Source organism: Corythoichthys intestinalis, chromosome 13, assembly GCF_030265065.1.
Source record: "Corythoichthys intestinalis isolate RoL2023-P3 chromosome 13, ASM3026506v1, whole genome shotgun sequence".
Lineage (NCBI taxonomy): Eukaryota > Metazoa > Chordata > Actinopteri > Syngnathiformes > Syngnathidae > Corythoichthys > Corythoichthys intestinalis.
In genome coordinates, this window is record NC_080407.1 from 46,717,702 (window position 1) to 46,859,886 (window position 142,185).

At 45.3% G+C, this 142,185-nt stretch overlaps 9 protein-coding genes across 11 annotated transcripts; 5 read left to right on the plus strand and 4 right to left on the minus strand.

Moving 5' to 3' along the window:
- Positions 1–868: 868 nt before the first annotated feature.
- LOC130928680 (mucin-17-like) lies at positions 869–34,378 on the plus strand (the record flags this gene model as incomplete). The annotated part of the gene is made up of 8 exons (XM_057855397.1): positions 869–1,140; positions 6,880–7,501; positions 8,507–9,815; positions 15,486–15,725; positions 21,438–21,677; positions 30,645–30,778; positions 33,092–33,209; positions 33,714–34,378. Coding segments are annotated over exons 1-8 (3,600 nt in total), but the record flags the coding sequence as incomplete, so codon positions are not given.
- A 2,152-nt stretch (positions 34,379–36,530) lies between these two features.
- On the plus strand, positions 36,531–45,625 carry LOC130928681 (mucin-3B-like). Its single transcript, XM_057855398.1, has 13 exons — positions 36,531–36,573; positions 40,005–41,162; positions 41,237–41,352; positions 41,426–41,490; positions 41,567–41,618; positions 41,705–41,760; positions 41,953–42,074; positions 42,237–42,296; positions 42,371–42,545; positions 42,648–42,809; positions 44,615–44,712; positions 44,781–44,929; positions 45,003–45,625. Exons 1-13 carry the CDS (start codon positions 36,531–36,533, stop codon positions 45,045–45,047), a joined length of 2,301 nt encoding a protein of 766 aa, XP_057711381.1. The 3' UTR covers positions 45,048–45,625.
- A 481-nt stretch (positions 45,626–46,106) lies between these two features.
- htra3b (HtrA serine peptidase 3b) lies at positions 46,107–49,832 on the plus strand. 2 transcript variants are annotated; one of them, XM_057854151.1, is made up of 10 exons: positions 46,112–46,789; positions 47,701–47,818; positions 47,886–48,018; positions 48,077–48,166; positions 48,358–48,552; positions 48,624–48,656; positions 48,721–48,950; positions 49,019–49,117; positions 49,194–49,368; positions 49,480–49,832. In XM_057854151.1, exons 1-9 carry the CDS (start codon positions 46,369–46,371, stop codon positions 49,360–49,362), a joined length of 1,488 nt encoding a protein of 495 aa, XP_057710134.1. In that variant the 5' UTR covers positions 46,112–46,368; the 3' UTR covers positions 49,363–49,368; positions 49,480–49,832. The 2 variants fall into 2 exon arrangements, with proteins under 2 accessions (XP_057710135.1, XP_057710134.1); XM_057854152.1 differs by lacking the exon at positions 49,480–49,832 and having other exon boundaries at positions 46,107–46,789; positions 48,788–48,950; positions 49,194–49,359.
- Positions 49,833–49,997: 165 nt separating this feature from the next.
- aadat (aminoadipate aminotransferase) lies at positions 49,998–56,561 on the minus strand. Its single transcript, XM_057854153.1, has 12 exons — positions 52,703–56,561; positions 52,187–52,355; positions 51,980–52,112; positions 51,847–51,921; positions 51,590–51,784; positions 51,228–51,376; positions 51,046–51,142; positions 50,910–50,971; positions 50,776–50,840; positions 50,587–50,693; positions 50,413–50,514; positions 49,998–50,345 (listed from the first exon to the last, which is right to left on the minus strand). Exons 1-12 carry the CDS (start codon positions 52,803–52,805, stop codon positions 50,304–50,306), a joined length of 1,299 nt encoding a protein of 432 aa, XP_057710136.1. The 5' UTR covers positions 52,806–56,561; the 3' UTR covers positions 49,998–50,303.
- Positions 53,339–56,368, plus strand: ino80b (INO80 complex subunit B). The gene is made up of 5 exons (XM_057854154.1): positions 53,339–53,634; positions 55,076–55,250; positions 55,320–55,450; positions 55,518–55,684; positions 55,745–56,368. Exons 1-5 carry the CDS (start codon positions 53,595–53,597, stop codon positions 56,207–56,209), a joined length of 978 nt encoding a protein of 325 aa, XP_057710137.1. The 5' UTR covers positions 53,339–53,594; the 3' UTR covers positions 56,210–56,368.
- Positions 56,562–69,517: 12,956 nt separating the features above from the next.
- On the plus strand, positions 69,518–71,310 carry trmt10b (tRNA methyltransferase 10B). The gene is made up of 7 exons (XM_057854155.1): positions 69,518–69,837; positions 69,916–70,018; positions 70,171–70,301; positions 70,366–70,518; positions 70,590–70,668; positions 70,733–70,800; positions 70,885–71,310. The coding sequence occupies exons 1-7, from the start codon at positions 69,694–69,696 to the stop codon at positions 71,125–71,127; spliced, it is 921 nt and encodes a 306-aa protein (XP_057710138.1). The 5' UTR covers positions 69,518–69,693; the 3' UTR covers positions 71,128–71,310.
- On the minus strand, positions 71,163–74,116 carry cxcl19 (chemokine (C-X-C motif) ligand 19). The gene is made up of 3 exons (XM_057854158.1): positions 73,923–74,116; positions 73,708–73,843; positions 71,163–71,338 (listed from the first exon to the last, which is right to left on the minus strand). Exons 1-3 carry the CDS (start codon positions 73,972–73,974, stop codon positions 71,209–71,211), a joined length of 318 nt encoding a protein of 105 aa, XP_057710141.1. The 5' UTR covers positions 73,975–74,116; the 3' UTR covers positions 71,163–71,208.
- Positions 74,117–74,650: 534 nt separating this feature from the next.
- Positions 74,651–86,656, minus strand: f13a1b (coagulation factor XIII, A1 polypeptide b). 2 transcript variants are annotated; one of them, XM_057855525.1, is made up of 15 exons: positions 85,741–86,656; positions 84,806–85,024; positions 82,613–82,801; positions 82,297–82,545; positions 82,105–82,223; positions 81,918–82,025; positions 81,677–81,851; positions 81,475–81,613; positions 79,011–79,114; positions 78,851–78,939; positions 78,604–78,757; positions 78,255–78,530; positions 75,188–75,348; positions 74,983–75,119; positions 74,651–74,842 (listed from the first exon to the last, which is right to left on the minus strand). In XM_057855525.1, the coding sequence occupies exons 2-15, from the start codon at positions 84,996–84,998 to the stop codon at positions 74,701–74,703; spliced, it is 2,235 nt and encodes a 744-aa protein (XP_057711508.1). In that variant the 5' UTR covers positions 84,999–85,024; positions 85,741–86,656; the 3' UTR covers positions 74,651–74,700. The 2 variants fall into 2 exon arrangements, with proteins under 2 accessions (XP_057711508.1, XP_057711509.1); XM_057855526.1 differs by lacking the exon at positions 85,741–86,656 and adding an exon at positions 85,120–85,554.
- A 12,365-nt stretch (positions 86,657–99,021) lies between these two features.
- tex261 (testis expressed 261) lies at positions 99,022–107,827 on the minus strand. Its single transcript, XM_057855529.1, has 6 exons — positions 107,572–107,827; positions 105,646–105,725; positions 105,428–105,581; positions 105,293–105,360; positions 105,077–105,179; positions 99,022–102,888 (listed from the first exon to the last, which is right to left on the minus strand). The coding sequence occupies exons 1-6, from the start codon at positions 107,648–107,650 to the stop codon at positions 102,773–102,775; spliced, it is 600 nt and encodes a 199-aa protein (XP_057711512.1). The 5' UTR covers positions 107,651–107,827; the 3' UTR covers positions 99,022–102,772.
- Between the last annotated feature and the right edge of the window lie 34,358 nt (positions 107,828–142,185).

Below are 142,185 nucleotides of genomic sequence, written 5' to 3' on the forward strand. Positions count from 1 at the left end.
TCTGGCAAGTACAGCGACACCAGAGTCCAGCGAGACCACCTTCCCAGCAAGCACTGAGGCCTTAGAGACCACTGAGATTCCGGAAACTACCAATCTGGCAAGTACAGTGACACCAGAGTCCGGCGAGACTACCTTCCCAGCAAGCACTGAGGCCTTAGAGACCACTGATGTTCCAGAGACCACCAATCTGGCAAGTACAGCGACACCAGAGTCCAGCGAGACCACCTTCCCAGCAAGCACTGAGGCCTTAGAGACCACTGATATTGTAGAAACTACCAATCTGGCAAGTACAGCGACACCAGAATCTGGCGAGACCACCTTCCCAGCAAGCACTGAGGCCTTCGAGACCACTGATGTTCCGGAAACTACCAATCTGCCAAGTACAGTGACACCAGAGTCTGGCGAGACCACCTTCCCAGCAAGCACTGAGGCCTTAGAATCCACTGAAGTTCCGGAAACTACCAACCTGCCAAGTACAGTAACAGTAGTGTCTGGCGAGACCACCTTCCCAGCAAGCACTGAGGCCTTAGAGAACACTGATGTTCCAGAGACCACCAATCTGGCAAGTACAGCGACACCAGAGTCCAGCGAGACCACCTTCCCAGCAAGCACTGAGGCTTTAGAGACCACTGATGTTCCAGAAACTACCAATCTGCCAAGTACAGTGACACCAGAGTCTGGCGAGACCACCTTCCCAGCAAGCACTGAGGCCTTAGAGACCACTGATGTTCCAGGGACCACCAATCTGGCAAGTACAGCGACACCAGAGTCTGGCGAGACCACCTTCCCAGCAAGCACTGAGGCCTTAGAAACCACTGATATTGTAGAAACTACCAATCTGGCAAGTACAGTGACAGCAGATTCTGATATGACCACCTTCTTAGCAAGCACTGAGAACTTCGAGACCACTGATATTGTAGAAACTACCAAACTGGCAAGTACAGCGACACCAGAGTCCGGCGAGACTACCGTCCCAGCAAGCACTGAGACTTTAGAGACCACTGATGTTCCAGAAACTACCAATCTGCCAAGTACAGTGACACCAGAGTCTGGCGAGACCGCCTTCCCAACAAGCACTGAGGCCTTAGAATCCACTGATGTTCCGGAAACTACCAATCTGGCAAGTACAGCGACACCAGAGTCCGGCGAAACCACCTTCCAAGCAAGCACTGAGGCCTTAGAGACCACTGATGTTCCAGACACCACCAATCTGGCAAGTACAGCAACAGTAGAGTCCGGCGAGACCACCTTCCCAGCAAGCACTGAGGCCTTCGAGACCACTGATGTTCCGGAAACTACCAATCTGGCAAGTACAGGAACACCAGAGTCAGGAGACACCACTTTCCCAGCGAGCACCGAGGCTTTAGAGACCACTGATGTTCCACAAACCCCCAACCTGCCAAGTACAGCAGCACCTGAGTCTGGCGAGACCACCTTCCCAGCAAGCACTGAAGCCTTAGAGACCACTGATGTTCCAGAAACTACCAATCCGGCAAGTAGAACAACAGTAGTGTCTGGCGAGACCACCTTCCCAGCAAGCACTGAGGCCTTCGATACCACTGAAGTTCCGGAAACTACCAATCTGGCAAGTACAGCGACACCAGAGTCCGGCGAGACCACCTTCCCAGCAAGCACTGAGGCCTTAGAGACCACTGATGTTCCAGAGACCACCAATCTGGCAAGTACAGCGACACCAGAGTCCAGCAAGACCACCTTCCCAGCAAGCACTGAGGCCTTAGAGACCACTGATGTTCCAGAAACTACCAAACTGGCAAGTACAGCAAACGCAGAATCTAGCGAGACCACCTTCCCAGCAAGCACTGAGGCTTTAGAGACCACTGAAGTTCCGGAAACTACCAATCTGGCAAGTAGAGCGACACCAGAGTCCGGCGAGACCACCTTCCCAGCAAGCACTGAGGCCTTAGAGACCACTGATGTTCCGGAGACCACCAATCTGGAAAGTACAGCGACACCAGAGTCCAGCGAAACCACCTTCCCTGAGAGCACTGAGGCCTTAGAGACCACTGATGTTCCAGAAACTACCAATCTGCCAAGTACAGTGACACCAGAGTCTGGCGAGACCACCTTCCCAGCAAGCACTGAGGCCTTAGAATCCACTGAAGTTCCGGAAACTACCAATCTGGCAAGTACAGCGACACCAGAGTCCGGCGAAACCACCTTCCCAGCAAGCACTGAAGCCTTAGAGACCACTGATGTTCCAGAGACCACCAATCTGGCAAGTACAGCGACACCAGAGTCCAGCGAGACCACCTTCCCAGCAAGCACTGAGGCCTTAGAGACCACTGATGTTCCAGAGACCACCAATCTGGAAAGTACAGCGACACCAGAGTCCAGCGAGACCACCTTCCCTGAGAGCACTGAGGCCTTAGAGACCACTGAAGTTCCGGAAACTACCAATCTGGCAAGTACAGCGACATCAGAGTCCGGCGAAACCACCTTCCCAGCAAGCACTGAGGTTTTAGAGACCACTGATGTTCCGGAAACTACCAATCTGCCAAGTACAGTGACACCAGAGTCTGGCGAGACCACCTTCCCAGCAAGCACTGAGGCCTTAGAATCCACTGAAGTTCCGGAAACTACCAACCTGCCAAGTACAGCAACAGTAGTGTCTGGCGAGACCACCTTCCCAGCAAGCACTGAGGCCTTAGAGACCACTGATGTTCCAGAGACCACCAATCTGGCAAGTACAGCGACAATAGAGTCCGGCGAGACCACCTTCCCAGCAAGCACTGAGGCCTTAGAGACCACTGATGTTCCAGAGACCACCAATCTGGCAAGTACAGCGACACCAGAGTCCAGCGAGACCACCTTCCCAGCAAGCACTGAGGCCTTAGAGACCACTGAGATTCCGGAAACTACCAATCTGGCAAGTACAGTGACACCAGAGTCCGGCGAGACTACCTTCCCAGAAAGCACTGAGGCCTTAGAGACCACTGATGTTCCAGAGACCACCAATCTGGCAAGTACAGCGACACCAGAGTCCAGCGAGACCACCTTCCCAGCAAGCACTGAGGCCTTAGAGACCACTGATATTGTAGAAACTACCAATCTGGCAAGTACAGCGACACCAGAATCTGGCGAGACCACCTTCCCAGCAAGCACTGAGGCCTTCGAGACCACTGATGTTCCGGAAACTACCAATCTGCCAAGTACAGTGACACCAGAGTCTGGCGAGACCACCTTCCCAGCAAGCACTGAGGCCTTAGAATCCACTGAAGTTCCGGAAACTACCAACCTGCCAAGTACAGTAACAGTAGTGTCTGGCGAGACCACCTTCCCAGCAAGCACTGAGGCCTTAGAGACCACTGATGTTCCAGAGACCACCAATCTGGCAAGTACAGCGACACCAGAGTCCAGCGAGACCACCTTCCCAGCAAGCACTGAGGCTTTAGAGACCACTGATGTTCCAGAAACTACCAATCTGCCAAGTACAGTGACACCAGAGTCTGGCGAGACCACCTTCCCAGCAAGCACTGAGGCCTTAGAGACCACTGATGTTCCAGGGACCACCAATCTGGCAAGTACAGCGACACCAGAGTCTGGCGAGACCACCTTCCCAGCAAGCACTGAGGCCTTAGAAACCACTGATATTGTAGAAACTACCAATCTGGCAAGTACAGTGACACCAGAGTCCGGCGAGACCACCTTCCCAGCAAGCACTGAGGCCTTAGAGACCACTGATGTTTCAGAGACCACCAATCTGGCAAGTACAGCGACACCAGAGTCCAGCGAGACCACCTTCCCTGCAAGCACTGAGGCCTTAGAGACCACTGATATTGTAGAAACTACCAATTTGGCAAGTACAGCGACACCAGAATCTCGCGAGACCACCTTCCCAGCAAGCACTGAGGCCTTCGAGACCACTGATATTCCAGAGACCACCAATCTGGAAAGTACAGCAAGAATAGAGTCCGGCGAGACCACCTACCCAGCAAGCACTGAGGCCTTAGAGACCACTGATGTTCCAGAGACCACCAATCTGGCAAGTACAGCGACACCAGAGTCCAGCAAGACCACCTTCCCAGCAAGCACTGAGGCCTTAGAATCCACTGAGATTCCGGAAACTACCAATCTGGCAAGTACAGTGACACCAGAGTCCGGCGAGACCACCTTCCCAGCAAGCACTGAGGCCTTAGAGACCACTGATGTTTCAGAGACCACCAATCTGGCAAGTACAGCGACACCAGAGTCCATCGAGACCACCTTCCCAGCAAGCACTGAGGCCTTAGAGACCACTGATATTGTAGAAACTACCAATCTGGCAAGTACAGCGACACCAGAATCTGGCGAGACCACCTTCCCAGCAAGTACTGAGGCCTTAGAGACCACTGATGTTCCAGGGACCACCAATCTGGCAAGTACAGCGACACCAGAGTCCAGCGAGACCACCTTCCCTGCAAGCACTGAGGCCTTAGAGACCACTGATATTGTAGAAACTACCAATCTGGCAAGTACAGCGACACCAGAATCTGGCGAGACCACCTACCCAGCAAGTACTGAGGCCTTAGAGAACACTGATGTTCCAGGGACCACCAATCTGGCAAGTACAGCGACACCAGAGTCCAGCGAGACCACCTTCCCAGCAAGCACTGAGGCCTTAGAAACCACTGATATTGTAGAAACTACCAATCTGGCAAGTACAGCGACACCAGAATCTGGCGAGACCACCTTCCCAGCAAGCACTGAGGCCTTCGAGACCACTGATGTTCCGGAAACTACCAATCTGCAAAGTACAGCGACACCAGAGTCTGGAGAGACCACCTTACCAGCAAGCACTGAGGCCTTAGGGACCACTGATATTCCAGAGACCACCAATCTGGAAAGTACAGCAAGAATAGAGTCCGGCGAGACCACCTTCCCAGCAAGCACTGAGGCCTTAGAGACCACTGATGTTCCAGAGACCACCAATCTGGCAAGTACAGCGACACCAGAGTCCAGCGAGACCACCTTCCCAGCAAGCACTGAGGCTTTAGAGACCACTGATGTTCCAGAAACTACCAATCTGCCAAGTACAGTGACACCAGAGTCTGGCGAGACCACCTTCCCAGCAAGCACTGAGGCCTTAGAGACCACTGATGTTCCAGGGACCACCAATCTGGCAAGTACAGCGACACCAGAGTCTGGCGAGACCACCTTCCCAGCAAGCACTGAGGCCTTAGAAACCACTGATATTGTAGAAACTACCAATCTGGCAAGTACAGTGACAGCAGATTCTGATATGACCACCTTCTTAGCAAGCACTGAGAACTTCGAGACCACTGATATTGTAGAAACTACCAATCTGGCAAGTACAGTTACACCAGAGTCCGGCGAGACTACCTTCCCAGCAAGCACTGAGGCCTTAGAGACCACTGATGTTCCAGAGACCACCAATCTGGCAAGTACAGCGACACCAGAGTCCAGCGAGACCACCTTCCCAGCAAGCACTGAGGCTTTAGAGACCACTGATGTTCCAGAAACTACCAATCTGCCAAGTACAGCAACAGTAGTGTCTGGCGAGACCACCTTCCCAGCAAGCACTGAGGCCTTCGAGACCACTGATGTTCCGGAAACTACCAATCTGCCAAGTACAGCGACACCAGAGTCCAGCGAGACCACCTTCCCAGCAAGCACTGAGGCCTTAGAATCCACTCAGATTCCGGAAACTACCAATCTGGCAAGTACAGTGACACCAGAGTCCGGCGAGACCACCTTCCCAGCAAGCACTGAGGCCTTAGAGACCACTGATGTTTCAGAGACCACCAATCTGGCAAGTACAGCGACACCAGAGTCCAGCGAGACCACCTTCCCTGCAAGCACTGAGGCCTTAGAGACCACTGATATTGTAGAAACTACCAATCTGGCAAGTACAGCGACACCAGAATCTGGCGAGACCACCTTCCCAGCAAGCACTGAGGTTTTAGAGACCACTGATGTTCCGGAAACTACCAATCTGCCAAGTACAGTGACACCAGAGTCTGGCGAGACCACCTTCCCAGCAAGCACTGAGGCCTTAGAATCCACTGAAGTTCCGGAAACTACCAACCTGCCAAGTACAGCAACAGTAGTGTCTGGCGAGACCACCTTCCCAGCAAGCACTGAGGCCTTAGAGACCACTGATGTTCCAGAGACCACCAATCTGGCAAGTACAGCGACAATAGAGTCCGGCGAGACCACCTTCCCAGCAAGCACTGAGGCCTTAGAGACCACTGATGTTCCAGAGACCACCAATCTGGCAAGTACAGCGACACCAGAGTCCAGCGAGACCACCTTCCCAGCAAGCACTGAGGCCTTAGAGACCACTGAGATTCCGGAAACTACCAATCTGGCAAGTACAGTGACACCAGAGTCCGGCGAGACTACCTTCCCAGAAAGCACTGAGGCCTTAGAGACCACTGATGTTCCAGAGACCACCAATCTGGCAAGTACAGCGACACCAGAGTCCAGCGAGACCACCTTCCCAGCAAGCACTGAGGCCTTAGAGACCACTGATATTGTAGAAACTACCAATCTGGCAAGTACAGCGACACCAGAATCTGGCGAGACCACCTTCCCAGCAAGTACTGAGGCCTTAGAGACCACTGATGTTCCAGGGACCACCAATCTGGCAAGTACAGCGACACCAGAGTCCAGCGAGACCACCTTCCCTGCAAGCACTGAGGCCTTAGAGACCACTGATATTGTAGAAACTACCAATCTGGCAAGTACAGCGACACCAGAATCTGGCGAGACCACCTTCCCAGCAAGTACTGAGGCCTTAGAGACCACTGATGTTCCAGGGACCACCAATCTGGCAAGTACAGCGACACCAGAGTCCAGCGAGACCACCTTCCCAGCAAGCACTGAGGCCTTAGAAACCACTGATATTGTAGAAACTACCAATCTGGCAAGTACAGCGACACCAGAATCTGGCGAGACCACCTTCCCAGCAAGCACTGAGGCCTTCGAGACCACTGATGTTCCGGAAACTACCAATCTGCAAAGTACAGCGACACCAGAGTCTGGAGAGACCACCTTACCAGCAAGCACTGAGGCCTTAGGGACCACTGATATTCCAGAGACCACCAATCTGGAAAGTACAGCAAGAATAGAGTCCGGCGAGACCACCTTCCCAGCAAGCACTGAGGCCTTAGAGACCACTGATGTTCCAGAGACCACCAATCTGGCAAGTACAGCGACAATAGAGTCCAGCGAGACCACCTTCCCAGCAAGCACTGAGGCCTTAGAGACCACTGATGTTCCAGAGACCACCAATCTGGAAAGTACAGCGACACCAGAGTCCAGCGAGACCACCTTCCCTGAGAGCACTGAGGCCTTAGAGACCACTGATGTTCCGGAAACTACCAATCTGCCAAGTACAGCGACATCAGAGTCCGGCGAAACCACCTTCCCAGCAAGCACTGAGGTTTTAGAGACCACTGATGTTCCAGAGACCACCAATCTGGCAAGTACAGCGACACCAGAGTCCAGCGAGACCACCTTCCCTGCAAGCACTGAGGCGTTAGAGACCACTGATATTGTAGAAACTACCAATCTGGCAAGTACAGCGACACCAGAATCTGGCGAGACCACCTTCCCAGCAAGCACTGAGGTTTTAGAGACCACTGATGTTCCGGAAACTACCAATCTGCCAAGTACAGTGACACAAGAGTCTGGCGAGACCACCTTCCCAGCAAGCACTGAGGCCTTAGAATCCACTGAAGTTCCGGAAACTACCAACCTGCCAAGTACAGCAACAGTAGTGTCTGGCGAGACCACCTTCCCAGCAAGCACTGAGGCCTTAGAGACCACTGATGTTCCAGAGACCACCAATCTGGCAAGTACAGCGACACCAGAGTCCAGCGAGACCACCTTCCCAGCAAGCACTGAGGCCTTAGAGACCACTGAGATTCCGGAAACTACCAATCTGGCAAGTACAGTGACACCAGAGTCCGGCGAGACTACCTTCCCAGCAAGCACTGAGGCCTTAGAGACCACTGATGTTCCAGAGACCACCAATCTGGCAAGTACAGCGACACCAGAGTCCAGCGAGACCACCTTCCCAGCAAGCACTGAGGCCTTAGAGACCACTGATATTGTAGAAACTACCAATCTGGCAAGTACAGCGACACCAGAATCTGGCGAGACCACCTTCCCAGCAAGCACTGAGGCCTTCGAGACCACTGATGTTCCGGAAACTACCAATCTGCCAAGTACAGTGACACCAGAGTCTGGCGAGACCACCTTCCCAGCAAGCACTGAGGCCTTAGAATCCACTGAAGTTCCGGAAACTACCAACCTGCCAAGTACAGTAACAGTAGTGTCTGGCGAGACCACCTTCCCAGCAAGCACTGAGGCCTTAGAGAACACTGATGTTCCAGAGACCACCAATCTGGCAAGTACAGCGACACCAGAGTCCAGCGAGACCACCTTCCCAGCAAGCACTGAGGCTTTAGAGACCACTGATGTTCCAGAAACTACCAATCTGCCAAGTACAGTGACACCAGAGTCTGGCGAGACCACCTTCCCAGCAAGCACTGAGGCCTTAGAGACCACTGATGTTCCAGGGACCACCAATCTGGCAAGTACAGCGACACCAGAGTCTGGCGAGACCACCTTCCCAGCAAGCACTGAGGCCTTAGAAACCACTGATATTGTAGAAACTACCAATCTGGCAAGTACAGTGACAGCAGATTCTGATATGACCACCTTCTTAGCAAGCACTGAGAACTTCGAGACCACTGATATTGTAGAAACTACCAAACTGGCAAGTACAGCGACACCAGAGTCCGGCGAGACTACCGTCCCAGCAAGCACTGAGACTTTAGAGACCACTGATGTTCCAGAAACTACCAATCTGCCAAGTACAGTGACACCAGAGTCTGGCGAGACCGCCTTCCCAACAAGCACTGAGGCCTTAGAATCCACTGATGTTCCGGAAACTACCAATCTGGCAAGTACAGCGACACCAGAGTCCGGCGAAACCACCTTCCAAGCAAGCACTGAGGCCTTAGAGACCACTGATGTTCCAGACACCACCAATCTGGCAAGTACAGCAACAGTAGAGTCCGGCGAGACCACCTTCCCAGCAAGCACTGAGGCCTTCGAGACCACTGATGTTCCGGAAACTACCAATCTGGCAAGTACAGGAACACCAGAGTCAGGAGACACCACTTTCCCAGCGAGCACCGAGGCTTTAGAGACCACTGATGTTCCACAAACCCCCAACCTGCCAAGTACAGCAGCACCTGAGTCTGGCGAGACCACCTTCCCAGCAAGCACTGAAGCCTTAGAGACCACTGATGTTCCAGAAACTACCAATCCGGCAAGTAGAACAACAGTAGTGTCTGGCGAGACCACCTTCCCAGCAAGCACTGAGGCCTTCGATACCACTGAAGTTCCGGAAACTACCAATCTGGCAAGTACAGCGACACCAGAGTCCGGCGAGACCACCTTCCCAGCAAGCACTGAGGCCTTAGAGACCACTGATGTTCCAGAGACCACCAATCTGGCAAGTACAGCGACACCAGAGTCCAGCAAGACCACCTTCCCAGCAAGCACTGAGGCCTTAGAGACCACTGATGTTCCAGAAACTACCAAACTGGCAAGTACAGCAAACGCAGAATCTAGCGAGACCACCTTCCCAGCAAGCACTGAGGCTTTAGAGACCACTGAAGTTCCGGAAACTACCAATCTGGCAAGTAGAGCGACACCAGAGTCCGGCGAGACCACCTTCCCAGCAAGCACTGAGGCCTTAGAGACCACTGATGTTCCGGAGACCACCAATCTGGAAAGTACAGCGACACCAGAGTCCAGCGAAACCACCTTCCCTGAGAGCACTGAGGCCTTAGAGACCACTGATGTTCCAGAAACTACCAATCTGCCAAGTACAGTGACACCAGAGTCTGGCGAGACCACCTTCCCAGCAAGCACTGAGGCCTTAGAATCCACTGAAGTTCCGGAAACTACCAATCTGGCAAGTACAGCGACACCAGAGTCCGGCGAAACCACCTTCCCAGCAAGCACTGAAGCCTTAGAGACCACTGATGTTCCAGAGACCACCAATCTGGCAAGTACAGCGACACCAGAGTCCAGCGAGACCACCTTCCCAGCAAGCACTGAGGCCTTAGAGACCACTGATGTTCCAGAGACCACCAATCTGGAAAGTACAGCGACACCAGAGTCCAGCGAGACCACCTTCCCTGAGAGCACTGAGGCCTTAGAGACCACTGAAGTTCCGGAAACTACCAATCTGGCAAGTACAGCGACATCAGAGTCCGGCGAAACCACCTTCCCAGCAAGCACTGAGGTTTTAGAGACCACTGATGTTCCGGAAACTACCAATCTGCCAAGTACAGTGACACCAGAGTCTGGCGAGACCACCTTCCCAGCAAGCACTGAGGCCTTAGAATCCACTGAAGTTCCGGAAACTACCAACCTGCCAAGTACAGCAACAGTAGTGTCTGGCGAGACCACCTTCCCAGCAAGCACTGAGGCCTTAGAGACCACTGATGTTCCAGAGACCACCAATCTGGCAAGTACAGCGACAATAGAGTCCGGCGAGACCACCTTCCCAGCAAGCACTGAGGCCTTAGAGACCACTGATGTTCCAGAGACCACCAATCTGGCAAGTACAGCGACACCAGAGTCCAGCGAGACCACCTTCCCAGCAAGCACTGAGGCCTTAGAGACCACTGAGATTCCGGAAACTACCAATCTGGCAAGTACAGTGACACCAGAGTCCGGCGAGACTACCTTCCCAGAAAGCACTGAGGCCTTAGAGACCACTGATGTTCCAGAGACCACCAATCTGGCAAGTACAGCGACACCAGAGTCCAGCGAGACCACCTTCCCAGCAAGCACTGAGGCCTTAGAGACCACTGATATTGTAGAAACTACCAATCTGGCAAGTACAGCGACACCAGAATCTGGCGAGACCACCTTCCCAGCAAGCACTGAGGCCTTCGAGACCACTGATGTTCCGGAAACTACCAATCTGCCAAGTACAGTGACACCAGAGTCTGGCGAGACCACCTTCCCAGCAAGCACTGAGGCCTTAGAATCCACTGAAGTTCCGGAAACTACCAACCTGCCAAGTACAGTAACAGTAGTGTCTGGCGAGACCACCTTCCCAGCAAGCACTGAGGCCTTAGAGACCACTGATGTTCCAGAGACCACCAATCTGGCAAGTACAGCGACACCAGAGTCCAGCGAGACCACCTTCCCAGCAAGCACTGAGGCTTTAGAGACCACTGATGTTCCAGAAACTACCAATCTGCCAAGTACAGTGACACCAGAGTCTGGCGAGACCACCTTCCCAGCAAGCACTGAGGCCTTAGAGACCACTGATGTTCCAGGGACCACCAATCTGGCAAGTACAGCGACACCAGAGTCTGGCGAGACCACCTTCCCAGCAAGCACTGAGGCCTTAGAAACCACTGATATTGTAGAAACTACCAATCTGGCAAGTACAGTGACACCAGAGTCCGGCGAGACCACCTTCCCAGCAAGCACTGAGGCCTTAGAGACCACTGATGTTTCAGAGACCACCAATCTGGCAAGTACAGCGACACCAGAGTCCAGCGAGACCACCTTCCCTGCAAGCACTGAGGCCTTAGAGACCACTGATATTGTAGAAACTACCAATTTGGCAAGTACAGCGACACCAGAATCTCGCGAGACCACCTTCCCAGCAAGCACTGAGGCCTTCGAGACCACTGATATTCCAGAGACCACCAATCTGGAAAGTACAGCAAGAATAGAGTCCGGCGAGACCACCTACCCAGCAAGCACTGAGGCCTTAGAGACCACTGATGTTCCAGAGACCACCAATCTGGCAAGTACAGCGACACCAGAGTCCAGCAAGACCACCTTCCCAGCAAGCACTGAGGCCTTAGAATCCACTGAGATTCCGGAAACTACCAATCTGGCAAGTACAGTGACACCAGAGTCCGGCGAGACCACCTTCCCAGCAAGCACTGAGGCCTTAGAGACCACTGATGTTTCAGAGACCACCAATCTGGCAAGTACAGCGACACCAGAGTCCATCGAGACCACCTTCCCAGCAAGCACTGAGGCCTTAGAGACCACTGATATTGTAGAAACTACCAATCTGGCAAGTACAGCGACACCAGAATCTGGCGAGACCACCTTCCCAGCAAGTACTGAGGCCTTAGAGACCACTGATGTTCCAGGGACCACCAATCTGGCAAGTACAGCGACACCAGAGTCCAGCGAGACCACCTTCCCTGCAAGCACTGAGGCCTTAGAGACCACTGATATTGTAGAAACTACCAATCTGGCAAGTACAGCGACACCAGAATCTGGCGAGACCACCTACCCAGCAAGTACTGAGGCCTTAGAGAACACTGATGTTCCAGGGACCACCAATCTGGCAAGTACAGCGACACCAGAGTCCAGCGAGACCACCTTCCCAGCAAGCACTGAGGCCTTAGAAACCACTGATATTGTAGAAACTACCAATCTGGCAAGTACAGCGACACCAGAATCTGGCGAGACCACCTTCCCAGCAAGCACTGAGGCCTTCGAGACCACTGATGTTCCGGAAACTACCAATCTGCAAAGTACAGCGACACCAGAGTCTGGAGAGACCACCTTACCAGCAAGCACTGAGGCCTTAGGGACCACTGATATTCCAGAGACCACCAATCTGGAAAGTACAGCAAGAATAGAGTCCGGCGAGACCACCTTCCCAGCAAGCACTGAGGCCTTAGAGACCACTGATGTTCCAGAGACCACCAATCTGGCAAGTACAGCGACACCAGAGTCCAGCGAGACCACCTTCCCAGCAAGCACTGAGGCCTTAGAATCCACTGAGATTCCGGAAACTACCAATCTGGCAAGTACAGTGACACCAGAGTCCGGCGAGACCACCTTCCCAGCAAGCACTGAGGCCTTAGAGACCACTGATGTTTCAGAGACCACCAATCTGGCAAGTACAGCGACACCAGAGTCCAGCGAGACCACCTTCCCTGAAAGCACTGAGGCCTTAGAGTCCACTGATATTGTAGAAACTACCAATCTGGCAAGTACAGCGACACCAGAATCTGGCGAGACCACTTTCCCAGCAAGCACTGAGGCCTTCGAGACCACTGATGTTCCGGAAACTACCAATCTGCCAAGTACAGTGACACCAGAGTCTGGCGAGACCACCTTCCCAGCAAGCACTGAGGCCTTAGAATCCACTGAAGTTCCGGAAACTACCAACCTGCCAAGTACAGCAACAGTAGTGTCTGGCGAGACAACCTTCCCAGCAAGCACTGAGGCCTTAGAGACCACTGATGTTCCAGAGACCACCAATCTGGCAAGTACAGCGACACCAGAGTCCAGCGAGACCACCTTCCCAGCAAGCACTGAGGCCTTGGAGACCACTGATATTGTAGAAACTACCAATCTGGCAAGTACAGCGACACCAGAATCTCGCGAGACCACCTTCCCAGCAAGCACTGAGGCCTTCGAGACCACTGATGTTCCGGAAACTACCAATCTGCCAAGTACAGCGACACCAGAGTCTGGAGAGACCACCTTCCCAGCAAGCACTGAGGCCTTAGGGACCACTGATATTCAAGAGACCACCAATCTGGCAAGTACAGCAACAATAGAGTCGGGCGAGACCACCTTCCCAGCAAGCACTGAGGCCTTAGAATCCACTGAGATTCCGGAAACTACCAATCTGGCAAGTACAGTGACACCAGAGTCCGTCGAGACCACCTTCCCAGCAAGCACTGAGGCCTTAGAGACCACTGATGTTTCAGAGACCACCAATCTGGCAAGTACAGCGACACCAGAGTCCAGCGAGACCACCTTCCCTGCAAGCACTGAGGCCTTAGAGACCACTGATATTGTAGAAACTACCAATCTGGCAAGTACAGCGACACCAGAATCTCGCGAGACCATCTTCCCAGCAAGCACTGAGGCCTTCGAGACCACTGATGTTCCGGAAACTACCAATCTGGCAAGTACAGCGACACCAGAATCTGGCGAGACCACCTTCCCAGCAAGCACTGAGGCCTTCGAGACCACTGATGTTCCGGAAACTACCAATCTGCCAAGTACAGTGACACCAGAGTCTGGCGAGACCACCTTCCCAGCAAGCACTGAAGCCATAGAATCCACTGAGATTCCGGAAACTACCAATCCGGCAAGTACAGTGACACCAGAGTCCGGCGAGACCACCTTCCCAGCAAGCACTGAGGCCTTAGGGACCACTGATATTCCAGAGACCACCAATCTGGAAAGTACAGCAACAATAGAGTCCGGCGAGACCACCTTCCCAGCAAGCACTGAGGCCTTAGAGACCACTGATGTTCCAGAGACCACCAATCTGGCAAGTACAGAGACACCAGAGTCCAGCGAGACCACCTTCCCAGCAAGCACTGAGGCCTTAGAATCCACTCAGATTCCGGAAACTACCAATCTGGCAAGTACAGTGACACCAGAGTCCGGCGAGACCACCTTCCCAGCAAGCACTGAGGCCTTAGAGACCACTGATGTTTCAGAGACCACCAATCTGGCAAGTACAGCGACACCAGAGTCCAGCGAGACCACCTTCCCTGCAAGCACTGAGGCCTTAGAGACCACTGATATTGTAGAAACTACCAATCTGGCAAGTACAGCGACACCAGAATCTCGCGAGACCACCTTCCCAGCAAGCACTGAGGCCTTCGAGACCACTGATGTTCCGGAAACTACCAATCTGGCAAGTACAGCGACACCAGAATCTGGCGAGACCACCTTCCCAGCAAGCACTGAGGCCTTCGAGACCACTGATGTTCCGGAAACTACCAATCTGCCAAGTACAGTGACACCAGAGTCTGGCGAGACCACCTTCCCAGCAAGCACTGAGGCCTTAGAATCCACTGAAGTTCCGGAAACTACCAACCTGCCAAGTACAACAACAGTAGTGTCTGGCGAGACCACCTTCCCAGCAAGCACTGAGGCCTTCGAGACCACTGATGTTCCAGAGACCACCAATCTGGCAAGTACAGCGACACCAGAGTCCAGCGAGACCACCTTCCCAGCAAGCACTGAGGCTTTAGAGACCACTGATGTTCCAGAAACTACCAATCTGCCAAGTACAGTGACACCAGAGTCTGGCGAGACCACCTTCCCAGAAAGCACTGAGGCCTTAGAATCCACTGAAGTTCCGGAAACTACCAACCTGCCAAGTACAGCAACAGTAGTGTCTGGCGAGACCACCTTCCCAGCAAGCACTGAGGCCTTCGAGACCACTGATGTTCCGGAAACTACCAATCTGCCAAGTACAGCGACATCAGAGTCTGGAGAGACCACCTTCCCAGCAAGCACTGAGGCCTTAGGGACCACTGATATTCCAGAGACCACCAATCTGGCAAGTACAGTAACAATAGTGTCTGGCGAGACCACCTTCCCAGCAAGCACTGAGGCCTTAGAGACCACTGATATTGTAGAAACTACCAATCTGGCAAGTACAGCGACACCAGAATCTCGCGAGACCACCTTCCCAGCAAGCACTGAGGCCTTCGAGACCATTGATGTTCCAGAAACTACCAATCTGCCAAGTACAGCGACACCAGAGTCTGGAGAGACCACATTCCCAGCAAGCACTGAGGCCTTAGGGACCACTGATATTCCAGAGACCACCAATCTGGCAAGTACAGCAACAATAGAGTCGGGCGAGACCACCTTCCCAGCAAGCACTGAGGCCTTAGAATCCACTGAGATTCCGGAAACTACCAATCTGGCAAGTAAAGTGACACCAGAGTCCGGCGAGACCACCTTCCCAGCAAGCACTGAGGCCTTAGAGACCACTGATGTTCCAGAGACCACCAATCTGGCAAGTACAGCGACACCAGAGTCCAGCGAGACCACCTTCCCAGCAAGCACTGAGGCCTTAGAAACCACTGATATTGTAGAAACTACCAATCTGGCAAGTACAGCGACACCAGAGTCTGGCGAGACCACCTTCCCAGCAAGTACTGAGGCCTTAGAATCCACTGAAGTTCCGGAAACTACCAACCTGCCAAGTACAGCAACAGTAGTGTCTGGCGAGACCACCTTCCCAGCAAGCACTGAGGCCTTCGAGACCACTGATGTTCCGGAAACTACCAATCTGCCAAGTACAGCGACACCAGAGTCCAGCGAGACCACCTTCCCAGCAAGCACTGAGGCCTTAGAATCCACTGAGATTCCGGAAACTACCAATCTGGCAAGTACAGTGACACCAGAGTCCGGCGAGACCACCTTCCCAGCAAGCACTGAGGCCTTAGAGACCACTGATGTTTCAGAGACCACCAATCTGGCAAGTACAGCGACACCAGAGTCCAGCGAGACCACCTTCCCTGCAAGCACTGAGGCCTTAGAGACCACTGATATTGTAGAAACTACCAATCTGGCAAGTACAGCGACACCAGAATCTGGCGAGACCACCTTCCCAGCAAGCACTGAGGCCTTCGAGACCACTGATGTTCCGGAAACTACCAATCTACCAAGTACAGTGACACCAGAGTCTGGCGAGACCACCTTCCCAGCAAGCACTGAGGCCTTAGAATCCACTGAAGTTCCGGAAACTACCAACCTGCCAAGTACAGCAACAGTAGTGTCTGGCGAGACCACCTTCCAAGCAAGCACTGAGGCCTTAGAGACCACTGATGTTCCAGAGACCACCAATCTGGCAAGTACAGCGACACCAGAGTCCAGCGAGACCACCTTCCCAGCAAGCACTGAGGCCTTAGAGACCACTGATATTGTAGAAACTACCAATCTGGCAAGTACAGCAACAGCAGAATCTGGCGAGACCACCTTCCCAGCAAGCACTGAGGCTTTAGAGACCACTGATGTTCCAGAAACTACCAATCTGCCAAGTACAGTGACACCAGAGTCCAGCGAGACCACCTTCCCAGCAAGCACTGAGGCCTTAGAATCCACTGAGATTCCGGAAACTACCAATCTGGCAAGTACAGTGACACCAGAGTCCGGCGAGACCACCTTCCCAGCAAGCACTGAGGCCTTAGAGACCACTGATGTTCCAGAGACCACCAATCTGGCAAGTACAGCGACACCAGAGTCCAGCGAGACCACCTTCCCAGCAAGCACTGAGGCCTTAGAGACCACTGATATTGTAGAAACTACCAATCTGGCAAGTACAGCGACACCAGAATCTGGCGAGACCACCTTCCCAGCAAGTACTGAGGCCTTAGAGACCACTGATGTTCCAGAGACCACCAATCTGGCAAGTACAGCGACACCAGAGTCCAGCGAGACCACCTTCCCAGCAAGAACTGAGGCCTTAGAATCCACTCAGATTCCGGAAACTACCAATCTGGCAAGTACAGTGACACCAGAGTCCGGCGAGACCACCTTCCCAGCAAGCACTGAGGCCTTAGAGACCATTGATGTTTCAGAGACCACCAATCTGGCAAGTACAGCGACACCAGAGTCTGGCGAGACCACCTTCCCAGCAAGTACTGAGGCCTTAGAATCCACTGAAGTTCCGGAAACTACCAACCTGCCAAGTACAGCAACAGTAGTGTCTGGCGAGACCACCTTCCCAGCAAGCACTGAGGCCTTCGAGACCACTGATGTTCCGGAAACTACCAATCTGCCAAGTACAGCGACACCAGAGTCCAGCGAGACCACCTTCCCAGCAAGCACTGAGGCCTTAGAATCCACTGAGATTCCGGAAACTACCAATCTGGCAAGTACAGTGACACCAGAGTCCGGCGAGACCACCTTCCCAGCAAGCACTGAGGCCTTAGAGACCACTGATGTTTCAGAGACCACCAATCTGGCAAGTACAGCGACACCAGAGTCCAGCGAGACCACCTTCCCTGCAAGCACTGAGGCCTTAGAGACCACTGATATTGTAGAAACTACCAATCTGGCAAGTACAGCGACACCAGAATCTGGCGAGACCACCTTCCCAGCAAGCACTGAGGCCTTCGAGACCACTGATGTTCCGGAAACTACCAATCTACCAAGTACAGTGACACCAGAGTCTGGCGAGACCACCTTCCCAGCAAGCACTGAGGCCTTAGAATCCACTGAAGTTCCGGAAACTACCAACCTGCCAAGTACAGCAACAGTAGTGTCTGGCGAGACCACCTTCCAAGCAAGCACTGAGGCCTTAGAGACCACTGATGTTCCAGAGACCACCAATCTGGCAAGTACAGCGACACCAGAGTCCAGCGAGACCACCTTCCCAGCAAGCACTGAGGCCTTAGAGACCACTGATATTGTAGAAACTACCAATCTGGCAAGTACAGCAACAGCAGAATCTGGCGAGACCACCTTCCCAGCAAGCACTGAGGCTTTAGAGACCACTGATGTTCCAGAAACTACCAATCTGCCAAGTACAGTGACACCAGAGTCCAGCGAGACCACCTTCCCAGCAAGCACTGAGGCCTTAGAATCCACTGAGATTCCGGAAACTACCAATCTGGCAAGTACAGTGACACCAGAGTCCGGCGAGACCACCTTCCCAGCAAGCACTGAGGCCTTAGAGACCACTGATGTTCCAGAGACCACCAATCTGGCAAGTACAGCGACACCAGAGTCCAGCGAGACCACCTTCCCAGCAAGCACTGAGGCCTTAGAGACCACTGATATTGTAGAAACTACCAATCTGGCAAGTACAGCGACACCAGAATCTGGCGAGACCACCTTCCCAGCAAGTACTGAGGCCTTAGAGACCACTGATGTTCCAGAGACCACCAATCTGGCAAGTACAGCGACACCAGAGTCCAGCGAGACCACCTTCCCAGCAAGAACTGAGGCCTTAGAATCCACTCAGATTCCGGAAACTACCAATCTGGCAAGTACAGTGACACCAGAGTCCGGCGAGACCACCTTCCCAGCAAGCACTGAGGCCTTAGAGACCATTGATGTTTCAGAGACCACCAATCTGGCAAGTACAGCGACACCAGAGTCTGGCGAGACCACCTTCCCAGCAAGCACTGAGGCCTTAGAATCCACTGAAGTTCCGGAAACTACCAACCTGCCAAGTACAACAACAGTTGTGTCTGGCGAGACCACCTTCCCAGCAAGCACTGAGGCCTTAGAGACCACTGATGTTCCAGAGACCACCAATCTGGCAAGTACAGCGACACCAGAGTCCAGCGAGACCACCTTCCCAGCAAGCACTGAGGCTTTAGAGACCACTGATGTTCCAGAAACTACCAACCTGCCAAGTACAGCAACAGTAGTGTCTGGCGAGACCACCTTCCCAGCAAGCACTGAGGCCTTCGAGACCACTGATGTTCCGGAAACTACCAATCTGCCAAGTACAGCGACACCAGAGTCCAGCGAGACCACCTTCCCAGCAAGCACTGAGGCCTTCGAGACCACTGATGTTCCGGAAACTACCAATCTGCCAAGTACAGCGACACCAGAGTCCAGCGAGACCACCTTCCCAGCAAGCACTGAGGCCTTAGAATCCACTGAGATTCCGGAAACTACCAATCTGGCAAGTACAGCGACACCAGAGTACGGCGAGACCACCTTCCCAGCAAGCACTGAGGCCTTAGGGACCACTGATATTCCAGAGACCACCAATCTGGCAAGTACAGCAACAATAGAGTCCGGCGAGACCACCTTCCCAGCAAGCACTGAGGCCTTAGAATCCACTCAGATTCCGGAAACTACCAATCTGGCAAGTACAGTGACACCAGAGTCCGGCGAGACCACCTTTCCAGCAAGCACTGAGGCCTTAGAGACCACTGATGTTTCAGAGACCACCAATCTGGCAAGTACAGCGACACCAGAGTCCAGCGAGACCACCTTCCCTGCAAGCACTGAGGCCTTAGAGACCACTGATATTGTAGAAACTACCAATCTGGCAAGTACAGCGACACCAGAATCTCGCGAGACCACCTTCCCAGCAAGCACTGAGGCCTTCGAGACCACTGATGTTCCGGAAACTACCAATCTGGCAAGTACAGCGACACCAGAATCTGGCGAGACCACCTTCCCAGCAAGCACTGAGGCCTTCGAGACCACTGATGTTCCGGAAACTACCAATCTGCCAAGTACAGTGACACCAGAGTCTGGCGAGACCACCTTCCCAGCAAGCACTGAGGCCTTAGAATCCACTGAAGTTCCGGAAACTACCAACCTGCCAAGTACAACAACAGTAGTGTCTGGCGAGACCACCTTCCCAGCAAGCACTGAGGCCTTCGAGACCACTGAAGTTCCGGAGACCACCAATCTGGCAAGTACAGCGACACCAGAGTCCAGCGAGACCACCTTCCCAGCAAGCACTGAGGCCTTAGAGACCACTGATATTGTAGAAACTACCAATCTGGCAAGTACAGCAACAGCAGAATCTGGCGAGACCACCTTCCCAGCAAGCACTGAGGCTTTAGAGACCACTGATGTTCCAGAAACTACCAATCTGCCAAGTACAGTGACACCAGAGTCCAGCGAGACCACCTTCCCAGCAAGCACTGAGGCCTTAGAATCCACTGAGATTCCGGAAACTACCAATCTGGCAAGTACAGTGACACCAGAGTCCGGCGAGACCACCTTCCCAGCAAGCACTGAGGCCTTAGAGACCACTGATGTTCCAGAGACCACCAATCTGGCAAGTACAGCGACACCAGAGTCCAGCGAGACCACCTTCCCAGCAAGCACTGAGGCCTTAGAGACCACTGATATTGTAGAAACTACCAATCTGGCAAGTACAGCGACACCAGAATCTGGCGAGACCACCTTCCCAGCAAGTACTGAGGCCTTAGAGACCACTGATGTTCCAGAGACCACCAATCTGGCAAGTACAGCGACACCAGAGTTCATCGAGACCACCTTCCCAGCAAGAACTGAGGCCTTAGAATCCACTCAGATTCCGGAAACTACCAATCTGGCAAGTACAGTGACACCAGAGTCCGGCGAGACCACCTTCCCAGCAAGCACTGAGGCCTTAGAGACCACTGATGTTTCAGAGACCACCAATCTGGCAAGTACAGCGACACCAGAGTCTGGCGAGACCACCTTCCCAGCAAGCACTGAGGCCTTAGAATCCACTGAAGTTCCGGAAACTACCAACCTGCCAAGTACAACAACAGTTGTGTCTGGCGAGACCACCTTCCCAGCAAGCACTGAGGCCTTAGAGACCACTGATGTTCCAGAGACCACCAATCTGCCAAGTACAGTGACACCAGAGTCCAGCGAGACCACCTTCCCAGCAAGCACTGAGGCCTTAGAATCCACTGAGATTCCGGAAACTACCAATCTGGCAAGTACAGTGACACCAGAGTCCGGCGAGACCACCTTCCCAGCAAGCACTGAGGCCTTAGAGACCACTGATGTTTCAGAGACCACCAATCTGGCAAGTACAGCGACACCAGAGTCCAGCGAGACCACCTTCCCTGCAAGCACTGAGGCCTTAGAGACCACTGATATTGTAGAAACTACCAATCTGGCAAGTACAGCGACACCAGAATCTCGCGAGACCACCTTCCCAGCAAGCACTGAGGCCTTCGAGACCATTGATGTTCCAGAAACTACCAATCTGCCAAGTACAGCGACACCAGAGTCTGGAGAGACCACATTCCCAGCAAGCACTGAGGCCTTAGGGACCACTGATATTCCAGAGACCACCAATCTGGCAAGTACAGCAACAATAGAGTCGGGCGAGACCACCTTCCCAGCAAGCACTGAGGCCTTAGAATCCACTGAGATTCCGGAAACTACCAATCTGGCAAGTAAAGTGACACCAGAGTCCGGCGAGACCACCTTCCCAGCAAGCACTGAGGCCTTAGAGACCACTGATGTTCCAGAGACCACCAATCTGGCAAGTACAGCGACACCAGAGTCCAGCGAGACCACCTTCCCAGCAAGCACTGAGGCCTTAGAAACCACTGATATTGTAGAAACTACCAATCTGGCAAGTACAGCGACACCAGAGTCTGGCGAGACCACCTTCCCAGCAAGTACTGAGGCCTTAGAATCCACTGAAGTTCCGGAAACTACCAACCTGCCAAGTACAGCAACAGTAGTGTCTGGCGAGACCACCTTCCCAGCAAGCACTGAGGCCTTCGAGACCACTGATGTTCCGGAAACTACCAATCTGCCAAGTACAGCGACACCAGAGTCCAGCGAGACCACCTTCCCAGCAAGCACTGAGGCCTTAGAATCCACTGAGATTCCGGAAACTACCAATCTGGCAAGTACAGTGACACCAGAGTCCGGCGAGACCACCTTCCCAGCAAGCACTGAGGCCTTAGAGACCACTGATGTTTCAGAGACCACCAATCTGGCAAGTACAGCGACACCAGAGTCCAGCGAGACCACCTTCCCTGCAAGCACTGAGGCCTTAGAGACCACTGATATTGTAGAAACTACCAATCTGGCAAGTACAGCGACACCAGAATCTGGCGAGACCACCTTCCCAGCAAGCACTGAGGCCTTCGAGACCACTGATGTTCCGGAAACTACCAATCTACCAAGTACAGTGACACCAGAGTCTGGCGAGACCACCTTCCCAGCAAGCACTGAGGCCTTAGAATCCACTGAAGTTCCGGAAACTACCAACCTGCCAAGTACAGCAACAGTAGTGTCTGGCGAGACCACCTTCCAAGCAAGCACTGAGGCCTTAGAGACCACTGATGTTCCAGAGACCACCAATCTGGCAAGTACAGCGACACCAGAGTCCAGCGAGACCACCTTCCCAGCAAGCACTGAGGCCTTAGAGACCACTGATATTGTAGAAACTACCAATCTGGCAAGTACAGCAACAGCAGAATCTGGCGAGACCACCTTCCCAGCAAGCACTGAGGCTTTAGAGACCACTGATGTTCCAGAAACTACCAATCTGCCAAGTACAGTGACACCAGAGTCCAGCGAGACCACCTTCCCAGCAAGCACTGAGGCCTTAGAATCCACTGAGATTCCGGAAACTACCAATCTGGCAAGTACAGTGACACCAGAGTCCGGCGAGACCACCTTCCCAGCAAGCACTGAGGCCTTAGAGACCACTGATGTTCCAGAGACCACCAATCTGGCAAGTACAGCGACACCAGAGTCCAGCGAGACCACCTTCCCAGCAAGCACTGAGGCCTTAGAGACCACTGATATTGTAGAAACTACCAATCTGGCAAGTACAGCGACACCAGAATCTGGCGAGACCACCTTCCCAGCAAGTACTGAGGCCTTAGAGACCACTGATGTTCCAGAGACCACCAATCTGGCAAGTACAGCGACACCAGAGTCCAGCGAGACCACCTTCCCAGCAAGAACTGAGGCCTTAGAATCCACTCAGATTCCGGAAACTACCAATCTGGCAAGTACAGTGACACCAGAGTCCGGCGAGACCACCTTCCCAGCAAGCACTGAGGCCTTAGAGACCATTGATGTTTCAGAGACCACCAATCTGGCAAGTACAGCGACACCAGAGTCTGGCGAGACCACCTTCCCAGCAAGCACTGAGGCCTTAGAATCCACTGAAGTTCCGGAAACTACCAACCTGCCAAGTACAACAACAGTTGTGTCTGGCGAGACCACCTTCCCAGCAAGCACTGAGGCCTTAGAGACCACTGATGTTCCAGAGACCACCAATCTGGCAAGTACAGCGACACCAGAGTCCAGCGAGACCACCTTCCCAGCAAGCACTGAGGCTTTAGAGACCACTGATGTTCCAGAAACTACCAACCTGCCAAGTACAGCAACAGTAGTGTCTGGCGAGACCACCTTCCCAGCAAGCACTGAGGCCTTCGAGACCACTGATGTTCCGGAAACTACCAATCTGCCAAGTACAGCGACACCAGAGTCCAGCGAGACCACCTTCCCAGCAAGCACTGAGGCCTTCGAGACCACTGATGTTCCGGAAACTACCAATCTGCCAAGTACAGCGACACCAGAGTCCAGCGAGACCACCTTCCCAGCAAGCACTGAGGCCTTAGAATCCACTGAGATTCCGGAAACTACCAATCTGGCAAGTACAGCGACACCAGAGTACGGCGAGACCACCTTCCCAGCAAGCACTGAGGCCTTAGGGACCACTGATATTCCAGAGACCACCAATCTGGCAAGTACAGCAACAATAGAGTCCGGCGAGACCACCTTCCCAGCAAGCACTGAGGCCTTAGAATCCACTCAGATTCCGGAAACTACCAATCTGGCAAGTACAGTGACACCAGAGTCCGGCGAGACCACCTTTCCAGCAAGCACTGAGGCCTTAGAGACCACTGATATTGTAGAAACTACCAATCTGGCAAGTACAGCGACACCAGAATCTCGCGAGACCACCTTCCCAGCAAGCACTGAGGCCTTCGAGACCACTGATGTTCCGGAAACTACCAATCTGGCAAGTACAGCGACACCAGAATCTGGCGAGACCACCTTCCCAGCAAGCACTGAGGCCTTCGAAACCACTGATGTTCCGGAAACTACCAATCTGCCAAGTACAGTGACACCAGAGTCTGGCGAGACCACCTTCCCAGCAAGCACTGAGGCCTTAGAATCCACTGAAGTTCCGGAAACTACCAACCTGCCAAGTACAACAACAGTAGTGTCTGGCGAGACCACCTTCCCAGCAAGCACTGAGGCCTTCGAGACCACTGAAGTTCCGGAGACCACCAATCTGGCAAGTACAGCGACACCAGAGTCCAGCGAGACCACCTTCCCAGCAAGCACTGAGGCCTTAGAGACCACTGATATTGTAGAAACTACCAATCTGGCAAGTACAGCAACAGCAGAATCTGGCGAGACCACCTTCCCAGCAAGCACTGAGGCTTTAGAGACCACTGATGTTCCAGAAACTACCAATCTGCCAAGTACAGTGACACCAGAGTCCAGCGAGACCACCTTCCCAGCAAGCACTGAGGCCTTAGAATCCACTGAGATTCCGGAAACTACCAATCTGGCAAGTACAGTGACACCAGAGTCCGGCGAGACCACCTTCCCAGCAAGCACTGAGGCCTTAGAGACCACTGATGTTCCAGAGACCACCAATCTGGCAAGTACAGCGACACCAGAGTCCAGCGAGACCACCTTCCCAGCAAGCACTGAGGCCTTAGAGACCACTGATATTGTAGAAACTACCAATCTGGCAAGTACAGCGACACCAGAATCTGGCGAGACCACCTTCCCAGCAAGTACTGAGGCCTTAGAGACCACTGATGTTCCAGAGACCACCAATCTGGCAAGTACAGCGACACCAGAGTTCATCGAGACCACCTTCCCAGCAAGAACTGAGGCCTTAGAATCCACTCAGATTCCGGAAACTACCAATCTGGCAAGTACAGTGACACCAGAGTCCGGCGAGACCACCTTCCCAGCAAGCACTGAGGCCTTAGAGACCACTGATGTTTCAGAGACCACCAATCTGGCAAGTACAGCGACACCAGAGTCTGGCGAGACCACCTTCCCAGCAAGCACTGAGGCCTTAGAATCCACTGAAGTTCCGGAAACTACCAACCTGCCAAGTACAACAACAGTTGTGTCTGGCGAGACCACCTTCCCAGCAAGCACTGAGGCCTTAGAGACCACTGATGTTCCAGAGACCACCAATCTGCCAAGTACAGTGACACCAGAGTCCAGCGAGACCACCTTCCCAGCAAGCACTGAGGCCTTAGAATCCACTGAGATTCCGGAAACTACCAATCTGGCAAGTACAGTGACACCAGAGTCCGGCGAGACCACCTTCCCAGCAAGCACTGAGGCCTTAGAGACCACTGATGTTTCAGAGACCACCAATCTGGCAAGTACAGCGACACCAGAGTCCAGCGAGACCACCTTCCCTGCAAGCACTGAGGCCTTAGAGACCACTGATATTGTAGAAATTACCAATCTGGCAAGTACAGCGACACCAGAATCTGGCGAGACCACCTTCCCAGCAAGCACTGAGGCCTTCGAGACCACTGATGTTCCGGAAACTACCAACCTGCCAAGTACAGCAACAGTAGTGTCTGGCGAGACGACCTTCCAAGCAAGCACTGAGGCCTTAGAGACCACTGATGTTCCAGAGACCACCAATTTGGCAAGTACAGCGACACCAGAGTCGAGCGAGACCACCTTCCCAGCAAGCACTGAGGCCTTGGAGACCACTGATATTGTAGAAACTACCAATCTGGCAAGTACAGCGACACCAGAATCTCGCGAGACCACCTTCCCAGCAAGCACTGAGGCCTTCGAGACCACTGATGTTCCGGAAACTACCAATCTGCCAAGTACAGCGACATCAGAGTCTGGAGAGACCACCTTCCCAGCAAGCACTGAGGCCTTAGGGACCACTGATATTCCAGAGACCACCAATCTGGCAAGTACAGTAACAATAGAGTCGGGCGAGACCACCTTCCCAGCAAGCACTGAGGCCTTAGAATCCACTGAGATTCCGGAAACTACCAATCTGGCAAGTACAGTGACACCAGAGTCCGGCGAGACCACCTTCCCAGCAAGCACTGAGGCCTTAGAGACCACTGATGTTCCAGAGACCACCAATCTGGCAAGTACAGTGACACCAGAGTCTGGCGAGACCACCTTCCCAGCAAGCACTGAGGCCTTAGAATCCACTGAAGTTCCGGAAACTACCAACCTGCCAAGTACAGCAACAGTAGTGTCTGGCGAGACCACCTTCCAAGCAAGCACTGAGGCCTTAGAGACCACTGATGTTCCAGAGACCACCAATCTGGCAAGTACAGCGACACCAGAGTCCAGCGAGACCACCTTCCCAGCAAGCACTGAGGCCTTAGAGACCACTGATGTTTCAGAGACCACCAATCTGGCAAGTACAGCGACACCAGAGTCCAGCGAGACCACCTTCCCTGCAAGCACTGAGGCCTTAGAGACCACTGATATTGTAGAAACTACCAATCTGCAAAGTACAGTGACACCAGAGTCTGGCGAGACCACCTTCCCAGCAAGCACTGAGGCCTTAGAATCCACTGAAGTTGCGGAAACTACCAATCTGCCAAGTACAGCGACATCAGAGTCTGGAGAGACCACCTTCCCAGCAAGCACTGAGGCCTTAGGGACCACTGATATTCCAGAGACCACCAATCTGGCAAGTACAGCAACAATAGAGTCCGGCGAGACCACCTTCCCAGCAAGCACTGAGGCCTTAGAGACCACTGATGTTCCAGAAACTACCAAATTGGCAAGTACAGCAACAGCAGAATCTGGCGAGACCACCTTCCCAGCAAGCACTGAGGCTTTAGAGACCACTGATGTTCCAGAAACTACCAATCTGCCAAGTACAGTGACACCAGAGTCCAGCGAGACCACCTTCCCAGCAAGCACTGAGGCCTTAGAATCCACTGAGATTCCGGAAACTACCAATCTGGCAAGTACAGTGACACCAGAGTCCGGCGAGACCACCTTCCCAGCAAGCACTGAGGCCTTAGAGACCACTGATGTTTCAGAGACCACCAATCTGGCAAGTACAGCGACACCAGAGTCCAGCGAGACCACCTTCCCTGCAAGCACTGAGGCCTTAGAGACCACTGATATTGTAGAAATTACCAATCTGGCAAGTACAGCGACACCAGAATCTGGCGAGACCACCTTCCCAGCAAGCACTGAGGCCTTCGAGACCACTGATGTTCCGGAAACTACCAACCTGCCAAGTACAGCAACAGTAGTGTCTGGCGAGACGACCTTCCAAGCAAGCACTGAGGCCTTAGAGACCACTGATGTTCCAGAGACCACCAATTTGGCAAGTACAGCGACACCAGAGTCGAGCGAGACCACCTTCCCAGCAAGCACTGAGGCCTTGGAGACCACTGATATTGTAGAAACTACCAATCTGGCAAGTACAGCGACACCAGAATCTCGCGAGACCAACTTCCCAGCAAGCACTGAGGCCTTCGAGACCACTGATGTTCCGGAAACTACCAATCTGCCAAGTACAGCGACATCAGAGTCTGGAGAGACCACCTTCCCAGCAAGCACTGAGGCCTTAGGGACCACTGATATTCCAGAGACCACCAATCTGGCAAGTACAGTAACAATAGAGTCGGGCGAGACCACCTTCCCAGCAAGCACTGAGGCCTTAGAATCCACTGAGATTCCGGAAACTACCAATCTGGCAAGTACAGTGACACCAGAGTCCGGCGAGACCACCTTCCCAGCAAGCACTGAGGCCTTAGAGACCACTGATGTTCCAGAGACCACCAATCTGGCAAGTACAGTGACACCAGAGTCTGGCGAGACCACCTTCCCAGCAAGCACTGAGGCCTTAGAATCCACTGAAGTTCCGGAAACTACCAACCTGCCAAGTACAGCAACAGTAGTGTCTGGCGAGACCACCTTCCAAGCAAGCACTGAGGCCTTAGAGACCACTGATGTTCCAGAGACCACCAATCTGGCAAGTACAGCGACACCAGAGTCCAGCGAGACCACCTTCCCAGCAAGCACTGAGGCCTTAGAGACCACTGATGTTTCAGAGACCACCAATCTGGCAAGTACAGCGACACCAGAGTCCAGCGAGACCACCTTCCCTGCAAGCACTGAGGCCTTAGAGACCACTGATATTGTAGAAACTACCAATCTGCAAAGTACAGTGACACCAGAGTCTGGCGAGACCACCTTCCCAGCAAGCACTGAGGCCTTAGAATCCACTGAAGTTCCGGAAACTACCAACCTGCCAAGTACAGCAACAGTAGTGTCTGGCGAGACCACCTTCCAAGCAAGCACTGAGGCCTTAGAGACCACTGATGTTCCAGAGACCACCAATTTGGCAAGTACAGCGACACCAGAGTCCAGCGAGACCACCTTCCCAGCAAGCACTGAGGCCTTGGAGACCACTGATATTGTAGAAACTACCAATCTGGCAAGTACAGCGACACCAGAATCTCGCGAGACCACCTTCCCAGCAAGCACTGAGGCCTTCGAGACCACTGATGTTCCGGAAACTACCAATCTGCCAAGTACAGCGACATCAGAGTCTGGAGAGACCACCTTCCCAGCAAGCACTGAGGCCTTAGGGACCACTGATATTCCAGAGACCACCAATCTGGCAAGTACAGTAACAATAGAGTCGGGCGAGACCACCTTCCCAGCAAGCACTGAGGCCTTAGAATCCACTGAGATTCCGGAAACTACCAATCTGGCAAGTACAGTGACACCAGAGTCCGGCGAGACCACCTTCCCAGCAAGCACTGAGGCCTTAGAGACCACTGATGTTCCAGAGACCACCAATCTGGCAAGTACAGCGACACCAGAGTCCAGCGAGACCACCTTCCCAGCAAGCACTGAGGCCTTAGAGACCACTGATATTGTAGAAACTACCAATCTGGCAAGTACAGCGACACCAGAATCTGGCGAGACCACCTTCCCAGCAAGTACTGAGGCCTTAGAGACCACTGATATTCCAGAGACCACCAATCTGGCAAGTACAGCGACACCAGAGTCCAGCGAGACCACCTTCCCAGCAAGCACTGAGGCCTTAGAATCCACTGAGATTCCGGAAACTACCAATCTGGCAAGTACAGTGACACCAGAGTCCGGCGAGACCACCTTCCCAGCAAGCACTGAGGCCTTAGAGACCACTGATGTTTCAGAGACCACCAATCTGGCAAGTACAGCGACACCAGAGTCCAGCGAGACCACCTTCCCTGCAAGCACTGAGGCCTTAGAGACCACTGATATTGTAGAAACTACCAATCTGGCAAGTACAGCGACACCAGAATCTGGCGAGACCACCTTCCCAGCAAGCACTGAGGCCTTCGAGACCACTGATGTTCCGGAAACTACCAATCTACCAAGTACAGTGACACCAGAGTCTGGCGAGACCACCTTCCCAGCAAGCACTGAGGCCTTAGAGACCACTGATGTTTCAGAGACCACCAATCTGGCAAGTACAGCGACACCAGAGTCTGGCGAGACCACCTTCCCAGCAAGCACTGAGGCCTTAGAATCCACTGAAGTTCCGGAAACTACCAACCTGCCAAGTACAACAACAGTTGTGTCTGGCGAGACCACCTTCCCAGCAAGCACTGAGGCCTTAGAGACCACTGATGTTCCAGAGACCACCAATCTGGCAAGTACAGCGACACCAGAGTCCAGCGAGACCACCTTCCCAGCAAGCACTGAGGCTTTAGAGACCACTGATGTTCCAGAAACTACCAACCTGCCAAGTACAGCAACAGTAGTGTCTGGCGAGACCACCTTCCCAGCAAGCACTGAGGCCTTCGAGACCACTGATGTTCCGGAAACTACCAATCTGCCAAGTACAGCGACACCAGAGTCCAGCGAGACCACCTTCCCAGCAAGCACTGAGGCCTTCGAGACCACTGATGTTCCGGAAACTACCAATCTGCCAAGTACAGCGACACCAGAGTCCAGCGAGACCACCTTCCCAGCAAGCACTGAGGCCTTAGAATCCACTGAGATTCCGGAAACTACCAATCTGGCAAGTACAGCGACACCAGAGTACGGCGAGACCACCTTCCCAGCAAGCACTGAGGCCTTAGGGACCACTGATATTCCAGAGACCACCAATCTGGCAAGTACAGCAACAATAGAGTCCGGCGAGACCACCTTCCCAGCAAGCACTGAGGCCTTAGAGACCACTGATGTTCCAGAAACTACCAAATTGGCAATTACAGCAACAGCAGAATCTGGCGAGACCACCTTCCCAGCAAGCACTGAGGCTTTAGAGACCACTGATGTTCCAGAAACTACCAATCTGCCAAGTACAGTGACACCAGAGTCCAGCGAGACCACCTTCCCAGCAAGCACTGAGGCCTTAGAATCCACTGAGATTCCGGAAACTACCAATCTGGCAAGTACAGTGACACCAGAGTCCGGCGAGACCACCTTCCCAGCAAGCACTGAGGCCTTAGAGACCACTGATGTTTCAGAGACCACCAATCTGGCAAGTACAGCGACACCAGAGTCCAGCGAGACCACCTTCCCTGCAAGCACTGAGGCCTTAGAGACTACTGATATTGTAGAAACTACCAATCTGGCAAGTACAGCGACACCAGAATCTGGCGAGACCACCTTCCCAGCAAGCACTGAGGCCTTCGAGACCACTGATGTTCCGGAAACTACCAACCTGCCAAGTACAGCAACAGTAGTGTCTGGCGAGACGACCTTCCAAGCAAGCACTGAGGCCTTAGAGACCACTGATGTTCCAGAGACCACCAATTTGGCAAGTACAGCGACACCAGAGTCCAGCGAGACCACCTTCCCAGCAAGCACTGAGGCCTTGGAGACCACTGATATTGTAGAAACTACCAATCTGGCAAGTACAGCGACACCAGAATCTCGCGAGACCACCTTCCCAGCAAGCACTGAGGCCTTCGAGACCACTGATGTTCCGGAAACTACCAATCTGCCAAGTACAGCGACATCAGAGTCTGGAGAGACCTCCTTCCCAGCAAGCACTGAGGCCTTAGGGACCACTGATATTCCAGAGACCACCAATCTGGCAAGTACAGCGACACCAGAGTCCAGCGAGACCACCTTCCCAGCAAGCACTGAGGCCTTAGAATCCACTGAGATTCCGGAAACTACCAATCTGGCAAGTACAGTGACACCAGAGTCCGGCGAGACCACCTTCCCAGCAAGCACTGAGGCCTTAGAGACCACTGATGTTCCAGAGACCACCAATCTGGCAAGTACAGCGACACCAGAGTCCAGCGAGGCCACCTTCCCAGCAAGCACTGAGGCCTTAGAGACCACTGATATTGTAGAAACTACCAATCCGGCAAGTACAGCGACACCAGAATCTGGCGAGACCACCTTCCCAGCAAGTACTGAGGCCTTAGAGACCACTGATGTTCCAGAGACCACCAATCTGGCAAGTACAGCGACACCAGAGTCCAGCGAGACCACCTTCCCAGCAAGCACTGAGGCCTTAGAATCCACTGAAGTTCCGGAAACTACCAACCTGCCAAGTACAGCAACAGTAGTGTCTGGCGAGACCACCTTCCAAGCAAGCACTGAGGCCTTCGAGACCACTGATGTTCCGGAAACTACCAATCTGCCAAGTACAGCGACACCAGAGTCCGGCGAGACCACCTTCCCAGCAAGAACTGAGGCCTTAGAATCCACTGAGGTTCCGGAAACTACCAATCTGGCAAGTACAGCGACACCAGAGTACGGCGAGACCACCTTCCCAGCAAGCACTGAGGCCTTAGGGACCACTGATATTCCAGAGACCACCAATCTGGCAAGTACAGCAACAATAGAGTCCGGCGAGACCACCTTCCCAGCAAGCACTGAGGCCTTAGAGACCACTGATGTTCCAGAGACCACCAATCTGGCAAGTACAGCGACAGTAGAGTCCAGCGAGACCACCTTCCCAGCAAGCACTGAGGCCTTAGAATCCACTCAGATTCCGGAAACTACCAATCTGGCAAGTACAGTGACACCAGAGTCCGGCCAGACCACCTTCCCAGCAAGCACTGAGGCCTTTGAGACCACTGATGTTTCAGAGACCACCAATCTGGCAAGTACAGCGACACCAGAGTCCAGCGAGACCACCTTCCCAGCAAGCACTGAGGCCTTAGAAACCACTGATATTGTAGAAACTACCAATCTGGCAAGTACAGCGACACCAGAATCTGGCGAGACCACCTTCCCAGCAAGCACTGAGGCCTTCGAGACCACTGATGTTCCGGAAACTACCAATCTGCAAAGTACAGCGACACCAGAGTCAGGAGAGACCACCTTACCAGCAAGCACTGAGGCCTTAGGGACCACTGATGTTCCAGAGACCACCAATCTGGAAAGTACAGCGACACCAGAGTCCAGCGAGACCACCTTCCCAGCAAGCACTGAGGCCTTAGAATCCACTGAGATTCCGGAAACTACCAATCTGGCAAGTACAGTTACACCAGAGTCCGGCGAGACTACCTTCCCAGCAAGCACTGAGGCCTTAGAGACCACTGATGTTCCAGAGACCACCAATCTGGCAAGTACAGCGACACCAGAGTCCAGCGAGACCACCTTCCCAGCAAGCACTGAGGCTTTAGAGACCACTGATGTTCCAGAAACTACCAATCTGCCAAGTACAGCAACAGTAGTGTCTGGCGAGACCACCTTCCCAGCAAGCACTGAGGCCTTCGAGACCACTGATGTTCCGGAAACTACCAATCTGCCAAGTACAGCGACACCAGAGTCCAGCGAGACCACCTTCCCAGCAAGCACTGAGGCCTTAGAATCCACTGAGATTCCGGAAACTACCAATCTGGCAAGTACAGCGACAACAGAGTACGGCGAGACCACCTTTCCAGCAAGCACTGAGGCCTTAGGGACCACTGATATTCCAGAGACCACCAATCTGGCAAGTACAGCAACAATAGAGTCCGGCGAGACTACCTTCCCAGCAAGCACTGAGGCCTTAGAGACCACTGATGTTCCAGAGACCACCAATCTGGCAAGTACAGCGACAGTAGAGTCCAGCGAGACCACCTTCCCAGCAAGCACTGAGGCCTTAGAATCCACTCAGATTCCGGAAACTACCAATCTGGCAAGTACAGTGACACCAGAGTCCGGCGAGACCACCTTCCCAGCAAGCACTGAGGCCTTTGAGACCACTGATGTTTCAGAGACCACCAATCTGGCAAGTACAGCGACACCAGAGTCCAGCGAGACCACCTTCCCTGCAAGCACTGAGGCCTTAGAGACCACTGATATTGTAGAAACTACCAATCTGGCAAGTACAGCGACACCAGAATCTGGCGAGACCACCTTCCCAGCAAGCACTGAGGCCTTCGAGACCACTGATGTTCCGGAAACTACCAATCTGCCAAGTACAGTGACACCAGAGTCTGGCGAGACCACCTTCCCAGCAAGCACTGAGGCCTTAGAATCCACTGAAGTTCCGGAAACTACCAACCTGCCAAGTACAGCATCAGTAGTGTCTGGCGAGACCACCTTCCCAGCAAGCACTGAGGCCTTAGAGACCACTGATGTTTCAGAGACCACCAATCTGGCAAGTACAGCGACACCAGAGTCCAGCGAGACCACCTTCCCAGCAAGCACTGAAGCCTTGGAGACCACTGATATTGTAGAAACTACCAATCTGGCAAGTACAGCAACACCAGAATCTGGCGAGACCACCTTCCCAGCAAGTACTGAGGCCTTAGAGACCACTGAAGTTCCGGAAACTACCAATCTGCCAAGTACAGCGACACCAGAGTCTGGAGAGACCACCTTCCCAGCAAGCACTGAAGCCATAGAATCCACTGAGATTCCAGAAACTACCAATCCGGCAAGTATAGTGACACCAGAGTCCGGCGAGACCACCTTCCCAGCAAGCACTGAGGCCTTAGGGACCACTGATATTCCAGAGACCACCAATCTGGAAAGTACAGCAACAATAGAGTCCGGCGAGACCACCTTCCCAGCAAGCACTGAGGCCTTAGAGACCACTGATGTTCCAGAGACCACCAATCTGGCAAGTACAGCGACAACAGAGTCCAGCGAGACCACCTTCCCAGCAAGCACTGAAGCCTTGGAGACCACTGATATTGTAGAAACTACCAATCTGGCAAGTACAGCGACACCAGAATCTCGCGAGACCACCTTCCCAGCAAGCACTGAGGCCTTCCAGACCACTGATGTTCCGGAAACTACCAATCTGCCAAGTACAGCGACACCAGAGTCTGGAGAGACCACCTTCCCAGCAAGCACTGAGGCCTTAGGGACCACTGATATTTCAGAGACCACCAATCTGGCAAGTACAGCAACAATAGAGTCGGGCGAGACCACCTTCCCAGCAAGCACTGAGGCCTTAGAATCCACTGAGATTCCGGAAACTACCAATCTGGCAAGTACAGTGACACCAGAGTCCGGCGAGACCACCTTCCCAGCAAGCACTGAGGCCTTAGAGACCACTGATGTTCCAGAGACCACCAATCTGGCAAGTACAGCGACACCAGAGTCCATCGAGACCACCTTCCCAGCAAGCACTGAGGCCTTAGAGACCACTGATATTGTAGAAACTACCAATCTGGCAAGTACAGCAACACCAGAATCTGGCGAGACCACCTTCCCAGCAAGTACTGAGGCCTTAGAGACCACTGAAGTTCCGGAAACTACCAATCTGCCAAGTACAGCGACACCAGAGTCTGGAGAGACCACCTTCCCAGCAAGCACTGAAGCCATAGAATCCACTGAGATTCCAGAAACTACCAATCCGGCAAGTATAGTGACACCAGAGTCCGGCGAGACCACCTTCCCAGCAAGCACTGAGGCCTTAGGGACCACTAATATTCCAGAGACCACCAATCTGGCAAGTACAGCGACAACAGAGTCCAGCGAGACCACCTTCCCAGCAAGCACTGAGGCCTTAGAATCCACTCAGATTCCGGAAACTACCAATCTGGCAAGTACAGCGACACCAGAGTCCGGCGAGACCACCTTCCCAGCAAGCACTGAGGCCTTAGAGACCACTGATGTTTCAGAGACCACCAATCTGGCAAGTACAGCGACACCAGAGTCTGGCGAGACCACCTTCCCAGCAAGCACTGAGGCCTTAGAATCCACTGAAGTTCCGGAAACTACCAACCTGCCAAGTACAACAACAGTTGTGTCTGGCGAGACCACCTTCCCAGCAAGCACTGAGGGCTTAGAGACCACTGATGTTCCAGAGACCACCAATCTGGCAAGTACAGCGACACCAGAGTCCGGCGAGACCACCTTCCCAGCAAGCACTGAGGCCTTAGAGACCACTGATGTTCCAGAGACCACCAATCTGGCAAGTACAGCAACAATAGAGTCCGGCGAGACCACCTTCCCAGCAAGCACTGAGGCCTTAGAGACCACTGATGTTCCAGAAACTACCAAACTGGCAAGTACAGCAACAGCAGAATCTGGCGAGACCACCTTCCCAGCAAGCACTGAGGCTTTAGAGACCACTGATGTTCCAGAAACTACCAATCTGCCAAGTACAGTGACACCAGAGTCCAGCGAGACCACCTTCCCAGCAAGCACTGAGGCCTTAGAATCCACTGAGATTCCGGAAACTACCAATCTGGCAAGTACAGTGACACCAGAGTCCGGCGAGACCACCTTCCCAGCAAGCACTGAGGCCTTAGAGACCACTGATGTTTCAGAGACCACCAATCTGGCAAGTACAGCGACACCAGAGTCCAGCGAGACCACCTTCCCTGCAAGCACTGAGGCCTTAGAGACCACTGATATTGTAGAAACTACCAATCTGGCAAGTACAGCGACACCAGAATCTGGCGAGACCACCTTCCCAGCAAGCACTGCGGCCTTCGAGACCACTGATGTTCCGGAAACTACCAATCTGCCAAGTACAGTGACACCAGAGTCTGGCGAGACCACCTTCCCAGCAAGCACTGAGGCCTTAGAATCCACTGAAGTTCCGGAAACTACCAACCTGCCAAGTACAGCAACAGTAGTGTCTGGCGAGACCACCTTCCAAGCAAGCACTGAGGCCTTAGAGACAACTGATGTTCCAGAGACCACCAATCTGGCAAGTACAGCGACACCAGAGTCCAGCGAGACCACCTTCCCAGCAAGCACTGAGGCCTTGGAGACCACTGATATTGTAGAAACTACCAATCTGGCAAGTACAGCGACACCAGAATCTCGCGAGACCACCTTCCCAGCAAGCACTGAGGCCTTCGAGACCACTGATGTTCCGGAAACTACCAATCTGCCAAGTACAGCGACATCAGAGTCTGGAGAGACCACCTTCCCAGCAAGCACTGAGGCCTTAGGGACCACTGATATTCCAAAGACCACCAATCTGGCAAGTACAGTAACAATAGAGTCGGGCGAGACCACCTTCCCAGCAAGCACTGAGGCCTTAGAATCCACTGAGATTCCGGAAACTACCAATCTGGCAAGTACAGTGACACCAGAGTCCGGCGAGACCACCTTCCCAGCAAGCACTGAGGCCTTAGAGACCACTGATGTTCCAGAGACCACCAATCTGGCAAGTACAGCGACACCAGAGTCCAGCGAGACCACCTTCCCAGCAAGCACTGAGGCCTTAGAGACCACTGATATTGTAGAAACTACCAATCTGGCAAGTACAGCGACACCAGAATCTGGCGAGACCACCTTCCCAGCAAGTACTGAGGCCTTAGAGACCACTGATGTTCCAGAGACCACCAATCTGGCAAGTACAGCGACACCAGAGTCCAGCGAGACCACCTTCCCAGCAAGCACTGAGGCCTTAGAAACCACTGATATTGTAGAAACTACCAATCTGGCAAGTACAGCGACACCAGAATCTGGCGAGACCACCTTCCCAGCAAGCACTGAGGCCTTCGAGACCACTGATGTTCCGGAAACTACCAATCTGCAAAGTACAGCGACACCAGAGTCTGGAGAGACCACCTTACCAGCAAGCACTGAGGCCTTAGGGACCACTGATATTCCAGAGACCACCAATCTGGAAAGCACAGCAACAATAGAGTCCGGCGAGACCACCTTCCCAGCAAGCACTGAGGCCTTAGAGACCACTGATGTTCCAGAGACCACCAATCTGGCAAGTACAGCGACACCAGAGTCCAGCGAGACCACCTTCCCAGCAAGCACTGAGGCCTTAGAATCCACTGAGATTCCGGAAACTACCAATCTGGCAAGTACAGTTACACCAGAGTCCGGCGAGACTACCTTCCCAGCAAGCACTGAGGCCTTAGAGACCACTGATGTTCCAGAGACCACCAATCTGGCAAGTACAGCGACACCAGAGTCCAGCGAGACCACCTTCCCAGCAAGCACTGAGGCTTTAGAGACCACTGATGTTCCAGAAACTACCAATCTGCCAAGTACAGCAACAGTAGTGTCTGGCGAGACCACCTTCCCAGCAAGCACTGAGGCCTTCGAGACCACTGATGTTCCGGAAACTACCAATCTGCCAAGTACAGCGACACCAGAGTCCAGCGAGACCACCTTCCCAGCAAGCACTGAGGCCTTAGAATCCACTGAGATTCCGGAAACTACCAATCTGGCAAGTACAGCGACCCCAGAGTACGGCGAGACCACCTTTCCAGCAAGCACTGAGGCCTTAGGGACCACTGATATTCCAGAGACCACCAATCTGGCAAGTACAGCGACAGCAGAGTCCAGCGAGACCACCTTCCCAGCAAGCACTGAGGCCTTAGAATCCACTCAGATTCCGGAAACTACCAATCTGGCAAGTACAGTGACACCAGAGTCCGGCGAGACCACCTTCCCAGCAAGCACTGAGGCCTTAGAGACCACTGATGTTTCAGAGACCACCAATCTGGCAAGTACAGCGACACCAGAGTCCAGCGAGACCACCTTCCCTGCAAGCACTGAGGCCTTAGAGACCACTGATATTGTAGAAACTACCAATCTGGCAAGTACAGCGACACCAGAATCTGGCGAGACCACCTTCCCAGCAAGCACTGAGGCCTTCGAGACCACTGATGTTCCGGAAACTACCAATCTGCCAAGTACAGTGACACCAGAGTCTGGCGAGACCACCTTCCCAGCAAGCACTGAGGCCTTAGAATCCACTGAAGTTCCGGAAACTACCAACCTGCCAAGTACAGCATCAGTAGTGTCTGGCGAGACCACCTTCCCAGCAAGCACTGAGGCCTTAGAGACCACTGATGTTCCAGAGACCACCAATCTGGCAAGTACAGCGACACCAGAGTCCAGCGAGACCACCTTCCCAGCAAGCACTGAAGCCTTGGAGACCACTGATATTGTAGAAACTACCAATCTGGCAAGTACAGCGACACCAGAATCTCGCGAGACCACCTTCCCAGCAAGCACTGAGGCCTTCCAGACCACTGATGTTCCGGAAACTACCAATCTGCCAAGTACAGCGACACCAGAGTCTGGAGAGACCACCTTCCCAGCAAGCACTGAGGCCTTAGGGACCACTGATATTTCAGAGACCACCAATCTGGCAAGTACAGCAACAATAGAGTCGGGCGAGACCACCTTCCCAGCAAGCACTGAGGCCTTAGAATCCAGTGAGATTCCGGAAACTACCAATCTGGCAAGTACAGTGACACCAGAGTCCGGCGAGACCACCTTCCCAGCAAGCACTGAGGCCTTAGAGACCACTGATGTTCCAGAGACCACCAATCTGGCAAGTACAGCGACACCAGAGTCCAGCGAGACCACCTTCCCAGCAAGCACTGAGGCCTTAGAGACCACTGATATTGTAGAAACTACCAATCTGGCAAGTACAGCAACACCAGAATCTGGCGAGACCACCTTCCCAGCAAGTACTGAGGCCTTAGAGACCACTGAAGTTACGGAAACTACCAATCTGCCAAGTACAGCGACACCAGAGTCTGGAGAGACCACCTTCCCAGCAAGCACTGAAGCCATAGAATCCACTGAGATTCCAGAAACTACCAATCCGGCAAGTATAGTGACACCAGAGTCCGGCGAGACCACCTTCCCAGCAAGCACTGAGGCCTTAGGGACCACTGATATTCCAGAGACCACTAATCTGGAAAGTACAGCAACAATAGAGTCCGGCGAGACCACCTTCCCAGCAAGCACTGAGGCCTTAGAGACCACTGATGTTCCAGAGACCACCAATCTGGCAAGTACAGCGACAACAGAGTCCAGCGAGACCACCTTCCCAGCAAGCACTGAGGCCTTAGAATCCACTCAGATTCCGGAAACTTCCAATCTGGCAAGTACAGCGACAACAGAGTCCAGCGAGACCACCTTCCCAGCAAGCACTGAGGCCTTAGAATCCACTCAGATTCCGGAAACTACCAATCTGGCAAGTACAGTGACACCAGAGTCCGGCGAGACCACCTTCCCAGCAAGCACTGAGGCCTTAGAGACCACTGATGTTTCAGAGACCACCAATCTGGCAAGTACAGCGACACCAGAGTCTGGCGAGACCACCTTCCCAGCAAGCACTGAGGCCTTAGAATCCACTGAAGTTCCGGAAACTACCAACCTGCCAAGTACAACAACAGTTGTGTCTGGCGAGACCACCTTCCCAGCAAGCACTGAGGCCTTAGAGACCACTGATGTTCCAGAGACCACCAATCTGGCAAGTACAGCGACACCAGAGTCCGGCGAGACCACCTTCCCAGCAAGCACTGAGGCCTTAGAGACCACTGATGTTCCAGAGACCACCAATCTGGCAAGTACAGCGACACCAGAGTCCGGCGAGACCACCTTCCCAGCAAGCACTGAGGCCTTAGAGACCACTGAAGTTCCGGAAACTACCAATCTGCCAAGTACAGCGACACCAGAGTCTGGAGAGACCACCTTCCCAGCAAGCACTGAAGCCATAGAGACCACTGATGTTCCAGAAACTACCAATCTGGCAAGTACAGCAACAGCAGAATCTGGCGAGACCACCTTCCCAGCAAGCACTGAGGCCTTAGAGACCACTGATGTTCCAGAAACCACAAACCTACCAAGTACATTAACACCGGAGTCTGGTGAGACCACCGTCCCAGCAAGCACTGAGCCCTTAGAGACCACTGACGTTCCAGAAACTACCAATCTGGCAAGTACAGCAACACCAGAGGCTGGCAAGACCACCTTCCCAGCAAGCACTGAGGCCTTAGAGACCACTGACATTCCAAAAACCACCAATCTGCACAGTACAGCAACACCAGAGTCTGGCGAAACAACCTTAACAGCAAGAACTGAGGCTTTAGTGACCACTGATGTTCCAAAAACAACCAACCCATCAAGTACAGCTACACCAGAGGCTGGAGAGACCACCTTCTCACAAAGTACTGGAAAACCTGACACCACCAGCTCAGCTAATCCAGCAACAACAGAACCTGCCCATACTAGCAGTTCAGGTACTCTAACGACCACGACCACCAACCCAGCTAGTACAGCGACAACAGAAGCTACCCCAACCACAATCTCAGCTAGTACAACAGAAACTGCCAAAACAACCAACCCAGCTAGTACACAAACAACAGAAGACTCCCAGACAACCAACCCACCTAGTACAGCAACAACAGTAACTACCGTGACCACCAGCCAAGCTAGTACAGCAACAACAGAATCTATCAAGACCACCAACCCAGCAAGTACACAAACAACAGAAGCTGCTAAGACCACTGAACCAGGTCGTACACCAACAACAAACCCTGGTGAGACCACAGTATCAGGAAACACAACGACACCAGAGACTGGTAACTCCACCAACCCAACAAGCTCAGCAGCAACAACACTCAAGCCGTATCATTGCCAAAACGGGGGAACATTCACTGCAACTGGATGTCATTGTGTCAGCGGGTTTCATGGAATATATTGTCAGTTCCTAGAAGAAAGTGTAAATCTTGGTATGTTCTATCCCACAGACATGCAGCCGTCAGCAACCATACATTTTTAATCCTTAAATGCCTCTGTCCTACAGATGACATTGAGCTCCCGGTGAAAGTTGGTGTGGTGATCGACAAGGAATACAAGCCAGATTTTGACAACACCAGCTCGGAAGCTTACATACACTTCGTTGCTGAATTTGTAAAAAACGTGAGACTAGTCATGAAATTATCCCCTTCTATATCGCTCATGTCATGCATGAATTATCTTATTACTCTTTCAGATTGATGCCTTTTACAGACAAACAGACGTAAGAAACTTTAAAGAAGTGATCGTAACCAGCGTTAGGTAATGCCGTTCAAATGAAATGGTTTTCGTCCAGCTGTCAGGCCAAGGATTCAACTCCTGTCTTTGTTTCTCTCAGCCGAGCGGTTTCGCAAGGTTTGGTGAAACGTTCGCTTCCTGAAGATGAGAAGGTAATGCCAACCTACCATCGTTTAGCTTTGATATCAGATCAGACTTGATTGATAAGAATAATAATTTGGATTGATGTTTATTGCAGTTGAGATTACAATCTGATGCCACGGCTTTCCATCGAGTCACGCCAAGACAACAAGGGTAATAAGGATATGGGAAAACCGCACACATACGAATTATGGACAATACATGACGTTCGCCCTTTTGAACTTCCTGTATTGCAATCGCTTCATATAACTTGATGAGCATTGCTTTATCATGCATCACTGAAATCCAGGACATGAGGACAGGCATCCAATCGTGTTGAAATGATTTCATCTCTTTGTGTTTCAGCGTCAAAGTCAGCCACGATGTGGTTTTGTTGATTCCCAACAACAACAACACAGGATTAGAATATGTGTATGATTACATTGTTGTTCACAAGGCTTTGGCAACAGTTGTTGACTCCAACACAGGTGAGAAGGATCTCCAGAAAATGTGGTCATTGCTAGTCTTGATGATAGAAAAAGGTCTGGCAATTGGACCCTCATCAATGTTGTTTCCCAAGTCTTCCAGATTTCTGCTCAAGATGTCAAACGGACTTACTAGCTGAGTAATTGAAATATTTCACTTTTCAGATTTTCCCTACAACGTGACAGAGGAACCATCTGTGGTTCAGACGAACGTGAGTCTGGAAAGTAAGTACATTTTCAGTGAACGGCAAGTGGTCAGCTCCGCAACCATTTATTCTTTGCGTGTTGTCCCCCTCCAGCACTTTGTGCGTCGCAAATAAAGGATCCCGACCTGGCTAGGCACTACAAGGCTGTCTACAACAATAGCGTCCTGGTGTGCGTGAATCGATGCAGCCGTCTATATGACGGCGACAAGCTCATATGCCAAAACAATGGCAGTTGCAACGTTTACAGGGACGTCGGCGCCGTTTGCGAGTAAGTCCTTCAAGTGGTTTTCTTTCGTGATCATTGACGGATAGTAGACGCTGGCGCATCGGTCCTTTTGGTTTCTAAATTGTGCTTCATGCGTGTTTTCAGATGCCAGCATTTGGACTCCACTTGGTACTTGGGCAAAGACTGTTCGCTGCCCATCCAGCAAACGGCCTTCTACATCAGTTTGGTCCTCACGCTGGCTTGTCTCCTAGCCACGGTGGCAAGCTTGACCGCGTACGTGATTATCAACAAGAAAGCGCAAATGAGGTAAGGTTGCCATTGAACCAAAATCAACCACATTTCACATCGTTCACAAATCAGAACATTCACAAAATTAAGCTGCGCAAACATTATTTGCCAGTTTTTGGCAAAAAAAAGCAAATCTGCTAAAATGTGACCAAAAACAAAAAACAAAACAAAAAAATTAAATGGCCCCATTAATTTCCAAGGGAATAAGTGCTTCAAAGAACATCGGAACTGACCCAAATCAGCAGTGATCCAGAAATGCCCAAAAATCAAGAGCAAGGGAAAAATGAAGAGGACGTGACCTGGATACACTTGAAAATTAACCAAAATGTACAGAAGTGCCCTCATAATACTCTAAAACAGTGGTCTCAAACCGGTCCTCAAAGGGCCGCAGGGGGTACTGGATTTCATTCCAACCAAACGAGACAAATACCTTTTCACCAATCTGGTTTCTTACAAGTGTAATCAGTTGATTGCAATCAGGTGCTGCTTATGTTAGTAGAAACCTCATTGGTTGAACTGTTTGTGCTGGATCTGTTGGAACAAAAACCAGGACCCACTGCGGCCCTTTGTGGAGTCGGTTTGAGACCGCTGCTCTAAAACATACAGGAAGTGACCCGTAAGTAGCCTAAACTTAACAATTAAGTAACCCAAAATTAAGTCATTGGCCTGCAGCCAAATGTTTATGCATCCATCATTTCCGCTTGCTCCGGGGTCTGGTCGCAGCAGTAGCAGCTTTAACAGGGTCCAAGACTTCCCTCTCCCCAGCCACTTCAACCAGCTCTTCTGGTGGGATCCCATGGCGTTCCTAGGCTTGCTGAGAGACACAGTCTCTTCAGCGTGTCCAGGGTTGTCCCCGCCATCTGGTGGGACATGCCTGGAACACCTCTTCAGGAAAGCGTCTGGGAGGCATCTGAACAAGATACTCTAGCCACCTCAGCTGACTCCTCTCAATCCGGAGGAGTAGCAGCTCGACCCTGAGTCCTTCCCAAATGACTGAACTTCTCACCCTCTAAGGGAGAGCCTGGACACCCTCCAGGGGAAACTCATTTCAGCCACTCATATCCGGGATCTTGTTCTTTCGGTCACGACTCACAGCTCGTGACCATAGGTGAGGGTAGGAACGTAGATTGACTGGAAAATCGAGATCTTAGCGTGAGAGAATTTTATTCATGCTTAAAACACAACCATTATACATCATATTTTGTATGCTTTTGTTATGCTTGCATGAGAACATTGTAGCATAGAGCATCATTGTTATATTAACCTGTTTGAGTGTGCCTTCCCATAGCCTTGGCTATTGTAGACTGTATAACAATATGCCCAAATATGGACTGTTATGTTCCTGTGTTTTCCAATATGCCCTGAATGAATACAATGGCCGACTGTGGCTTATCAGACTGAGTTCATCAACGTTCTAGCCAGAGTCGGTGTTCAAGGTCATAACTTGAGGTGTTTTTCCCCTACGAGAGATGTTTTTTTGTAACTTGAGATGTTTTGACCAGGATATGATATAGTAAGTTTCGGTTTTGTTTCTATGATGTCAACCCATAAATAGAGGCATGCCCTGCATTTCTCTTTTGTCCACATGCGGTGAGGACGCTTTGTGCGTGGCTCCGCGTCTGTACCCGAGAGCTCTTGTTCATAAAGGCTTCACAGCAAAGCAATCCATGGTTGGGGTCTGATTCATTTCTCATCGAGCTATCGAGTTGACACTTGTCTTGGAGTTCAAAGTTGAATTTCCCTGGCACTTAGCCTTTTGAATTAATCGGAAGTGACCAAGTCAACCACGTAATTTCTCCATAAATTGCATTCTTTCGTTTCAGGAAAAAAGACATGAAAAAGAAAGTGGTGGACAAGTGGTTCAACGACGAATTTGAGTGGTCGCGATCCGACATACCCTCGACAGGACCATTCGATACTGGTAAACTAGTCTTTTCGAATTGTGATTGGAAATCAGTACCATAGGGCCAATGAGGTCGCTTGTTTCAGGACACACAAACCCATCGTTCTGCTACGACACGCCACCACCACGCCAGCGTGCCGACTCCAGACAGTCCAATTCAGCAGTGAGCGTGTTCACAATAGACGGAACAGAATTTAGCAGGGACGCCTCGCTAAACCGCCCTCCTTTTCAAGAGGTCAGTCAGACAAAATGTCCGACCACTCCCGCAATTGCTTGTAAGACATGCTTCTTCTTTCATCCCCTCACAGATAAGAATCCAGAGGCCACAGATCAGGTCAACGAGTAATGTCTGAGCGCCACCGCCGTTCCAAAAACAAGCTGTTTTTTCACGGGAAAGAGTCTGACAACCGGATTGAACTGCACTGAAACTGCCATCAGGTGGCAGTAATGAAGATTTTAACTCAGCCCCACAAAATGGCGAAGTTACGGATTATATGTCTGTATTTGCACAGTATGCGTGTTAGTAGTTATCAAATGTGGGTGTGTAATGAGTGAGTGTTTGATAAATGGGCCAAAGTGCAACAGGTCTTTTGGATGTACAGAGATGAGGGCTATAAAACAATAGATCCCCGTGACTCAAGTGATATCCAAAGTTGTATGTGTAAATAGCCAAAACATAATTATTTTACAATTTAAATGTTGTTTCAGCTGCTTTGTATGATTAAACCAGTGTTCATATGTTAGCGGGTCACAAAAGCGGCTCATTCTTCTGCTTATTTTCTTATCACAAAAGCTCATTTTGTCCACTTTTTCAGCAAAGCAGCCGCATTCCGCAGGGAAAAAAGCTAAATAATTTAAATGTATAGCCTAGCAGGCTAGGAAAAAAGAATGTTTGTTTATAGCATCGTGTGCCACAATGTCTCAGTTTTAATAAAGCAATTGTTTTTACACTCATTTTGTGTTTCCTTAGTGTTGGCTGGGCAGGGCCAGTGCATACCATGAAGCAACACGTACAGCAAAAGCAACACTAGCAAAGTGAGGTCATTCTTAGTGTGCTCTCTATCCTGGCTGCCAAGGATAACACCGCAAAGCTTCTGGGAGAATGTCCTGCGTAGGGTGTCGTTTTATGTAGTTCAGTGTAGCAAGGATTGTAACGTTTCTGATTGCGCACCTCTGGCCTTTCCAAATACGGTGACCAGCACCGATTTGACCTCACACTCACTTTGGCTTTGCGCTTGTTGATTTTGGACTGACTGACTCGACTACAGGCTACATTTATCTAGTTTAATTTATGAAAACCTACCCCTAACCAACAAAAGATAAATACAGGCTGCGAATCAATTCAGGTGTTGCTTGATGGGAGTTTATACAGATAGATACACGTGCTAGGTGCAGTCCTTTTGCCTGCTTTTTCACGCAGGATGAAGGAGCGCACAGTCACAGTATGTGAAAGTGGAGAATTGAAAACAGGACCTCCTCCGGGGCAGCCTCCTCCTCTTTCTCTTCTTCCTCCTCCTCCCGAACCGTGGGATGGAAGTTTTCCGCTGCAGAGACGGGACAAAGCCGATTCCCAAACAGATCCAGAGGCCGCTGGAGGATGCGTTTGGCACCAGAAACCGCACCGCCGCCACCACAAGCATCGCCGGCAACTTACTGTTTTTAAGCTGAGGCGAAATGCAGGTGTTGGCGCTGCTATGGGCTTTGGCGCTGGTTTGCCTGAAGGAGTCCCGGTGCGCAGAGTGCCCGTCCAGGTGTGATGTGAGCGCCTGCCCGAGCCCCAGCTGTCCCGGCGGCTACGTGCCGGACCGTTGCAACTGCTGCTTGGTGTGCGCCGCAGGCGAAGGGGAGCCGTGCGGGGACCGGGACGACTCGCCTTGTGGGGACGGTCTGGAGTGTCGACGCCCGGATGGTGGACTACGGCTGTTGTCACCTTTGAGGACTTTCTGTCGGTGCAAGCAGAGCCAGGAGGTTTGCGGCAGCAATGGGAAGACGTACGCCAATGTGTGCCAGCTGAGGGCCGCCAGCAGGAAGGCACGGCTGCAGGGACTCCAGACAGTCAGCCAGGCTTTAGCCGGAGCCTGTCACGTTGGAGCAGGTTGGGAGGGCTTCAAAATAATGTTCAATGAATTTATCACTGGTAGACATCCAGTCCATTTGAAGTGGGAGCAAGCCTCTCACTTCAAATGGATTGGACGTCTAGTGCCGTCAATGGCAGACGATTTAACTGGAGCTTCTGCCAGACAGTAGGACTTGACAGTTTCTGTACGTGTGCTCATGTAATGCATTTGAAATACTTTTTGGAAAATGTGCCAAGTGGTTTTGCCTGTCGCTTTACCTTCCTGGTGAATGGTAAGCATTCCAGAGTGGCTGTGCTTTTTTCAAGGAGCGCTGCAACAGCTGCCTGACACATTTATTTCAGCACATTCCATAATGACGTGCAGCCTTTCTCCTGCTCCCTGACTCATTCAAAACAATACGAAAGAAACTGAGCATTTAGGGAGGCCCAAGAACCATCACCAAACTAGGATAATGTCGTCCCTGTTGCAGACTTATTAGGAATCATCAAAGTCCTCACAAAATAATTTACTTATGCTGCATTAACTAGGCATGGTTTCTGGAGTCCTGAATTTTGCATACAATTTGCTTCCCGATTCTGAGAATGCACACCACAAAGATGGATAATTTAGCACGGTTTGACTCCTATATTTTTAGTCCACCACACCCTTTACATATGCGACCCACCAAAGAAACATTGTGTGTGTGTGTGCGCGCCAGACGAAATATAAGGATAGTGATTAAAGGGAAATGTAAGGCGAGTCAGCCACAATTTTGGGCTGGAAAGATTTCCAGTTTCCTTCCTCGCTATCTGGGTGTGCGTGCGTTTATGCTTTCGAAGGAAAAGAGGCCAATTGGGGATTGTGTTGATGGTGGTAGCAGTTGAGTTGAAGTGTGTTGAATTCATCAGCATTCAATGCAACACATGTTTTTGCATGTATTGTACCCCAGGTAGTCTCAGTGCCTTCAGCACAACCCATGCCTCCAGTCCGCGATACAAGTTCAACTTCATTGCTGATGTGGTGGAGAAGATCGCCCCGGCCGTAGTCCATATAGAACTGTTCCTCAGGTACACAATACTAGCTGTTGTTTGAATGCACCAATTGGCTTACTGACAGGTGTTCGCGCTGACCTAGGCATCCCCTGTTTGGCCGCAACATCCCTCTGTCAAGCGGTTCAGGCTTCGTGATGTCTCAGGACGGGCTGATTGTGACCAATGCTCACGTGGTCTCGAGCAATTCGCCCATATCAGCTCGGCAGCACCTGAAGGTAATCCCTCCCAATAAACACAAAGTCAAAGTATTGACACCTTTATCTCTCCTTGAAGGTCCAGATGCATAACGGTGACGTTTATGAAGCCACTATCAGAGACATTGACAAGAAGTTGGACATCGCGACCATCAAAATTAATCCTCAGGTTTGTGGGAATTTAGCGATTTCGTGTCACTTCAGTACCTCCCCCCAGTTGAGGTTCATGTTTCCGGTCAGCGGTGGCTAGTTACACATAATGACTCAGATTTGGCGAGTTTAGTCCTCTGGTGGTTTAGGGTTCAGACTCAATGTAAACTGAAAGTTCTGAAAGTTTGACGTCCTCATTTTCCATCCCAGAGCGAACTCCCGGTCCTGCTTCTGGGTCACAGTGCCGATTTAAGGCCCGGAGAGTTTGTGGTGGCTATCGGCAGCCCCTTCGCCCTCCAGAACACAGTCACCACTGGAATTGTCAGTACAGCCCAGAGGGACGGCAAGGAGCTGGGCCTCAGGGACTCGGACATGGACTACGTCCAGACAGACGCCATCATCAATGTGAGAGTCTGCCTGCGTTGGAGCGCCCTAAGAGAAGCCCTCAAGTTTCATTTTTGTCTTGTCCTTCACAGTTCGGCAATTCAGGAGGACCTCTGGTCAACTTGGTAAGGCTTTCTCCGGCTTCTTTTCTTCTGAACATCTCGGGAGTTGAGCGTATCTTGTCTTGAGGACGGCGAGGTGATCGGTATCAATACCCTGAAAGTCGCCGCGGGAATTTCCTTCGCTATCCCTTCAGACAGAATCATTCGCTTCCTCAACGACTCCCTGGACAAGCACAGCAAAAGTGAGACGTCGAACGTGCCTGCCAACCCTCGTCCCTCTCCACGTCCCTCCTCTTCAGATGTCAGACCGGTCAAAAAGCGATTCATCGGAATCAGGATGCTCACCATCACACCGGCGTAAGTTCGGCCACTTGGCATTCATTGACTGAAAGAAACTCCACGCAGCCTCACTCTTTATTCCATAGGCTCGTTGAGGAATTACGACAGCAGAGGGCTGACTTCCCTGACGTCCCCGGTGGTGGCATCTATGTCCACGAAGTGGTTCCCCACTCCCCGGCACAGAAGTAAGATTTGAACGATTAAACGAACAGCGTGACGGACAACAGGGCTGAAGGTCAGCCTTCTTTTTTGCACTTCCAGGGGTGGCATCAGAGACGGAGACATAATCGTCAAGCTGAACGGTCGCCCTGTAGTGAACACGGCTCAGCTGCAGAGGGCGCTTCAGGAAGAGACGGCCCTCCTGCTGGAGGTCAGGAGGGACAACGATGACCTGCTTTTCAACATTGAACCGGACGTTATCATGCAATAGACAATGGTGAGCCGTGAATTACACAACGAACATCTCCGGGACTCACTGGGAAAGACCCATGTTACAAACATCATACCAATTGACTTCGATGATTGACATACAGTGTTGTTTTCTCAGTGACCTCAAGAACAGGACAAGCTGGGAGGAAACTAAGGAACTTCTTCCAAGTCCAGATGGCATTAGGAGAAAACATCTTCAGGATGAGCTGCAGAAAGGAAGCGAGAGACACAGACAGACGCTCTGACTACAAGTCAAACAGTGCGCGTTTGCCAAGATGCTAACCTGGTAGATGCTATACGCTAACCTGGTAGATGCTATCCTGTAAAATGTAAAAGATCAACACTGTTCAGTTAAAGTAAGATTTGGGTTCGCCACGGCAACGACGCAGAGACGAAGCCAGATTGTCAATAAATTCCTTGCTCCTCAACTCTCATCTCGCTGTTCTTTCGACCAAACAACAATCCACAAGGAGTCACGCTAAAAGCCTACATCATCATCCTTTTGTTAGCTTCAAATCTGGCAGCAGCTGGATTTCATTCTATTTCGGGACCGGTTGTGTTGAAAACGAGCGTTTGCTGCGTGCGTGTATATACAAAGCGTTTCCTTTCCAGACGGCGTGAACTCACATTGACCCGGCAGTGCGCCGAAGTGACGGAAAAAGGGCTCCTGCTAACAAAATGCAGCCATTCACAGTTTTTCGGAGGGAATACGTACCTTGCTACAGTGTGGTCGCTAAGGTTCTCCATAAAGGTCACAAAGCAAACATTCATTTTTCATCAGCTTTTATCTCAGCAGTAGCCTATCCTATGAAAAAAGAAACCAATGCATGTATTTCTGATTAATTTATTGCTTGTGTTTGTCAAAAAATAAAGTCATTTTAGGTATCAATTTAAAAATATTGACGAAATCCTGATTATTTTCCCAAAACTGTTCAGTCCAAGTCACGCAGCTTCTCTGATGAGATTGGCAAGGCGTCGGAAAGCCTGTTAGGAGACAACGGAAGAGATTCAGTCTTCTGCACTCAGCGTGTTTTAGCACATGTGGGCGTACTTCATCAATCTGTTCGGGGGTGGCCAACGAAAACGCCGCCCTGACATAAGGACACGGCTCGTCGCTGTTGATCAAGAAAACATCTCCTGGAACCAGCAGCACCTTTTGAGGATGCGACACAAACACAAAAGGGTCCGGCCGAGTTGCTGCAAAACCGAGCGGGACGTTTCAGACCTCTTTCTCCAAGGCCTTCTCCACAATGAGCTGCCGGGTGTCACGGATGCCCGTGAGCTCCAGCCACAGGAACATCCCCGCCGAAGGGGCGTGCCACTTAGCCAAACCTGATGGTGTTCCCAAAAAACAAAACCTCATCCTGTTCCAGCATTAAATTCAGATGACTGTACCAGGACGACAAGGGTGTACCTGTGAGCCACTTGTGAGCAGAACTAACCATGGCATCCCGCTGTTTTCTGTAGAACTCTATCACTCTGTGTCAAAAGGACTAAAATCTTTACGAGTTCACGTATTGGCCTACACCAAAAAAAGGGACTCCATACCTGTCTATTTGTTGAAGAAAGCCCTCCTGGCCCCAGCTGTGCAACACTTGTGACACCATAAGCTGCAAATGCATAGTATTACTCTTAACATTAGCAAGTAGCAATAAATTAGCATCCCTGTTTTTATAATGCTAACCTGTGTGAAGGTGCTGGTGTGCATGGTGGACGCTTGAATGTGCAGCACCACCCTCTCCACCAGCGGTTTGGGTCCCGTCACAAATCCGATCCTTAAGCTGCAACGGGTAAGAAACATCCATTCGAAACCCAAAGTTGGGCTAACGGCTAACAGTGAGGGATTACTATTATTATTATGATTACCCCGAGGACAGGATCTTGGAGAAGGAGTCTGTTCTGATGATGCGTCCGTCTACATCCATGGAGAGAAAGGTGGGTGCCCAAGGTTTGTCAAACTGCAGGAAGTAGTAGGGGTCGTCCTCGATGATGAGCATGTCGTAAATTCTCGCGAGCTGTACCCAAACATGACATTCGAACGCCATACTGTTAGGTCTCCCCAGCCCGGGGTCTCTTGCGCCCGTTTGGCCACTCTGATTAGTTTGTTTGTTCAAGTGTTTTAGGTATTTCTACGAGGAATAATCCTTGAAAGGAAGTGTGTGACGTAGACTTGGGGACCACTTGACCACCCATGTGACAGCAGTCAGGTAAGAAGAGAAAAACAACACCTCATAGACTTCCTTCTTCCTCTGCGCAGTCATGGAAGCTCCTGTAGGGTTCCCCCCGTTGGGAATCGTGTAGAGGACTTTGGGCCGCCGGCTGTCTGACGGGTCCCAACGGGACAAGACCTCCTTGAGGGCCGCCGGTATCATGCCGTGCTGATCGCTGGGGACGTTGACAATGTTGCAACCTAACGGCTGGAGCTGGGTTGCAGAGAAAAAGATTAAGCTTGGAAGTGTTTCACAAGAGACGGATGCGGTCTCACCGCCGCCAGTGTTCCGGGGTAGGTCGGAGAGTCCAGGAGGACGTCATCTCCAGGGTTGACCAGCATCTCAAAAACCTGCCAGAACACAAAAATGCTACAAAGTTGCCTGGAAGTGAAAAAGAAGCGGTCGTACTTTGCAGAGTCCCTCCTGGCTCCCGGTGGTCACGCACATGTCCATCTGTCCTTTCTCAGGTGAGTATGCAGCTGTCGGTGGGTTGTGGAGGTCCTTCTGCAGGTTTTTCATCCATGTCAGCAACTCAGGGATTCTGCATCGAGGATACAGGCAAAAATAAAAACTCAACAAACAAAATAAGTTGGGGTCTCACGCTTGGACTCTCACCCGTTGGAGGCGGAGTACTGGAGGGCCCTTTTCATAGTTGCTTGGCTGAAGGTGACCGCCGGACCGTTCTTGACCTTGATGACAGCTGACTCGAAGGGGAAGGTGTCGGGGTTGGGTGCCCCACCTGCCAGTGAAATCAGCGATGGGGGCGAGCGCTGTTGCAGCTCAGCTTGAGACGCAAAGCATGGCGAAAACATGATCAGACCAGGACAAATACAAGTATATTGTACATGTATGTAAAGAACATAACTTTTTCGAAATGTTATTAATTAAATTTCCAAAGGTGGATACTTTTATTGGCAATTAATGTGAAGGATAGTAGTATTGAAGTAATTTAACAGTTTTAGTGGACATTAAACATGTGAAATGATAAATTTCCAGTTTGGAATATTTTCTAAATCCTCCATGTTAACTTCACACGACGTCTCCTTAGTGTAGGGGCACTATGTGCTTGATTTTACATGGAAAATGCCTGTCGAACAAATACACTAAACGTGACTTCTACAGGACACTCACTTAGCATTCTGATTGGCGAAGGTTTCCTTGCAGCACTAACAGCGGTGAGGAACCGAGCGTAATTCATGTTTCTTGTGGGCAGACTTCCCCTCACAACACTCATAGACAGTCCAGTGACGTGGTTCTAATTATTTTATTTATATAAACACAAGTTTACAACTTAAAAAGCCAATTTGAATCCTAATGACACACGCCCAGTGAAGGGAAAGTCAACATTGACGCGTGCTTATGACGTCACTAACCTGTCACACTACCCTCTGACATATTTGTGTGTTTTATTTTTGGTTTATATTGATAATTGTTCACATTTGTCTCTTTATCATGTTAAAAAAAAAAAGAGACGAATGGCTGGCATTGAATATCATCTTCCACTGCCATTGACGGCGACAGACGTCCAAGTTATTTTTTACTGGGAGGGCAATGATTACCAATTAGTTTTTACAAAATAAAAGCCTTTACAACATTACTTACGTTTCCTTAATTTCAGTATTTTAGGTGTCATTATGCCAAACTTACGATGTAGTCAATGTTAAAACAATACATTTTTAAAGCAACACACGCTCCTCTATCGTCTTATCATGTAATCCAAATTCGGGCGTTGCTTTACGCTCTGCTGCCAGTAGAGGGCAGTCAGTGTCAAACGAGTGACGGAAATGACCAGGAAAAATAATAAAGAACCGTAAATCCTTATCTTATGTTGTTAGCATTAGCTTGGACCAACTGATATCGTTCTCGAACTAGTTATCGTTTTTTTTGCCGATAAGTTCCGATATTGATGCTGCAAAACACATCGTTTTGTGGTTGATAAAATAACAATTACCAAGAAAAGCCTAAATTAGTTGACTTTAGCCTGTTTGCTGCCATGTAGAGCTGCAAGCTCGTGCTAATTTCAATGGGGAAAAGGAAAGACGTGGTCCAGTACAGATTTCTTAGTAAGTATTCAAATCGTTGATGCAAATATTGTGTATTTTGAATGACACCATTTAGGTATGTGTGTACAATTTAAATGCACCAATTGCCAAAGCAGTGTGGAGCGTGTCAAAATGGTAGATTCCAGATTGCTTTCATAATGTTCTCGAGCCTTAATTTCAAACTGTTATGAAAAAATGGTTGTTTTGTATACATCGTTTTTTTCAATTAGGGGTGTGACAAAATATCGAAATGCTGATATATCGTGATACTTTGTATCCCAAAAGGGTTATCAGTATGCTACTGCCAAGAATCGAGATATCGTTTTAAAAAGGTGTCAATGTTTAAAAAAAAAAAAAAAATAAAATAAAAAGGAACCAACAAGTTGCTATCAAAATCTTCCACCATTATACAACCCCTAGCAAAAAGTATGCAATCACCAGTCTTGGACGAGCACTGACATTTTATCATGTAGAACAAACTCAGATAAAAAGCTTGAAAAAATAATGAATTAGTTCAAAAGTGCAACTCTTTAGCATTCAGAAACACTAAAAGAAATGAAAAAAAAAACCATTGTGGTGGTCAGTGAATGTTGATTTTATAGTGCTAGTGCAGTTAAATATTTATGGACAAACTCCATTCTGAGGAAAAAAATATGGAATCATGAGAAACAAACAAAGAAATAATCAAAACTTGCAGTTGCCAGATCATCCATGCAGGTTGGAGCCTTGCTGTGGATCATTTTTTTCAATTTCCACCACACGTGATCAATAGAGTTGGGATCTGGGCTATTTGCAGGCCATGACATTGACTGGATGAGTCTTTCTCCAAGGAGTGCTTTAACAGTTTTAGCTCTGTGGCATGATGCATTGTCATCTTGGAAAATGACAAAAATATTTTCAATTGAAGGGATAAGAAAGCTGTCTAAAATTTCAATTTAAACTTGTGCATTTATTGAAGATTTAACCACAGCCATCTCCCCAGTGTCTTTTCCTGACATGCAGCCATATGATCCAGGACTGAGGGAATTTTGATGTCTTCTTCAGGCAATCATCTTTGTAGATCTCACTGGAACGGCACTAAACAAAAGTTCCAGCATCATCACCTTGTCAAGAATCTGCATTGGAGCTGTTCCAGTGAGACCTTAAATGGCTCAAAATTTACCTAATTGCGTGGCATTGACTGCCACTGACAGCCATAGACGTTCAATCTGTTTGAACTGGGAGGGATGGCAGCGAATGATTCGCTGCCACCCTCCCAGTTCAAATGGATTGGACGTCTACTAGTGATAAACTAATTCCAATTCACACTAGAAGCTTGTTTCCTGTTAATTAGTTGTTTGTAGAATATGACCAATGTACTGATAATCGTTGTATCGTCAGATCAGTTATCGTGAGCTTTGTATCGCAAATCGTATCGTATCGTGAGGTACCGAGAGGTTCCCACTCCTAATTTCAACTGCAGGTGAAGGCAGCGCGGGGCCGCATGGTGTTCACAAGCACAAGCATAAAAAGCACAAGAGGCATAAGAAGAAGCACCATGGCCTCTCCGAGGCCCCGGAGCCTGTCATGGCCCCCCGTCCTCCTCCGCAGCTGCGACTTAAGATTAAGCTAGGAGGACAGACGCTGGGGACAAAGAGGTGATGCGTCGGAGCGAGCCACAATCGGTACTCACTCGCAAATCACTCTCAACTGCTATCACTCTCCAGTGTTCCCACCTTCACCGTGCACCCTGGAGTGGCTTGTCCTCCTTCACCGCTGATGATCGTGGAGGACGACGATGATGACGATGAAGACGACAAGCCTTCTGTGCCTCTCGAGCAGTACCGGGCCTGGCTTGGTGAGGACGCCTGCGTAACCTTTACCGGAATTGCAACTGAACAAGGGTTGGTTTGTTTGTTTGTCAGATGAAGACAGCAACATGGCCACATCTCCTCTCCCCGACATGGATTCAATGTTGGGGGTGCCCGTGGACGAGGAGGAGAGGTGGCTGGACGCTCTGGAGAAGGGCGAGCTGGACGACAACGGCGAGCTCAAGAAAGAAGTGGATGAGTCCCTGCTCACCGCCCGACAGGTGAGTTCGAGTAAGTCGCTTGGGATCTGCGTTTTTGCTTAGAAATTCTCTGCTCTTTAGAAAGCCCTCCTCCACAAGCAGCAGATCCAACCCCTCCTGGAACTGCCCATGGGCTACAAGGAGAAGGAGATGACGGCCGAGATGATGCAGAAGCGGGAAGAGCGCGCTCGGAAGCGACGCTTGCAGGCGGCCAAGAAGGCGGAGGACAACAAGAACCAGACCATCGAGAGGCTCACCAAGACCAGCAAGGCCAAGATCAAAAGCATGCGAGAGAAGAAGTCCAAGCAGAGCCAGTGTCCGATCGTGCGCTACAGCGACTCGGCCCGAGGCGTGACCATTTCCTTCCCTGCGGGCGTCCCCGCCCCTGAAGCAGCGCCACCCCCGCCTCCGCCCGCGGTCGCAGTGACCTGCGGGGTGAGCGGTTGCTTCAACCTGAAGAAATATAGCTGCTCAAAAACGGGTGTCCCTCTGTGCAGCCTGCAGTGCTACGAGAGGAACATGCAGTTAGTCCAGGGCGCCGCCTGAAACGCTAACATTGCGACACGTAGGAGAGGCATTCCACGCTAGTCTGTGATCGCTGAAAAACTGCAATTTTGAGAACCCATTTGTTGTAAAATTTCACAATGATTTACTTCATTAATATAGAAAATGGTGAATAAATAGTTTTAAAAACACAAATTCATGCTTGAATTCATTGTCCAGCTCCTTTTGCTGTACCCGTCTTGGTCACCATGATACAGTCACACATTAAAATGGAACCAAATAATTCACTGCGTCCGTGGGCTTCACCTGATTCTCGTTTTTGCTAAGAAATCCTTCCCAAAAGTAGACTGCTGTTAAGGTGCTAGAAAAAGGTGATGAGATTTGCCTCTCTTAAGAAGCCCCAGCAGTCATTGCGTCAAACAGCCAAGCCGAAGGAGAGTCTGAACGCCATCTCCACAGGAACCTCCGGTACAGACTCGTGGAAACACACGTAGAACTCCTGAGGAACGGGCTCCAGCAACAATCGCCTGAGAAGCAGAAAAGCCAAAAGTCAACGTTATGGACTTGACAGTAGAGCGACGACGGAAGATGATGTACCCTACGACCCAGTATGTCAGAGTGGGGGCTGGTTTCTTCTGGTCTGCCAAATTTTCTGGTCTGTAGTGGAACAGGACTCCGTGCTCTTTGACTGTACCCAAACCCTGAGGCCTCTTTGCCGAGATGATACAAAAAACGGTTAACTTCTACTACAGTCCCTGACAAAAGTCTTGTCGCTTATCCATTTTGTAGACAGTTGCTAATAACCTGACTTTTAATTATTCAATTGGTTTCCGAAATGGCTCATATGATAGCTAAGACCCTCCCAAATGATGTTGAATGTACAAAAATATATTTGTTTCACTGAAAAAAGATTTATCATTTAATGAAGACGTAAAGGTCAAATTTTGGCAAGACAAAAGTTTTGTCGCCTACAGAAAGTAGTGTGAAAATTGAACAAAAAATGTACTTCAAATACAAAAATATGTTACATACAGTAACATAAGCGAATTAAGTAGTGGTGCTGTGAGATCCAAATTTGATATTTTGTATGACTTCCATGGACTTCGGCAAGGATTCATACAATTTATTGATGAAGTCATAAGGAACATCAAAGAAAGCAGTCTTGCATGCCTCCCAGAGTTCATCAACATTCTTGGGTTTCGTCTTCCATGCTTCCTCTTTCATCCTGTTCATGTCTGGTGACTGGGCTGGCCAGTACTGGAGGATCTTGACCTTCTTTGCCTTGAGGAACTTTGGGGTAAAGATCGATGTATGCGACGGAGCACCATCCTGCTGCTGAATTTGTCCCTTTTTATAGTTAGGAATGTAAGAGGCAGCTAAGATTTGTTGATATTTTAGACTACTTATGTTGCCTTCCACCCTACAGATCTCTCGCACACCCCCAGACTGGATGTAACCCAAGACCATGATTTTGCCACCACCAAACTTCACTGTTTTGTGGCAAAAAGTGGATTTTTCAGATGGATCTTCCATTGAATTACACCACAGTCGCCGCAAATATTGCAGGAGACCTACTGGAGTCCGCATGGATCCGAGATTCACTCAGAAAACAGTGAAGTTTGGTAGTGGCAAAATCATGGTCTGGGGTTACATCCAGTATGGGGGTTTGCGAAAAATCTGCAGGGTGGAAGGCAACATAAATAGTCTGAAATATCAACAAATCTTAGCTTCCGCTTACATTCCTAACCATAAAAAGGGACAAATTCTGCAGCAGGATGGTGCTCCATTGCATACTTCAATCTCTACCTCAAAGTTCCTCAAGGCAAAGAAGATCAAGATCCTCCAGGACTGGCCAGCCCAGTCACCAGACATGAACAGGATGAAAGAGGAAGCATGGAAGACGAAACCCAAGAATGTTGATGAACTCTGGGAGGAATGCAAGACTGCTTTCTTTGATGTTCCTGATGACTTCATCAATAAATTGTATGAATCCTTGCCGAACTGCATGGATGCAGTCCTTCAAGCCCATGGAAGTCATACAAAATATTAAATTTGGATCTCGCAGCACCACTACTTAATTCGCTTATGTTATGTAACATATTTTTGTATTTGAAATACACTTTTTGTTCAATTTTCACACTACTTTCTGTAGGCGACAAAACTTTTTATCTTGCCAAAATTTGACCTTTATGTCTTTATTTAATGATAAATCTTTTTTCAGTGAAACAAATATAGTTTTGTACATTCAACATAATTTGGGAGGGTCTTAGCTTTCGTATGAGCCATTTCTGAAAACAACTGAATAATTAAAAGTCAGGTTATAAGCAATTATTTCTACAAAATGGTAAGCGACAAGACTTTTGTCAGGGACTGTAGGGGTGACGAAGCATAACCAGGGATTCAAGTCCTTGCGTTATTTCGACTCTGCTTACTTGCATGTTGTCTTTGAATGCTGCCCGAATGGAAAGACAGCAGTGGTAAAAGTTGCGGATGAGCGAAGGATGAACAGTTCCGCCCAGCTGTGCCTCCTCCGTTCGTGAGGGTGCGATAAAGATTCCCTGAGCTGTTTCCATGAGTATGTAGTGGAACAAGGTGTTGCCAGCACCGGAGCTTGTTCTGTCGTGCATTCAATCATATAGGAAAGTTGAGCTCTAGGAGTGTAAACACATACATTTTGAGGACATACGAACATAGTGGAGGTGGAATTGTCGCCTAAGTCCTTCCTACTCAGAGACTTCATCAGCGTGCCCAAGTGGAACGGGTTTGAGTGCTTCCTCCACGGCACCTGATGGGTAGAAAAAAAAGTACAGTCAATTTCTGTTTGTTTATGAAAGTGTTTTGGAGCTCTGGCCCCATCTTGTGGAATCCTTTGAATGTTGTCAAGCCTTCATCACACACACACTTTTAAGTGCCTGTGACAGCATAAAACAAATCTTAAATAGCATTGTTATGTCAATTACAATCATATTTTGAGACGATTCGACTATATACAACAATTTGGCAAAGCGCAGATGACGAGAAATTAGTCTTTTAATCTGCCGCTTAGCCCCGCCTGTCATTATAGCGCTCTAGCGTCCCCAGCTGGAGGATGGCGTCGGCAGGGTCACGATTTTATCTGATTTAGAATTCAGCCCATTGAGGGGGAAGATTCAAAACAAGGAAAATGTGTTGAAGAGAGCACCAAATGTCATTTCATTCTATCCAATATTTTTACAGGATATTCTTTTTATCTAAGAATTTTCCCCAGTTGCTAAATAAATAATGTGGTCATGACAAATAACAGTCTTCTGCTAAATGGAATATTAAATATTAAAAACACATTTATTCAGTACAACAAGGCAAAACAACTGCATAATGTAAAGCGCTTTGAGCGCCTTGAAAGGTGGAAAAGCGCTATATAAGTGTAACACCATAATGGTCAAAACTGTAGACTTATTGCACCTGCCGAACGGTATTTAATGCCACCTAAGTTAGTCCGGCTTTTGTCATTTCCCTGCCCAGGCTTCGGAGACGGAGGAAAGAGCGTAAACAAAACAGGAGGCGTAACAGCTAGCCGACATGCTAACCGGAACAGAGCGACATTTCCAAGTCTTATTCTCGCCTTTCGAAAACAAAAAAAATCACACAAAACTACCCCGGAACATGTGACACGGCGGCGGACTTGTCTTCACCGATCGGCCAAACCCCCGACGGCGAGCAAGTTACAGCTCGTCGTCCCCCTGCTGCGGGCAGGAGTGCTCGTTGCCAGGGAAGCAGCTGGAGAATGACCGCAGAGCGGCTGTTCCAATCTTTCTCACCTTTGGAAAACAAAAAATAGCACAAAACTTCCCCAACTCATGTCAAGGGTGACAGCCTTCACCGATCGGCCAGCCTCCGGCGGCGAGAACGTTTCGGCCCGCCATTCCCCTGCTGCGGGCAGAAGTGCTTGTTGCCGGGTAAGAAGCTGGAGAATGATCGCCGGACAAATCGGCCTGACGTCGGAGGAGTGCGTGACTGCCAGAGCTCAACCTGAGGATAGTGGTTCTATTGCCGTTAGGGCTGGGCGATATGGCCTTAAACATGTATCACGATAAATTGAGCAGATTTATCTCGATAACGATAAATGACGATAAATTCGCCCAAGCGGACTGTTATATACCGTATTTTTCGGACTATAAGTCGCGTTTTTTTTCATATTTTGGCTGGGGGTGCAACTTATGTGTGGAATTATTAACACATTATGATATAATTTCACATGTTATTTTGGTGTTTTGCAGTGACACTGATGGTTTTGTAAAGTTGTTAGCATGTTCTTATGCTATAGTTATCTGAATAACTCTTTATAGCTATGGCCACGTTCGCGTTCTGCCTTTGGCAGTGTATGTTCAATTGTATTATTGACTTTTTTATCTTGAAATGGATGCATTTAGTTTGTGGCGCTTTCATGCCCACGTGAGGGCGCACTCGCACTTGTTTACGTGGCGAAGAGTGCTCACACGCCAGAAGAAGACAGACAGCTACGTAGCTCTGAGTGAGTGGGCGAGTTACAGCGAGAGAGAATAGACGGCTGCGAGCCTACTTTCATTGTTTATGCTTTAAAATCATCTCTACAGAGGCAACACCTGCGTGTATCATCTTTTCTGTTGTTGTTGTGTGTTTTCCACCCGCGATCGGACACTTAGAGCCAGTTGTGTGGTTGTTTGAACGATGTGCTAATGATAGCGAACGCATGCTAACCTGTTACGTATTCCTAATAGTACCTAATTATCATTTATTTACGTTGATCCGAACCTGTTTTCTATCGAGGACCAAATTGATTCAGCAAATTATACGGACGTCCAGCATTGTCTTTTGGGAGTTCGCTGTACAGCCAGGACCGAGCTGTAGCGTAGGACAGTATATTCACATTTCGTTGTTCATGCACTGTACACTGTATATTTATTTAGCATGTTGTTCTCTATTGTATTTTTATATTAAATTGCCTTTCAAGATGACATGTCTGTTCTATGTGTTGGATTTTATCAAGTAAATTTCCCCCCAAAATTCGACTTATACTCCGGTGCGACTTGTATATGTTTTTTTTCTCTTCGTTGGGCATTTTATGGCTGGATCGACTTATACTCAGGAGCGACTTGTAGTCCGAAAAATACGGTAATTTGAAAATCTGAATCAATGCATGGAATACAGATTAACTATTTCTTGTTGATTTACCAGCATTCAATTTGATATACTGTATTTAACAATTGTACATGCAGTCTAAACATTAAGTTTATAAAAATGTATTGTAAGCAATAAGAATTCAAGTATGAACATTTATAACAGCGTGTATGACTTGAACAATGTACATTGTCAAAATCAATATGCCTGTGCAAACATGTAATTGTAACACAAATGACTTGCAGCTTGAACAGTACACTTCAAAAAGACAACTTATTGTTAATGGCTGCTGTGATATAATTATTAAATACAAGTGTTTACTTTATGGTTTAAGTTTTTTTTCCCCCCCAGTGCATTTTTTAATAAATGCACGCACAATAAAAATAGCTGGGGCCATTTCTCGGTCATTATAAGTTTCGCCGTTGGATTGCACTTTATGCGGAATTCTTTACCATCACAAAAGCTATCAGAGGAATCACACACAGACAGATACAAAATAACGCCACATAGTAATTGCTAGATGCAGTCCGTGCCCAATCCACTCATTAAGTTCAGCCGTTTCGCAAAGGTTAGAGCCTCTATCCGACTCCATAACGTTCATTTGTAGCGTTAGCCGCTAGCTAGCGTTAGCCTGGCTATCAGTAGAAAGCACTGAAAGCACCATCTCCGGAAATCGTGAGAACAAAGGAGGACATCGGGTGAAAGCCCGTCTGGATGCCACCAAGAGTCTACTAAATGTCGGTTGAAAGTTTGGTGAACCTCCCTTAAGCCACACTCCATCACGTTTTGCTTGTAGCGTTAGCTGCTAGCGTTAGCTTACCGGGTTTTTGTTTGATTGGCTTCCTGATGATCACGTGACTCCCTACGTAAGCACATTCACTGCTTTCTTAAAGGGGAATGAACATAGACGAACAACAGAATCAAAGCGGGATGAAAAGACTATATTTTCTTGTTTTATTAATTTACCGAATTTACCGACATGGTCAAAATTACGTCGGTCATTGTTAAGAATTTCGGTGACGGTAAATTTTCGGTTTACCGCCCTGCTCTAATTGCCGTGCACACGAAGAGGGCAGAGGGGGCTGAAAGTCTGGACGATATGGAGAACCGCAGACGGGAGCGGAAGGCTGCACGAGCAAAGGCCGAGTATAGCACTCTATCGGCGGGCATGCGAAGATGACCGAGGGAGGTGTGCGACAAGCCGCTGGTCATCAGCCGAGTGGCCTTCTCGGTGGTCAAGGAGCATTGTCAGCCACAAAATGCAAGCCACTTCCTTATTAAAACGTGTGCCATGAACTCAGTATTTGACATAATACAGAACACATAGTTTACTCACATCCTCGTAAGTCCAATGGTCCCACAGTTCTCTGACTTGTTTTGGCCAATCTTTGCTGTGAACCCAAAAAGGTTACCAGGCCTCTCCCTGGTGCAGCAACAAAAACCTGCAGCACATTTGGCTGGCGTGATGCGAAAAATAAACGAAATAACCCGCAAAATCAGCTGAATATGCAGTCCATCTGCATGCTATAAAGCAATGCTGTATTGTGAGATGCTAACCCGGGTGACGTCACATTCGCATTCATCCTCAATCCAGGAAGTCACTTATTTTCATGGCGCGGGATTAAAAAAATTGAATATATAAATTGATTGGTCTATTTCATTCAGGAGCATAAAATACCCCAAGAAATGTGAAATAAACATGCTTTTTTGCTGTCATAGGCACTTTACCGCCATCATTACCTTGAAGATTCCAACACTCGCATCAGGAGAGTCCTGATGCCCACCCAGGATCCTCGTTGGAGAGCCTGGTGTAATGTCTCCGTGCGCATCACTCCCATAGTCTCGAGCCTTATCTCCAAATAAGCTGCCGCCCAAAGCCGGGCCATCTTGCAGGAACCAGTCGGCGCATGACAGGCGCGGAGAGACGCGTGTGCTCAGATGTTCCTCGACAGCCTCCTTCAGGGTCTCCAATCGCTGGAGTGTAGCCTTCACCTAAGGGTGGGGCACGGTTAGGGCTCTGCAACCTTCTAGGGAGCAACAAGTTGCTGCACCTGATCCACATAAACACAATCAGGTCCTGGAGATGCAGAACAAGATGACGCGTAGCTTCCAGCCTCCAGCAGAACACACTGCACCCAGAACCTCTGGCAGGACAACCACAGTCAAAAGTGCAGAGTAATTTGTTGGGAAGTAACTAGGTACAAATGTACTAACCAGGCCCACAATGAGGAGGAAGTGACGTCCTGGAGTGGGGCGCAGGGGAAAGAGCTCCCGCCAGATGACCAGGTGGCCCACCCGCTGCTGGGACTCAGCAGGCAGCAGGCAGTAGTTCCGCATGTATAGACACACGTCAAGCATGTCGTCTTTGGGAAGATGGTTGGCAATCAGGTAGGACTGTTGGTGACAACCACTCGCGTTGACTGACTTGGTACTTAGTGACTTGGTACTTAGTACCTGGCTTGGTCCTCTTTTGAAGAAGCGTCACGACAGACACTTGGACTCACCTTGTAGAAGAGACAAGAGCCCAGGATTGCGTAGAAACGCCTCAGACCGAAGAAGTACTCCGACTGATGGGTGAAACAAAAGGATGTCAAGTGGAGATCCACGTGGGACAAGCGGCAAATGCTCACCGTTTCTCCAAAATCAGAGGCCTCGAAGTCAGTGAGAACAGAGTCCAGCTCTGTCTGTAAATACAACGAAGTATTGATGATGCAAAAACTTCCAATGGCATACCCGCATAATGTATCGCAGTACTTTGACTTCTGTAGGTAGCGTGAGCCACCGCACAGCCGGCAGCCCGTCAAGGAAGACGTTCCCGAAGACGTCGCAGGGCGGTTCCAAGTGTGCGTTTTCTCGTTGGATGGCAGGCTGGATTACCCGCTGGAAGAACAAGCAGAAGAACTGGTCCAGCTGTGGCTTGTGTTCTGCCTTGCAGAAGGCCCTGTGGATGCACAGGAACAAATCAAACAGCTGAAACAAAAGACATAACAATCTCGTGTTTCTGTGCACGTGCGACCCACTTGCGCAAGGATCCGAACATGACTCTTAAAGTCTGAACGGCTTCACCGATTAGCGACTGCAGGCACAGCAACGGTACACTGCGAGGAAATTAACAACAAACCATTTTGGAGAAAAAAACATCTCTAAGTAGGAGTCATCGGCCGTGGGTACCTCTCAGCAGGAAGCCCGACAACCAGCAGGGCGTCACCTTCCTTCCAGTAGCCGACGTGCACTAGATGCTTGTCCAGCAGCAGCGTAGAACTACAGGAGCAATGCAGAGTGTGTGTTTTGAAGCTATCACCAGGGAACGTTTTGGGTGGATTCAGTACCTAACAACGTGGCCTCCTGTGACGTTTTCCAACATGTCACACAGCGTCAAGAAGATCCCTCTGGCACCTTTGAGCCGAGCAGACGCCTCTGACGCTGGGTACAGGTACAAGATCTCCTCCTATGCACACCGGAGCGGAGGCAAGAGTGTTTTTAAATGCGTACGCGCACCCTGCCCTGTCACATCCTAATCTGACCTATCTTCCCTATTCTTATTCTATTGGTAACGAAGTGTATTCCCTCCACACATTGCTCCTCAGGACAGACCTCCAGATGGACCTCTTCCTTTGGTGCCGTGGCATCCATCTTAAGTGACAGGTACATAAGTCCATGTGGGACATGGTGGACGGACCTCAGCGGTGGGGCGACGTCGTCCTCACCCAGCAGACCCACTAGAGGTGCAACAGGCGCAGAGATCTTCGCGCGGCGACTCGGACTGGGGTCAACAAGTTGCGACTTGGGGATTTTGGAGGCCTTCCAAACATCTCTTCGAGGCCAGGATGCTTCCTCACTTTGCTCCACATAGAAGAGCTCACCGTTTTTCTCGACGTCGTCCGGCCATTCAGGTTCCGGTTCACTGGAACACAGGTTTAAACTCTGTGACATCACTAAACATGCGCCGATTACCGGTTTCAAGGTATACGGTGGTATTAAAACGTAGTGGTGTCAACAATAATCGATGCGGCGATGCATCCTGATGCGGGCATGGACGATTCGATTCGATGCGGGCAACAAGCCGAATCGATTCAGCGCATTTTAAAATATATAAGTACGTTCAAAAATCTTCCCTGCGCAATTCCGGTGATGCAATGGATTTGGTTTCCCCATTTGTATTGTTATTGTCATGTTTCATTTTTTACACACTGCATAACTCTGGTCAAGTTTCCCACCAACCTCATAGAAGCCAAAATGTCTCCAGATGTCAGCTTTTTTGTCTTAGGTGCATCAAGAATCTTTCTTGCTCCCTCTTTCTCCGCTTCAGCCATTGTTATGTTATGTCCTATCTCTTAGAGGTTAGATCTTGTGCCCGAACCCGAACGGGTCGGGCCCAAAATGTTAAGCATTCACGTTCTGGTCGGGTCGGGTCGGGCCGCCCCGCGCCGGACTAATAAATTATAAAAAAATTAAAAAAATGGGATAAAACCAAAAGCAGGCTCTCTGTATAGTGCATTTGCTTGTGCACTCACATGAAGCAGTGGCGCCGCCCGCTTTTTCTTCTTCTCCTCCGCTGTGGCGCTTGCGATTCGTTACGAAAGACACTTTTATTTATGCACACAAAGGCAACACAAATGTGATCCCTTTGAATCCTCTCCTCTGTGTGTCTGCAAACTCGTTTTTTTTTTTTTTTTTTTATATTAAACTTTCCTAGCGTTATTTTGTTGTGTAAATGATTTTATAGTGATCACAAAAATATGTAGACTATTTAAACATTAAGAAAACTTGCGTTTTTTTTTTCTGCCGACTGAGAATTCGCTACGAAAAACACTTTTTTATGCACACAAAGGCAACACAAATGTGATCCTTTTGAATCTTCTCCTCTGTGTCTGCAAAATCGCATGTTTTTTTTAATATTAAACTTTCCCAGCGTTATTTAGTTGTGTTAATGATTTTATAATGATCACAAAAATATGTAGACTACTTAAACATTAAGAAAACTTGCGTTTTTTTTTCTGCCGACTGAGAATTCGTTACGAAAGACACTTTTTTATGCACACAAAGGCAACACAAATGTGATCCTTTTGAATCTTCTCCTCTGTGTGTCTGCAAAATCGCATGTTTTTTTTTTAATATTAAACTTTCCCAGCGTTATTTCGTTGTGTAAATGCTTCTATAATGATCATAAAAATATGTAGACTATTTAAACATTAAGAAACATGCGTTTTTTCTGCCATCTCGAAGAAATGAAAATGAATGAAAAGTGCTGCTGCTGCGTTTTTTTTTTCCGCGTCACTCCAAGCCGGGTCGGGCTTCAATACTAGCGGCCGTGTCAGGTCGGGCTGGATTTTTTAGGCCCCATCTAACCTCTACTATCTCTCTGCTCTCTCAACTGCAAAAAAATGATATTTCCTCATGTTGAAACAGATAGTTATGGCTGCTAAAATGCTGCTGCACTTCATTTTAATTCATTATTTTTTATTGTTATGTGGTAGTTACTGATTGCATTTCTAAGTTGATTGCACATATATAGTGGGCTAGGCCTACATTTTACTTTGGATCTACATCGCAATTTAGTTGGATGTTTTGTTTGCAACTGAACTGATCCCAGGATTGATATTGCGATAAAGATGCTGCTACACTACAATATTTTCTTTGTCGCTTTCTTTAATATTTACTTGAATATTTTTATCGATGGGTTGTTGTGACTAAAATACAGTGACTGTTATTACTGATTTTGCACGGGAGTTCAGATGTTGCACTGTGTGAAAGGCTGCTACTGTGTGTAAAAATAAAAAAGAGAAAGCCCTGGTCTCATTCAAAGCACCAATTAAATGCTGTGATCCGTTTTTTTTTTTTTTTAAATATATATCTAAAAGTATTTTCATTTGACTTCAACCAGGAGTGACACAAGAGCCAATAAAAAGTTGTTTAATGTCTGACCGCTTGTGTTGCCTCATGATTCACGAAAAATATGCTTTGCTTTAGAATTTTAATGCATCCCAGGCTTTAAGGCATCGCGATGCATTGCCGAATCGAACCGAATCAAATCGTGACCCTCTGAATCTAATCGAGTCGAATCGTGGCCCTCCGAATCGTAATCGAATCGTGAGGGCAGTACCGATGCACACCTCTATTAAAACGTCACGGTTTCAAAACCGCAAAATTTTTCCGTAATACCGTCACCACAGTATTAGCTATTTTTTATGTCCCAAAAATTGCAGGGAGAAATCCCTCGCTTGCAGCTGCAAGGCTCAACCCTCCCCCACCGGTTGTTGGTCAGTGGTCGTGTGTCAACTGTGCTACACGATGGAGGTGCAACTCCTGAACTTTTTCCCCCATCGAAGAAAACAAAATCGTTGGTATGGGAATACTTCGGCTACAGAAAAGTTACAGACGGCCGCGGCTCAGAGGAGGAAGGCCAACTGACATTTAAAACATGTTTGAGGAGTGTGGCTGCCGAGGAGGCAATATGATTTCGCATTTATACAAAATTAAAGGTCAGTAAACACTAGAGGTGGGAATCTTTGGGCACCTAACGATTCGATTACAATTCAGAGGCTCCTATTTGATTATAAAACGATTATTGATGCACCCATTTTTTTAATGTTTTATACATTAGTTCCAAAATTGTTCAAAAATCCTCTCAGGCTAAACCAAACTACTATTTTAGTATCAAGTTAACAGTCAAAAATAGTAAATAAAATACTCAAGTCCCCATTCTGTATCATCAGCTTTAAACTACATTCAATTAATTTAATGTTGTGAATCAACCGTTTAAGTTAAAATTACTCAAGTTTTTGCATTAGTTCCCTTCTGTCTACTTTAGACATGTGAAAGTTTTAAAACTGTTTCATCATTTAAAGATAAACTCAAGCCAAGATTTTGCCGATTTAGGAGTATTTTAGATAAAAAGTAATTAGGTTCGCTACAACAGAGCCTTCTAGAGAAGTCTACTGCTTTAAGATGGTGCCTGTTTACTAGCGCGGGACCGACTGTACATGTTCTAATGCGGCCGTCATCTGTCATTTCACATCTAGTTCTAGATATATGCAATATCTACCGTAGCCGTATGTTGCCGTATGTTTGTAGAAACTAGCAACTGGGCGCTGTTTGTACCAGCTGACGGCCACAGTCAGGTATTATTGTTGTTTTTTTATCTAGTGGCATGAGTTAAACATGATATTTACTCTCGGTCTGTTCCTCATTGCGTCTAGAAGACCGCGCTGACTGTGTTTTATTTCCGCTTTACCTGGAATAATTCAATAATCGGAATTTGGATGTTTGTGAATCGTTCTCGAATCTTCCACGGCCGAATCGCGAATAATTTAAGAATCGGAAATTTCGCACGCCTCTAGTAAACACTGTCATGAATGTTTCTCAGCAGCTACGAGTTAACTCCAGTGTGTTTAGTGTGTCTAGCGGTGGAAAAATGTGCTTTTTTTCTCTTTGGCAACTGTCTGTTTTGAGAAAGAGAGTGTGTGTATAATGTAAACATGATACGAGTCATACACACGTGCTTTTTATGGAAAATAATTCAACTAATTTTGTTCTGATGGTAATAATGTTGAGCTGTGGCTGTGGGTTTTGGCTCACCAAAGGACTGCATTTATTTTAATTTTATTTTGACTATTTCAGTTTTTTTTTATTTTTTATTTAACTTAACATTATACTTATGTTCCAATTTGCTAATATGTTTTGAAAAATAAAAATCCTGTTCAATGAAATAGTTTATTTATTTATTTTAACACATTTTATAATACCGTGAAACTGTGATATTTCGTATTCCCTCCCTGTGAAAATGGATTGGACGTCTATCACCGTCAATGGCAGCCAGAGTCAATTTAATAATATAATTTAAGAACATAAAAGCCGAAAGAACAGTAGGAAGGTTGTTTGTCGGTTTCCTCAATTTTAGTACAGCAAGTGGTAATATAACAAAGTTACAGTGAGGCGCATGTAAAAACCGTCCATTTTAAACCAACTCTGGTTCGTCTTTCACAGTCAATAGCAGCTAATGTTGTTTGAGAATTGTCTTACTCGTTCAATGTCGAGGCCGCCATAGAGTCCACGCGACGCCCGAACAGTCATTAAAAGAAAATTTCAAATATTTCCGCCATGAAAAACGTTGGAGGCTTCCAAAATAATTGTTTTGTTAGCAAGTTTGAGATGTAGCGCTTGAGATAAGTACCACCAATAGCATTCGGCTGGTTATCTGCTCCCTGATTGGTTTAGGATTTACTGACGTCATTTAAATGCGCCAAATCACACCGTGTTTTGGTTTTCGCATGTATTTAGTTTTTCTTTCACTTTTTGATTCATTTTTGTAAAACGTCAAGCACAATAAGCTCCTAGAATTTATGCTAACATTGTTAATTAAAGGTTTATTACCAGTTTATTAACAAAAAATGACTCAAGTTGTTTCCGAGTCGAGTGAGGGGCAAACGAACGGAGTTTTGGAGATGATGGAGTTGCTTTGCATCGATGTGCTGGAGGAGGAGGAAGAACAAGTTTTGCAGAGCTCAGATAACACAGAACCAACGCAATTTTCAGTACGTTTTACCACAGTGGTTCTGAAAACCAGAGTCACCAAATAGTTTGACAGAATATTTTCTGCTGTGTTTCATCAGAAGAACGTGCTGAGAAAGCAGCGGCACTGGGAGAGAAAGCTGGCTGCTCGGAAAAGCAAAAGAAAAGAGGAGAAACTGAGGAGGAAGCTCAATCGGTGCTCAGGTAAAGACGTTCGGTTATAAAACTCTTTAAATTAGTTAGACGTCTAATCCGTTTGAAGTGGGAGAGTGGCAGTTCATTCACTGTCAACCCTCCCACTTCTAAAGAATTGGACGTCTAGCGCCGTTAATGCATTAACAAATGAATGTTTGAAGGACACTCAGAGCAGCTGCAAATCAGCAAGCGTGTCACGAAGGCCGCCGCCGAAGAGCGCTTGGCTGAGGCTCGGACCAACGGCGTCAAAGTGTGCGTCGACCTCAGCATGAGCCACCGCATGTCTGACAAGGTACCCGCAAGGATCTCAAAATATTTTGAAAAATGCAACTTTATTCTTTGGTCTCGCGCTGCAGGAGACCAGCCGTCTGGCGGCTCAGTTGCGGCGGCTTTACGGAGCCAACAAACGGGCGAGCAGACCCTTCCACGTGTTTCTGACCAGCCTTCGGGAAGACAGTCGCCTCATGGCGGAATGCGTGCGCATGAACGACGGCTTTCTGAACTACGCAGTGAGTCTCCGTCACGGGGAAGTCGAGCCACGCCCCCGCAATTCTGATGCTTGTCGACGCGCTTCTCGCAGATGGAAAGAACAGAGAGGAGTTGTCTGGATGTTTTCCCTCAAGAAAGCGTCGTCTACTTGTCGCCTGACGCAGAAGAAGGTTGTTTTGTCGCAAGGTGATCCGGTGAAGCGTGAGACCATAGCACTTATTTGTGTCCTTACAGCTTTGGAGCAGGTGGAGCGCGACAAAGTCTACGTCCTCGGCGGGCTGGTGGACGAAAGCGTGCAAAAGGTGCTCTTAAACGTTCATATCATATGTGCAATTCAAATCATTTTTTGATAACAGTTTGATGAACTGTAATAACCTTCCCTACAGACGCTGAGCCTCTCCAGAGCCAAAGAACTGGGCGTCCGTGTGGCAAGGCTCCCGATAGACGAACACATGCGGAAGACCCCAAACGACAAGAACTTCCACTCGAAGATCCTGGCGATCAATCAAGTATTTGACATCATGCTAACTGTGTTCGACACGGGCAGCTGGACTAAAGCTCTGGACGAGTACTTCCCCCGGGCGAAGGGTTATGTTGTCCCACAAAACAACGGTCATGACGACACTTGACAACCAATAAAAACGAGAGAATAGAGCTTATCGGTTTAATGGTTTGCTTTGTAATCCTGCACAAATAAAAGAAGACAACACTCATGCCGGTCTCCGTGAATTTGCACCAGAACGCTTTCGAGGCTGCTTCTCGAGGACAAAGTGGACTAGCTTCTTCACCCAGGACGACTGCGAGTCCAGGCAGACCTGCTCACCACTCACCAGGATGGCTCTAGTCAGAAAGACAACCATGTACAGTGGGGCAAATAAGTATTTAGTCAACCACTAATTGTGCAAGTTCTCCCACTTGAAAATATTACAGAGGCCTGTAAATGTCAACATGGGTAAATCTCAACCATGAGAGACAGAATGTGGGAAAAAAAAACAGAAAAACACATAGTTTGATTTTTGAATAATTTGCAAATCGTGGTGGAAAATTAGTATTTGGTCAATACCAAAAGTTAATCTCAATACTTTGTTGTGTACCCTTTGTTGGCGATAACGGAAACGTTTTCTGTAACTCTTCACAAGCTTTTCACACACTGTTGCTGGTATTTTGCCCCATTCCTCCATGCAGATCTCCTCTACAGCAATGATGTTTTGGGGCTGTAGTTGGGCAACACAGACTTTCAACTCCCTCCACATATTTTCTATTGGTTTGAGATCTGGAGACTGGCTAGGCCACTCCAGGAGCTTCAAATGCTTCTTACGAAGCCACTCCTTTGTTGCCCTGGCTCTGTGTTTTGGATCATTGTCATGCTGAAAGACCCAGCCATGTCTCATCTTCAATGCACTTGCTGATGGAAGGAGATTTTCACTCAAAATCTCTTGATACATGGCCCCATTCATTCTTTCCTTTACACCAAGGGTGTCCAAACTTTTTGCAAAGGGGGCCAGATTTGGTGTGGTAAAAATGTGGGGGGCCGACCTTGGCTGACGTCCTTTACGTCGAACAATATATTTAAGCAATTTTATCAAGCCATTCTGTGTGTCACATTTGCTTTATTTTATTTTATTTTTTAATTAATAATTTCAACAATTTTGCAACTAGCCTTTGTGGCGTTCTCTTTTGACTCTCGGGCTCTTGCGAAATACTGCTGCTGTGAAATTAAACTAGCTTCAAGTTGCTTCAATTTCTCGCTACGTATCTACCCTGTAATCTTGTAGTACATGTCCGCGTGTCTTGTTTGGTAATATCGCCTTACATCGAACTCTTTAAAAAAAACGACTGTCTCTTTGCTAATGAGGCAGACACAGTTGTTGCATATTTTAGTGAAGATATAGTCCAGTTTCCACCTATCCTTAAAGCGCCAGCCGTTGCAGTCAACTTTTTTTTTTGTTGATTGTCGCCATTTTAGAAAATTGGGAGTAAAGGGTCACATGTGGTAATGTTGCTTAGAGTGCTGCTGCCTTTTAGTGGGTAAATGAGGAGCAGCATTTAGTGTGTAAGCTACTTCATATGCTTGTAGCAGTACTGCTGACCAATTTATTAAGTCTGTGTGCGGGCCAGACGTTATTGATTTTATGACAGAAGCTGGGGGCCGGATGAAATTTGACCACGGGCCGCATTTGGCCCCCGGGCCGGACTTTGGACATGACTGCTTTACACATATCAGTCGTCCTGGTCCCTTTGCAGAGAAACAGCCCCAAAGCATGATGTTTCCACCCCCATGCTTCACAGTGGGTATGGTGTTCTTTGGATGCAATTCTCCTCCAAACAAGAGAACCTGTGTTTCTACCAAAAAAGTTCTAGTTTGGTTTCATCTGGTCATTACACATTCTCCCAGTCCTCTTCTGGATCATCCAAAGCTCTCTAGCGAACTGCAGACGTGCCTGGACGTGTACTGGCTTCAGCAGGGGGACACGTCCGGCAGTGCAGGATTTGAGTCCCTGGCGGCGCATTGTGTTACTGATAGTAGCCTTTGTTACTGTGGCCCCAGCTCTCTGTAGGTCATTCACTAGGTCCCCCCGTGTGGTTCTGGGATTTTTGCTTATCATTTTGACGCCACGGGGTGAGATCTTGCACGGGAACCCAGATCGAGGGAGATTATCAGTGGTCTTGTATGTCTTCCATTTTCTAATAATTGCTCCCACAGTTGATTTCCTTACACCAAGCGTTTTACCTATTGCAGATTGTCTTTCCAGCCTGGTGCACGTCTACAATTTTGTCTTTGGTGTCGTTCGACAGCTCTTTGGTCTTGGCCACAGTGGATTTTGGAGTATGACAGACTGAGGTTGTGGACAGGTGTCTTTTATACCGACAATGAGTTAAAACAGGTGCCATTAATACAGGTAACAAGTGGAGCCTCGTTAGAAGAAGTTAGACCTCTGACAGCCAGAAATCTTGCTTGTTTGTAGGTGACCAAATATTTATTTTCCACTCTAATTTGGAAATAAATTCTTTATTCAGTCATTCTGTCACTCGTGCTTGAGGTTTACCCATGTTGACAATTACAGGCCTCTCTAATCTTTCCAAGTAGGAGATTTTGCACAGTTGGTGGTTGACTAAATACTTATTCGCCCCACTGTATGAACGGGTCGACTGTTAGAAAATAACAAAAAGGTGCAACATCCCAGTTTTCGGAGGGAGGAATTACTCACATGATCTCCGTGTGCGTGCAGTGTGAACCTTCAGGGACCACCTTAATGCTCCGCAGGCTGTCCGGCGGGATGATCCTGCTCTCTGCCCGGAGGCAGCGGCAGCGGGTGTTGTAGTCGCGGCTGATTGGTGGCATCCCTGTTGTCAAAATAGACTTTAACAATGATCCACCTAACTTCACAACTGACATGAAAAACTGAATAAGACATTCTCTTACCGCCAACGGAGGCAAGCAGGACCCCAAAACTGAGTAGTGAGCAGATCTTCATAGTTGTCCAAACTGAGATGTGTTGTTCACGTCGTGCTATTTATGCACTCGTGAACTCACCTCTGAAGGAGGCCCGAAAAAAGGAGCACTTTGATAGTTTCACGTGACGCGAGTGCGCAAAGCAGTCATGGGATGAGGTTCAAGGGTGGAGAAGGCAGCGTTTTGAGTTCAGTGTCAAAGCGACTCAGAAATAATTGGACTTAGTTTCACTTCCACCTCCAAGCGCAAATACCACCAATAACCCCCTGACTCCAAGAAAGAGGAAAACAGTCACCAGATGAAGCAAAAAAAAAAAACAAAAACAAAGAAGTCCATGTGTGCTTGAAGTGGGGATTTCCTCACCTTATTAGGGGCAGAAAAATGAACAAGTGCAAACACTGTAATGTTCTACTCAGTTCTTTAGCTCATGATACAAATATGACCATAAAATCGTGACTTTCACATCCTTATTGTAGTCAATCCTGCAATCGGTTTTGGTTTTCTGAACTTATGACAAGTGACGTGTAGTCATAAGTGTGGTTTGATCATTCAAAGCCTCAAGAAAAATCCAACTTATGACTTCAAACAAGGGCCTCTAGATACCACACAAAGCGCGCTCTGCTGTCCAAATTTGTAGAAGTCAAAGCGGGACAAAAGGTTGGGACAAAAATGCACTTGTAGACAAGAGTATTTGCCAGTCATTTATTTGGTTGGACCATAACGACAGCACATACAGAGCTAGATTTCCTTAGGCCTCGACAGTGAGCGTGAACTTCCCCTGCACCTGCCTGAGAGTGGGACAGTCCAATGTGGCGATCAGACTGGTGGTTCCTGGCCTCTGCGGGGTGAAGGACTCGCTCCAAGTAAGGGACGAGCCTGCAGTGATGAGCCTGCAGCGACCGAAGACAATTGGGAGTATTTTAACGAGGCAAAATTTAAGCTAGCCGAGTCATCGCTCGTATTTGAAATTCCGGAAACAAAAACCAGGTGACCCCCCCCCCCCCCCCCCCCAAAAAAAAAAAAAACTCACCTGTAGTACTTAAACTTGGGAAGCATGAGCCCCGCTCCTTCCATGCGAATGTAGACATCCTCCAAATTAGTGGTTAACGGGTTTGTAAATTCCACCGTTGCGAACATTTCCTCGCTGACCTTTGCGATTCCCGTCACCTGGGTTAGGAGGATTGGACGTAAGAAATGGGCTTACGGGCAAGTCAAGGTGACGTCGACGGGCGCACCTTAACGTTTAGTTTGGGATTGCGCGGGCGGATTATTTTCATGGCGCTGATGATCTGTCCCGTCTCGGTGACTTTCCCCGTCACCATGAAGTGCAGGTTTGACTGCTCCACCATCGACTTCATGTACCGCTTGGCTTCGACGGTCACGGACTCCTTCGCGCCTGCAGACCGCAGCTGTGTCGGTTTTTTGGGCTCAACTGAGTACAATCCCTGACAAAAGTCTTGTCACTTATCCATTTTGTAGAAACAATTGCAAATAACCTGACTTTTAATTATGCAATCGGTTTCAGAAATTGCTCATATAAAAAGCTAACTTCCCAAATGATGTTCAATGTACAAAAATATTTTTGTTTCACTGAAAAAAGATTTATCATTTAATGAAGACATAAAGGTCAAATTTTGGCAAGACAAAAGTTTTGTCGCCTACAAAAGTAGTGTGAAAATTGAACAAAAGAATGTACTTCAAATACATAAATATGTTACATAACAGAAGCTGTGAGATCCAAATTTAATATTTTGTATGACTTCCTTGGGCTTTGGCAAGGATTCATACAATTTATTGATGAAGTCATCAGGAACATCAAAGAAAGCAGTCTTGCATGCCTCCCAGAGTTTATCAACATTCTTGGGTTTCGTCTTCCATGCTTCCTCTTTCATCCTACCCCAGTCATGCTCAATGGTGTTCATGTCTGGTGACTGGGCTGGCCAGTCCTGGAGGATCTTGATCTTCTTTGCCTTGGGGAACTTTGAGGTAGAGATTGAAGTATGCGATGGAACACCATCCTGCTGCAGAATGTGTTCCTTTTTATGGTTAGGAATGTAAAGAGGCAGCTAAGATTTGTTGCTATTTCAGACTATTTATCTCTCAGGGTGCAGACAATTAAAAAACCTTGTGGCATTTGCGAAGGCCCACAGCTTGTCAAAAGGATGGACGCTGGAAAAGTGGCAAAACGTGGATTTTTCAGATGAATCTTCCATTGAATTACAACACAGTCGCCGCAAATATTGCAGGAGACCTACTGGAGCCCGCATGTATTTCAATCTCTACTCTGAGGTAGAGATTGAAGTATGCGATGGAACAGCATCCTGCTGCAGAATTTGTCCCTTTTTATGGTTAGGAATGTAAGAGGCAGCTAAGATTTGTTGATATTTCAGACTATTTATGTTGCCTTCCACCCTGCAGATCTCTCGCACACCCCCATACTTAATGTAACCCCAGACCATGATTTTGCCACCACCAAACTTCACAGTTTAGTTGCAAAAGGTGGATTTTTCAGATGAATCTTCCATTGAATTACACCACAGCCACCGCAAATATTGCAGGAGACCTACTGGAGCCCGCATGGATCCGAGATTCACTCAGAAAACAGTGAAGTTTGGTGGTGGCAAAATGGTCTGGGGTTACATCCAGTATGGGGGTGTGCGAGAGATCTGCAGGGTGGAAGGCAATAGAGCTGGGAATCTTTAGGCACCCAACGATTTGATTACGATTACGATTCAGAGGCTCTGATTCGATTATAAAACGATTATTGATCCACCCCCCTCCTTTAAATTTTTATTTTATTTTATTTATTTTTTTTTTTTAAATATTTTGTACATTAGTTCCAAAATTGTTCAAAAATCCTCTCAGGCTAAACCAAACTACTATTTCAGTATCAAGTTAACATAAAACAGTAAACAAATATACAAAAATAACAGTAAATAAAAAAACTCCAGTCCTCATTCTGTATCAGCAGCTTTAAACTACATTCAATTAAAGTTGTGAATCAACTGTTACAGTTGTTAAAATTGCTCCCGTTATTCCATAATTTCCCTTCTGTCTACTTTTGTCAAAGTTTTAACACTATTTAATCATTTAAAGATAGATTCAAGACAAGATTCTGCCGATTTAGGAGTATTTTAGATAAAAAAGTTAATTAGGTTCGCTACAACAGCCTTCGAGAGAGGTCTACTGCTTTAAGATGGCGGCTGTTTACTTACGCTGGAAAGTCTGTCATTTCGCATCTCTGTTCAATATTATATGTGCTAACACCGACGTCGTCTGTCATTTTGCATATAGCTCTACATATATATGAAATCTACTGTAGCCGTATGTTTGTAGCAACTAGCAACTGGGCGTTGTTTGTAGAGGCTGTCAGGCACAGTCAGGTGTGATTGTTTTTTTATCTAATGGCATGAGTTGAACATGATATTTACTCTCGGTCCGTTCCTCATTGCGTCCCAATGACCGTGCTGACTGTGTTTTACTTCCGCTTTACCTGGTATAATTCAATAATCGGAATTTGGATATTTGTGAATCGTTCTCGAATCTTCCACGGCCGAATCGCGAATAATCTAAGAATCGGAAATTTCGCACGCCTGTAGAAGGCAACATAAATAGTCTAAAACATCAACAAATCTTAGCTGCCTCCTACATTCCTAACCATAAAAAGGGACAAATTCTGCAGCAGGATGTTGCTCCATCGCATACTTGAATCGCCACCTCAAAGTTCCTCAAGGCAAAGAAGATCAAGATCCTCCAGGACTGGCCAGCCCAGTCACCAGACATGAACATCATTGAGCATGTCTGGGGTAGGATGAAAGAGGAAGCATGGAAGACGAAACCCAAGAATGTTGATAAACTCTGGGAGGCATGCAAGACTGCTTTCTTTGATGTTCCTGATGACTTTATCAATAAATTGTATGAATCCTTGCCGAACCGCATGGAAGTCATACAAAATACTAAATTTGGATCTCACAGCTTCTGTTATGGAACATATTTTTGTATTTGAAGTACATTTTTTCGTTCAATTTTCACACTACTTTCTGTAGGCGACAAAACTTTTGTCTTGCCAAAATTTGACCTTTTATTATGTCTTCATTAAATGATAAATCTTTTTTCAGTGAAACAAATATATTTTTGTACATTCAACATCATTTGGGAGGGTCTTAGCTTTCATATGAGCCATTTCTGAAACCAATTGAATAATTAAAAGTAAGGTTATTAGCATTTGTTCCTACAAAATGGATAAGCGACAAGACTTTTGTCAGGGACTGTAGATTCTAACTCTTTCGTGCACACGCTTACTGCTGGACGGCCCAATCTTGACGCTGGGGGTCGTGAACAGGAACTCTGAGCTGACGACGCCCGTGTAGTAGATGACGCTGCCGCTGACGTACGCTTCCACGGTACGCCGCTGGTCGCTGCGATTGACGAATTTCAGATTCAATTCAAAGTCGTCCCCGACGTTGACTTCCACGTTGGACAGAAGCAGGTCGACGTCGGCCGGAGGGAGCTCAGATTTCTCTCTCTTACAGTTGTACGTCTCTGCTTTCTCCAGGACCGTGCGCTCCTCAGCGCTGCCTTCATGTCATTTCAAACTCACGTTACATCATCTTTACAGATAAACAGCGTAAAAACACAGCTTCTTGCTAACCTTCGGGGAACTTGTACTGATCCGTGATGTCACGGCTACTCAGCGCGCCAGGAGCTTTGGTCAAAACCTTTCGACCGACGTGGCTTCGATTCACCTTAACCGGCTCCAAGGTACCATCTTTCCGTCGGGTATAAAACACCATGTCACTGTTCACCTGCAGGCGTGAGGAAACTATGACTAATATGCTAGCCAAATGAATGCTCTGGCTAAATCAACATTGGGAAACACTAGGCTAAAACAGACCCACCTCCGCAAACACAAAGGCTGCATCAAAGGGGAAGCAGATTTCACCGTGTTTGATGGCCTGAATGGATGCCGGGCCGCATCTGTACAAGCCTTCACGGAGAGGAGACGCGTTTGTGTCACTGCTTCTCAAGAGTCGGGCAAGTTTTCGTATGCGCGTTTACCATCGCTGGTCTCCTGCGGCGTCGCATCCACAACTTGCCAACCTCCGAAGCCGGGCCGCAGGTCCGGTCTGGACATGTAGCATTCGTTCCAGCAGTGATAGTTCCTGGGAAGGTGAGATCACACTTGAATAGGTTCTATATACTGTACAGTAGTATTAAAAAGTATGTGAACCTTTTGGAATTTCCCACATTTCTGCATAAAATCACCATCTATGTGATCTTGGTCAAAATCACACAGATGAAAAAACAGTGTCTGCTTTAACTAAAACCACCCAACCATTTATAGGTTTTCATATTTTAATGAGGATAGACTGCAGACAAAGACAGAAGTGTGAAAAATAAGTAAGTCAACCCTCTTTCTAAGGAGACTTGAAGAGCAATGGAAACCAATTTTTACCAAACAATTTAAGTCAGGTGTGTGCCTAATCATTAAAGAGTGGTTTAAAGCTGCCCTGCTCACCTGGTAATAACTGTCTTGATGAGAAGCATTGTCTGATGTGCATCATGGCTTGGTCAAAAGAGGTCAATCAAGGATTGTTGATTTGTATATAGCTGGGAAAGGTTACAAAACCATCTTCAAAAGTCTGGATGTTCATCAATCGACAGCCAGAGAAGTTATCTACAAATGGGAGAGAATTTGGCACTGTTGCTTCTCTCACAAGGAGTGGCCGTCCACCAAAAATGACGCCAAGAGTTCAGCGCAGAATACTCATGGAGGTAAAAAAGAACCATAGAGTGTCTGCTAAAGACTTACAGAAATCACTGGCACAGTCCAATATCTCTGTGCACACATCAACTATATGTAAAACTATGGCCAAGAATGGTGTTCATGGGAGGACTCCACTGCTGTCTAAAAAAATATTTTCACTTGTTTAATGTTTGCAAAAAGGCACTTGGACACTCCACAGAGGTTTTAGCAAAATATTTTGTGGACTGATGAAACCAAAGCTGAATTGTTTGGGTGTAACACACAATGTTATGTGTGTAGGAAAAAAATGGAACAGCTCACCAACATCAACACCTCATCCCTACCGTGAAGCGTGGTGGAGGGAGCATCATGATTTGGGGCTGTTTTGCTACCCCAGGGCCTGGACAACATGCAATCATTAATGGAAAAATGACTTCCAAAGTAAATCAACTTCAGAATGGTTTCGGAAGAACAAAATACATGTTCTGGTGTGGCCAAGTCAAAGTCCAGACTTGAAGCCCGTTGAAATGCTGTGGCATGACAGCGATTCATGCCAGACATCCCAGGAAACTGACTGAACTGCAGCAGTTTTGTAGAGAAGAATGGGCCAAAATTAGTCCTGAAGTCTAGATGTTCATCAATCTACAGTCAGAGAAGTTATCTACAAATGGGGAGAGTTTGGCATAGTTGCTTCTCTCCCAAGGAGTGGCCGTCCACCAAACATGACGCCAGGAGTTCAATGCAGAATACTCAGGGAGGTAAAAAAGAACCCCAGAGTGTCTGCTAAAGACTTACAGAAATCACTGGCACAGTCCAATATATCTGTGTACATATCAACTATATGTAAAACTATTACCAAGAATGGTGTTCATGGGAGGACTCCACTGCCGTCTAAAAAAACATTGTCGCTCGTTTAATGTTCGCAAAAAGGCACTTGGACACCCCACAGAACTTTTAGTAAAATATTTTGTGGACTGATGAAACCAAAGTTGAATTGTTTGGGAGTAACACACAACGTCATGTGTGGAGGAAAAAATGGAACAGATCACCAACATCAACACCTCATCCCCACCGTGAAGCATGGTGGAGGGAACATCATTATTTGGGGCTGTTTTGCTGCCTCAGGGCCTGGACAACATGTAATCATTAATGGAAGAGTGAATTCAAACGTTTATCAGGATATTTTGCAGGTAAACCTGAGGCCGTCTGTCAGACAGTTAAAGCTAAAAAGAGGATGGATGCTGCAACAAGACAATGATCCAAAACACAGAAGTAAATCAACTTCAGAATGGTTTCGGAAGAACAAAATACACGTTCTGGTGTGGCCAAGTCAAACTCCAGACTTGAACGCCATTGAGATGCTGTGGCATGACCTAAAGACAGCGATTCATGCCAGACATCCCAGGAAACTGACTGAACTGCAGCAGTTTTGAAGAGAAGAATGGGCCAAGATTAGTCCTGATCGATGTGCCAGACAGGAAGCGTCTGGTTGAAGTTATTGCTGCCAAAGGGGGGGCCACAAAATATTAAATATGATGGATCACTTACTTATTTTCCCCCCTTCTGTCATTGTTTGCATACTCATGAAAATATGAAAACCTATAAATGTTTGGGTGGTTTTAGTCAAAGCAGACACTGTTTATTCATCTGTGTGATTTTGACAAAGATCACATTTGATAATTTAATGCAGAAATGTGGGAAATTCCAAAAGGTTCAGATACTTTTTCATACCACTGCAGTTGTTGAGGTTCATGAACAAGAGGGGGAAGGGTCTACCAGATGGAGTCCCGGGTACGGCTGCGATCTATCCGGCCGTTTTCATCCAGGATGATATCAGACTTCAGGTTTCCGTCGTTGTCATGAGCGGAGTAGTAGTTTGTGATGACTCGCGACGGGATACCCAGGCAGCGCAGGACTGCCAAAAGAGACTTATTACTTTCAGGCAGGAAAATTGGTCTAATTTTGCAGTCCTACTCACAGGTATTGAAGACAGCAGCGTAGACCCAACACTGAGCGTAGCACACTGGCATCTTGCTGTTGGCGTAAGTCAGGAGGATTTCGGTGCTGCCGGTCCATGCCGTGGGCGCCACCCCATAGGTGTAGTCGCCGCTCCAGTTTCCCACCATCACGCCATCGTCGTCGCGAGAGTCCAACTGCATTTGTTTCCATCATTCATAACAAGCTAAAATAATCTTATGCTTACATTTATTATCTCTTACCATGGCGGAGGCCTTTCTAGCCACCTTGATTGGGTCCCCTCGATTAATGATAGGCATCTCAGATCTGTCCAAAATGTACAGGCAAGCATCTAGAATGCCGTGGTTGAACTAAGCACAGAAGAAACAATGGGAATGTGAAAAAACACAGATTAGAACATGGATAGGATCATAAACCCCTGTAGACCACCTGGCCAAAGTTCCAGTGTCTCTCTGCGACATCGTCATAGGAACCATGGTAGATGATTCCAGTTTCCGCCATCACGCACTCCTCCCTCTCAACAGCGTCGTTTAGAAACACTGCATCGGCTGAAGGAAACGTTTTGGTGACATTTTGGATGAGCACTTACGGAAAAGCTACTAAAATACAGGCAGAACTCACTTGCCACCCACGGGTTGAAGAGAACATACATGTACCGGCTCCTATCCCTTCTGGTCCTGCGGATGCCATACGGAGTGGCCACGGCCACGTACAACTGGTACTTGCCGACAATGCAGTTGGCGGCGGGGGTCACGCCCATAGTGAGCACGTTGTCAGAGGTCTGGATGACGCGGCCCGGCCAAGAGCTCTGTCTGTCGTCGCTGGGGAAGACAGGAATGTAGGTGTTCTTGCTGTACTGAGGACTGGAACCTGAGTGGCAATGAGAAGAATTACAATCAGTTTACCAAACAACGTGCTCGCGGATGCGTCGACTCACCGATGACAAACTCCACCGCGAACTTGTCCTTGTCCGGTTTGTACGGGCGGTTGAAGGTGATGTTGACTTGGAACTCTTGTCCTCTCCGGACAATCAAGTAGTCGGACTCGTACGACCCCGTGTGATGGAGAATCTTATTGCTCCCGTCTCGTTTCTTCATCATGTCCACATTCCAGATATCAAGGAACTCTAGAAACACATGTTATGGTCAGATCTTGTCACGCTAAATATAATATTGTTTACTGTACGCACAATGACAATCAAATTCCATGTCTAGACTACGATGACCTATGCGAATTACAGTGGGGCAAATAAATATTTCGTCAACCACCAATTGTGCAAGTTCTCGTATTTGAAAAAATTAGAGAGGCCTGTAATCGTCAACATGGGTAAAACTCAACCATGACAGACAGAATGTGAAAAAAAAAACAGAAAATCACATTGTTTGATTTTTAAAAAATTTATTTCCAAATTAGAGTGGAATATAAGTATTTGGTCACCTACAAACAGGCAAAATATCTGGCTGTCAAAGAGGTCTAACTTCTTCTAACGAGGTCTAACGAGGCTCCACTTGTTACCTGCATTAAATCACCTGTTTTAACTCATTATCGGTATAAAAGACACCTGTCCACAAACTCAGTCACACTCAAAACCCCACTGTGGACAAGACCAAAGAGCTGTTGAAGGACACCAGAGACAAAACTGTAGACATGCACCAGGCTGGGAAGACTGAATCTACAATAGGTAAAACGCTTCGTGTAAAGAAATCAACTGTGGGAGCAATTATTAGAAAATGGAAGACGTACAAGACCACTGATAATCTCCCTCGATCTGGGGCTCCATGCAAGATCTCACCCCGTGGCGTCAAAATGATAACAAGAACGGTGAGCAAAAATCCCAGAACCACACGGTGGACCTAGTGAATGACCCACAGAGAGCTGGGACCACAGTAACAAAGGCTACTAGCAGTAACACAATGTGCCGCCAGGGATTCAAATCCTGCACTGCCAGACGTGTCACCCTGCTGAAGAAAGTACACGTCCAGGCCCGTCTGCGGATCGCTAGAGCGCATTTGGATGATCCAGAAGAAGACTGGGAGAATGTGTTATGGTCAGATGAAATCAAAATAGACCTTTTTGGTAGAAACATAGGTTCTCGTGTTTGGAGGAGAATTGCATCCGAAGAACACCATACCCACTGTGAAGCATGTGGGTGGAAACATCATGCTTTGGGGCTGTTTTCCTGCAAAGGGACCAGGACGACTGATCTGTGTAAAGGAAAGAATAAATGGGGCCATGTATCGAGATATTTTGAGAGAAAATCTCCTTCCATCAGCAAGGGCATTGAAGATGAGACGTGGCTGGGTCTTTCAGCATGACAATGATCCCAAACACACAGCCAGGGCAACAAAGACGTGGCTTCGTAAGAAGCATTTCAAGGTCCTGGAGCGGCCTAGCCAGTCTCCAGATCTCAACCCCATAGAAAATCCGTGGAGGGAGTTGGAAGTCCGTGTTGCCCGATGGCAGCCCCAAAACATCACTGCTCTAGAGGAGATCTGCATGGAGGAATGGGCCAAAATACCAGCAACAGTGTGTGAAAAGCTTGTGAAGAGCTACAGAAAACGTTTGGCCTCCGTTTTTCCCAACAAAGGGTACATAACAAGGTATTTAGATGAACTTTTGGTATTGACCAAATACTTATTTTCCACCAGGATTTGCAAATAAATTCTTTAAAAATCAATGTGAACAATGTCAACAATGTGATTTTCAGTTTTTTTTTCTTCCACATTCTGTCTCTCATGGTTTACCCATGTTGACAATTACAGGCCTCTCTTTTCAAGTGGGAGAACTTGCACAATTAGTGGTTGACTAAATACTTATTTGCCCCACTGTATTAGCTGTCAATCCTGCATGCATATCTTACTACCCAAGCGTGACGATGTGACAGGCTGGCGGAACTGAGCGGAATTCCTTCAGTTTGCCTGTCAGTCATAGTGTCACCCATCCTGTCAATCATATGCGCAAACTGTAGCGTGTTTGCGACAAGATAAGAAGTTTTGCCGCTTGGCAGTGGTGGCAAAAGTACTTGACCTTTGTGTTTTAAACTTGAGGTACAGACAATGGAATTGAACTAAAATACTGTATATTTATAGGTCGAAGTAAGTTAAAGTATTGCAGCTTTACCAGTCCTCACCAGTCAAAGGTGGAAGTCCTCTCGGGCCGACTGCACCGAACAGCTCAAACTCAGGGAAGTCCGATTCGTCCGAGTTGGAGTTGGCGGCTGGAGCGGCAGCCCGCCCGCGGCTGCTCACCTTGGGAGGAGGTCCGACAGGAGTCAGGAGGGCCGGAGAAGGGTCTGCAGCGGTGGTGTCAGGTTGAGCAGACATGTCGCCGACGTTTCACACAGAGAGGACTGGGAGAGAGACGAGTGATATCATGGCTTTTATTATGATTCCACCTACTCTCCTAGGAGTTGAGGTCCGGGGTTTTTCTACATGTTTTACCAACCTGGAAAAGTTATGATCAGAGCTTTTGTGGAAAACCGCAATTTAAGTCCACCCAGGAACCAGAAAGTTTGGGATTGCCTTGCCCATTTGTCATGTCAACACAGTCAACTCTTGGCATTCGTTTTAGTGATGCACATGTTCACAATTATCCTCTCTGAATCACTGCCTCATGCCCAACAAATCCAATTGAACTCCATGGAGTCAGTACAGTTCTGTGTTGTTGTTTGTTTCTCAAAAAACGAAGAAAGGTACCACTTGGTTGTTTGCGTAACACCACGAAGGAGACACGACCAAGACTTACCTGAAATCACTAACTATGTCAAGACCAAGACTGACTGAATCTTTAAGTGATAAATTCTGAGACCAGGCCAAGACATTCAAAATTTGTCAAAAACCAAGACCTGTCTCAAGTGTCCAACACTAGTGAATAAGTCTTAAAATTGGCAACCTCTGTCTCAGGCTATTTACGCAAAGAAGGTTGTGACACGTCCTCATTGACAGCAAAGCTCTATCGCAATCGACCGTTTGGAGCTGACGACAGTGTCCCTGAGCAGCTACATGAACATGCAAATGTTTTCGGAACAAGTCGACATCAAGAGAGCGAGTTAGAATCAATTCTCACCAAAATGCTTGCAAAGGGTCTCCAAGTGTGAACGCACCTTGGTGAAAGACTGGAAGCTTTCGTCTGCCCTCTCACACTGTTCTTCTTAAATAGCGTAACTTTCCACGCGTGTGTCAGTGGGCCGGACCCCACAGGGGGTGTGACCCTTGTGTGTGAAGACAGCCAGTCCAACTTTGAGACGGACATGTGGAATCTGAGGTCTAGCCACGGCGCTTCTCTCATTGCCAGGAAAGACCGAGTCGACACCTGTTTGACAAACATTCTTTTCAGGTACGGAAAAGAGTACCGACGCCAGCGACGATGATTCCAGCCAGTTTTGCTTGACTGAAACCTGGCTCCTTGGCCGCAAGACAATACATTTCCTCATCCCTCCTCAAGTTTGGCAGTCCCATGAAGCGGTCTACTTGTCGACAGGACATCCATTACACTAATCCTCACCAGACTTCATATGGAGTCTTTTAGCGCAAGGCCAATTCTGTTTTTGCTGGAGTGAAGTCTGGGTTTAAATCAGAAAGAAATATAATGGTGGTAATCCCTCCAAAAATACTCCGAGGAAGAGTGGACCAAAATATCTCCAGAGATGACTCACTTGTAGTTGGACAAAATGCGGAATTCGGCACAACCACGCCTTAAGACTCCATTCACTCCCAATTGAATCTCGATTGATGATCATTATTTTGACTATTGTCGTGGGTTTTTTGTGGCCTTCTTGGAGACTAACTGATCACCTAGAGGAGGTGATGTAGAAATGAGAAGAGTACACGATGGTTCTAGTTCAGGGGTGCCTAAACCAGTCCTCAAGGACCGCTGTGGGTCCTGGTTTTTGTTCCTACTGATCGAGCACAGACGGTTTAACCAATGAGGTTTCTGCTAAACAAGCAGCGCCTGACTACAATCAACCGATTAGTGCAAAGGTGTCGTCCTATTTTGTTGGAAAAAAATCCTGTACCCACTGTGGCCCGATGTGGAATAGTTTGGGGACGCCTGTTCTAGTTGAACAAGCGGAAGCTTTATCAACTAGAATGAAACAGTTCATATGGAATCTCACCAGAATTAAACTATGGGGCGCCGTTTGTAAAGCAGCTCATGCTGAAAATTATGACAACATTTTCTCACATTTAGCGCCACACAGCGTTTAAAATGTGGTCTAAAAATGTTAGTCACTTTTTTTTGCACATTTACAACATTATTTAGCAACTTCAATCTTTATTTTTAAATAGTAAGTATTGGACATGTTTAAATCCAGAACTAAATATTTAATTGAAATCTTAAATGTAAATGTTAAATTTATATCCTAAATTTATATCTTATATACAAATGTTTAATATATATCTTAAATCTAAATGTTAAATTCATATCTCAAATCCAAATGTTAAATATATATCTTAAATCTAAATGTTAAATTTAAATCTTAAATTTAAATCCCAAATATATATCTTAAATGTAAATGTTAAATTTAAATCTGGAAACGGTTGAAACTAAATATTTAGTTTGCTGTTTGCTTACGTTGCTTGAAAATGAATAAAACTTACTTAACGGTAGCAGACGTGAACATGGTCATGAATCATTGTGATAATACCAATATCTAGGTAAAATACACATTTAAGAGAAACTATTTAAAGATTATTTTGTGTTTTTCGTGTCACTTTTGCTTATATGAGCCTAGTAAAGTTACTATGAATAGCGACAAGGGGTCTCTGTTGGAGTGGACTAAGCAAACCGTCTGAGCTGCTCCATCTTTTATTTTGTTACTTCCGGTCTCCAGTCATGTGAATTTGCATATTAAGCTAAATATTTAGTTTCAACCATTTCTAGATTTAACATTTACCATAATTTTTGCACTATAAGGCACACCTGACTATAAGCCGCCATCCACCAAATTTGCCCCAAAAGCGGCATTTGTTCATAGATAAGCCCCACTGGACAATAAGCTGCAGCTGTCCTCACTATATGATGGGATATTTACACCCAAAAATGTGTCATAAGGCTGTCGTAAGACCAAATTAACCACCATGAAGCTTTGAACCAATTGACTGCAGAGCTTCATTGCTTCAAGAAGCTTCATTTGGCCATCACTGTTTTCTTGGGGTAGACACTCAACCTCTGCTGCCACCTGCTGTCAACACTGCTGCCATCCAACATGCCTCCTAGCATGCATTGCAGTGCTACAGATGTTTAAACAACAATCAAAATTCATGTTGTAAGTTAACTTTCTTCAGTTACTGTTCTAGTTGTTTCATTAATTGCTAGTTATGGAATTTGCTAACACTTTATTTGACAGTGGTGCAATAAGACTTTCATAAGACCATCATAATTATGACATAACACTGCCATGAGCATTAATGAATGCTTAAGGCAGACATCATTTTGTTTCATCCGGCAAATCATCTCATTTTTGAATGGATGTAAAAAATCCGAGCTGGACATAAATTGAATTAGTGACACTTAATGACATCCGTCATAAGCATTCATTAATGCCCATGATAATGTCATGTCATAATTATGACGGTTTTATGGCAGTTTTATGACGCCATTAAAGTGTTACCAATTAACCCAACTCAATCAACAAATAAGCCGCACTGGACTATAAGACCCAGGACTCAAAATGAGGAAAAAAAGTAGCGGCTTATAGTCCGAAAATGACGGTGAATTAAGTATTTAGATATATATTTAAGATTTACATTTAGGATATAAATTTAACATTTAGATTTAGGATATATATTTAAAATTTAGATTTAAGATATCTATTTAGGATATAAATTTAAGGGTTACATTTAAGATATAAATTAATTATTTAGATTTGATTATTATAGATTATTTAGATTTAATCATTCAAGTCCAATACTTATTATTTAAAAATAAATATTTCAGTTGCTAAATAATGTAAATGTGCAAAAAAAAGTGACTCAAATTTTTCACACATCTTAAACACTGTGTGGCGCTAAATGTGAGAAAATTTTGTCGTAATTTTCAGCATGAGCTGCTTTAAAAACGACGCCCAATACTAAATTTCCATTTGATAAACAAGTGTCTGAGGTACTTCTGCTTTACTTCCTTATGTCTGCAAGCAACTTCCATTGTAGAATTTCTCCATCCAAAACAACAGATGAGCTGGAGTAACATAACTCATCAAAATCCCTTAAAAAAAGACAATTTGGAAATACCGCATCCATCTGCCATCTTCACGGCAGGGGAGGACAACATGTTCATGGAGGCAGATTTGAAACCAAGCTCGTGCCACCAAAAAGACCAGGTGTTTTTGTAGCCGTGTTGTCCTGTGCTAAAAAAAAATACCAAAGCTAAAATCTTGCGCATGAAACGACTTGTTGCCTTTGACATTGTTATTACAATGATTGGAATTATGATGATCTTTAATATTATTTTCTACATTTACTGTATCTGCTGCTAGCCTGTTGCTAATCAGTACGTGTAGCATGACACAATTATGTAAACGCATAAATGCAAGTGTTACAAGTTTTTTGTTTGTTTGTTCACAGCTGGAAAACGCTGTTATGCAAGGGAAGACGACTTGTACGTTGATGGACATACAGGGTATCACAAAAGTGAGTACACCCCTTGCATTTCTGCAGATATTCAAGTATATCTTTTCATGGGACAACACTGGCAAAATGACATTTGACACAATGAAAAGTAGTCTGTGTGCAGCTTATATAACAGTTAATTTATTTTCCCCTCAAAATGACTCAAAATATAGCCATTAATATCCAAACCCCTGGCAACAAAAGTGAGTACACCTCTTAGAAACTACATCCCTAAATGTCCAAATTGAGTACTATTGCTTGTCATTTTCCCTCCAAAATGTCATGTGACTGGTTCGTGTTACTAGGTCCAGGTGTGCAGATGTGTCAACTGTCAATATTTTGTGTGGCCATCACTATTACCCAGAACTGCCTCTACTCTCCTGGGCATGAAGTTGACCAGAGCTTCACAGGTTGCCACTGGAATGCTCCTCCATGACAACGTTGCGGAGCTACCAGATATTTGAGACTTTGCACACCTCCACCTTCCGCTTCAGGATCCCCCAAAGATGTTCTATTGGGTTCAAGTCTGGAGACATGCTTGGCCAGTCCATCACCTTTACCCTCAGCCTCTTCAGTTAAGCAGTTGTCATCTTGGAGGTGTGTTTGGGGTCATTGTCATGCTGGAACACTGCCCTGCGACCCAGTTTCTGGAGGGAGGGGATCATGCTCTGCTGCAGTATTTCACAGTACATGTTGGGGTTCATTTTTCCCTCAATGGAATGTAACTCTCCAACACCTGCAGCACTCATGCAACCCCAGACCATGATATTCCCACCACCATGCTTGACTGCAGGCATGACACACTTATCTTTGTACTCCTCACCTGGTCGCCGCCACACATGCTTGAGACCATCGGAACCAAAGAAATTAATCTTCGTCTCATCAGACCATAGGACATGGTTCCAGTAATCCATGTGCTTTGTTGACATGTTTTCAGCAAACTGTTTGCGGGCTTTCTTGTGTACCGTCTTCAGAGGAGGTTTCCTCCTGGGGTGACAGCCATGCACACCAATTTGATGTAGAGTGTGGCGTATGGTCTGAGCACTAACAGGCTGACCCCCCCACCTATTCAATCTCTGCAGCAATGCTGACAGCACTCCTGCGACGATCTTTCAAAGAAAGCATTTGGATGTGATGCTCAGCACGTGTACTCAGCTTCTTTGGACGACCGACCTGAGGCCTGTTCTGAGTTGACCCTGCCCTTTTAAAACGCTGGATGATCTTAGCCACTGGGCTGCAGCTCAGTTTCAGGGTGTTGGCAATCTTCTTGTAGCATTGGCCATTTTCATGTAGCGCAACAATACGTCTTTTAAGATCCTCGGAGAGTTCTTTGCCATGTGGTTCCATGTTGGAACTTTCAGTGACCAGTATGAGAGCTGCACTACAAATTTGAACACACCTGCTCCCTATGCACACCTGGACCTAGTAACACTAACGAGTCACATGACATTTTGGAGGGAAAATGACAAGCAGTACTCGATTTGGACATTTAGGGATGTAGTTTCTAAGGGGTGTACTCACTTTTGTTGCCAGGGGTTTAGATATTAATGGCTATATTTTTAGTTATTTTGAGAGGGAAATAAATTAACTACTATATAAGCTGCACACGGACTACTTTTCATTGTGTCAAAGTGTCATTTTGTCAGTGTTGTCCCATGAAAAGATACATTTAAATATCTGCAGAAATGCAAGGGGTGTACTTACTTTTGTGATACACTGCATATCAAGACTACGTACGTTCTACTTAGATGATGGAAGGCTTGACTCCCGTGAGCAGCCGAGAGGCAGGGGCTGGGAGAGACGGTGGCTCGCCTTGCGGCGGACCGTCAGCCGCCGAGGGTCTGCGTAATGTCGGGTCAAAGTTTAGCGAGGCTCTCAAGCTGTTCTGGAGCTCTGCTGACTGATATCACATTCTCATTTGCGATTTTTTCTAATAATTTTATAAATTGTGATTTATTGACCTGTTTTGCACGTGCACCAATAGTTTAAAAAAAAAAAACAAGAAATTGAATCATGTTGTCCAAATGTTTTATTGCGATCAATATCTGCAATAAAAAGAATGACATACTTTATTTTGTTTATATGTACATACCTTTTAGTATTTCCTATAACAACAAAATCCGTGTCTGCATTCGGGAAATGTAATATAATTTGTAATTTCACCTCATTTTGGTCACTAAGTGCCCGGCGTATCAATCTATACATCACGTCAACACAGGCTGACAGGTTGTTTTAATTTTGTCCACGAATGATCAACGAAGTGATAAGAACAATCATACAATCTCATTTACGTCTCATCTACGTCGTGCTGAATCCATTTTTGAAGATTCCGTGAGTTCCTGTGGCTTGATTTTGCTGTTTTTAACTTCGCCAACACACTGCTAACTTCAACCGCAACTCATGAGGTTTTTTACTAACCGGAAGTTCGAAGCAGACATTGTCCAAGATGGTGCCACAAAATTTCAGTCAAGAAACTTGTCTATAGTACTCAGCTCAACACAAAACTACGAACCTCATTTGACCTATCAGTAGTTCTGCCTCAGGCCACTAGATGGCAACATTACAACAGGACTGACCTACTTAAATGATAGCAGAATATGATTGTAGTAAATCTTTTTTGTGCGAGTGTTGTGTGGAATGTGTAGTTGTAAAAGGGGAAAAGATGTACACACGTTGCCCAAACCATCTTGCAATTACAACTGCGGGGGGCCTGGGGGGTGGTCTCGTCCATCCTGAGAGCCCCAGTGCTCTGACAAGTAAATTATGAGTCTGGATAAGAGCCCGGCATCTTCCTCAAAATGCCGTTTTTGACAGCAGAGTGGGCACATGACGCCTGCCGATGCAACATTCTAAATCACTTGTGTGCAATCATCCTACAGATAATTAGGGAGTGCTGCAAACATGCTTTTCAACACACAATTGGCACACCACCTCCTTCAAACGTGCCGGACAGGATGTTCACTCAAAAAATAAAAAGAAATCCATGTTTATGTATTTCAACCAAACTGGAATCACAAGCAATCATAATCATTCGAGGCGCTCTTTTATGATTTATCGACTATCAGACTGACTGATTGCAAAGACCGTGAATCATCGGCAGAAAGACAGAGAGCTATTTTCTAAAAAGTTAGGATGACAAAACGGACATTTGGCTGGTTTGGTGGTGAGACAAAGCAGATGTGTTTGAAAAATTAACTGTGTAATACTGAAACTAAGCAAACCGACTTTCCTACTCTTCAAATAGTTCTAATGTTATTTAGACTTAGACTTCACTATCACTTGACAAGACAACTCCTACAATGTGCCACGCCTTGCCGTAGGGGCCCGACCCAGGCAGATCGTTGAGTTGGCTTTCACTGTGATAAACTCAAACACACTGCGTTCTAACGCCGGATTTAGGTCGAAACAGGACGAAGGTTTCATTGCATACAAGCAGGCAGGAGTGTCTCAAGAGTGATTTGGTCAAGGATTCAAGGAAATTATGATATCGAATAGCACCATGGATGCATTTTGAAACGTGAAAAGAATCAATGGATAAAATTAGTATAACTTTGGCTTGAAATATTTACATAAAATAAACGATACCTGCCATTTTTTTGCTTTTAACCAAGAATCTAGACTGTTTTACGTTCATATCTATAGAAATTCTGCGATTCATGCATTTATTTGCAAGAATTTTTAACTTAAAAAGCTCATTTGGTGACGGCCGCCATGTTAGATTTTGTATCTCTTCACAATAGGGTAACTAATTTGAAATATTTACGTAAAATGAACGATAACTACCCGTTTTTTGCTTTTAACCAAGAATCGAGACAGTTTTAAGCTAGCATCTATCGAAATTCCATGATTTACGCATCTATTTGCAAGAATTTTCAATTCAGAAAGCTCGTTTTGTGACAGCCGCCATGTTGGTTTTTGTATCTCTTCACAATAGTGTAACTAACTTGATGTATTTACGTAAAATGAACGATAACAGCCCGTTTTTTTTTTTTTTTTGCTTTTAACCAAGAATCTAGACTGTTTTACGTTCACATCTATAGAAATTCTACAGTTTACGGATCTATTTGCAATAATTTTCAACTGAAAAAGCTCGTTTTGTGACTGCCACCATGTTGGATTTATCTCTGCACAATAGCGTAACTTACTTGAAATATTTACGTAAAATGAATGATAGCTGTCCGTTTTTTAGCTTTTCACCAGGAATCTAGACGGTTTTACGTTCACATCTATAGAAATTCCGCAATTTACGCATTTATTTGCAAGAATTTTCAACTTAAAAAGCTCTGTTGTGACGGACGCTATGTTGGATTCTGTATCTGTACACAATAGCGTAACTTTAGCTTGGAATATTTAAATAAAATGAACAATAACTACCCGTTTTTTTTTGCTTTTAACCAAGAATCTAGACTGTTTTACCTTCATATCTATAGAAATTCTGCTATTTACGCATTTATTTGCAAGAATTTTCAATTTAAAAAGCTTGTTTTGTGACGGTCGTCATGTTGGATTTTGTATCTCTACACAATAGCGTAACTTTTGCTTGAAATATTTACGTAAAATGAACGATAACTGCTCATTCTTTGCTTTTAACTAGGAAACTAGACTGTTTTACAATCATATCTGGAGAAATTCCGCAATTTACGCATTTATTTGCACGAATTTTTCACTTAAAAAGCTCGTTTTGTGACGGCTGCCATGGTGGATTTTGTATCTCTAAACAATAGCGTAACTTTTGCTTGAAATATTTATGTAAGAAGAGTGATAACTGCCAGTTTTCTTTGCTATTAACCAAGAATCTAGACTGTTTTACGTTCATATCTCTAGAAATTCCGCGATTTACGCATTTATTTGCAAGAATTTTCAACTTAAAAAGCTCTAAAAACGCTACAAGACAATTGTGACATTAGAACTCAGTCAGTTCAATCAGTTATTATATTTAGAAAAAAGCTAATCTGTTTTAAATTGTGTTAATTTCTTTTGTTGAAACTGATTCTGCATGCTTTCCTCTAGTACTTTAATATGTTTCTGATGTGAGAATTGAGTGTTTTAGCAGCTGTTGAAAACTTGCGTCAAAATTGCACTAAATTAAAAATTAAAGTTGCTATTTCTGGCAAAAACTTATGTCAAATATTGCAGCTGATCCTGAAAATAAAGGTGATTGTCTCTGCATTTGGTGATTTTTGTGCATCTAGCGTAAAATATGAGAATTTTATAGCCATTTTTAAGTTTTGTTATACTTGTATAAAAGAATCACGATTTTATCATGGAACGACTTTTGAATTTTTGGATGCTGCAGCTTATGGAGCTCATATATGCCTAAGGGAGGTGCCTGTTTAAGTTTTTTAAAATTGGCCCCGAGCCCCGTCAACTGATAGTGAAGTCCATGATTTAATAAATTAAGAGTTGGGCCTTGTCATGGACCATTTTCTTCCCATTGAGATCCGGTTGTCATGTCAACGACACCGAAAAATGCTCATGCAATGCCAGAAATCCCAGTCCACTGGACGTCAACGGCAAAAAAAACCCGACAATATATGCTGGAAGAGGGATGTTTTCTTGCTAATAAAACATGTTTTTTCCCCTTGCTCCAGCAACACTTAAATTCTAAATTTGAAAAAAGGCCTCAGTCGGCATGCTAATTAGGGAAGTCAAAAATAAACCTTCCAGCCACTCAAATATTAATGGAGGCTTTAAAGCAAAATCACATTTACGTCCTTCCTGGGTCAAGTACTGGAAGAACCGAACCTGGCTGGATAGACCATTATTCAAATGAGCCCAGACAGACCTTAATAGAATCAGCCCGACCATTAGCTTCTGTTTTTGCAAGCTGTAGATGTGAACGTGCAGCCTACGTGGATACTTTCATCAGCTGAAAAAAAACACAACCTCTCAGCCAACCTTAAAAGGTTGTAAATGAGAGTCAATCAGGGTAGCACAACTGCATACCAAACACACCCGAGCCTTGCTTAACCAATTCACTGCCTCAGTTAGCGATAGCCGTCCACCCGAAGAAGTCATTGGTAAGGATATAAATGATTTTCAAAACATTTGGGCAGACTGTGTTTAACAGTGTATAACAAAAGTGAATACACCCCTCGCATTTCTGCAGATATTTAAGTATATCTTTTCATGGGCCAACACTGACAAAATGACACTTTGACACAATGAAAAGTAGTCTGTGTGCAGCTTATATAAATAGAGAATTTATTTTCCCCTCAACTCAAAATATAGCCATTAATATCTAAACCCCTGGCAACAAAAGTGAGTACACCCCTTAGAAACTACATCCCTAAATGTCCAAATTGAGTACTGCTTGTCATTTTCCCTCCAAAATGTCATGTGACTCGTTAGTGTTACTAAGTCCAGGTGAGCATAGGAAGCAGGTGTGTTCAAATTTGTAGTGCAGCTCTCACACTCTCTCATACTGGACAGCTCTTCCACTCCTCCATGACGACGTTGCGGAGCTGCCGGATATTTGAGACTTTGCGCACCTCCCCCTCCCGCTTGAGGATCACCCAAAAATGTCCTATAGGGTTTAAGTCTGGAGACATGCTTGGCCAGTCCATCACCTTTAGGGGCAGTTTACATGGCGACACAAAGACGCAATGACTGAGCAGCAGACTCCTCGCGTGCATATGGTGTCTGCGAAGACGAAAAATTCTGAAACCTGCCTCCAAAGTGGAAGAATCCGATTGATGGGGGTTGAGGGGGGGCTTCCTCGGCATGCATATCAAAGGCTAACGTCAGCACTCGTACACGTCACATTGGGCGTGCGCAGCGGTGCTACTAAACATTAAAAACAGCAAATATGGCGGAATGTCGGCTTTAATTTACCGTTTTAATAATATTTTTAAATATGTAGAATGTTTCCATTTTTGTGCCTTTTTGAACTAAAGAAAAATGCCATTGCTTCGAGTGGGCCTATTTTTTCCGGGATGAGGGAGCTTGGTGGGGTCAAAGTGCACCATTCTCCGTCGCCCTGTAAATCTGCACTGCCCCCTAGGGCCTGAGATGAATACTATCTCGTTTTCATGCGGAATTGCGACATTGTTCGAATAGAGACGCAAATGCAAATACAAATTTGAAATTTTTCGTATTCTCGGAGAGTCACCATGTAAACGGCCCCTTACCCTCAGCCTCTTCAGTAAAGCAGTGGTCATCTTGGAGGTGTGTTTGGGGTTATTGTCATGCTGGAACACTGCCTTGCGGCCCAGTTTCTGGAGGGAGGGGATCATGCTCTGCTGCAGTATTTCACAGTACATGTTGGAGTTCAATGGAATGTAATTCTCCAACACCTGCAGCACTCATGCAGCCCCAGACAATGACATTCCCACCACCATGCTTGACTGTAGGCATGACACACTTATCTTTGTACTCCTCACCTGGTTGCCACCGCACATGCTTGAGACCATCGGAACCAAACAAATTGATCTTCGTTTCATCAGACCATAGGACATGGTTCCAGTAACCCATGTGCTTTGTTGACATGTCTTCAGCAAAATGTTTGCGGGCATTCTTGTGTACTGTCTTCAGAAGAGGCTTCCTCCTGGGGTGACAGCCATGCACACCAATTTGATGTAGAGTGTGGTTTATGGTCTGAGCACTAACAGGCTGACCCCCCACCTCTTCAATCTCTGCAGCAATCTTTTGAAGAAAGCATTTGGATGTGACGCTCAGCACGTGCGCTCAGTTTTTTTGGATGACCAACCAGAGGTCTTTTCTGAGTGGACCCTGCTCTTTTAAAACCCTGGATGATCTTAGCCACTGCGCTGCAGCTCAGTTTCTGGGTGTTGGCAATCTTCTTGTAGCCTTGGCCAACTTCATGTAGCACAACAATACATCTTTTAAGATCCTCAGAGAGTTCTTTGTCATGTGGTGCTGCCATGTTGGAACTTTCAGTGACCAGTATGAGACAGGCATGAAAATGGGTCAGGGGTTAAAAAGGTGAGAAATGTGTGGAGGACATATGTCCGGCGTTTTGCCAAAATGTATACATCGGCGAAGCGTCCTACTGTATATGAGGCAAATTTGACACCCAAAGTACTAACGTGTGCTCTCAACTTGTTTTTTTAGATACATACAAGCAGAACGTGCTAAAAAATGCCTTAAGAAAGACGTAAATGTAGTTATATCAAATAAGGACGGTTTAAATACGCTACGTGACTAATGTGGTCAACTGCTTTAAAGCTACCACAAAAAAACACAATGGTTAAAAGTATGGTAGGGTAATACATGCAAAAAGTATTTTTGAGGGAATGAAAAGGTCATAAAAAACTCAGTAAAAACAAAAATAGTGAGTATTCGCCGCTTTTAACTGAATGTTTGCGCAAGCAGGCTGAGCATTGTGTACGGCGATATTAGAAGATTGTGTTTCTTCTTTTATATTACCGTTAAATACACAAGCTTGACGCTAACTTAATGGGAGCTATTTTTTCACTGGAGATTTGGCTAGCTCTGGCAGTGTTCGATGCAAGTTGCAACAAACGGCAGTAAGTTTGTTATACAGCAAAATATGAAAAGGATTGAAACCCTTACTCTAGCAAATGCATTCATCTGAAAAAAATATTGAGAGTGAGACCTTCCCTCGTCCAGCGAAAGTGAATTTGTGCTTAGGGCAAGATCATCTGTCACAATTAGCGATCTTTGACGCTATCCTTTTTTCCACTTCAAGCTTGTTTCTTACTTAGCGGTTGTGAGACTTAAAACCTCAACGAAGTTGCTCTTCCAGCTAAGCCTAGGCTAACATTCGTCTTTGTTAAGTTTTTAATTATTTTGTATTTTGAATTTGAAAGGAAAATGTGTTTTGTTTTCGGCGAACTTTTTATGGTGCCAAACAGTTGAAGCTACTCACACATGGAAAAATACTATTGTACAACGTTTTAAATGTATTCATTTTGTATATTTCAGTTACCACGATTTGAGAGCTCAATAAATTGAAGAAAAGTACGCCTTGTGTTTTGGTTTTGGATTCACTGGAATAGCGTCACTGACACACAAATCAACAAACGGAAAGGAGTGAGCGCTGCCGCACCACTTTTGGCTGCATTTTTGACAGATGAAAAATAATAGCGAAACGTACTACGGTGTGACAGATCATTTTAGTGGTTTTGAAACCGCGACGTTTTCATACCATGGTAAACCCTGACACCGGAAACCGGCACATGCCTACTCTCGCCCCTCCCCTTAAAAAGTTTCTCCCCGGATCTACATGATTCACGTAGGTCACCCTTTTTGACTTCAAAACGGCGAATTTCGCCTAAAGGTGAGAGATTTTCATGCCTGATAAGAGAGTGTGAGAGCTGCACTACAAATTTGAACACACCTGCTCCCTTTGCGCACCTGGACCTAGTAATACTAACGAGTCACATGACATTTTGGAGGGAAAATGACGAGCAGTACTCAATTTAGACATTTAGGGATGTTGTTTCTAAGGGGTGTACTCACTTTTGTTGCCAGGGGTTTGGATATTAATGGCTATATTTTGAGTTATTTTTAGGGGAAAATAAATTAACTCTATTAAATAAGCTGCATACAGACTACTTATTGTGTCAAAGTGTCATTTTGTCAGTGTTGTCCCATAAAAAGATATACTTAAATATCTGCAGAAATGCGAGGGGTGTACTCACTTTTGTGATACGTTATATAATGTAAAGCCAGATAATCGGCTAGCTTTTCCAAATAGTCTTGAGCGTTTCAGCTCCTTGGCAGTTCCTGAAAAGGCAGAGAAATTGGAGAGAGGGGATGATGCTGCAGATGACGAATCCCCCTCTGGACGTCATCCTTTCCGCTTGAGTGAGTCCAGTGGGCCGGAGCCAGGTCCTGGAATCTAGCTAATGAGACACCCCCGCCCGCCCCGAGGACTGCCGGCACCTTATTGGTGGAGTGTCTAGCCAGGACTGAGCTGATTGGTTGACGGAGAAGCTGTTAGCAGTGAGGATACTGATTTTTGTTCCCAAATGAAATCATGTGGCTGTTGTACTTAATCAACTCGTGAGTTTATCCTGAGTAGACATCCAATCTTTTTGAAGTGGGAGAGTGACATTGAATGAACATTTGTTCATAGGTAGTGTGTTGTGTTCAGTTCGAACTGAAATAAAAAAGTAGGAATGAAAATTGATCTGCAAATGGATTTAAGTGCGTCCAAGATTGGTTTTTGGTCTAGGAATCAGTCCGGAAACCAAATTTTAAGGGTCTCCACTCCCTAAACTCTTGGTCTTGGCATGTTCAGATCTCAGATGGTTTAGTCTTGAGTACAAGACCACTTGAATGACTAAGGCCGTCCCTCGCTTTGATCCTTTACTTGGCTGCAAAATAAATGATAAAGACATATCTATAGATGTTATTTATTCAACGAGCTATCCGCAGGGACAATGAGAGCAAGATGCTGACATGAATAAAACAGTATTCGCCTGAGCCGCGAGCTCTCATCCGGAACCCGCGCCCGTTTGAAGTCAAGTGTGAAGAACTGCTTTGCAATCTCCCAGATTGTGTTGATTGAACTGAAAGCACCCCTATTGACCTGACGGTGGCGCAACCAGAAAGCGTGCGTTGGAGTCTCCTGACAAGCCGTGGAGGCAACTTTGAGCTTCTTGTTCTCGCTAGGGATTGGAGGGGGCGGAGTTCAGCTGGAGGTCAGGCTGCACGATGAGCATTGGATGTCCTGCTCGAACGTCCTCCGATCAGCTCATGGTGGCAGATGCCTGCGGGGGTTGAAGAGCGAGCGAGCGTGGGCGGAGGCTCCGACCGACCGATGAGGTCACCGAGTCAGCGTGGATCATCGTGTTTTGCGGAAACATAACTCATTCATCGCCCGGCGGCTCAAATATTCGGTTGCCAATGATCCCAGCGCCCCGGTCGATCCCTAAAGTGAGGGTCGTGGCACCTTCGTGATAATGGCCCTTGACTGAACGTGCGCAGTTTGCGAGCGTGACATCATAAAAAATGCAGGCGGCGGCATATGGCGTGCCGAACTGCGTTAGCGACAACGTAGTTGCACAGCACTCGCTAATCTGGATCTGTTACTGCCGGTGCAGGGGTCAGGGGTTCATCTGCCCCTGTTGTCATGGTGACAATGGTAGAGGTGTAACTATACATCGATCTGAAATTCTGAATCAATACTTGACGCTGAAAAGATCGAAACTCCACGACTTTCCAATTCCTGTTGTGACCAAGCACAAACAAGCTCCCCTTAAGACTGACTTTCACGAAGCCTTTAGCACGAACAGGTAAGTGTAGATGTTCCATCAATTTTAAATGCAGTGCCAAAGAGCAGCATCTCCTCCTTTTATAGCGACAACTTCGCAGAAGATCCCGGAGATGGTCTCACGGATGTGACCCCATTATGTTGTTGAGCGACTTCACCTCCGTTTCTATGCGCGTTCCTCCTGAGGATGGTTTACGTGCGCACACTTCAACGGGATTCAATTAAGGGTGACGAATTCACCTCCTCGCACTTCGGAGAAGGTCACGATATTGAGCAGTGTTTTATCAATCCGTGATTAGCTGCTTGTTTGTTCAGATATCAAATTTGTCATTGGAGGTATTGTTGTGATGCTACAATTAGGGGGGGCGTGAATAATAGGATGAATTATTCATGGAAGTGGGGCTAGCACGCTAGTCGGCACAGAATAGGTTAAGATGGATCTGAACGATGGTCGTTTCGGGGAAACGCAGTCCCAAAGATGAGGTTGGAAATAAGGCTGAAAAATGGGATTCCTTCTAAAAATCGAAGGACTCCAGGACCCGGAGGCCGCGGGGCAGCAGGCGGGTCCCCGCGCGCGGTGCATTCACAGTTCAGCGGCATCTCGACCTAAATGCGATGTGACGGGAGAACCTTTACTGATGCGAGCGGCAGTGTAGTATCAGGGAGGGCTGACCGAGCTGTGAACCGCTTGGCGAACACGGAGCAAATTAACATGGGCAGAAATAGCTCCGCCGCGTAGCTCCGTCACGGCCCTTGCAACATTGGGAGGCCGGGCGGCTAGCAGAACCACTCCCCTAAAATTCAAATTTTGCTTCTGGGAAATTGTTTTCCATCTTTCCCGGTCAAATTTCCTCGCTGCTTCTGTCCGACTTATTTTCTATCCAATCAGATACCAGTCTGTGTTGCCAAGCTAATGTAATCTGCCCCTGAACTGGGAGGGCTAGCGGGAAATGATCATGTTTGAGCGCAATTGATGAAATCAAATGAGCAGGAACACAAGCGTTGCCTTCATGATCAATTGTGCTTAATGAGTTAAATACAGTAAAACCTGAGGTCAAATAAAGTTCACCTGAAAATGTGTCACTGCCTTTTAGCTAACACATGAAATTTCACCCAATACCCCTAACAATTTAGGAGTGTTGGCGTTCACAGCCGGCTCGACACCTTGATGAAACAGTCTCTCTTTCATCGCGAGTGTACAAGCTGGCTCTGAGAAGGCCCGGGTGGCAATGCCGAGGGAGGTCGCCGCGCGGTCAGCGTCCAGAGCTCGATGTGACTCTGGGCTGCTAAACGTGCCACGGTACATTAGCGCACAGGCGTGGGGATGAGGAACAAGAGAGAGGATGTAGGGAATCAGCGCACTTACAGCACACAATTCTAGTCCAGGGGCCGCCCCGAGGGCACGTGGCCCTGGTCATGGTTGCTTATAAAATATAGAAACATATTTGCTTCCTTATCTTGAGCTCATTTCTTAACCCCTGGCTCGAGACTTCACCAAACTCGCCAGCAGAGAGCAGCAAAGAGTAACAAAATCACCCAAATACTAATCCTTCCAAAGTCCAAATCTGACTGGATACTGGATTTATCTCTACATGACTTTAAGATTCAACTTTCTATTGTTCACTCTCCTTATTACCTTCACTTCTTGTGAGTAAACAGCATTCAATAATATTTTCAAATGTTGTCACATGCTACCAGGAAAAGCCTCAGGTCCCGATGGTCACCCTTCAGTTCAGTCAACGGTGAAAGAACACAAACTCAAGGCCATCCTCAAGAATGATTTTTACTCTTACCGCTTCCATTAATTGGCGACTAAATCAAACTGCGCCATTTGTACATGAATTCAGTAAAGCAACTGAGCAGCTTCTCTTACAAAAAGTTTCTCGTTGTCGTCTTCAGAATCAAAACAAGGTAGAAAAATGTGCCGGTCAAAAACAGTCCAGTACATACAATGACAGGTGGCTTCCATTTCATCTTCTGAGCTGCTGCGTGTCTCCTCCTTCCTAAATTGCTGAACTACTCCCAAGTCATCCCGAGGTTTGGGAAGTTCGTCTTCTGACCTTACTGCGGAACAGTTACATGTCCAAACCGGGCAACCGACAGTGAGGATTCTGACTCTGTCGTGTAAGTATCAAACATGCTTTCTAACACTTTAACGAGACAGTCCAGTTGGATTACACAACGATCCGTTAAGATCCTCGACTGGCCCGGCAGGAAGTCCGTTCTCTTTGCCTTTGGATGCCAACCATGACAGACCTCCCCACCCGACCCACCTGAGTCCACAACCTCAGTACATTTTCTGCCTGCTGGGCAGCACAGCCTCCTTGAGGAAGGAGAACACCAAGAGGATCCCCGAGCGTTTCCCTCGCTTGCCTTTGGTGAAGTAATTAGACACCACGTCATCTAAAAACAAACAGAAACAGCAAGAGACAAATTAACTCATTGACATGACACAACATGAAGATCAGCACCTCCAAATCAGAGACCGTGGTCCTCAGTCAGAAAAGGGTGGCGTGCCCTCTCCAGGTTGGGGATGGGATCTTGCCCCAAGTGGAGGAGTACAAGTACAGTGGGGCAAATACGTATTTAGTCAACCACCAATTGTGCAAGTTCCCCTAATTGAAAAGATTAGAGAAGCCTGTAATTGTCAACATGGGTAAACCTCAACCATGAGAGACAGAATTTGGGGGGAAAAAAACTGAAAATCACATTGTTAGATTTTTAAAGAATTTATTTCCAAATTAGAGTGGAAAAAAGTATTTGGTCACCTACAAACAAGCAAAATTTCTGGCTGTCAAAGAGGTCTAACTTCTTCTAACGAGGTCTAACGAGGCTCCACTCGTTACCTGTATTAATGGCACCTGTTTTAACTCATTATCGGTATAAAAGACACCTGTCCACAACCTCAGTCAGTCAAACTCCACTATGGCCAAGACCAAAGAGCTGTCCAAGGACACCAGACACAAAATTGTAGACCTGCACCAGGCTGGGAAGACTGAATCTGCAATTGGTAGAACGCTTGGTGTAAAGAAATCAACTGTGGGAGCAATTATTAGAAAATGGAAGACATACAAGACCACTGATAATCTCCCTCGATCTGGGGCTCCATGCAAGATCTCACCCTGTGGCGTCAAAATGATAATAAGAACGCTGAGCAAAAATCCCAGAACCACACGGGGGGAACCGAGTGAATGACCTTCAGAGAGCTGGGACCACAGTAACAAAGGCTACTATCTGTAACACAATGCACCGCCAGGGACTCAAATCCTGCACTGCCAGATGTGTCCCCCTGCTGAAGAAAGTACACGTCCAGGCCCGTCTGCGGTTCGCTAGAGAGCATTTGAATGATCCAGAAGAGGACTGGGAGAATGTATTATCGTAACATGAAACCAAAATAGAACTTTTTGGTAGAAACGCAGGTTCTCGTGTTTGGAGGAGAAACAATACTGAATTGTATCCGAAGAACACCATACCCACTGTGAAGCATGGGGGTGGAAACATCATGCTTTGGGGCTGTTTTTCTGCAAAGGGACCAGGACGACTGATCTGTGTCAAGGAAAGAATGAATGGGGCCATGTATCGAGAGATTTTGAGAGAAAATCTCCTTCCATCAGCAAGGGCATTGAAGATGAGACGTGGCTGGGTCTTTTAGCATGACAATGATCCCAAACACACAGCCAGGGCAACAAAGGAGTGGCTTCGTAAGAAGCATTTCAAGGTCCTGGAGTAGCCTAGCCAGTCTCCAGTTTTCAACCCCATAAAAAATCTGTGGAGGGAGTTGAAAGTCCATGTTGCCCAACGACAGCCCCAAAACATCACTGTTCTAGAGGAGATCTGCATGGAGGAATGGGCCAAAATACCAGCAACAGTGTGTGAAAAGCTTGTGAAGAGTTATAGAAAAGGTTTGGCCTCCTTTATTGCCAACAAAGGGTACACAACAAAGTACTGAGATGAACTTTTGGTATTGACCAAATAATTATTTTCCACCATGATTTGCAAATAAATTCTTTAAAAATCACACAATGTTACTTTCTGTTTTTTTCCCCACATTCTGTCTCTCATGGTTGAGGTTTACCCATATTGACAATTACAGGCCTCTATAAAAATTTTCAAGTGGGAGAACTTGCACAATTAGTGGTTGACTAAATACTTATTTACCCCACTGTATATAAGAAAGACAGGGCATATTGTGGTAAAGGATAGCTTGTTTAAACAGGAGAATGTCATTGTTAATGACGTAAGGCAACCCACACAAGAAAAGATTTCAATTAAAAAGCTAACTCTGGATCAGGTCGGCTTTTTCCCCCCGTCTTTTTCAGCCCTCGACACTCTTTAAATGAACATTTTTAAGTTCTTCCACATCTTTACCAGCGAATTTGGCACCAGGGACATCATTTTCGGACAGAATTGGTCGGTTTAGCTCAGTTAACATCTCGTTCGTACACCATTTACATGCATCTCGCATGAGGGACAAACACGAGTTTGACCCCTCTAGCAACAGTTGCTAACGTCATGAATATTAATGAGCAAAGGTGACGTATTACGGTACGGTACGCTATTTCAGCTACGTAAATCCCGCATAGTCACTCACCGCCTTGCTGCATAGTGGATGGAAGCACGTTTTCGCCCGCCGACAGCGACACGAAAAAGGCCAAAGGAATCACCCAGAGGCAGATGGTGAAATAAGCTAGCACCTGAAACAACAGAAATACCTATATTAAATTGTTTATTCCAATTTTACAGGGCAAGTGACCGATAGTACCACCAACTGCAGCTCAACACTCTTAAAAACTCCAGTGCACGTTACCTCTGAGAAGGAATAATATTCTTTTGCAAAGAACTGGAAGGCCATGTAGTGGTTTACCACCACCAACACTGCAATGTAAAGACATCAGTTTTAGACACTATGAATCAGTCATCTTCTGGCTTGGCTAGCACGGACCGCAGGAAAGGATGAAGTTGGGCGAGCTCAGTAGGATGTACGGGAACGTCCGCAGCAGACCAAAGTAAACCAGGTTGGTGAAGAGCCCCACCGCCACCATCAACGCCGGGAAGTCTTCAATAATGTACAAACCTGCTAGCACGCCCGTTGAGAACTGTGCGAACAAAGAAATGAGGCGCTAGCGTGCGTTCAAACGCAGGTTTTGACCGCTAACTTACCAGGATCATGTATTTTATGATTCGACTGGTGGCCACCGTGTACTCTTCTATTAGTTCTGCCAAGTAGTACAGACCGGCAGCTGCAATGACATGAAGGCGGGGGGAAAATGAGTAGTTGAAGTTACAAACGGTTTGCTGTTTTCTCAGTTTTTTTTTCATTTATTGTAGTGCTGCAATGATGAATCTATTAACTCGAGTAATTCGATTAGAAAAAAAGATTCGAATTCAATTTTGCTGCTTCGAGTATTCGTTTAATTAAAGTGGCGTTGTAATGGTTTGTTTTGAAAGTGTTAGCATTTGTTTGTTTTTTTTTTTTATTTGGGTGGATACACTGCCCTCTAGTAGCGACAGTGAATGTGATGTAACTGATTTCACATGGCTGAATCCAGCTGCTCCCTGTTAAGACCAACATAAGCAAAGTTTTTATTATTTTTTTAATGCATTCGGAATCTAGGTTATTGGCATATTTAGCCGTTTTTTGTTGGAAGATATGTGTTTAAAAATAAAAAAGTTTGCATATTGTAGCATTTAAGTAGGGCTGCAGTTATCGACTATTTTAGTAGTCGAATAATCGATGAACTAGTTCGAATAATCGAGTAATCGAATAATGAACATAAAAATTTAAAATATCTGAGCTGAGCCTCGAACGGTATAAAAAATAAATAAGGATCTCCGGAAGTACAACAAAAGAACAATTGGCAATCTTACATAGCAAAAGTCCATTAGCTTTGATGCTATAAAATGCTAGCTTTTTTTTTTTTTTTTTTTTTTACAATGCTGTTAACAAATGGTTCAAACACATTTTCCCAAAAAAAAAAAAAAAACGGCTAAAGATACCTATAAACTACATTACGATTCCATTAAAAAAACATTAGCTCAAACAAAAATTGACCTTATGTTGGTCTTAACAGGGAGCAGCAGGATTCAGCCATGTGAAATGAGTTATTCACTGTTGCCACTAGAAGGCAGTGTATCCACCCAAATCAATAAAACTAAATGCAAACACTTTATAAACAAACCATTACAATGCCACTTTAATTAAACGAATACTCCAAACAGCAAAATTTAATTCAAATCTTTTTTAGTCATCCAATTATTCAAGTTAATCGATTTATCGTTGCAGCAGTACATTTAAGCTTGCGGTCTTTTGCTATGTAAGTTAGCCAATTGTTCTTTTGTTATACTGAGATCCTCATGTATTTATTTTTTATACCGTTTGAGGCTCAGTTCAGGTATTTAAATTTTCAACGTTCCTGATCCGATTACTCGATTAATCGAACTAATTAGTTCATCGATTAATCGACTACTAATATAATCGATAGCTGCAGCCCTAATTTATTGCATCACTTGCGGATCTAAGACTTTTCAAAACAACTTCTGAAAGATGATGTAAACGCATTTGTTTGCTTAGGTGACTTCGGTGAGCATTGTAATACATGATGGCAGCCCGCCGGGCTGATAAAGCACGAGGGGAAACATCAGTAAACAAATGACAAAGTAAAACTTCAAATAAGATTTTAAAAAAATGTATATTGTTGTTTGAGATTTTAACCATTTAGGTAATCTAGACTATAAGGAATGCATGAAGAATTTGTACTACAAAACAACTAAAATATAAAACGCTTCAATTATATAGTCAGTATGTTAAAAAGAAATTCACATTTCCAAATAAAACGCCCCAAATTGACCACACAGCTTCTTAGCATTTTGCCACATTAACAATATAAACAGCCCATCATTCTACAAAATTAACATTTATTAGTTGTATCGAGCCCTTTATACACTTTCTGGGACGTTTATGTTTTATAAAAACCCAGCAAAATCAACCACTCAATTCCTAAAATGTGGCGTTTTATACATTAATTTGCACTACAAGTTAGCTAACACGGCTAACATTAGCAATGGCTTATCAAGATGAGCACGTACCTATGGCTAGAGTGACGAAGGACACCTGTATTAACAGCGACAGCCAGCTCAGCAAATTTATAAACCACATCTCTCTCATAAAAATCGACACGTATAAAAACAAAATGGAAACGAATAGCCCGTTAGCTGCTATGTTAGCAACGCTAACAGGCACCGCAGTTCCGGTCAAAGGTTCTCTTCGGGCGAAGGCAGAGGAAAACCTTGAAGGAGGGCCTGTCGTGGCTTTTCTTTGCCTCGAGCGCCGCCTGTCGTTGGAGGACAACGGCGGTAGAACCAGAGTTCATTTATTTAATTTATTAAAAAAATTGCTGTTTCTACATCGACCATACAGTTATTTTGGCATAATAAAAACGACATCGTTGAAATCCAGGACACAGACCAACATCTTTCCGACTTTTATATTGGCTTTAATGTTTTTTTTTTTTTTTTTTTTTAAATAAATTAACTCATTGGCTGCCATTGACAGCAATAAACGTCCAATCCAATGGCACTTAAACATGTTTTTATGCATATCAAGATGTTTCATACATCAACTGTATTACAATTTCATTTTTATTGTATGTGATTTTCAACAATTTCTTATCTATCAATGTCATTTGGATCACTGTATAATTCGAGCACAACTAAAATATACAGTAATTAGAAGAACTGGCCCTGATATCAAATGATCATATTTCATGTTTTTTTATTTTTTAAATCAAATGAAACATTTAAAGAAAAAAAATCAGGAAAATATAATAAATGGTCCATTTTCATGACTGCAATGCCTTATATACACTGCTTACCAAAGTATTGGTACACCTGCGATTCTGTCAGATAATCCCAGGAAATTATTGCAATTACAAATGATTTGGTAGTAATACCTTCATTAAGTTTGCTTGCAATGAAAAACACAAAAGAGAATGGGAAAAAAATTAAATCTTTGTCATTTTACACAAAGCTCCAAAAATGGGCTGGCCAAAAGTATTGGCAACCTTTGAAAAATCATCTGATGCTTCTCTAATTTGTATAATTAACAGAACCTGTTACTTACCTATGGCACATAACAGGTGGTGGCAATAATTAAATCACACTTGCAGCCAGTTAAAATGGATTAAAGTTGAATCAACCTCTGCCACGGTCCCTCCTTGTGTGTACCACATTAAGCATGTAGATAAGAAAGAAGACAAAAGAACTGTCTGAGGACTTGAGAACAAAAATTGTGAGGAAGCATGGGCAATCTAAAGTCTACAACTCCATCTCCAAAGACCTGAATGATCCTGTGTCTACCGTGCGCAGTGTCATCAATAAATGTAAAGCCCATGGCACTGTGGCTAACCTCCCTAGATGTGGATGGAAAAGAAAAATTGACGAGATATTTCAACGAAAGATTGTGCGGATGGTGGATAAAGAACCTCATCTAACATCCAAACAAGTTCTAGCTGTCCTGCAGTCTGAGGGCGTCAACCAGCACTATCAATCGATGTCTGAATGAAAAGGGACTATATGGTAGGATACCAAGGAAGACCTCACTTCTGACCCAGAGACATTAAAAAAAAAAAACAGACTGGAGTTTGCCAAAACTTACCTGAGAAAGCCAAAAACGTTTTGGAGGAATGTTCTCTGGTCAGATGAGACAAAAGTAGAGCTTTTGGGAAAAGACATCAACATAGAATTTCCAGGGTATAAAAGTGAGGCCTTCAAAGAAAACAGCACAGTCCCCACAGTCAAACATGGCAGAGGTTCCCTTATGTTTTGGGGTTGCTTTGCTGCTTCTGGCACTGGACTACTTGACCGTGTGTATGGCATTATGAAGTTTGGAGACTACCAACAAATTTTGCAGCATTATGTAGGGCCCAGTGTGAGAAAGCTGGGTCTCCCTCAGAGGTCATAGGTCTTCCAGCAGGACAATGACCCAAGAAGACCCCACTTCTGACCCAGAGACATAAAAAAAAAAAAACAGACTGGAGTTTGCCAAAACTTACCTGAGAAAGCCAAAAAACGTTTTGGAGGAATGTTCTCTGGTCAGATGAAACAAAAGTAGAGCTTTTGGGAAAAGACATCAACATAGAGTTTCCAGGGTATAAAAGCGAGGCCTTCAAAGAAAACAGCACGGTCCCCACAGTCATTTGGGGGCCCTAAACAAAAAAATGCAAAGGCCCCCATATTTTTGGTCCACCATTTTGTCACAGTGTACTGTGAAACCCATACATGCAATCCAACCCATCCGTCCATATTTTGTATATTAATCAGATTTTATTCCACTGCATACTTCAAACTTCTCACCCCAAATGATTGTCAGTACTTACAGTAGATAGCGCTAAACCTTTTTCTAAAAGAGGAAAGAAAGAAGGAAGAACTTTATTTTTTTTTAAGCTTGTAATCAAGTATCAAAACTCACAAAAGTCAAATAAAGCAAACTGCAGTAAACAAAATAGAATATAAATTAAACAATTGCCAGATTGGGGGCCCCCTAGTGGTCAGGGGCCTTAAGCAGCTGCATAGTCTGCATATAGGCTGGGCCGGCCCTGCCCACAGTCAAACATGGCAGAGGTTCCCTGATGTTTTGGGGTTGCTTTGCTGCTTCTGGCACTGGACTACTTGACCATGTGCATGGCATTATGAAGTTTGGAGACTACCAACAAATTTTGCAGCATAATGTAGGGCCCAGTGTGAGAAAGCTGGGTCTCCCTCAGAGGTCATAGGTCATTCAGCAGTACAATGACCCAAAACACACTTTAATAAGCACTAGAAAAAGTGAAAGAAAGCACTGGAGACTCCTAAAGTGGCCAGGAATGAGTCCAGACCTGAATCCCACACCTGTGGAGAGATCTGAAAATGGCACCCTTCAAATTTCAGCGACCTGGAGCTATATGGCCAAAGAAGAATGGTCTAAAATTCCAGCAGAACATTTTAAGAAACTCATTGATGGATACCGGAAGCGGTTGTTCGCAGTTATTTTGTCTAAAGGTTGTGCTACCAAGTATTAGGCTGAGGGTGCCAATACTTTTATCCGGCCCATTTTTGGAGTTCTGTGTAAAATGATAATGATTTTTTTCCCCATTCTCTTTTGTGTTTTTCCATTGCAAGCAAAATAAATGAAGGTATTACGACCAAAGCATTTGTAATTGCAATCATTTTCTGGGAGAACTTGAGCGTTATCTGACAAAATTGCAGGGTTGACAATACTTTTGGACAGCAGTGTACCAACATTTTAAATGAGCTTTCACAATTTGGACTAAATTCCGGCCTGGTGTTTCATCCTTCCAGGTGATGTCAGCCTCCGCGCATCAATTCTCGCATCTGTGAGTCAACCACGCACGCACAGTAGAGCCATTACTCACGACTTTATTCCCAAAGTTGACGCCTCGGTGGCGGAAAACAATGAAAAATACATGCTCCAAAGTGGCGAGGCATAGAGTAGATAGCGCTAAATAGAGTTAATATGTAATGGGAAACGGTGTGAAGATGCCAAAATGGCGCCTGAGTCAAAGGTGAGAGGAATGCTTTTATACAATAGCGGATATTTATGCGCGCCCCAGCACACATCTGGGTGGAGGTGCGAAAACAAAAGGCGGTGTCTCCAAATACTTCCAGGATGAAGCGTGTCAATCTTACCTCGGGCGAGAGCTTAAATGTGTCTCGGTGGCCGTCCTGAGCTTTAACTGGCTCACACCTCAAAGAGACAAATGTTGTTTTTTTCATGGCGCCCACTCGGATCCGCTTTAATGGAGGATAGCGGTATATAATGCCTTTGGTTTCTTTGACAAGTTCCGTTTGAATGCTTCGCCAGTGCATTTCTCTTAGCTGCAATGGGAGATATAGGGAGGTGACAAAGAGACTTGTGCTATGTATATGTGTTGAAATGTAGAGAGTAAAAGTTTAGTCTAGATAAAAATGAAAACTGAAGTGAATGACGGTGAATAGTCTACTGAAGTATCAAGATGTACTACTGTGTGAACTCCAAAAGGAGATATAACGAGGTGTCAAGAAGACTCGTGCTCTGTATATGTTTCGAAATGTAGAAAGTAAAAGTTTAGTCAAGATAAAAATGAAAACTGAAGTAAATAATGGTAAATATTCGATTTCAGTACCACAACGAAGCACCGTGTGAGCTTCAGTAGGAGATACAACGAGGTGCCAAAAAGACTCGTGCTCTGTATATGTTTTGAAATGTAGAAAGTAAAAGTCTAGTCAAGATGAAAATGAAAACTAAAGTAAATAACGGTGCATAGTCTACTGCAGTACCTCGACGAAGCACCATGTGGGCTTCAATAGGAGATATAACGAGGTGGCAAAAAAACCCGTGTTCTGTATATGTTTCAAAATGTAGGGAGTAAAAGTTTAGTCCAGATAAAAATGAAAACTGAAATAAATAACGGTCAATATCCGATTACAGTACCACGACGAAGCACCATGTGAGCTACATTAGGAGATATAACAAGGTGCCAAAAAGACTCGCGTTCTGTATATGTTTTAAATCATAGGGGGTAAAAGTTTAGCCCAGATTAAAATGACAACTAAAGTGAATGACAGTGAATATTCGATTGCAGTACCAAGACGAAGCACAGTGTGAGCTCCAATAGGAGATACAACAAGGTGTCAAAAAGACTCGCGTTCTGTATGTTTTAAATTATAGAGGGTAAAAGTTTACTCCATATAAAAATGAAAACTGAAGTAAATAACAATGAACCTTCGACTGGAGTGCCAAGACGAAGCATTGCAAGAGTCTGGAGTAGTAGCGCGTTTACCTGCTGATTCCAAAACATTTGAGAAAAATTAACCCGCAGAGTTGACCAAAACAAGCCCGGCCGGGACTTGCCACAAAGACAAAACGCACAAAAGGACAAAGACGCACACGGCACACAAAAAGACGGGCGTCCCGTTTCCTGTTTAAAACGCGGCACCTTCACGCTGTTTTCCAAACACACCAAAACAGACAAATAGCAACGTACACAAGAGTCTTTCAGCGCAAAGAAGGAGGGGTCTTTGACAATGACCTGAATGAGGGAACTGGACGGGGGGCCCCTTTCACAGGTAGGGACCCTATTGTGCGCGTGTAGGCTAAATGGAAGACGCCGCGGACAAAGGCCACAGTAACAAGCGGAGGTGTCAGGCGAAGATAGGCCGCCCATTGATGAGTGCTAATTACAGGGAAAATTTCGAAAAGAAGCTGGTTCATTAGAGCAGCAGCTGGGCCTGGGAGTGCGGCACTTTTGGGTGAAGCTTCAGACACTCTAGAAATTTGATCGGTACATTCCGAGCTGTCTGTTCTTTTCCATTTCCCGGCGTTGGTTTCAGCCACGCTAGCGCTACTACCGTAACGCACGGCACGCCACCCAAAACGGATCCTGTCTCACCGCATCATCTCCTCGGTGACGGTAAGATGATGCACGAGCGTCTCCTTCGCTGCGGGCACCCGGAGGTCAGGCGGCGCCGGCTTCCCGTGGCACGCCCTGTCACACTTGGCCGTCTCAAGGTGCGAACATGTGACAAAACACGCCGTCACACCTGCAGGGTCTCACAAATGCACGGAACACCTGAATAAGACCAGAATGTGGAATTCAGATTTAGTTTTTAGGACAAGAACTACCAGTGTGAATCACTAGCTTAGGTGTATACTTCAGTGTCTCGATTGGATTTAAGTCTGGAGTTTGCCTTAAGTTTTCACTAACAAATACAATTTACATGACGAAAGATGCGTAGAAATACTTATTCAATCACTGCCGTCACTACTCCGGGATGGACACACGTGGCTAATAACCCAACGGACACCGTGATGGCGTCTGTTGTTTGAGCATGTGACCGACCGAGAGCTCCTGAGGCGTGAAAAAAACTCACCTGCTCCGGCTCAGCAACGGGTGCGTGATTGGATTATCGAGGCCTTAAACAGTCGAAGGGAAGGCTACCCTGTCAGGGGTCAACCGGAGGCCACCGGGGCGGGCCAGATGAGGGACGTCGGTCGTGCGCTTTAGCGTGACGATGACGGACAGGATCCGTATTCCCAGGAAGTGGTGGAGAGAGAGACCGGAGATGGATACTTTCTGACAGCGTCGCCTCGCAGACACGCTTGGCCTTCTGGTGACTCCACTGTAGCCACCGTTAGCATACTCGCATATGGCGAGTAAAACCATCGGGACGCTCTCACCGTCCAATAGTTAACTCTTGTGACGTCATTTACGCCATGTTGCTGTGGTCCTTTCGTGCACTGAAACACTGGAAGAATTACCTGTGAAGCTTTAGCTGCGTTAGCTAACCTAATTTTTGTATACAATGTTACCTCTACTTACGGAATTAATTGGTTCAGGAAGCATTTTCGTAACTTGAAAATTCTGTAACTAGAGACACATTTTCCATGTAATTGCTCTAATCTGTTCCAAGCCTCCCAATATTCAGACATAAATCTTTTATAATGCATAAAAATGCATCAAAACATGTAACAAATACATGTTACAGTTAGATTATTGCACAGTAAACACAAAATCAGAATTGTGCAAAATGTAAAAAAAATAAGAATAAAAGTTAATACAGTCATGTAAAGCTGTCGGAAGATAAACAGCGAATGAAGAGGATGCTGGGATACACACAACACACACGCTAGAGGTCCCTATTAGCCAATTGGATGCCAGAAATGCTAAGAAATAGCCAATGGCAGAGCAGCTATGACTATGTAACATCCAGTAAACTCTTTGCATTTCGTATCCTGAAATTTCTCTTGTAACAAGAGGCAATATTTTCCTGTTGAAGCGTGTCTTAACCTGAAAATTGTGTATGTAGAGACGTCGTAAGTAGAGGGACCACTGTAGTTGCTGTTTTTCATTTAAAACAAAGTAACAATAGCATATTACATGGTAAGATAATTATTAGATCATTATTAAACATTTGCTTTTAACAGTGATTGCTTACAATAAAGTTAAGTTGTTGATGATTGATTGCTAGGATTGAATGTTTCGTGATTTAAGTGCAATAAATAGATGTTTTAATAATTGATTGCCAAAGACATATATGCAGTGGGGCAAATAAGTATTCAGTCAACCACCAATTGTGCAAGTTCTCCTACTTGAAAAGATTAGAGAGGCCTGTAATTGTCAACATGGGTAAACCTCAACCATGAGAGACAGAATGTGGAAAAAAAAACAGAAAATCACATTGTTTGATTTTTAAATAATTTATTTCCAAATTAGAGTGGAAAATAAGTATTTGGTCATCTACAAACAAGCAAGATTTGCGGCTGTCAAAGAGGTCTAACTTCTTCTAACTAGGTCTAACGAGGCTCCACTCGTTACCTGTATTAATGGCACCTGTTTTAACTCCTTATCGGTATAAAAGACACCTGTCCACAACCTCAGTCAGCCACACTCCAAACTGGCCAAGACCAAAGAGCTGTCGAAGGACACCAGAGACAAAATTGTAGACCTGCACCAGGCTGGGAAGACTGAATCTGCAATTGGTAGAACGCTTGGTGTGGTGTAAAGAAACCAACTGTGGGAGCAATTGTTAGAAAATGGAGTACATACAAGACCACCAATAATCTCTCTTGATCTAGGGCTCCATGCAAGATCTCACCCCGTGGCGTCAAAATGATAGGAACGGAGAGCAAAAATCCCAGAACCACACGGGGGGACCTAGTGAATGACCTACAGAGAGCTGGGACCACACTAACAAAGGTTACTATCAGTAACACAATGCGCCACCAGGGACTCAAATCCTGCACTGCCAGACATGTGACCCTGCTGAAGAAAGTACACGTCCAGGCCCGTCTGCGGTTCACTAGAGAGCATTTGGATGATCTGGGAGAATGTGTTATGGTCAGATGAAACCAAAATAGAACTTTTTGGTAGAAACACATGTTCTCGTGTTTGGAGGAGAAATAATACTGAATTGCATCCGAAGAACACCATACCCACTGTGAAGCATGAGGTGGAAACATCATGCTTTGGGGCTGTTTTTCTGCAAAGGGACCAGGACGACTGATCTATAAAGGAAAGAATGAATGGGGCCATGTATCGAGAGATTTTGAGTGAAAATCTCCTTCCATTAGCAAGGGCATTGAAGATGAGACGTGACTGGGTCTTTCAGCATGACAATGATCCCAAACACACAGCCAGGGCAACAAAGGAGTGGCTTCGTAAGAAGCATTTCAAGGTCCTGGAGTGGCCTAGCCAGTCTCCAGATCTCAACCCCATAGAAAATCTGCGGAGGGAGTTGAAAGTCCGTGTTGCCCAATGACAGCCCCAAAACATCACTGCTCTAGAGGAGAGCTGCATGGAGCAATGGGCCAAAATACCAGCAACAGTGTGTGAAAAGCTTGTGAAGAGTTACAGAAAACGTTTGGCCTCCATTATTGCCAACAAAGGGTGCATAACAAAGTATTGAGATGAACTTTTGGTATTGACCAAATACTTATTTTCCACCATGATTTGCAAATAAATTCTTTAAAAATCAAACAATGTGATTTTCTGTTTTTTTTTCCACATTCTGTCTCTTATGGTTTACAATTACAGGCCTCTCTAATATTTTCAAGTGGGAGAACTTGCACAATTAGCGGTTGACTAAATACTTATTTGCCCCACCGTATGTACCTATTGTCCCTATGCGAACCTATGCCCTTGCAGGTACGTACTAAAATTTCATGGAATTAGATGGGGTGGGGGGTCCTATGCTGAAGTGAGAGGGAGGTCCTCCGAAAATTCTGTAAAGACACACTTAAAGGGATGAAACATAGTATTTTGAAACGTAGGAAGTTTAATTGCTTCATGTACATCCCTTTTAGTGCATGGCTTGTCTTTGATGAAACAGTAAAAATAAAACCTTGAGAATACTAATACCGATCAAGTAAATAGACAGCATCAATCTATAAAACTGAGTCAAGGCGAGTGACCTATGCACGCTATTATTGCTAAACTAAAACATTCAAGCTTAGAAAACAATCAATTAGACGTTGATGGTAATCGATGTCTAATCCATTCTGACTGGGACATTCATATATGTGCAAAAGCAAAAGTCTCTTTCTGTTAGAATGCAAGAAAAGGAGAGGAAAAAATGGGAAATGGTAACTATGACCATCCTTCTGTACCTTAGTCAGCTCTGTAGGTGTCACTCTAACCCTGCCATCTGCCACTTGTTGCCTCCGTACTACACTCAACCAGACCTAATATGAAGCAAGTGTCCCCAAACTCGATTTGAAACGTTACTAAATGGCGTCCGAGACATTTTCTATTTATTAATTTTTATTTTTAAAATAAAAAAAAATGTCTCTGTTAATATTGAGGCTTTTACAGTTAGGGTTTATTATAGCAATGAGATTTTATTTAGTATTTTTTAAATAAATGCCTATTAGTTATGCCTAGTATTAGTTCTTATTAGTTTAACTCATTTTCTGCCATTGACAGCCAAAGACACACAATCAATTTGAACTATTGGAATGACTGGCATGGAGTGGTTTTGTTTCAGTGCCAATTTATACAGTGTTTCTCAATTATTTTCTGTTACCAAACCAGTGGTTCTTAACTGAAATCTAGGCAAAGTAGCGTTTTAGACCAGGTTTTGGACCGATTTACCCTCAATTTACAGGCTTTATTCCATTTCTTCAACTGCTAGCCCTCTATCCAATGGGAGGAATCGGTTTGCTCAGTGGAAGTTTGACTGGCACTTGGTATGAGAAAGTATAACAGACCTACTGCATAGATAATTTAAGAAAAAGGAGAAAATACAGTGTGTCCATAAAGTCTGGGTACATAGGAATCTGTTTATCTTTTTTTAGGGAAATAATAAATACTTAAAAAGTATGTGTTTATTCCCTATGTACCCAAATTTTGTGGACACCCTGTAGTATGTGATGCAAGGACGGGACAATAAAATGAGAATATAGACATGAAAACGAACAAAAAAAAGAACAGTGTGAAATGAAATGAGTTTCGTTTTCCAACGTGAAAATCAACAGCAAAAGGCAAAATTCACTCAATCATTCTTTTCATTTTTCAAGCCGCTTATATTTGTAGTAAATTCGAAATTTGAACAGGACTTCACTTAGACTCGGTTTTGAATTCGTTTTTAGAAAATGTCTTTATTGTGAAATTCCGAATGGTTCGGGGAATGCACCTGTGAAATTCGTGGGGTTTGGTACTTTTAGCAAGGTTAAGAACCGCTGATGTAAACGTTTCGCAACCCCCAACTGTCTGCTGCCACTGTAAATAGTATTATTTGTCTAGAAAGCTTGTTTCAGCCATGAGAAATGAGTTATATTCATTGTTGTCACCCAAATCAATAAAACTACTTGCAAACACTTTCTAAATAAACAAATACAATGCCAAATTAATTAAACGAATACTCGACACAACAAAATTTAAGTCGAATATTTTTTTCTAATCGAATACTCGAGTTAATCGATTAATCGTTGCAGCACTAAATTTGATCTTTGTCAAAATCACACAGATGTTAAAACTGTCTGCTTGAACTAAAACCACCCAAACATTTATAGGTTTTCATATTTTAATGATAGTATGCAAACAATGACAGAAGGGGGAAAAATAAGTATGTGAAACATCACATTTAATATTTTGTGTCCCCCCCCCACACCCTTTGGCAGCAATAACTTCAAACCGAAGCTTCCTGTAGCTGCAGATCAGTCTGGCACATAGATCAGGACTAATCTTGACCCATTGTTCTTTTGTGTGTTACTCCGGAACAATTTAATTTTGGTTTCATCAGTCCACAAAATATTTTGCTAAAACGTCTGTGGAGTGTCCAAGTGCCTTTTTGCGAACATTAAACGAGCGGAAATGTTTTTTTAGACAGCAGTGGAGTCCTCCCCTGAACAACATTCTAGACCGTAGATGTTTGCACGGAGATATTGGACTGTGCCAGTGATTTTTGTAAGTCTTTACCAGACACTCTAGGGTTCTTTTTTACCTCTCTGAGTATTCTGCGCTGAACTCTTGGTGTCATCTTTGCTGGACGGCCGCTCCTTGGGAGAGAAGCAACAGTACAAAACTCTCTCCATTTGTAGACAATTTCTCTGAGTGTCGATTGATGAATATCCAGAGTTTTAGAGATGGTTTTGTATCCTTTCCCAGCTTTATACAAATCAACAATACTTAATCGAAGGTTTTCAGACAGCTCTTTTGACCGAGCCATGATGCACATCAGACAATGCTTCTCATCAAGACAGTTCTTACCAGGTGTGTGTTTTGTAGTGGGCAGGGCAGCTTTAAACCACTCATCAGTGCCAGGGATTTTGGGCCCCATGAAAAGATATCACTTTGGGCCCCACCACCAGTGCCGGGACACACACATTTAGAGTATAAACTACATAATTTCCTGCATTCTGGTGAATCTTTACACACTAATTTGTGAATTTTCTGCATTAATTTAAGATGAAAATATATTCACGTAAACATACAGCGTATAGCGCAGTAATGACTGATATCATGATATCAAATGTACTGAAGGCCATCTTTTACAATCTAAATATTTGTTTATTAGCAATATTCTCAAAGCAAATACCATAATGAATGACTTAGAATAAATGTTTTAACTATACTACAGTATACATTAAAATATACAGTATACAACTGTTTTAGTATGAAGAGATTGCTAAGGGTTCGCCTGCTGTTCCGATTAAATGTAAGCTAACAGTGGAGCAAACACTAGCTAGCAAACAATTACAGTATTTCATCATGGAGTAGGCTTAGCCTCATCTGGAAACTTGCGATCTCCACTATAGGCTACAGCTCCGAAGCGAGGTCCCTTGTTAACAAATTACATTCAATTGATGACAAACTAAATTTAAAAAATTCTTGACAAGCTGGATTCAAGCCGATTATAAAAAAAGAAAATTTCCACACCCACTTTCAACATCTGTAGGATACCAAAAAATGCCGTCATGATTTGGAATTCATGTTTTTGAATAGGTGAATGTCGCTCATTGAGGCCAGGAAAATCCCGCATTTCTTACAGAATGAGCTGGGACCTCGTTTCGGAGCTAAGATAACAGGTTAATTTTCAGCACTACACTGACACAAGACACCAACCTTCCTTCGTGAAGTACTTTGTCACATCCTGTTGGCCTTTTCTACCCATCTCCTGTTTTGCTTTCTTTTCTTTCCACTTTTGAAAACCAGATTTTTGTTTTGAAAACATTTCTGCAGTACCGCGTTCCGCTCAGTCCGAGTCATTGACTGGTATTAATTCGCACCGCTGCTCCCAGTCTGATCGAAGGAAGGGCGGACCAAACCATTTAATGAAAATACGGGGGTTGGGTGAGGTGGCTGGCAATACATATGCTCTCTGGGTGTTTACTTTTTGCCAAAAACAAAACAAGAAACTCTTCGTTTTATTCCTATTAAAATTATATTGATTAATTATTTGAATTTGCAAACGATTACCTAATGTTCTTATTTTCTTTGTGGGCCCCCAACTCCAATAGGGCGCCCCTGGGCACACACCTGACTTAAATTGGTTGGCAAAAATTGGTTTCAAACACTTACTTATTTTTCCCCCTTGTCATTGTTTGCATGCTATCCTCATTAAAATATGAAAACCTATAAATGTTTGGGTGGTTTTAGTTCAAGCAGACAGTTTTAACATCTGTGTGATTTTGACAAAGATCAAATCACATTTGATGGTGATTTTATGCAGAAATGTGAGAAATTCCAAAGGTTCAGATACTTTTCCATGCCACTGTATGATGCTAACAGTGCTGCCTGGTTTATTGATGTAACACTGACAAAGTGGGACTATTGTTGGCAATATTCTGCTTGTTTTTGCTGAAAAAAATCAAGCAGTTTATCAATGTGATTGGGGTCTAATGTCTTTAAGTGACATCTTAATCGATTTGGCCTTTCCTCGTCTCCCACTGCATTAAAAGCCAAATGCTACATAGGCTTTGTCATATTTCCTCGTCTTAGCTCTTCATATCTGCAGTGCTCTTTGCTGTGTGCTTTTGTTTGGTTCAAATATACTGCGCACACTCTGAAAATGAGAGCGCCTCTCCCACCCACTGAGTGGATGCGCAATTACACTTTATTCTAGTCACAATCGCCACCCCCGGCATTGCTATGCTACTTTGAGAAGCACTGCATCAATAATATTATACATATGACATAAATACAGTGAGGCAAATAAGTATTCAGTCAACCTCTAATTGTGCAAGTTCTCCCACTTGAAAATATTAGAGAGGCCTGTAATTGTCAACATGGGTAAACCTCAACCATGAGAGACAGAATGTCGGAAAAATAATAATAATAAAAAAAAAACAAAATCATATTGTTTGATTTTTCAAACACTGTTGCTGGTATTTTGGCCCATTCCTCCATGCAGATCTCCTCTAGAGCAGTGATGTTTTGGGGCTGTCGTTGGGCAACACGGACTTTCAACTCCCTCCACAGATTTTCTATGGGGTTGAGATCTGGAGACTGGCTAGGCCACTCCAGCACCTTGAAATGCTTCTTACGAAGCCACTCCTTTGTTGCCCTGGCTGTGTGTTTGGGATCATTGTCATGCTGAAAGACCCAGCCACGTCTCATCTTCAATGCCCTTGCTGATGGAAGGAGATTTTCACTCAAAATCTCTCGATACACGGATACACAGATCAGTCGTCCTGGTCCCTTTGCAGAAAAACAGCCCCAAAGCATGATGTTTCCACCCCCATGCTTCACAGTGGGTATGGTGTTCTTCGGATGCAATTCAGTATTCTTTCTCCTCCAAACACGAGAACCTGTGTTTCTACCAAAAAGTTCTATTTTGGTTTCATCTGACCATGACACATTCTCCCAGTCTTCTTCTGGATCATCCAAATGCTCTCTAGTGAACCGCAGACGGGCCTGGATGTGCACTTTCTTCAGCAGGGGGACACGTCTGGCAGTGCAGGATTTGAGTCCCTGGCGGCGCATTGTGTTGCTGATAGTAGCCTTTGTTACTGTGGTCCCAGCTCTCTGTAGGTCATTCACTAGGTCCCCCCGTGTGGTTCTGGGATTTTTGCTCACCGTTCTTGTTATCATTTTGATGCCATGGGGTGAGATCTTGCATGGAGCCCCAGATCGAGGGAGATTATCAGTGGTCTTGTATGTCTTCCATTTTCTAATAATTGCTCCCACAGTGGATTTCTTTACACCCAGTGTTTTACCTATTGCAGATTCAGTCTTCCCGGCCTGGTGCAGGTTTACAATTTTGTCTCTGGTGTCCTTCGACAGCTCTTTGGTCTTCGCCATAGTGGCGTTTGGAGTGTGACTGACTGAGGTTGTGGACAGGTGTCTTTTATTCCAATAATGAGTTAAAACAGGTGCCATTAATACAGGTAATGAGTGGAGCCTCGTTAGAAGAAGTTAGACCTCTTTGACAGCCAGAAATCTTGCTTGTTTGTAGGTGACCAAATACTTATTTTCCACTCTAATTTGGAAATAAGTTCTTTAAAATTCAAACAATTGGATTTTCTGTTTTTTTTCCACATTCTGTCTCTCATTGTTGAGGTTTACCCATGTTGACAATTACAGGCCTTTCTATTCTTTCCAAGTAGGAGAACTTGCACAACTGGTGGTTGACTAAATACTTATTTGCCCCACTGTATATGAAGGATGATCGAAAAACAAGCCACGTGATTGGACGTCTATCCTCGTCGATGGCGCAGATTTTTTTTTTCCCTTAGCTTCCCTTTTATCTCCTGCTTTGTCTTCATTTCGGGCACTCTTCATCCAACCCCCCCACCCGCTTCTCCCTGTGCAGCTGTTGGGGCCCCGCCATTAGCCCTGACATGCAGAAGCGCTGATTCTGTAAAGGTTCTGACCTTCGCAGTAGGCTTCGCCAAGGCTTAGTCCCACACATTCGCATGTCTCAGCGCTCTCGAGGTGCCGAAAAAAAAATAACTGAAATACCCGCACGAAAATTACCGGTTAATTGCACTCGGTCGCTCTGGAATTGACGGAGATACTTGAATGAAAGCCTTAAGTTTAGGCTCGCATGAATAAAATCGCTACGTAAAAACTGAATTTTAGGTGTGTCATAACTCTCAAGACAAGTTCTGGTCTGGAGACCACTTTTTTAGTGTTGGTACACACAGGACTTAGTCAAACCAAATCCAGCTTTAGGCTGGCATATGTTCTGATGGTCTTCTGTTCACTTCCTGGTTGGACGTCTAGCGCCGTCAACGGCAGCCAGTGACTTAAATGCGTGCCTTCCTTTCCTTTTCCTTCTCGCGGCTGACTTCCTCGCCCATCCGGCCCCCCTCGCCCCCAACTCCCGCCCGCCGCTGGCCGTAGTTGGCAAGTTTGCAGGGCTTCCCTTTGTCCACCGGACAAAGGGGGCCGCTGCCCTCTCACAGGCTATGTTACAGGCTGTCACATGAGGCGGACACTCTGGGACAGCCCTGCGTTATCTACTGTGACAACTCCGATTACTTCCACAGCCTCCCATCTGATCAGCACATCCAATTCAATTAGTGCCAATTAGTCCTGGTCCCCCCCATCCTCCCTGCCCAAAACCCGGCACCCCCCTCCGTCCCGTCCCTCCGCGCCCGCTGCGTCTCCCCTGAAAAGAGTTTTGAAGCAACTCGCTCAACCTGCCCGCCGCCCCTCCCGCCTTCCCCCTCCAATTACCCTCACACACACACACACAATGAGTCATTCACACATTCTCTGGGACCGGATTCAAAGTGACACATCACACAGAATTCACAGTTTTCTGCACATGAGCCCTCCCGGATCCGATCCGGCAACCGCACACGGGTGCGCAACGTCCTCCGAGGGAGACACGCAAAAACCACAGCAATCAAGAGAGAACCAAAACCTGCATTCAACTGGTTTTAAGACTTTTTTTGGTCCCCAGACCACAATTGGAAGATTTTGGCCTTCTCTCAGTCTGGATTCCTAAGAGTCTTGGTCTTGTCTGGACCTCAACTTCAAAAATCTTGAATTGGTCTCACTGAGTTCTGGTTCCTAAACTTCCTCCAGCTGAGAAATGCAAAAAACACAGCAATCAATAGACAACCAAAACCTGCATTCAACTGGTTTTTAGACCATTTTTGGTCCCCAGACCACAATTTGAAGATTTTGGCCTGGCCTTGTCTGGCCCTCAACTTTAAAAACCTTGAATTGGTCTCACTGAGTTCTGGTTCCTTAACTTCCTCCAGGTGAGAAATGCAAAAAACACAGCAATCAATAGAGAACCAAAACCTGCATTCAACTGGTTTCAAGACCATTTATGGTCCCCAGACCACAATTTGAAGATTTTGGCCTTCTCTCAGTCTGGATTCCTAAAAGTCTTGGTCTTGTCTGGGCCTCAACTTCAAAAATCTTGAATTGGTCTCACTGAGTTCTGGTTCCTAAACTTCCTCCAGATGAGAAATGCAAAAACAACAGCAATCAATAACCTACCAAAACCTGCATTCAATTGGTATTAAGACTAAGGATGTCACCGATCTGATCAAGTGATCAAAAATCGGGCCTTTCGTGTTATTTCTTAGACGATCGAAATCGGGTTTTTTTTATTTTAAAAAATATTTTCTAGAAAAAAAAAAATGAAGATTTTGGTCTTCTCTCGGTCTGGATTCCCAAAAATCTTGGACTTTTATAGGTTTTGGTGAGTTATGATCCACACAAAAACCACAGCAATCACTACTCTTGTCTGGTCAGGTCCTCAACTCCCAAAAATCTTGTCTCATTGAGTTCTGGTCCTTAATCCCTCCAGGGGAGACGCGCAAAAAACCACAGCCTACCAAAACGTGTATTCAACTGGTATTAAGACTTTCTTGCACAGCAATCAATAGCCTATCAAAACTGGTATTCAACTTTTTTAAAGACCCTTTTTGACCATTTTTGGAAGATTTTGGTCTTCTCTCGGTCTGGATTCCCAAAAGTCTTTGTCTTGTCTGGGCCTCAACTCACAAAAGTCTTGTTTTAGCAAGTTCTGGTCCCTAACCCTCTTCCATGGGAGACACGCAAAAACCACAGCAATCAATAGCCTACCAAAATGTGTATTCAACTGGTATTAAGACCTTTCTTGCTCTCCAGACAACATTTTGAAAGTTAAGGTCCTCTCTCGGTCTGGACTCCCAAAAGTCTTGGTCTTGTGTGGGCCTCAACTCACAAAAAATCCTGGTCTTGTCTTGGTCTCAATGAGTTCTTCCTCTGGGAGAGATCCACAAAAACCACATCAATCACTAGTCTCCAAAAACTGGTATTCAACTGTTTTTAAGACCCTTTTTGGTCCCCAGACCACATTGTGAAGAATTTGATCCTCTCTCTGTCTTGATTCCCAAAAATCTTGGTCTCAGTGAGTTCTGATCCCTAAACCTCCTCCAGGAGAGACATGCAAAAACCACAGCAATCAATAGCCTACCAAAACTAGTATTCAACAGTTTTCAAGACCCTTTTTGGTTGCCAGACCACATTTTGAGGATTTTGGTCTTCTCTTGGTCTGGATTCCCAAAGATATTTGTCTTGTGTTGGTCTCAGTGAGTTATTATCTGCGTCTTATCTGGGACTCCAACCCCAAGAATCTTGTCCTGGTCTCAGTGAGTTCTGGTCCCTAAACCTTGCCCGGGAGAGACATGCAAAAACTACAGCAGTCAATAGCCTACCTGTGTTGTGTTGGTCTCAGTGAGTTATGATCTCTAAAAATCGGGTGGGACACACAAAAACCACAGCAACCACAAGTCTCCCAAAACTAGTATTCAACTTTTAAGGCCCTTTTTGGTCCCTATACCATATTTTGAAGATTTTGGTCTTCTCTTGGTCTGGATTCCCAAAGGTCTTGGTCTTATCTGGGTCCCAACCACCAAAAATCTTGTTCTGGTGTCAGTGAGTTCTGGTCCCTAAACCTTGTCCGGGAGAGACATACAAAAACCACAGCAATCAATAGCCCACCAAAACCAGTATTCAACAGTTTTTAAGACACTTTTTGGTTGCCAGATCACATTTTGAAGATTTTGGTCTTCTCTTGGTCTGGATTCCCAAATATATTTGTCTTGTGTTTGTCTCAGTGAGTTATGATCCCTAAACCTCCTCCAGGAGAGGTACACAAAAACCACAGCAATCAACAGCCTACCAAAACCAGTATTCAACAGTTTTTAATACCATTTTTGGTTGCCACACCACATTTTGAGGATTTTGGTCTTCTGTAGGTCTGGATTCCCAAAGATATTTGTCTTGTGTTGGTCTCAGTGATTTATGAGCTCTAAAAATCAGGAGAGACACGCAAAAACCACAGCAACCACAAGTCTCCCAAAACTGGTATTCAACTGTTTTTAAGACCCTTTTTGGTCCCTATACCACATTTTGAAGATTTTGTTCTTCTCTTGGTCTGGATTCCCAAAGGTCTTGGTCTTGTCTGGGTCTCCAACCCCAAGAATATTGTCCTGGTCTCAGTGAGTTCTGGTCCCGGGAGAGACATGCAAAAACCACAGCAATCAATAGCCTACCAAAACCAGTATTCAATTGTTTTTAAGACGCTTTTTGGTCCCTATACCACATTTTGAAGATTTTGGTCTTCTCTTGGTTTGGATTCCCAAAATTCTTGGTCTTGTCTTGGTCTCTGTGATTTCTGGTCCCTAAACATCCAATGGGAGAGACACGCAAAAACAATCAATAGGCTACTAAAACCTTAATTTAAATGGTTTTAAGACCCTTAATGACCACGTTTTGGAACTTTTGTTCTTGTCTCGGTCTTAGTCAGTTCTAGACTCTGACAAGTCTCGGCTAGTCAGGTCTGGAGCGAATGCCACAGAAAACATGGTTCAAAATGTGATCTGGTGCTGATATCGAAACTACATGATAATAATTTGAGGTGATGATAATTTACTCCATTTGATAACTGGTTTCTCCCACCTGAAAAATAGTCATGGACCATTTTCTTCAAATACAGATTCATCTGAAAACAAGTTATCAAAGGTCAGCTTCATCCTTGGGTGCAATTTCTTAGCATCAGTTATCTTATCCGCGGAAGTTTGACGTATGTTTTCCAGTCCCGTAACGGCGACGCGGCCCACAGTGAAAACAAGTTTGACACCCCTGCTGTAAGCGATATCAACACGGCGGAAAGCGGACGCAGCTCGTGGCCGGCCCCCTTTTGTCGCTGCTCACTGGCACAGGCGGTGATTCCCTGTAACACTTGTGCTGCCACCGCCGTTCTCAGGGCACAAAAGCGCCATCATTAACTTTTTGCTCCGTCGGAATGCTGAAACGCCCCGGCCGGCGGACAAACGCCCCCGCGCCCCCCTTTTCTCTCGGCTCGCCCTCATTTGCCAAGGCCAGGTGTGCGGACCCACAACAAGAGGGCGGGGGGTTGCGGGAGGGGAATCGTGGAAGCGGCCATCAGTGCACACTATTCACTGGGCTCTTTCTCAAGGTCTTTATTGGGTTGTTTGTCAACTCTAGTCCCGATTGACTGAATGAAAGAGACAAAGACAAGCGAGCGTTTTGCGTCGTGACGCGGGTCTCCGACAACCGATTCGATCGAACTCTGAGTGTAACGCCAAGGCTAGCTGCACGCGCGCCGAAGGAGGGCATTCACTCGTTCACTGCCATTGACAGGAATAGATGTCCAATCCATGTTTCAGTGTCAGAAAATGATACAAAACGTCTTAAATGTTTTTATTTTAGTTACATCGGACACAGGTCTCAAACTTGCGGCCCAGGGAACCAATTGTGGTCCAAGGGACAATATTTTGGGGCTCAAGTTGATTTGTAATAGTAATATTATTGTTGCCTGCGCTTATTATATATAATTTGAAATAAGAAGAATTAATTGAATGATCTATTTTTTTGGGGGGGTGACAATGATATGAATAGTAATACATTTAAAATGATTAAAAAATATATTTTGAAAAAATATTGTGTATATACATTATTTAAACTATATATATAAATAATTTGAAAATAATTTGAAATAAGATGAATGGATTAACTGAATGATTATTTTTGTTTGGGGTCAATGATATGAATAGGAATAAGTAAAAATCATTTCATAAATAAATATAAATATTTCTAAATTAAAATTAATATTAAAACTTAAAACTAAATAGAAGACATTCACCATTTGTGTTGTGTCTTTTGTTTTTTTGTGTTTTTCATGTTTTGTTGCGTTGAGTTGGTGTAGTTGTTTTTTTGCGTTTTGTTGTGTTGAGTTGTTTTGGGGGTTTTTTTGGTCTGTTTTTTGTGTTTTTTTTTTTTCCCTTGTGTTGTTTTTTGTGTTTTGTTGCATTTTTTGTGTTTTGTTGAGTTGTTTTGTTTTTGGGGTGTTTTTTATGTTGTTTTTTGTGTATTTTTGTGTTTTGTTCTGTTGTGTTGTTTTTTTTCTGTTTTGTTGTTTTGAGTTGTCTTGGGTTTTTGGTGTGTTGTGTTCTTTTTTGTGTTTTGTTCTGTTGTTTTTTTGTGTTTTGTTGTTGTTTTTCGTTTCTGTTGTGTTGTGTTTTGTTTTGTAGTGTTTGTTTTTTGTGTTTCGTTGTGTTCTTTTTTTTTTTTATTTTGTGTTTTTTTATGTTGAGTTGTTTTTTGTTGTGCATTTGTGTTTTTGTGTTTTGTTTTGTTGTATTGTGTTTTTTTTGGTCTATTTTTTGTGTTGTTTTATGTTTTTTTTCTCTTGTGTTGTTTTCTGTGTTTTGCTGCATTTTTTTTGCTTTGTTGTGTTGAGTTGTTTTGTTTTTGGGTGTTTTTTTGTGTTCTTTTTTGTGTATTTTTGTGTTTTGTCCTGTTGGGTTGTTTTTTTCTGTTATGTTGTGTTTAGTTGTTTTGGGTTTTTGGTGTGTTGTGTTCTTTTTTGTGTTTTGTTCTGTTGTGTGTTTTTTTGTGTTTTGTTTTGTTGTTGGGTTTTGTTTTTTTCAGTTGTGTTGTGTTTTGTTTTGTAGTGTTTGTTTTTTGTGTTTCGTTGTGTTCTTTTTTGTGTTTTGTTGTTTTGTGTTTTTTATGTTGAGTTGTTTTTTGTTGTGCATTTGTGTTTTTGTGTTTTGTTTTTTTGCGTTTTTTGTGTTTTGTTGTGTTTTTTGTGTTGTGTTGTTTTTTTTTGTTTTCTTTTTTGTTTTTTATGTGTGATTTGTTGTTTGGTTTTTTTGTGTTTGTGTTCTGTTGTGTTGTTTTTTGTGTTGTGTTTTGTGTGTTTTGTTGTGTTCTGTTGTGTCGTTTTTTGTGTTGTGTTTCGTGTGTGTTTTTTGTGTTTTGTTGTGTTCTTGTTTGTGTTTTGTTCTGTTGTGTTGTTTTTGGTGTTTTGTTCTGTTGTTTTGTTTTTGGTGTTTTGTTGTGTTGAGTTGTTTGGGGTTTTTGGTGTGTTGTGTTCTTTTTGTGTTTTGTTTTGTTGTGTCGTTTTTTGTGTTGTGTTTGGTGTGTGTTTTTTGTGTTTTGTGTGTGTTTTTTGTGTTTTGTTGTGTTCTTATTTTGTTTTTTGTGTTGTGTTTTGTGTGTGTTTTTTGTGTTTTGTTGTGTTTTTTTATGTTCTGTTGTGTCCTTTTTTTTGTGTGTGTTTTCTTGTGTTCTTTTTTTGTCTTGTGTTTTTTTTCTGTTATATGTTTTGTTTTGTTATGTTTTTCGTGTTTTATTTTGTTTTTTTTTATGCTTTGTAGTGTTGTGTTTTGTTCTGTTGTTTTTTGTGTTCTGTTTTGTTTTGTTTTTTGTGTTTTTCGTTTTGTTGAGTTTTTTTGTGTTTTTTGTGCTTAGTTGTGTTGTGTGTTTTGTTTCGTTGTGTTTTTTTGTTTTGTTTTTTGTTTTTTTTTGTTGTGTTTTGTACTGTGTTGTGTTTTTTGTTGTGCTTTGTTGTGCTGTGTTTTTTGTTTTGTTTTGTTTTGTCTTGTTGTGTTGTTTTGTGTTTTGTCGTTTTGTGTTTTTTTTCTAATCTCTTCCGACACATATCTTAACTCTTAAACTGCCATCGATGGCAATAGACGCCCAATCCATTTGAAATATGAAACGGAGTGGAAATCCATAGCCGTCAATAGCTAGTTTCAATCTAAATTTCCTTATTTCACCAATTACCAAAACACATACTCTGACCTCTTCTGACCTATTCAAAATAAATTGGGCTGTCAAACCCGCTGAATTTCGTTCATTCGATATGTTCACATAGATTTTGCCGGCAGTGAACGAGTTAACCGGTTGAAGAACAACGGGGTGTGACCATTAAAGCCCATGAAAACGCCAAGAAAAAAAAGAATGTTGCACTTCTCGCCGTTCTATTTATCGTCACTGGGGTCACAGCAGGTTGCCCTCATTAGCACCGTGGGGTCACTCCACGCACACCCCGAAAATCCACAACGACCACACACAAGACAAACGGGACAATAACCTCTAACCTCAGGATCTTCACGCTGCTCTTCGTCTAGAAGAAAAAACAGGGACAAAAACAGGCCCAAAACACACAATCGCTTCCTGTTCCCGCCCTTGGCGCGCACAGGCTAACGCAGAGGGCGCTAGAGAGCGAAGCGGGGGGGAAACCACCGCTCTGTTTTTCAACCGACGTGTGAACAAAAGCTCGGCGAGGGTGTTTACCGCGCTTGTATCTATAACCAAGGAAATGATCGGCGGACTCCCCCCCGCCCCGTCGCCCACTTTTTCCCGTGAGCTTCGGATGAAGGAAGCGTCCATCTGGGTGTGATCAGCAATTACGGAGGGAAGCTGTCAGCCTGCATTAAGGCCTGGGGGAAGGCGGGCGTGTTCGGGCGGCTTTTATGACGGAGGCGGGGTCGGGGCGGTGTTGAAAATGTTGGCTTTTTCTTAAGTTTGTTCTTGTGTTGATGATGATGTCATGTCTTGGGATGTCATACTTCTACTTTTAGAATATTACTATTTACAACCAGGGGGGCTGGAAGTCACTCACAGCAGGGGGTATGGTGATGATCTTTTTTAGTTTTCCCATCCAAAAACAGTCGTTTTCAGTCCAAATCATTTTCTCCATACAAGGCGCGCACAATGGCTGTACACTCACATGCTGGATAGTTGACGTACTACTACTAGGCTACTATAAAGACAGCTTTCTATTTCACCTATACTGTTTGTTGGAGTTTTTGTATTGGAAATAAAAGCGCCCGATTATTATAATGCAATTCCCTGCAGCTAGATGGCGCAATGACGTACAAACATATTTGAAAAAGTCCTATAAGCCTTGGTTAACGCCCCCTTTTCACAAATAGCGGCTTATTCAACGTGAACCAAGGAGCAAGCAAGGTGTCAGGTGGTAATAATGTTATTAAAAATATATATATTTAATCCTCAAAGTTAAATACACTATTGCTTCAATGTGTTTTATTTATTTTTACAAAAGAAATCTACCAAAACTTTTTTTCTCCCAAACACCAGGAGGTGCCGCAGCACCCTCAGCACTAGGGATGGGAATCGAAATTCGATTCCAATTCGGAACTGGTTCAGAGTGTTTCGAGGCCTTGACATCACAATGAAAAAGCCTTAACAGTCCCTTTAGCGATCCCTAAAGACGCATATTGCGTCGTGACGTGTCTTGTTGTCCAGACGCATCAAACTAGCATGGCGCCAAGAACCACTCGCTTCAAAGTTTGGCTACACTTCACCAGGAAAAAGGGTGAAAATGAAAGGTTACGATCACACTTTTCTACATGTCCGTCCTTGATCAAACGTAAGTAAATAGTCCTTTATTTAAAGAAAGTTTGTAGTGTTTACTTTGTAATTGCTGTAATCGCAACCATTTTTACCACTAAGTTGCAATTTCTGATGGGGTTGAAAATTTGACAAAACGAAGACAGCAATAGGCCGAGTATAGAGGGAGGTGTGCAAACAAGACGCCGGTTGTCAGCTGAGTGATATTCTCGGTGCTCAATCAGCCACAAAATGCAACATGCGCCATGATCCCAGTATTTGACACAATACAAAATACAATGTTTACTCACTGTCAGGCTGTGGTGATGAGACGGACTCAGATGCGGAGTACAGGCAAAAAAATTATTAATGAAAACTACTGTTCTTCCGCTGACATGCGGGGATGAGAAAAAGTACTAACAAAAAGCGCTCCAACGTAGGAATGAGTCAGGATGACTAGGATCAAAAAGTTCAAACACAAAGCACTCCAAAAGGGAGGAAAGGTAATAACGTAAAACGCTCCAAAAGGAGGAAAAAGTCAGGATTATTAGGATCAAAATGTACAAACACAAAGCGCTCCAAATGAAGGATAATATACAGGATTACTATGAAAGCTATGATGAGAGGCTGAGGTGAGTAACCTGAGTAGAAAGGCACTTCTACATGGGACAAGGTAAACTATGGCAATATATACACACATGAGGTAATGGGGAACAGGTGGAAACAATAGATGATTAGGTGACAAGAGAAAGGGCAAGTACGCAGACACGCGGAGGGTGAAGCCTTCAAAATAAAACAGGAAATGACATGACATGACACTCACTTCCTCGTTAGTCCAATGGTCCCACAGTAGTAGGGCTTGTTTTGGCAAATATCTGCGATGATTAGGAACCTTTTGAAACCCAAAAAGGCTCACACGTCTCTCCCTGGTGCAGCTACAATTTTCTGCAGCCGTTTGGCTGGCGTGATGCAAAAAATAAACGAATTAATCCGCAAAATCAGCTGAATCCGCAGTCCCATCTGCATTCTATAAAGCAATGCTGTATTGTGAGATGCTGACCCGGGCGACGTCACATTCGCATTCGTCCTAAACCCGAGACTGAAGCCGGAAGGCACTCATTTTCATGGCGAGGGATTCAAAAAAATATAAAATGATGGCTTCCACATATATCGATGCTGTCTATTTCATTCAGGAGCATAAAATGCAGCATAAAATATGAAAGAAACATGCTTTTTGGTGTCATACGCACTTTAAAGGTCTGTGCTGAGTGTAAATGTAACTTTAGCGTTTAGCGTTAGCATAGCAGTTACATTCACCTTAGCATTAGGCTATTGCTAACAGCCAGTGCCATCTTAAACCCTCGGACTTAAAGACTTAGCCACACGTATGCTATTGTTGAGCCACAGCTGGATTCATTATCTTATTACTATTCATCCTACACACAACCGCTGGAAACAGAAATATTGTTTAATCCATCTGCAGCCGAATGGGAGATTGATTTTTGATTGATTGATGATTTTACAACACTGTGCGGGCGTGCGCTGGTCCTAATGGGAAACGCAGTCTTCCTTAAGGCAAAACACTACCGCTTTTGTCCACCAGTGTCACCAAAACCCACCAAAACTGACAAGTGTTGCTTTAACTCCAGGTTAATATCGGTATCGGATTTTTGGAGTTGGACAATATCGGGATATCGGTTAAAAAGTGATTATCGAAGAACTCTACCGTCAATGGCAAGTGAAATATTACTGTGCGCCACAATTGTAAATAGCCTGGATGCCCGCCACCCAACTTTAAATCGATTTGACGTCTACCGCTGTCGATGCTCGTGAATGGAAAAAAAGAAATTGAGCTTGTTTTTGACTTGGCGACAAAGAAAAACAATATCAAACCTCATTCCTGAGAGACGAGTGTCTTTATTGATGCATTCCTAGCACGAAAATAGACATTATCAACGCGCACAAGGGGATTATTGTTGTAAAATACAATAGTTAAAGCTCCTCTCTCCCTTCCCATCAAGAGCGCTTCAACGCGATTGCCGTTTAAAGACGTCCGTGCTAGCGAACGGTGAAAAACATTGCGAAAACTCGCCTAGACATCACTTTAGAGTCGTATTAAGTCACTGGTAAAACAGCGAGCGAAATTGCACAGGGTGTATAATATCAGACAAGGCCTTGAACGGGGCAAATTGGCAGCTCGGGGTCCTGAAAAGCAGGAGACGAGGCCTGTCCTCGTATTGTGCGGAAGGGCAAAAACACAATGTGCAATATCGCGCGCAGATTGAACATTCATTCGCCGCTTTGAAAGCTCGACAAATTGGAAAGCGTCACAAAACGCGGCGGCGGCGGGTCAGCCTCCGATTCTCGCTAAATGCCTGTTTGCGCGACCCGCGCCGGGCCTTTACAAACAGAATTCCGCTGGCCTGAAAGTGCACCTTTTCAAATACTTTCATCAGCGAGGAAAATGCAAGGCTGCCGTGCAAACACTTCAAAGGCCGACTCTTCAATGACATGATGAAAGCCGCATTAGGAAATATTTGAATTGAAATGCTTTCTATTCAATGAGCTTCGTTCCTCGAAAAGAAGGGAAGCTTTTTTTTTTCTGTGAATCGGGCCTGAATGCTGACAAAACCGGACGACGTCGCGTGGCGAATAACCTATGTGCTGGTCACGTTCCGGAACCGGCGGACTCGGGATTTTCTGTCAAGACCGGCGCTTTGACATCATTCATGTGATTTAAAGGAAAAACACTTGGTAAAAGAGAACTTTACATGAGTTTGTTTTCAACTTTTTGGCCTAAAGACAGAGACCGTTTGGTCAAAAGTATAAAACATATCAAAAGTGTTCATTTTTGTAGTAATATGTTAAAATACGAAAGATGTGAATAGGTAATTTGCATTTGAGTGATTCAGTTTGAATTAATGGCAACATTTTTGGTCAAAAACAATGACTGCCAATTGGAATACATTCTTTTTGTTCAAAAAAACAGCCTATTTGGTCGAAAATGTGTCCATTTTTGTGGTAATATGTTGAAATGTGAATAATGTAAATAAGCCAAGTTGTTGAATATGATTCAATGTGAATTAATAATTTTGGTCAAAAACAATGACCACCTATTGAGATTGTCAAGACCAAAGGCGTAATGTCATTATTGTGTTCGAATGAAAAACATTTGCAAAACTAGAGCATTTTTAGAGCGTTTGTGTGAGAAAGCGTTCATACTTTTTTGGTAAAAAAGTGACCATTTGGTCAAAATTGTAAAACATGATAACTCTTGATTTTTTTGGTAATATAATGAAATATGAATAATGTGAATAAGTAAAGAACTTTGCATTTGGATGATTCAGTTGGAATTAATGGTGGGTTTTTGGTCAAAAACAATGACCGCCAATTTGAATGCGTTCTTTTTGGCTAAAAACAGTGACCGTTTGGTCAAAAATGTGTCCATTTTTGTGGTAATAAGCTGAAATGTGAATAATGTAAATAAGCCAAGTAGTCAACTATGATTAAATGGGAATTAATGGCATTTTTTTTTTGGTCAAAAACTATGACCACCAATTAAGATTTTCAGACCCAGAGGCGTAATGTCATTATTGTGTTCGAATGAAAAACATTTGCAAAACTAAACAATTTTTAGAGCGTTTGTGTGAGAAAGCGTTCATGCTTTTTTGGTTAAAAAAAAAAAAAAAGTGACCCTTTGGTCAAAATTGTAAAACATATGATAACTCTTGATTTTTTTGGTAATATATTGAAGTATGAATAATGTGAATGAGTAAAGAACTTTGCATTTGGATGATTCAGTTGGAATTAATGGTGGGTTTTTGGTCAAAAACAATGACCGCCAAATGGAATGCATTCTTTTTGGTCCAAAAAAAAAAAAAACTGACAATTTGGTGGGTAAAATATTAGCAAAACTTTTAAAGAATTTGTGTGAGAAGGTTTTCATATTTATTTTTGGTCAAAAACAGTGACTGGCAATTGGGATGCGTTCTTTTTGGGTAAAAAACAGTGACTTTTGGTCAAAAATGTGTCCATTTTTGCAGTAATATGTTGAAATGTGAAAAATTCAAGTAAGCCAAGCTGTCAACTATGATTAAATGAGAATTAATGGCAAGTTTTTGGTCAAAAACTATGACCCCCAATTGGAATGCGTTCTTTTTGGTCAAAAAAAACAGTGACAGTATGGTCAAAAATGTGTCCATTTTTGTGGTAATATGTTCAAATGTGAATAATGTAAATACGGCAAGTTGTCAACTAAGATTAAATGTGAATTAATGGTAGTTTTTTTGCTAAAAAAAAAAAAAACAATGACCACCAATTGAGATTGTCAAAACCAGAGGTGTAATGTCATTACTGTGTTCGAAGGAAAGACATTTGCAAAACTAGACAATTTTAGAGCGTTTGTGTGAGAAAGTGTTCATGCTTTTTTGGTCAAAAACAGTGACCATTTGGTCAAAATTGTAAAACATGAAAACTCTTGATTTTTTTTAGTAATATATTTAAATATGAATGATGTGAATAAGTAAAGAACTTTGCTTTTGAATGATTCAGTTGGAATTAGTTTTTTTGGTCAAAAACAATGACAGCAAATTTTAATGCGTTCTTTTTTGGGCTAAAAACAGTGACCGTTTGGTCAAAAATGTGTCAATTTTTGTGGTAATATGTTGAAATGTGAATAATGTAAATAAGCCAAGTTGTCAGCTATGATTAAATGGGAACTAATTGCAAGTTTTTGGTCAAAAACTATGACCACCAATTGAGATTGTCAGAACCAGAGGCGTAATATCATCACTGTGTTTTGAAGGAAAAACATATGCTAAACTAGACAATTTCTAGAGAATCTGTTTGAGAAGGGTTTCATGCCTCCTTGATCAAAAACAGTGACAATTTGGTCAAAAGTGTAAAACATATGAAGTTGTTGATTTTTGGAGTAATATGTTAAAATATTAATGATGTGAATAAGTATAGAACTTTGCATTTGAATGATTCAGTTGGAATTAATGGCACGTTTTTTGGTCGAAAACACTGGACGCCAATTGGAATGCATTTTTTTGTTCAAAAAACAGTGACACTTTGGTCATAAATGTGTTGATTTTTTGTGGTAATATGATGAAATGTGAATAATGTAAATAAGCCAAGATGTGAACTATGATTAAATGTGAATGAATAAGTTTTTGGTTATGAGAAATAAAGATGGCCAATTTTTGTGGGTCCAAGACGCTATGACCACCAATTGAGATTGTCAAGACCAGGGGCGTAATGTCATTACTTTTTAGAGAATTAAAGTGAGAAAACTTTCGAGCTTTTTTGGTCAAAAACAGTGACCATTAGGTCAAAATCGTAAAACATAAAAAAATATTTTTTGGGAGTAATATGTTAACATATGGATCATAGTTGACATTTTGGCTTATTTATATTAGTCAAATTTTAACATATTACTACTAAAATGGAAACGTTTTTGGGAAAAAGATGACTGTTTTTTGGCAAAATGGTCACTGTTTTTTGGCCAGAAAGAACGCATTCCAGCACAATTTCTCCAGAAATTGCGTTTGAAATTTTTTTTTAAGAGTGTACGGTTTGCATTGACGCTTATGAAGGGTGATTCCATTGACGTCCATGGGCGTCCAAACTTCCCATTCATTTCCAATGGCATTTCAGCATGTTTTGTCATTATATTGATGCCAATATACTTAGATTCCATTGACAGCTATGTAAGTTGATACCATTGACGTCAATGGACGTCCAAATTTTTTCCCATTCATTTTTAATGGCAAAAAAAAAACAATATCCCCAAATCAACAGGAAATGACCAGATATCAATAGGACATGTACCCCAAATGTCCTCGATTGCATTGACGCTTATGGAGGGTGCTGCCATTGACGGACATGGACGTCCAATTTTCCCAATCATTTTTAATGGCATATACTTTGTTTATTGCCATTGACTGGCATTATTGTCCATTTTATTGATAGACCTGAGTGGGGCTAAGATCTGTATCTCCACAGAGGAAGGACACAGGTGTAATTTCTCCCGAAATTGCAGTTTCTAGTTCCATATATGATGTTGAAGCGTTGACTGAATCTGGGTTGGTGGCCATTGATTTTGATCAAACACTTCACAAAAATTCCAGTTTAATTATTAAAATGCAAGGTTCGCAACGTATTCACATAATTTATATTTTAACATAGTACTACAACAATGAACACTCTTCACATCTTCACAATTTTGAGCAAACGGTCACCGTTTTTGACGAAAAAGGCATGAAAACATTCTCAATTAAATTGTCTAGAAATGGTCTAGTTTACCAAACGCTGGTTGTGATACAATGTTAATTGGCGGTCATTGTTTTTGACCAAAAACATGGTCGCGTTCTTTTTGGCCAAAAAACAGTGACCATTTTGCCGAAAACTTTTCCATTTTTGTAGTAGTATGTTGAAATGTGACTAATATAAATGAGCCAAGATGTCAACTATGATTAAATGTGAATTAATGGCAAGTTTTTGGCTTAAGAAAAAATAAATGACCAATTTTTGTGTGGCCAAAACTCAATAGGAGTCAAGGAATATTAATTTTGTGGGTTTCATGTCAACGGGTTTGGCAATTGGAGTTCAATGCGAATAGGAGTTTTTCTGTGGGTCCAAGAATGTTGACAATAGAGTCAAAATATTCCGCAAGGTTCGACCTGTGATTTTTTTTCCGTCAAAAAATATCACTAGGAGCCAACAAATCAATGTTGGAATGATTAAAATGGCTGGAATCATTTTTGGTGTGGCTCCTAGATGAACGTCAACGGGAGATCAGGATCTCCAGCTGTTTCTTCCTTCACTCTGGATTTCCTGGCCTTTTCTCCGCCTTCCCTCTAAACCCTTGACCCTTGCGCACCTCTTTGAATGTCACATGACCGCGCAGGTGTGGAGGGGTCTCTGCCCCGGCCGACCCCCAATTAGTGACCCTAATTAGCGGAGGCCCCCCGCCACCCACCCGCTGGGAGGCTGAGCAGCTTTGGAGGAGGAGGGACGAGGGGTGGGGGGGGGCGTGGGACGCATTCCTCAACGCTCGGCGGGGCTTCTGGCCAACCTGCACCTGGTTTGAGCGAAAAGCTTAGCTTATTGGCTGCCATCGACGGGAATAGACGTCGAAACCTGAATGAATGTTCATTCGCCTCTCGGATTGTTAGACGACTGAGCCATTTTGACTGGGAGGCTTGGCAGTGTTTGAGTTAAATTTGTGGTCTAAAACTTGCGGCCCAGGGACCAGTTGCGGTCCCATACTTGATATCTTGTACTTTTTTAAATTATTACAGTTAGTCCCGAGTCACGCTCTATATAATAATATAATAAGAACTTTGCAATTGATTCATTTGGAATTAATGGCAGGTTTTTGGTCAAAAACATTGAACTGCAATTGAAATGCATTGTTTTTGGTCAAAAAACAGTGACAATTTGGTCAAAAATGTGTTTTTGTGGTAATATGTTGAAATGTGAATAATGTAAATAAGCCAAGATGTCAGCTATGATTAAATGTGAATGAATAAGTTTTTGGTGATGAGAAAAAAAGACGGCCAATTTTTGTGGGTCCAAGACTCTATGACCACCAATTGAGATTGTCAAGACCAGAGGCGTAATGTCATTACTGTGGTTTGAAGGAAAAACAAAAACAATTTTTAGAGAATTAAAGTGAGAAAACTTTCGAGCTTTTTTGGTCAAAAACAGTGACCATTTGGTCAAATATAAAAAAATGTTGATTTTTGGGGGGAGTAATGTGTTAACATATGGATCAGAGTTGACATCTAGAATTTGTGTGAGAAAGCGTTAATGCTTTTTTGGTCAAAAAACGTGACTTTTTTTTTTTTTTTTGTAATATGTTGAAATAGGAATGAGTAAAGAACTTTGCATTTGGATTATTCAGTTGGAATTAATGGCGAGTTTTTGGTCAAAAACAATGCCTGCCAATGAGAATGTGTTTTTTTTTATTTAAAAAAAAACAAAAAACTGTGACCATTTGGTCAAAAATGTGTCCATTTTTGTGGTGATATGTTGAAATGTGAATCATGTAAATAAGCCAAGATGTCAACAATGATTAAATGTGAAATAATGGCAAGTTTTTGGTCAAAAACTATGACCCCCAATTGAGATTGTCAAGACCAGAGCTGTAATGCCAGTACTGTTTTTGAAGGAAAAACTATTTACAAAACCACAGAATTTAATTGAGAAAGCTTTCATTCCTTTCCACATAAAACAGCTAAATATACCAGTAAAATTAAGAATGCATTAAAAAAACATCAGCTCAAACAAAAACTTAGCTTATGTTGGTCTTAACAGGGAGCAGCTAGATTCAGCCATGTAAAATGAGTTATGTCACATTAACTATCGCCACTAGAGGGCAGTGTATCCACCCAAATCAAGAAAACTAAATGCAAAAAGTTTAAAAACAAAGCATCACAACGCCACTTTAATTAAACCAATACTCGAAGCAGCAAAATTTAATTCAAATCTTTTTTTTTTGTAATCAAATTACTCGAGTAAATCGATTAATCGTTGCAGCACTAAACAGTACAAAAGGGATTATATACAGTACAGTTGTCGCCTCTGCATGCTTCACGGGCAACAAGTGTGCCTCCAGTGTTGTTAATAACTGTGTCGTTACTAACTGCGTTATTTTTTTGTCAGTGGTGAGTAATCTAATTACTTACTTTTCCTATCTTTGCAACGCTGTTACTGTTACTGAAGGTGCGCGTTACTACAATTACAAAAACTAATTTGGGTGAATGATGGAGAAACGCGATGCTAGGTGGCCCGGACCGTTAGCATATCATTCACGTTTTTGCTAGCATTAGCATTTAGCTTGGCGAGTGTCATCTTAAACTCTCGGGCAATTTTTTTTTTTTTTCCCATTTGGGTATAATTCATTGAATATAATGGACTGTTTTCATGTAAAGCAGGGGTACCCAAACTATGGCCCGTGGGCCGGATACGGCCCGTCTCCACATTTGGTCCGGCCCCTTGAACAAAAAAAAAAGTTTTTTTTTTTTTTTTTTTTCCTCAATAGTGTTATTTATTTTCTGGCTTTTTTTCTGTGAAGAACCCAGAGGGTTATTATGTTATTATCGATTTAATTAATAGTGTTATTATTATATATTATATTATTAATAGTGTTATTAATATTGTTTATTATATTTTATATTATATCATTAGGGCTGTCAAACGATTAAAAATTTTAATCGAGTTAATCACAGCTTAAAAATGAATTAATCGTAATTAATCGCAATTCAAACCATCTATGAAATATGCCATATTTTTCTGTAAATTATTGTTGGAATGGATAGATGAGACAGAAGACGGATATATATATTCAACATACAGTACATAAGTACTGTATTTGTTTATTATAACAATAAATCAACAAGATAGCAATAACATTATTAACTTTTAAAGCGATCCATGGATAGAAAGACTTGTCGTTCTTAAAAGACAAATGTTATAGAAATTGTGTATTAAAACCCCTCTTAATGTTTTCGTTTTAATAAAATTTGTAGCTCGCCATTGTTGATGTCAATAATTACACAATGGTGCTGAAACTCATAAAATCAGTCGCACCCAAGCGCCAGCAGAGGGCGACAAAACACCCAAAAACACAAGTAACAAGTGCACATGACACTGTGCTGTCATTTTAATCTGTTTGAGCGGGGCATGTGCGTTAAATGCGTCAAATATTTTACCGTGATTAATCAAAAAAATTAATTACCGCCCGTTAACGCGATAATTTTGAGAGCCCTATATATTATTATTTTATTTTTTTTATTTACTTTTGTTCCGTGAAGAATCCAGAAAGGGTTATTTGATTGTGGTTTTCTGAAAAACAATAAATTTTTACATTTAGGCACTCCAGCAATCGTCTCACCTTTTCTGTTGCAAACTGACCCCTCATCAGAGAAGGGAAAAGTTATGTGGCCTTCACAGGAAAACGTTTGAGGACCCCTGATGTAGAGTATCATCACCAAGTGGGGGTTGTCCTTGTAGATGCTACAGTATAATAATCATTTGTTTTTGTTTTTTTATTACCAAAAATTGTCATTTGTCCTAAACTTTTCTTGAATGACATATTCATAAACCTTGTGGGATTTTTTTATTTTTTTTAATCTAAATAACTTGAACAAAAATGGGAGACGGAAGAGATTCAGAGCCTTACCTGCAAATTCAGGGTGTGAAGATACACACAAGTCACGATTCAGTACGTACCTCGGTACCTGCTTGTTATTTCCATCTGTAGCGCTGCAATGCATGCTAGGAGGCATGTTGGACAACAACAGTGTTGACAGCAGGTGGCAGCAGACAATTCGGTGCTGGTTCGGTACAACAGGAAAAACAAAAAGGCTTTTTTCTCACAGTGTTTGAATGTTAAAGTTTGTATACTATTATTTATTTTTTATTTTTTTTAATGAAAACAACAGTTAAGTTTAATTCAATCAGTTAATATAAACATATTTGATGTGAAAGACGTTATAGAATGGATTAAGTAATAACATGTTGAACATGAAAAGTAATGTTAGTTACTTTGCCGAGTAATTACTCTTACATAGAGGTAACTAAGTTACTAACTCAATTTTTTTCGGGAGAAGTTATTTGTAACTACCGTAATTTTCGGACTGTAAGCCGCTACTTGTTTCCTCCATTTTGAATCCTGCGGCTGATAGTCCAGTGCACATTTATTTGGGTTAATAGTAGAGATGTTCCGATCCCGATCGATCGGTCCGATCACGTCATTTTCAAGGTATCGGAATCAGCAAAAAAATATCGGACATGCCTTTTAAATTTTTTTTTTTTTTTTTAATTAAATCATTTTCTAATTGTATTTAACATTACAGACATAATGTGTTACACTCTTCCAGAGTCTTTAGTTTAAGCTTAAGGTAGGGTTATCAATTTTATCGCGTTACCGGCGAGAATTCATATTTTTTACATTTATCATGTTACAATATTTAACGCAATTAACGCATGCGCTGCACAACCCACTCACGCATTGTCGCGTTCAATCTATAATGGCGCCGTTTTACCCATATAGTATATAGAGCTAAAAGGCAGTATAAAGTGAGTAGAGTGAATTTTGGCA

Coding starts and splice junctions, on each gene's coding strand:
- LOC130928681 (XM_057855398.1), top strand. CDS start 36,531: ATGTTCCGGAAACTACCAATCTGCCAAGTACAGCGACATCAGA. Junction 41,491..41,566: donor GTGATCGTAACCAGCGTTAG/GTAATGCCGTTC, acceptor TGTTTCTCTCAG/CCGAGCGGTTTCGCAAGGTT. Junction 41,619..41,704: donor CGCTTCCTGAAGATGAGAAG/GTAATGCCAACC, acceptor TGTTTATTGCAG/TTGAGATTACAATCTGATGC.
- htra3b (XM_057854151.1), top strand. CDS start 46,369: ATGCAGGTGTTGGCGCTGCTATGGGCTTTGGCGCTGGTTTGCCTGAAG. Junction 48,167..48,357: donor CCATCAAAATTAATCCTCAG/GTTTGTGGGAAT, acceptor TTTCCATCCCAG/AGCGAACTCCCGGTCCTGCT. Junction 48,657..48,720: donor GAGGACCTCTGGTCAACTTG/GTAAGGCTTTCT, acceptor TCTTGTCTTGAG/GACGGCGAGGTGATCGGTAT.
- aadat (XM_057854153.1), bottom strand. CDS start 52,805: ATGAGTGTTGTGAGGGGAAGTCTGCCCACAAGAAACATGAATTACGCT. Junction 51,785..51,846: donor ACCCCGGAACACTGGCGGCG/GTGAGACCGCAT, acceptor TCTGCAACCCAG/CTCCAGCCGTTAGGTTGCAA. Junction 51,143..51,227: donor TCCAAGATCCTGTCCTCGGG/GTAATCATAATA, acceptor TACCCGTTGCAG/CTTAAGGATCGGATTTGTGA.
- ino80b (XM_057854154.1), top strand. CDS start 53,595: ATGGGGAAAAGGAAAGACGTGGTCCAGTACAGATTTCTTA. Junction 55,251..55,319: donor CAGACGCTGGGGACAAAGAG/GTGATGCGTCGG, acceptor ATCACTCTCCAG/TGTTCCCACCTTCACCGTGC. Junction 55,451..55,517: donor GCAGTACCGGGCCTGGCTTG/GTGAGGACGCCT, acceptor TTTGTTTGTCAG/ATGAAGACAGCAACATGGCC.
- trmt10b (XM_057854155.1), top strand. CDS start 69,694: ATGACTCAAGTTGTTTCCGAGTCGAGTGAGGGGCAAACGAACGGAGTT. Junction 69,838..69,915: donor CAGAACCAACGCAATTTTCA/GTACGTTTTACC, acceptor GTGTTTCATCAG/AAGAACGTGCTGAGAAAGCA. Junction 70,302..70,365: donor GCCACCGCATGTCTGACAAG/GTACCCGCAAGG, acceptor CTCGCGCTGCAG/GAGACCAGCCGTCTGGCGGC.
- cxcl19 (XM_057854158.1), bottom strand. CDS start 73,974: ATGAAGATCTGCTCACTACTCAGTTTTGGGGTCCTGCTTGCCTCCGTT. Junction 73,844..73,922: donor CCTGCTTGCCTCCGTTGGCG/GTAAGAGAATGT, acceptor TTTTGACAACAG/GGATGCCACCAATCAGCCGC. Junction 71,339..73,707: donor TGCACGCACACGGAGATCAT/GTGAGTAATTCC, acceptor CTTTCTGACTAG/AGCCATCCTGGTGAGTGGTG.
- f13a1b (XM_057855525.1), bottom strand. CDS start 84,998: ATGTCTGCTCAACCTGACACCACCGCTGCAGACCCTTCTCCGGCCCTC. Junction 82,546..82,612: donor CGCGGTGGAGTTTGTCATCG/GTGAGTCGACGC, acceptor ATTGCCACTCAG/GTTCCAGTCCTCAGTACAGC. Junction 82,224..82,296: donor CTTCAACCCGTGGGTGGCAA/GTGAGTTCTGCC, acceptor CGTTTCCTTCAG/CCGATGCAGTGTTTCTAAAC.
- tex261 (XM_057855529.1), bottom strand. CDS start 107,650: ATGAGAGAGATGTGGTTTATAAATTTGCTGAGCTGGCTGTCGCTGTTA. Junction 105,582..105,645: donor TCATAAAATACATGATCCTG/GTAAGTTAGCGG, acceptor TTGTTCGCACAG/TTCTCAACGGGCGTGCTAGC. Junction 105,180..105,292: donor AATATTATTCCTTCTCAGAG/GTAACGTGCACT, acceptor CTGTTGTTTCAG/GTGCTAGCTTATTTCACCAT.